Consider the following 129907-nt stretch of genomic DNA (forward strand, 5'->3'; position numbering starts at 1 on the left):
AAATTCCAGATCCTTAACTATTTTTAAGACTTCAGACAAATGGTTAACTAATCTTTTGATGCCTGGATGGCTCAGTCAGTTAAGCTGCCAGTCTTGATTTTGGCTCAGGTCATGATCTCAGGGTCCTGGGATGGAGCCCCGCATCAGGTTCTATGCTCAGCAGGGAGTCTACTTCAGGATTCTTTCTCCCTTTGTTCCTCACCCTGCTTGCTCTCTCTCTCTCTCACACACACACACACACACACACACACACACACACACATACACACACACACTATCTCTCTCTCTCTCTCTCATATAAATAAATCTTTAAAAAAAAAGGAGAGGTATTACTGCTTATCAAGATGTTAAATTTAATATGATGCATACATCTTTATCTCGGTCGCAGTAGTCTTCTCATGTGGTGAAGATGGAAATTTCAAGGCCTCTTGAGGTCTGAACTTCATCACCTGCACAGCACAGCACCACTTCTGCCACAGTCTATTGGTCAGACATCCTGGGGGAGAAGAGGTTCTGCTGGAACAAGCTAGTGCAGGTGCAAGTGAAAGCTTTGAAGACGTAGGCCAGTCCTCTGATGACAGAGAAATGCTAAAGCAGTACTGTACTGGTGATGGCATCTGAATGACCTTAAACCTGAAAGTCGTAGTAAGGACCCTTGCAAAGATGCCACATGCAAATTTTGCTGGTCACACTGGATTTTGCCCATGATAGATGCTATTGTCTTAGGTTTCCTGTATTGTTATCCTGTATGTCAGAAAGTAAAACCTCCTGAGACTGTGGAGTCAGAAAGCATATCTACTGAGAGTGCGAGCTAGAGACTTGTTTGGAGGCCTTGCGAGGCCCTCTTCTAGAATCCTGCCAGGTGTATGCTTCCCCCTTGGAGTCCAGATAGTTGGCCAGACATCCACCCCAGAACTGGGGCCAGTGTCCTTCATCTCCTAGAGCCTTCTCCCAAAGTACCTGCTCATTTTTCTGTGTCTCTGCCAGTGGCCCCTCTCTCCGCTGGCTTCCATTAGCCCCTTTGCGTTTCCAAACTTTGTTTTATGATTACAATCCACATGTCCTAGTGCCATTGTCCTTTAGTAATAATGCCTGCTTTCCAATATTTCGAATGCACATTAGACATTCTTAACAGGGCAACACACTCTGGTTTTGAAACTTTTCTTTTTCCATTTTTCTTTGAGGTAAATATACATATTTTAAAATATATACACATATACATGTATACTATAAATATTAATATACATATTTTAAGGCTATTGTTAAAAACTTCAAAAATCAGGACACCTGGGTGGTTCAGTTGGTTAAGCAACCAACTCTTGATTTCAGCTCAGGTCATGATCTCAGGGTTGTGGGATTGAGTTGCACATCAGGCTCTGTCCCTCTTCCTCTGCTCCTCCCCTTGCTGGCTCTCTCTCTCTCAAATGAATAAAAAAAATCTTTTAAAAAACTTCAAATATGTTCATTATTTGTACATATATTCATTTGCACCTAAATACACACATATATAAAGGTATATTTATAAATCTTATATTGACAATAGTTATGCAAATAATGTACAAAAAGAGTAAAGTTAGAATATGGGTGTTTTTTTTCTGTAAGAAGATTCAGTTATTCTGTGCCCGAATTAGTAGATGTTCCCTTTGTCACCAAAATATTTATTAATTCTTAGTGTTTTATCACATATTCTTAAGCCATTTTGAAGAGACTCCTCTCTACTTTTGTAAAAATCAGCTCCTAATACTATTGTTGTCTATTGGTATGTTTTTATAATGTTGCCTATAAATATTTCTTGTCTTTAGATATTGGAAAATTCTTGTTTGCTCTAATAACTACTCTTAATTTTTCTTTTTCTCAATTTTGGCCCCAGATTCAGAATAATACATAAACTCTCATTAGGTCTCCCAAAATGGCCATTAGGAAACAAAAAGAATTGCTCCTTTACCCTACACATGAAAGGACAATAAACGTAATTAGGTTTTTCCAGAATTCTTCAAGTTTTAAAAAATTAGTATGAGAAACTGTTGTTTACAAAAGTTAGGGAAAGATGACAATGCAAAATGAGATTCATTTTCTTAGGTCAATTATACATAAACAAAATGTGTTAATAAAAATATTTTTCTATGATTATATACTTTTCAAGTTAAAAAGAAGCCTATCAAAATATTTTGTTTCCAGGATCCTGGATTCAAAAATCACTTTTTTCTTTTTGTTCATGAAAAGTATGACTAAATACTAGGGGTACGGACTTATTTCAGTCTTTCATTAGATTCAGTAGCCAAAGTGCAACTGTCTTGTCGAAGAGCTGTAACAAACAGTAGTAAAACACAGGAAAGCTTCAGTTAATTGCTATAGGGTCTCTACTAAACCTAATTGTTCCCTAAGCCACTCAGACTCTCTCATTGACAAAAATCACTCAGCACTTCTCAGGTAGTTGCCTAACCTCCTATAAAATGCTCTTGTTTCCCTCACGCCGCACTATGTACAACTGCAACACTAAATCCAGTTACCCTCTTTCCTTTACCAAAAGAAGCAGAATCTAATCATTGCTTACTTCTGTTAGGAAACTATACATAATACACACCCCCGAAACTCTCCTGGATGTGTCTGATTTAATTTTGTTTGTTGATGGTTCCTGAATAAAAAGAATAATTAAAAACTGCCAATAGGGCTATGCTACCAAATACCCAAATTTACCCTTAAAATATAAGGCTCTCCCAGAATTAAATTAGTTCGGATGTCTAATTTCTCTTACCTAAATCTACCAGCTGACAAAAGGTAAGATTGTGTGTGCATATATACACACACACAGGTGTATATATAGAAAGTTTAAATGTTTCTGGGGCGCCTGGGTGGCACAGCGGTTAAGCGTCTGCCTTCGGCTCAGGGCGTGATCCCGGCGTTCTGGGATCGAGCCCCACATCAGGCTCCTCTGCTATGAGCCTGCTTCTTCCTCTCCCACTCCCCCTGCTTGTGTTCCCTCTCTCGCTGGCTGTCTCTATCTCTGTCGAATAAATAAATAAAATCTTTAAAAAAAAAAAAAAAAAAAGAAAGTTTAAATGTTTCAAGAATGATAAGCTTAAATAATATGTGCTCTTCATCATCATAAAATCCTAATCTTCAAGCATGAATATATATATGTGTATATGTATATATGTGTATATATATGTATATATATATATAAAGTATGATAATGCATATATTATCCCATGACCTTGGAATGCTTTGAAAACAGAGAATCCCTAACTGCTACAGTAACCTCTAAAAATGAACAAATTAAAAACTTTTGGATGCTTTGCTATTATCTAAGGAAAAGGTGATTTTAAAAAAGTGGATTATCAGAATGCCTCATGATATTAAACAAAAAAGCAGAGATAAATTAACAACGATATGGAACTAACATTAGTGGGGTAATTGTAAAGGTATTACTGAGAATGTTTTTAATGTGCATCTTATCAGCCAAAGACATAATCCAGCAAGACCGTAAACGTAGGAAATGGAAAGAAGCCAAAGCTTTGATGTCCCTTTGAACACAGCCAAATGGATTTTACACAAATTATTCTAGTAATAAGCTATGAATATGTTCAGGTTGTTTGTTTATTCTCAGGATTGGGCAGAGGTTTGTCCTCGTTGGGAAGCCATGGCTCCACATCCTTATTTTCCACAAACTTTAGGAAAACTAAATAGAATTAATGGAATCCTAAATTTGAAATGAATAAAGCTCTCAGAAAATTTTGAAATTGCATGGCCTTAATTTTGCATTGGCCTTGGTGGCAATAAGATTTACTCTTTCTGAAACCCATAGATTATCTCCCCATGAGTTAACAATTAACTTTCACCCCTTGCATTTGAAACATTCACTTCTAATCCTAGATTCTATCCATTACAGACTAACATGAATAAATACTATAAGTGATTTATGGTACCTCCAAAATTATCACTAGAAATTTCAAGGTGCATTTCCAAAATACCTATTTAAACACACACTTCTTAATTTAAAACCTGGAGATTTAGTCATCTGGAAAAGGTATCAGACCATAACTGTCCTTAGACATTGATGGAAAGGATCCTATCGGGCAGGTAGTGTTAACAATGGACATAGTGGCAAAACTCTAAAGTAATGATCTTTTATCCATAGTTTTCAGCTAAAAAGATGTACCACTGGGGCACCTGGGTTGCTCAGTTAGTTAAGCGTCTGCCTTCAGCTCAGGTCATGCATGATCCCGGGTCTTGGGGTGGACCCAACGTCAGGCTCCATGCCCGGAGGGAGCCTGCTTCTCCCTCTCCCTCTGCCCCTCCTCCCCACTTGTGCTCTCTCTCTATCTCAAATAAATAATTAAAATCTTAAAAAAAAAAGATGTACCACTTTCCTGATTGCTAGACATTTATTCTATCACGAGAATTCAAACCGAGAATTATTAGGAATTCTTTGGAAGCTGATGACTGCAGAAGTGGACAGCTTTTACCCAAGACAAAGAAACAAGACTAACTTTACAATTTTTTTTCTAGTTAATTTTCTAGGTTCAGCTTTAGCACTAATCTTTCCTTTTATTGTATTTTGGAACGAACATCACTAAACTAATACTAGTAGGGTAATGGCATGGGATTTAAATAAAAACAAAATGATCTACACATTTCCTTAACTGTTATAAGCAACAAATTACTAATGTCATATCTCATTACATTGAGTTCACAAATCACTACCCTCAAACACACAATTTATCCTAAAAAAAACTGTCTAGTCATTGGTATAGACTGAATGTTTGTGGTCACTCCCTTTTTCTTCCACCATGTGGGTATGCAATGTGAAGACTGAGGTCTATGAACCAGAAAGCAGCCCCCCAGACAATGAATCTGCTGGTATCTTAACCTTGGATTTCCTAGCCTCTAGAACTATGAGAAAGAAATTTCTGTTATTTATAATCCACACCCCCTCAAGTCTATGGTATTCTCTTACAGCAGCCTGGATGGACTAAGACAGTCATTGTTTGTGTATGAAATAAAATTAAGTATCATTTGAGGGAACTGTTGTTGACTCTCCTAGTCTACCCATCAACTCTTGAGTTTGTTGAACCCATCTATCCATTTATTAATTTAATATTTTCTAGGAGCCAATAATGTGCTAGACACTAGGATATGATGACACAGGTCTACTGCCCTTCAGTTTTGCAGGAAGAGGTAGGCAAGTAAATAAATAAGGGCTGTCAAGTAATACTGGGTGCTCCGATACAAGTATGAATAGAGAGTGTGGGAGATCAGAGAGTAGTAAGTTCTTCATAGTGTCTGTTTTTGCAGTGAGATCCCGGAAAATACCATAGAGATGGGTACATTTGCAGAATAGACAAAATTTCTCAAATTCATTTGCAAAATGGCCATAGCTGGAATAGGAAGCGAACCACACACTTTTATATCCCTCTGTAGTGCACATAATAAAAACGGATCCCTTTCAAAGCAGGTCAAGGTATTTGGTTATGTATATAAAAAAGTTGCCTTCCCACCCCCTCCTTTCTGTTATAGTAAAAGGAATAAAAAAATTATGGGCCCCAAGAGATATTTAAGGTATACAGGACACAGTATACTGAATTTCATTGTTTCCAGCATGGCAAAGACACCCTTCAGCCTCCTGAGTGCCAATAAAAAATCAAGTAATCAGAAAGTGTTCCGACAGTTTGGAGTTTGTTTTCTAACTTTTTCATTAGCATCTTTGAACAGAGCCATTTAAACGTACCTCTTTGGGGCTGGCAGGGAGAAGGGGCCAGGATGGGAAAAGTCATCACCTAAGAATGGAAATGGAAGATCCAACATTTACGATAGTTTGATGATTTGCTACATGCTTTCTTTCATCTTATTCTCATTCTAACTCCTTTTCTCCAGTACCAATTAATGCTGTGAGTAGGTATTTATCTTAGCCAAGGTCAAACAACAGCTAATATAGCTGCCCGGGATTGATCTACTCCGGACTAGATCTTTACCACTATGTGAATATACTAAAAACAAAAAAACAACCCTCAAACTCTCCCCGCCCCAGCCCTCATCCTTCTAAAGGGGCTTAATTAGATGACTAAAAACTAGAGATCATTTAATGGGTCCCACTTAGTTGGTAAGGTAATCCTAGTGTTCTGCAAAAATTCTGCCAACCTCCTCTTCTTCCAAAAGAAGGAGCAGAAAACCTTTGGCCGCAAGGTAAGTCGGCGATCACCCAGTGCGTGCTCAAGGGACGCAAGCATGCCGCTTCCTTGCAGGTGCGCGCGCACCTGTCGCTAGCCGCGTGCGTGCTGCGAGGGACGAGGTACGTGTCCGTGCGCGTGCGCCCGACAATATTCCCCGTACGTGCGCCGTACGTGGACGCGGTGTCCCCGCGCTCGGAGTTTCGGGCCGAGATTCGGCCCCGTGCCGAGTGGGAGTCTGGGAGGGGCGTGTTCCTGGGCAGTCGCGGCTCCCCCTGGCGGCGGCCGTGCAGCGCTGGAGGCGCGCAGTCAGGCGTTCTCCGCGGGCAGCCGGCGGCGGGGCCTTGCCTTATAGCGCGGGGTCCTCGGCGGCCTGGGTGTCTACTGCCCCAGCTGCTGTCGTAGGCGAGGACGGCTGCTAGTGCGGCTGCTGTTGGTTCGCGGCTGCGGCGGCGGAGGAGGAGGAAGAGGGCGAGGCGACAGGAGAAGAAGGAGGCAGGCGCGGCGGCGGCGGCTTCGCCCGGGGCCGGCGGCGGCGAGGGGGGGGGAAGATGGCGGACGTGCTCAGCGTCCTGCGACAGTACAACATCCAGAAGAAGGAGATTGTCGTGAAGGGAGACGAAGTGATCTTCGGCGAGTTCTCCTGGCCCAAGAATGTGAAGACCAACTATGTAGTTTGGGGGTAAGTCCGGCATGGCTGTGGCCTGGGGATGGCCGGGCAGAGTTGGGCGCCCCCAGGCGACCTCTTTCCTAGCCCCTCCCCCCGATTCCCTTTGGGGATGGAGAAAAAACGGGTCTCTGGGTAAAAGTTTTTCTCTAGAAAAGAAGTTAGACTTTTAGGTGAGGAGGGAATAGGAGGAGGTGCGTTTGGAGTGGTCCATTTTCTTTAAGTGTTTGGGACGCCAAAGGGAAAGGTACCAAGGGAGTTTCTGACTTTCTAGTTCATCTTGCCGGTGTGTGCCGAATGTTAGCAATGTATGTAGGTGCAGAAAAGGGCACACTGTCCGGTACTGGAGATGTCTTTTTGTGTTCCTTAGTTTTTTCTTTCTCTTCGAGGCTACCATGTGTTGTAACTATCCTGCTGCCCCTTGCAGCTCCTGGTCTCTTTTCCTTTAGTTATTCCCTCAAGAAGAGTGAAGGGTACCAACTAAGTGAAGTCAGAACGGGAAAAAGATTTGGTCACTCTGGAAGAGTCCTCAAAACCTGCGAAGGCAGGAGTTTCCTCAGGGAGAAAGTTACTGGTGAATTGGAGTGAGTTTTACGGATCTAAGTTAGGTAATGATAGTATTGTGTGATTTTAGGAAATGTGTTTTAAAGAGAAATGCTTTGGAACGTTGATCCATGCGGGGTTTTCTGAGTTTAAGTCATTAAGGAAAACATCTAGAAATAAAATCGTTTGGGGCCCTTTTAGTGATGTTTCTGTCATTGGTATTTTATTTGGATAATTAGAACCTTGGGCCAGAACTTCCATATTCATTTTGCTTGATTGAATGGGAGCATTAGGAAGAGTTGATGAAAAGCTAGGGAAAATTTAGTTTGTTGGTTTCTAGTTTTTTGGCTTTGAGGGCTTATGATTCGATTAGCTTTATGAAATGTTGATGCAGTGATATCATTCTGAGTTTCCTGTGTTTTGTCCTTTCAAAAGAATTTGCCCAGACTCAATTATATTTGATTGGAATTTTAACTGATTTATTTTTCTTTAAAAAATGGTTGAGTAGTAGTCATGGTGGAGGGTGGTTCAATCTAAGAAATAGAAACATTTCTTAGCACCTTGGTTCCTGAATCAAAGGAGGTTAACTTAATGAGAGTAGATGAATTAAAACAGATTATTTGGTAAGATTGCATTCTGGCCTTTAAGAGTAATCACTTCTAGCTTGAGGTATTAGAAAAGGTTTTATGGAAGTGTGTTTGGCATGTAGATGTACTACAAATTTTTCTTGAACAAATGAATAAGCTCTAAAGAATGGGTAAAGAACTTGAGGGTGACATGATGGGTTAGCTCTTAAAGGACGGGGAACTGTATGTTTAACGGCATGAGAGCTGGAAGGGAGATGTTTTGATAGTTCAATGAAGCTAGTAGTGTAAGAGGACTGCTTAGATTTCAAGCTTTAACAACAGTGAATCACATCAATAAATATGTTTTCATTTATTCATCTCTATGTATGTGTACATATGTCCAACTTCGTAACTCTAAACAATAGTTACCGTTATTGCATGCTGTACATTGTTGTTACTTTGCGTTTCTGTATCATTAAAAAAAAAAAATCCCTGGTTACCTATATATTATTACATTTTGCAGTACAATAATTGGTAGTGATGTATGTTTTGAAATATGTTAATTTAGAGGAAAAGTGGAAATGCAGGCTAGAGAAATGTAGGTTGGGGGTGATTACTTTGGTCTGTATTCAGATGAATTTAAATAATACATTGACATTTTTAGGTAAGAATGTAGTAGGAAGGGTGAGATTGGACACTTATATTGTTGAGCAAATAGTATTACATGCTTTCATGAAAGAGCCTGCACCTCTAAACTGCATTGTTTTATCACAGGTAGAATTCATTATGGTTTTACATCAGTGGTTTAATTTGAGGGATGTCATAAGAATTATACCTCTGAAATTCATTGTTGTGTTCACTGTAAGAATGTTGTTAAGGATGTTGTTTAGGAGTATCTTACTTAGGAGATATAGGATAAATTTCTTCTAAGTTTAGCACTGGCAATAGTTGTGCTTCTCCTAATCAGTTTATTTTCTCTTGTGGATCCTCTCCAATCTGTAACTGATTAGGTTTCTCTCTCTATTGACAAAGACCAGAACCAAATTGGGCCAAATTCTAAAAAGTGTGTATAGTACCTTGGAGTATGAATATAGTGTGCTTTCCTTCTTGCTTTTTGTCATTGTCTACCTTTGTGTTCTTTTGCTTTAATGACAGTTCCACTTATTAAATTTCATACTGTATGGGTATTTTTGTTAGTCATGTTAAACCCATTGTTGGGTAGCAAAGTGAGCATAGATAAATTTGTACATATAATGAAGTCCAAGGAGTTGAATTAAAATTGAGTAAAAATCTTATCTTAATTATTTCAGGACTGGAAAAGAAGGCCAACCTAGAGAGTACTACACATTGGATTCTATCTTGTTTCTACTTAATAATGTGCACCTTTCTCATCCTGTTTATGTCCGACGGGCAGCTGTAAGTAAACTTCATTTTAAAACTTTTTTGATTTTCTTTTTTTTTTTTTGATGTTAGGTATCATTTTGTCGACGCGCACTGAAATAAAGTTCTCAGACACCATTCTGAGCTGCTCAGACTAGTGTCTGAGAACTTTATTTCGGTGTGCAACAACATTTGGCGCCCAAACAGGGTCCTCTTCAGGACTCGATAGAGTCTTTGTCCACAGTGCTGGACGACATTTGGTACCCGGAGGTGGGACTTCTTCAGGACTGGATTGAGTCCTCATCCGCAGTGCTGGACGACATCATTTGGCATGGATCACTTCCCTCATGGGTTTCAAATCAAAAGAATAAAAGGTTTGTCTATATGACTGGAGGGTCAAAATTAGGCCACTGTGATTTATGCAGATTTTTAAATCTATGACTTTCATGTAAAACGTGGGCACCATTTATAAGAACCGTAGTTTTGAAGGCATTTGTAGGAATGTTTTAAGAAATTCATAAGCCTGTGGAAGGACCCTGCTATTCAGAACTCTAGTTTAATCTCAAAACTTTTTTGGGGGGATCAAAAAGAATCAAGATTAACAGACAACTTTAAAATTAAATTTTTAATCATTTTCATACTTTATTGGCAAACTCATTTGTTTTCAGTTTTGCCTGCGTTCAACATATCAGTATTTGAGCACTGCATTTCTGAATAGGAAATAAATATTCAGCATCTAATACATATAGAGAAAGTAATACATAGGGTGAAACTACTTGGAATTTGGGAAATAGTGGGATAAAAATAACAGCATTTCTATAAACTTACGCTACTTCATCTTAAATCTTTAAAAACTGAATTAGGCAGTAATCAGACTATTTTGTTGGCTATATCCATTCATTTTGTGGTAATAAAGATGATCCAGCTACCTGTTTAGATTTAGAAATTATATTATTGGGAAACGGTTGTAGCATGTAACTAATGGCTGTAATTGTTACCCTTCTTCACATAAAATTAAGTTGTCTGTTTTTCTTAAATACTTCACAGATTGGAAGGGCAGAATTCTATAATTCTAGGGTTCTACAAATTTTGTTTTTTCCTCTTTTGTGTTATTGCTCTTTCTTGTGAGTAGACCATTTCTGAAATAAGTTTTCCTGAGCCATAGTTCCTATTTTAGTGTGAGTAGACTTGTATCTTTCTCAATTGGATGTATTATGTCCATAATTTATTAGTAACCAAATGATAAAGTATGTTATCAGACTTAGAAACAGTAATTTAAAGAAAATTAATTCAAATCTTTTAACTACTTATGATATACTCTATGTAGACTAGTTTTTAAAAACAAGCACACAAAAACCTGTAGGCTCGTAAATGTTTATACTCCTAGCAGAAATTAAAATTTAGCCTGCCCTTCTTAAAAAAAAGGTAATTTTAAGTGATAATAATAATAAACATAGTTTATTTCTAACATCAAGGAGTGTGTGCAGAATGATGCAGTAGTCAGTGTAAGATAATTAGCCAAAGGATTCTTGTTACTTCATTTTTGCTTATATAAAGTGACAAAGGGATTTTAATTTATAGTCTTGAAGGCACCAGTCATTCCTATACTTAGTTGTTTGTTGATATTGTAAAAATGATATGGAAAATCGTGGTAATTACAGTATTCATTGAATTCATGGCCCGAAGATGACTTGGTGACTAAAGTATACAGTTTTATTTGTTTTGCATACCTCTTTACAAACTGCTAATGTAGGAGATTAAAGGAAAATTATCCATTTTACTAAAATAGATACATTTTCCAGGTTTAATAATCTTTTCCCGGTCCTTACAAAATTTGCATTACACTCAATGATAAAAAAATGTATAATGTGGAAAGTAAACAACCACCATTAATGTTTTCACACTGTATAATCTAGTAAGTTTTTTCCCATGCTTAAATAACACATATCTATTGTTAATTATGAAAACTTAGGTTAATGGCTAACTTGGTGTATTTTGGAATTCAAGTAGAATATTTTGAGGAAGTCTGTTTTATGTTTGAGGCAAGGCGGCACTGGGAAATGTGTAAAATGAGCAGGCGGTAGGACTAAAAAGATAATTGCCTAAAACATGCAAAGTATCATGAGTAACTAAAAAAATACTTAAGGTAAGCCAAGGGAACAGAAAGATTGGAATTGATATTTTAAAGAGGGATAGGTCATTGTTTCATTTCTAATGGTTATTTTTTATATACTTTACTTGAATTTCAAGAATGAAGTTATTAAAAGTTAATATTTTTAAAATTTTTCAAGACTCCTATTGGGTTTTTTAGCTTAGTTACCTAAAGATAAGATCCTAAATAAATGTTATCAAGATACGTTGGAATGAAATTCATAAGTTACACAATGTTTGCCTTTATTATGTTTCTTATAATTGTTGTTGTTTAGATAACTAATTTAAAATTTTGACTTCAGACTGAAAATATTCCTGTGGTTAGAAGACCTGACCGAAAAGATCTACTTGGATATCTCAATGGTGAAGCATGTGAGTAATTTTTAACGTGCTCTCACTTTTAAATAGCCATTGTTTCTGTCCTTCGCCTGTGAAATAAGAAGGATTGGGAAGAGAATTTGTATTCCCAGTAAAAAATTAACCTACCAGCACCATATGTGTGCATATGCTCTCCATTCTTTTCTGTTACGGTGAATGCACTATTTTCGCTCTTAAGGCCAGTCACCACTTCTTTGTCTACAGATTCCATTTCCTTTCACACTCCAAAGACTTTGCCTTTGTGAATTGTTGCTTCTCTCTTGCATCATCATCTTTCTCCTTTTCTCTGCATCATTCCCTTTAAAATGCATACTGTAAGGTCTCATTTAAAAATAATTTTTTTTTTAAAGATTTTATTTATTTGACAGAGAGAGAGTGAGAGAGGGAACACAAGCTGAGGGAGTGGGAGCAGGAGAAGCAGGCTTCCCGCTGAGCAGGAAGCCCTACACAGGACTCGATCCCAGGACCCTGGGATCATGACCTGAGCTGAAGGTAGATGCTTAACAACTGAGCCACCCAGGCACCCCTCATTTAAAAACAGTTTTTTGACCGCACATTCCTAATATCTATTGTTGAATTTGTCTTCTCCTTTTTATTGCAGAATTCTTTGTTAACAGTTGTGTGTTATCACTGCTTCCCTCTTGAAGCCACTCCAGTCTGGCTTTCCTACTCACCATCTCGCTAAAATCACTGTTGAAAGGTCAACACTGACTTAAGGGTTACCAATTCCTTTGGTCTCTTATCCATATCTTGCTTGACCTCTCAACAGCATTTGACAGTTGATTACTCCCTTTTGGAAAGCCTTTCTTCACTTGACATTTGGGGCACCAAACTCTTTGTATTCTCTTTCTATTCATTGTCCATCTCTCTCTCTCTCCCTTTTTTTTTGTTTTTGCTTATCTTCAGCACTGACCTATTCCTAAGCTCAAGTTATAAATCCAGTGTCCACATCTTTCCTTGGATATTTAATACGTATGTGAAATTTATCGTATCTGAAATAGATTGCTGATTCCCTCCTTCCCTTCTCCCCTCAAACAAAATTGAAATAGCAGATCTGGTCTCCCAGTGTTCCCATTTCAGTAAATGCTTTCCCATTCATGTAGTTGTTTAGGCCGAAAACCCTGGAAAAATCTTTGGTTACTTTGATCAATTTCATGAGCAAGTCCTTTTCTTTAATTTTAAAAGTATGACAGTTTCTTAATCATTCTACTCCCACCCTGTTCCATTCGTCCCCTTTAGACTTTTCTTTTCAGCCCTCTTAGAGGTCCCCACTCTATATTTTCTGGTATAGTCTTTGCCTGCCCATTAGAGTGACCTGTTTTTGAAAACTCATGTAAACTTGATTGTGTCACTTACCTGCTGAAGCCCATCCGGTGGCTTCCCGTCATGCTTAGAATAAAGCTCACAATCTTTATCCTAACCTGACCTACGTGATCTTGCTTCTGCCTAAATCTCTGTGGTCTCATCTTCAACCTTCCTTTGCTTGCAGCAGTCCAGTCTCGTTGATTCTTTTAACTCTCCCAACTTTTCAAGCCTTTGTACTTGCTGTTTTCTCTGTGTTCAGTTCTGTTTCTCTACATTGTCACATGTCTTACTTCTTACCACCTCATCCTCATCTGTGCTTAAATCTTCTGTCTGAAAGAACTTACCATTCTGAAATATAAAATAACAGTGTTTTCCCATATATGCCCATCTGTGTATAGTATCTTCCTGATTTATTTTTCATCAGATCCCTTACATTGGCTTGAAATTACATATTTGTTTACTTACATATTGCTGCCCCACTAGAGGGTAAACTCTAAGAGGGCGGACAGTTGTTAAATACCGAGCATTTAGAACAGTGTTAATAGTGGGTACTTATCTGTATAAATGAGCAATCATTAATTTGCTGTCTTAAGGAATATGAATAAATAGGTATAATAAATTGATACATAATATAAATTAATGATTATGAATAAATTGATATAATTTTATTTTATTTTATTATTATTATTTTTAAAGATTTTATTTATTTATTTGACAGAGATAGAGACAGCCAGCGAGAGAGGGAACACAAGCAGGGGGAGTGGGAGAGGAAGAAGCAGGCTCATAACGGAGGAGCCTGATGTGGGACTCGATCCCAGAACGCTGGGATCACGCCCTGAGCTGAAGGCAGACGCTTAACCACTGTGCCACCCAGGCGCCCCTAAATTGATACAATTTTATAGTAGTATGAATAAATCAATATAAGACTGATTGGTCCTAACCTTCCTTGGGGTGGAGTTTACTACCTTTAAGTCATTAATAGCTATCTTATCACATATTGTGCTCCACAGCTATAAGAGTAAGATTGATTGGCATAGTCTTTTGCATAATGGAAAGACCATCATCAAGAGTGTTATCTTTCTGTACTATCCTCACTGAACATTCAGCAAGCACTTATTGAGTGGTTATTCTTTTTTTTTTTTTTTAAGATTTATTTATTTATTTGAGAGAGAGCACACGCACAAGTGCACGTGAGCGGTGGGGAGGGGCAAAGGGAGAGGGAATCTCAAGCAAACTCCCCCCTGATTGGGGAACCCAACGTGGGACTTGAGCTTACAACCCTGCAGTCATGACCTGAGCTGATATTAAGAGTCAGACACTCAACTGACTGAGCCACTCAGGCGCCCCTTGAATGGTTATTCTTAAAGGCATTGTACTTGGTGCTATACAAAATGTAAATTCCTGTCCTGAACACGTTTACCATCAGGAAAGATAGACTGGTAAAAGAAGGATTAAAATCCTGGGGGAGGATTGAGGAGGGATTCTAATTCTGCTGTGAGGAGCATGGAGTTGAGGAGGATAGGCAAAGGCTTTTTTTTTTTTTTTCTTTAAACCATATGGTATACTTGTTAGAAATGGATTTTTTTTTTTTTTTTTTTTTTTTTTACTTCAGAAGATCTGGTATAGAGTCTAGGATTCTCTGTTTAAGTATCTCAAGTAAGCTTGATAAATAGGCTGGTTAGTGGGGGAGAGTACTTTAGGGCAAATAAATGCTTTTCTTTTCAGAATCCAGAAAAATGTAACCCTTTATTATAGTAGTTTCTATAGGACAGATAAATTTAGTCATCAGGTATATTCCTTTGCTATTTTTTAAAAAATTGTTGAATTAATGGTTTAATGAACAAGTTGAGGAAATCTTAAGACATTCCATGTTCTTAGACAAGAGGATGTAACAGCTTTAGGATGTCAGTTCATAACATAGATTATATATTTAACAGGATCCCAATAAAAATCTCTACAGTTTTTCTTGAGGGAAGGGTGGAACTAGACATGATTCTAAAATCCATTTGGTAAAAGTAAGTGTCATAAAAGTTTGGAGAAGAGCATTGAGAAAATACTATTCCAGAGTTTAGAACTTATAATAAGGACTTATTAATTTAAGAAAGTGTGAATAAACTGATAGAACAGTTTTTTATCTGTTAAATGTTAAATTATGTGAATTTGACACAATTGAAGGGAGAGGTCAGATCAGGGGGGAAAGATAGGATTATTCAAGTAACAGGTTGGTAAAAATTAAAAAGTTCTGTATCATTAAAAAAAGACCTGAGAAGTTGGGAAAAAATACTTCAACTCACATCACAGTGAAAGGACCAGTCATACTGATAATGTGAAGTGGTCCTAGAAATACATGCATAAAAGACCAACAACCCAATAGATTATAGTCATACAATTCAAAGAAAAGGTGATGAAATCATATGAAAAATAATTTCACTCATAAGATAATTATAAATTGAAACTATCCAGAGATAACATTTTTTTTACCTCATTGATAAAATATAGCAGTTTAATAATACACTTATGAGTCTCTGAGGAAACAGATATCCTAATATATTTTTAGTCGTAGTGTCAGTTGGTACAACTCCCACTGAAGACATTTGGCTGTATCTATTATTCCAAAATCAGCCTAGAAGTCCTACATCTGGACTACATCCTACATCATATTTGAAAATGCATGAACAATGTGTCATTGTAGTGGCAAAAACCTGTTAGAATTGAGCAGCCCGTGGTTGGATAGGGAACTAGTTAAATAAATTAGTCCATACAATAAGTACCATGTAGATTTAAAAAGAAAGTTAAGGAGTGCTCCACATACTGATATGTAAGAGCTCTATGGTTAGGTTAAAAAAAAAAAAAGGTGCAGGACAGTGTGTATAAGTATGCTACCATTTATGTTAAAGGGAAAAATAAAAGTAACTTTGTATTTCTTGTAACTACAGAAAGAAACTCTAGAAAGATACACAAGAGACTGTCAAATAGTTATGTAGAGTGGTGAGAACTAGGTGGATGAGGACTGGTACATCCTTTTGTTAGTTTCATTATTTTGAACCATTCAAAAATTAAATGATTTATTTTAAAAGTAATTTTTTTTTCTTACCAATTGTGAATAACTAAAAATTGCATTTTTAAGGTGAATGCTGACTTAAGGTGTTTTCCTTTATACATACATGTTTATGTATTTATTTAGATACATTTTATGTGCATGTGTGGTAATTAACATCAGAGTATGTGTTCTTTAAAGTGACCAGTTGAGTTCAGTCAGATTATCACAGTAATTTGTAAGCTAAATTATTAAAAATATTTTGTCCTTTTACAGACTTTTCAATACAGATTAGTCTTTTATAATGTTTTTATAAAACTGCTTTAAAGCTTATTTTTTTCCCTAGGGAAATCACTGTATATAAAGTAAGTAATAACAAATATTGAGCATTTCATTTGTAATAATGTCAAGTATATGTGTTCAAATATTGGTTTTCTTACATAAATCTTTTTAAATCTTCAGCAACATCGGCAAGCATAGACAGAAGTGCCCCTCTAGAAATAGGTCTTCAGCGATCTACCCAAGGTACGTTTTGTCACATTTATATTGAACCTTCAAAAACTTATACTAGAACTATGTACTTATTTACTTTTTTTTTCTTAAAGTGAAACGAGCTGCAGATGAAGTTTTAGCAGAAGCAAAGAAACCACGCATTGAGGTAATGGGACTTTATTTTAAATGTGAATCGTAGTATTACAAAATTAGGTTTGTATATGAATAAGAATTCTTTTTCATAGTAGTCCTAGAAGCTTTTTTTCTGGAAAAATTGTTGTAGTATAATGAATGTTTGATTAATAGTAGCTTGAGCTATAGTTTAAGATCTCTTACATATAGGCTATGTGTTAGAGAAATCACTTTATTTTCTTTTATATCCTTATTGATGAAAGTGTTGGGCTACATCAGAAGTTGGAAAATTTCTGTAAGGGATCATATAGTAAATATTTTAGGCTTTTTGGGACCATTTAGCGTCTGTCCAACTATTCCACCCTGGTATTGTAGTGCAAAAGCAGGAAGAAGCAGTACATAAGTGAACTGGCAAGGCTGTATCCCAATACATTTTATAAAACAGATGGTAAGCCTACCTTTGGGTTGTAGTTTGCCTGTCCCTAGAATAAGATGGCGTGAGAATTTGCTTCACTTTTAAGGACTGTGAACATGAAGTAGTTATTACAGTTATTTCTTAAAATACTTACATATATTAGGGGGCACCTGGGTGGCTCAGTCAGTTGAGCATCCTACTCTTGGTTTCAGCTTAGGTCATGATCTCAGGGTCGTGCACTCAGCTGGAGTCTGCTTGAGATTTTCTCCCTTTGCCCCTCCCCCTCCTTGTGTGTGCCCCTTCTCTCTAAAATAAATTAAAAAAAAAAATACTGGTGTATTAGGTTGCGTATTTTTTGTAGTGTTTTATAGCTTGCAAATAGAATACTAATATTGGTAAATAAGGATAGTTCACATGAAATAGAAGCTGTATAAGAAATGCAGTTACCTTTAGAAAGAAAAGTCGTTGAACAGCTAGGGTACTGCATAAGAAAGTTAAGCCTTAAAAATTATAATTACGTGATTATGAGGCTATTTATTTAAATTTTTTAACAAGCCCCAGATCAGTTACATATAAAATCCCCTGACGATGGAAGATTATGTAGTAGAGGTACACTTAAAATCTGAGAAATGACTGAACTGCTCCATGTATCAATTAATAATAAAGAAATAGCACTTCTAGTCATCACTAATGTTAACTTTACCAGAAACCATAAATCTTTTCCTTTCACACTTGTATAGAAATCAAATAGTTGCATCTTTTGCCTGCTATATAAATAGCATCCAGTTAAGAATAAAAAGGCAACTGTTAAAGGGACAAGGATGTTGGTAAGTATGTTCTATATGATCATTGACAGAATTTGATGCTGAAACAGTACAATTTTATTTTAATTAATTTTAAAACAATTAATTTTAATTAAGCATACTCTGAGACATGGACTTGATATTTTTTAGTTAATGATCATGATAATTGGCTCATTGTTTTTCCTCTGTTCTGGGTGACTTTTGTATACTTTATATATATTAACTCATGTAATCCTCAGCCACAACCTCCTGAAGTTGGCAGTACTACGCATGTCATCAATGAGCAAACAAACCCCTTGAGAGAGTAAGTTACTTGAGGTTCACAGAACCAGGATTAGAGCCCAGACTATCTGGCTTCTAGCCATTCTACTATACATACTGAGTACAAATTTTGCAGCAGTAAAACAAGTTTTCACCAGCTCTCTCTGTATGAAAGAAGGTTGTGACCCACTGTGAACAAAATGAGTGATTTAGACACACTATTTATTTGGAAAAACCTGAATTTACAGTTTAATTATTAAAATAAATTGAACATGTCAAAAATGCTAATTTGCTAGGTACAAGTAACTTGAAACATCAACAAGAAATAGCATAATTGGGGCGCCTGGGTGACTCAGTCGTTAAGTGTCTGCTTTTGGCTCAGGGCGTGATCCCAGATCCTCGGGATCGAGCCCCATGTCAGGCTCCTCTGCTGGGAAGCCTGCTTCTTCCTCTTCCACTCCCCCTGCTTGTGTTCCCTCTCTCGCTGGCTGTCTTTCTCTCTGCCAAATAAATAAATAAAATCTTAAAAAAAAAAAAAAAGAAATAGCATAATAAGGGGTGCCTGGGTGGCTCAGTTGTTAGTTGTCTGCCTTTGGCTCAGGTCATGATCCTGGGGTCCTGGGATCGAGCCCCATGTTAGGCTCCCTGCTCAGTGGGAAACCTGCTTCTCCCTCTGCCACTCTCCCGCTTGTGTTCCCTCTCTCTCTTTCTCTGTCAAACAAGTAAAAATCTTTATTAAAAAAAAGAAATAGCATAATAAAATTCTTTCCAGAGTATTTATGGAATTAAAATGATTTACATAAACAGCTATGTTACATAAACAATTTTCAGTTCAGCATATATATATTGGGAACCTGCAAGGCACTGTGCTAGGAGAGAAACCTGGAGGGCAGAGATTTTGATCTAATCTGATTAAAATCTAGGCTGCAGTTGTCTTTAAAATCAGTAGTTTCCTAAGGAACTTTAGTAATTTGTGTTATACCTTCATTACAAATGGCTAAATTTTGATGCATTTGCTAGAATTCTGTCTTTGCATTCATGTCAGCAAAATGTTTTGAATGATAGGTTAATGTTAGAGCATGAATTGGATGGAGCACAACATTGAATATACTGATGCTTTTTATCCAATATCCTGTTTTGTTAGCCATAGACAGTGACTTCGTTCCTTAGTTTTCTCATTTGTTGAATGTGGGCATTGAACTAGATCAAGTTTTGTTTTTAACTGAACACTTTTCAGACTAAATTTTATCTGAAATTCTAACATGTATGTTAGAGAAAAGCTGAGCTACCAAGGTTGAACTCAGAGAAGTGGCCCATGGAGCACTTTGTAGGAAATGCCTAATATTCTAAGGAACATGCTTTGAAAACCATTCAAGTTCAGTATCTGGTCATCAGAAATCCTAATGGATTTAGGACGTGGGCAACAAGTGCAAAAAACTAACTCCAGAATGAAATTTTTGACCATGGTGAAGGCTTTTCACAAAATTTAGTGATAAATTTTCCTGAAGAAAAGGAGAAGGAATTTATTTGTGGTATAATACCTTTATGAATAAAAGTAGATATGATTCATTATGGGAAGAATGTTTTATTGTAGAAAAAAAGTTGCTGAAGTTCTTTGGTAAGCTTTTAATCAGTTCTACTCTTATGTGACCCAACATGTATTTATTATTGTTGTCTTTATGTAACTTAGAAGTAATCTCAAAGACAAGCTGACTTAAGGCCGGCATGCTTGGAATGTTATAGGCAGGAACTTATGTAAGGAAAAGTTACATGTAGTTTTTTGTTGTTATTGTTCTACAAGTTAAATAAAAATGTAAAATATTCACTAACCTGATTATTTTCAGGATGAAGAGTGTGTGCGCCTTGATAAAGAGAGATTGGCTGCTCGTTTGGAGGGTCATAAAGAAGGGATTGTACAGACTGAACAGATTAGGTAAGATTTTCTTTAGTAGAAAATGTTAAGTGTATATGGAAAAGGAGATAGTAATATGTTATCTACATTGAGCTTTACTCCTTGCATTCATTATGTACCTCTGTACCCTAAGTTCAAAAGATGTGTGGGCATGTTTTATGGTAGGGGAGATTGAAAGTTAATTTTGCTTCCGGGAAAGCTGCCTTCTTGGTTCTATTACCATATTGATCTTTCCTTTTTAAAATTACTCCATAACCAGGCCACTCATTTATTTTGTGATCACTTGTTGATTTATAGCAGAGGTCAGCAAACTTTTTTTGTATAGTGACACATATTAAATACTTTCAGCTTTGAAGGTCACATGGTTTTTGATTTTTTGGTTTTGTCTTTTTGGTAACTATTTAATGCTTGTGGTAGGAAAAGCAGTCGATGATTGCTTCATTCATAGAAGAATTGGCATGGCTGGATTTGGCCTATGGTATTATTTTGTTGATCCCTGATTTTACTATAATTAAAATCACTTCATAGTTTTTCCTTGGCACAATATAATGCTTTGGAAGTTCTATACAACTTTAAAAATTCAATGTCTATTTTTAAAAACCTTATTCAAGGTGACTGACATAACAATAAGCTGCACATATTTAATATAAGTTGATAAGCTTTCACATATGTATACATCTGTAAAACCATCATCGTAATCAAGATAATGAATATAACATCACCCCTACAAATTTCTTGTCTATCTTTATGATTGCACTCTTCTACCTGTCCCCACTTCCTTTCCTCTCTAGGCAACCAGTGATCTGCTTTACTTATAAATTAGCTTTTTCTAGAGTTAAGTATAAATGGAGTTAAGTAATATGTACTTTTTTGGGGGTCTGGTCTCTTACTTAGCATAATTATTTTGAGATTCATCCATATTGTTGGATGTGTCAATAGTTCATTCTGTTTTATTGCTGAGTAGTTGATTCTGTTCCATTGTATGGACGTAATACAGTTTGTTTTCTAGGCACCTGTTTATGGGCATTTCACTTGTTGCTGGTTTTTGGCTATTGCAGCTTAAGCTATAATCATTTGTGTCTAAGTTTTTTTGGACATATGTTTTCATTTCCACTGAGTAAATACCTAGGAGAGGAGTGATTGAATTGTGTACTGTTACAGATCTGCCTTTTTAAGAAATCAACCTGTTCAGAGTGATTGTACCATTTCACATTTCTACTATCAGTATATAAGAGTTCTAGTTTCTTCACAGCCTTGCCAACACTTAGTGTGGTCAGGCTTTTTAATTTTAGCCATGCTGATCTTGCACTTACCTCCTTATTAATGATAGTATGAGCATCTTATTGTGTGCTTATTTGCCATATTACATCATGTTTGGTGAAGTTTGTTCAGATTTTTGTCCATTTTTTCTTACTGGATTGTTTTCCTATTATTGAGTTTTGAAAGTTTGTTGTATGTTCTGGATAGAAGTCCTTTTTGAGACATAGGCCTTGCGGATATTTCTCGCAGTGTGTGACTTGTTTTTACATTCTCCTAGCTACCTTTTGAAGAGCAGCTCGTTTTAATTTTTATGGCATGTCATTTATCAACACATTCTTTTGCGAATTGTGTTTTGGTGTTATATCTAAGAAGTCTTTGCCTGAGCAAAGCCAACAAAGATTGTCTCATATTATTTCATAGAAATTTTTTAGTTCTAGGTTTTACGTATAAGTCTGTGATCTATTTTCTGTTCATTTTTTGTGTGTGGGTTATATAGCATGGATCAAAATTCATTTATTTTGTTACAATCTAGATACTGAAGTTCAGTTTTGTGCATGTGGATAACCCAGTTATTTCAGCACTATTGGTTTCCAATGAATTGTCTTTGCACTTGTGTAAAAAAATCAGTTGTTCTTGTGTAGATCTGTTTCTGGACCCATTCTGTGTTGTTGACCTATTGGTCTTTTTGCCTGTACGAAACCATTTTGATGACTGTTTATAAGTTTTGAAATTAGATAGTGTTAGCTTTCCAACTTTGTTCTTCTGTTTCAAGGATGTTTTTGCTGTTTTTGGTTCTTTGCATTTCCACATGAGTGTTGAAATTAACATGTCATTTTCTACAAAAAAGCTTACTGGGATTTTGATTGGGATTGCATTGAATCAGTAGACCAGTTTGGGGAGAATTGACATCTTAAAAATAATGAGTCTTCTGACTTACAAGCAAGATGTATTTATTCCCCATCTATTAATGGAGAGATATTTAGATCTTCTGTAATTTCTTTTAACATTTCCTAATTTTCAAGTGTATAGGCCTTGTATACCTTTTTGTTGTATTTCATACTTTTTGATGCTATTGTAAGTGATCCTTTAAAAAACATTTCAATTCTTGATTTATTGCTCTTATAGAAATACAGTTGATTTTTGGGTATGGATCTTGAATCCTGCAATCATGTTAAACTCATTGATTAGTTCTTATAATGTTTTTGTAGCTATCGTTAGCTTTTCTACATAGATAATTATGTTTTCTACACATAAAATATGTCTTTTTTTCCTTTTTTTTTTTTTCTCCTTTTTTCTTTCTAAACTGGATGCCTTTTATTTCTTGCCTTATAGTCCTGGCTAGACTTGCTGATTCCTCACTAATCCAGTGTTGAAGAAGCAGAGATTAGACATTCTTGTTTTGTTCCTCATCACAGGGGAAAGCACTCTTTGACTGTTAAGCATGTTAGCTTAGATTTTTTTGTTAGATACCCTTCAACAGGTTGAGGAAATAGCTTTTTCCTTGTTTGCTGCGAGTTTATCAGAAAGGAATGTTGGCTATTGTGACATGTTTTTTTCTGATTCTACTGAAATGATCGTATAGTCTTTTGTTAATATGGTGAATTAAATTATTTTTTTGATGTTTGCATTTCATGGATAAACTCTACTTCTTTATTTTTTTAGTTATCTTGCTGCATAACAAATTAACCTGAAACATATTGGCTTAAATTACACATATTTATTATCTCATGGTTTCTGTGGGTCAGGAGTCTTGGGGTGATTTAGGTAGCTTCTCTGCTTTATGGCCTCTCACAGTGTTGCAGTTAAGCTGTTGGCCAGGACTGTGTTCTCATGTGTAGGCCTGTTAGGAGAAGGATCTTCTTCTAAGCTCACTCATGTGGCTGTTGGCAAAATTTAGTTCTTGACAGGTTGTTAGACTAATACTTCAGTTCCTCAGGTGTTATATAGAGGACTCTCTTGGTTCTTTGCTACCACATTTGGACTTTCTACAGAATATTTCACAGTATTACAGCTTCATCAGAGTGAGGAAAGAAGAGTGCAAGAGAGCTGTCAAGCAAGCTAGAGGTTATTTTTTTTTATAGCCAAATCTTCAGAGTGACATCCTGTCACCTGTATAGCATTCTATTTGTTAGAAGCAAGTGAGAAGCAAGGTTCAGCCCCCCCGCCCCCAAGGAAGGGGATTACACATGGGTGTGAATGCCAAGATGTGGGTATTTGTAATCATTTCAGTGGCTGCCTACCACAATCATGGTATATTATTCTTTTTATGTATTGTTGAATTAGATTTTTAAGAATTTATATAGAATTCTGTACTTATGTTTTCGAAGTCTGTAGTCGTCTTGTAATGTCTTTTTGTCTTGTTTCCTATCAAGATAATTCTGGTCTCAGAATGAGTTGGAAAGTATTTCCTTTTCTACAATTTTCTGGAAAAGTTTGTTTAGAATTGGTATTTTTTCCTCCTGCATTTGGGACAATTTATTGATGAAGCCATTTGTACTATAGTTTTATTTATTTTCATGTATTTCAGGTAAAGTTTTCAACTGCATACTCAACTTGTTTAATAGTTATAGGTCTCTTCTGGTTCTCTCTCTTTCTTCTTTGAGTGTTTCTTTGAAAGAATTTGTCCATTTCATCTACGTTGTCAAATTTATTTGCAGAATGTTGTTCATAATATCCTTTAAAATGTTATAATCTGTAGCAATGTCCCCTCTTTCATTCCTTGATATTAGCAGTTGGTGTTTTCCGTAAGTTTCCTTATTGCCTGGCCAAAGTTGACCAATTTTATTCTCAAAGACCCAAATTGGGATTTTCCTCTTTCATTTTTTTTTCTTTTTGATTCTTCAATTTCTGCTCTGATCTTTATGATTTACTACTTCTGCATACTCTGGATTTAATATGCTGTTGTTGTTTTTTTTTTATGTTTCTTAGAGGGAAATCAGTAACCTCAGCTTCCACTCTAAGTACTGCTTTAATGGCATCTCATATTGGTATGTTGTGTTTTCATTTTCATTCAGTTCAAAATTACTGTCTGATTTCCCTTTTGATCTCTTTTTTTACTCATGGATTGTTTGCAAGTGAGTTATTTAGTTTCCAAGTATTTGGGATTTTCTAGAGATCTTTGTTACTGATTTTTAGTCTATTCCAGAGTATGGTTATATTTTATGTGACTTTGAATCCTTTGGTAAGTACTGAAACTTGGTTTTTGGCCCCAAATAAGGTCTGTTCTGTAGGCACTTGAATGTGTATTCTGTTATTTTGGAGTGTCTTCCTATGGTCAGTACGGTCAGTGTGGTTGATAGTGTCAGTAGAGTCTTCTATATCCTTACTTGTTTTTTTGTCTTGTATTATTAATTATTGAGATAGAATTATTGAACTCTCTGGCTGTGGATTTGCCCATTTTTCTTTGCATTTTTATCAGATTTTGTTCTACTTTCAGGCTCTGTTATCAGGTGTAAATGTTTAGGGTTATGTTGTCTTGATGAATGAATCTTTTTGTCATTATGGAGTGACCTTTATTTCTGACAGTGTTCTTTGTTTAAAAAACTACTTTTTCTTGTATTCACCTAGACACTCCTCCAGCTTTCTTTGGCTTATGTTAGCATAGTATATCGTTTTATTCTTTTACTTTTTAAAAAAAATTATGGTAAAAAATAACATAAAATTTATCATTGTAGTATTTTACAGTATGTAGATCATAGTCCTAAGCACTTCCATATTGTGTAACCATGTGGAGAACTCTTCATCTGAAAACTGGAATCCTTTTACTTTTTACCTATGTGTCTCTATAGTTAAGTGCTTTGCTTATGTGTCTAGATCTTTTATACTTAATGTGATTATTGATATGGTTAGTTTTAGTCCATTTTGCTTATTACTTTTTATTTGTCTCTTTGTCCTGTTTTTGGCCTTCTTATTTTGAATAAATGAATATTGGTTGTAATTCTATTTTTTCTTATTGTTGTTGGCTTATTAGTTAAAACTGTTTCATTATTAGTGTTTGCTTTAGGGCTTTTAGTATGCATGGTTCATAGCATTACAGTCTACCTGCAAGTGTTATGCTCCCTACTTCATGTATAGTATGGGAACCTTAAAATGGTATACATGTGTTGTAAGCACCAGTATGCATTCTTCTTCTTTAAAGTGTTTTCTTTTTAAAGAGCTTTAAATAATAAGGAAAAAATCTTATGTATTTACAGATACCATTTCCATTGTTCTTCATTTCTTTGTTCAGATCTGTTTATCTGTTTTTATCCTTCTTCCTGAAAGATTTGACATTTTTTTTGTGTAAACCTGCTGGTGATTAATTCTTTCAACTTCTGTATTGCTGAAAAGCCTTTATTTTGTCTTTTTTTTTTTTAAAGATTTTATTTATTTATTTGACAGAGAGAGACAGCCAGCGAGAGAGGGAACACAAGCAGGGGGAGTGGGAGAGGAAGAAGCAGGCTCCCAGCGGAAGAGCCTGACATGGGGCTCGATCCCAGAACGCTGGGATCACACCCTGAGCCGAAGGCAGACGCTTAACGCCTGTGCCACCCAGGCGCCCCTGTCTTTTTTTTTTTTTTAAGGAATTTTTACTGGATATTAAATTTTAAGTTCCATCTTCTTTTTAGATTTTATTTTTTAGAGAGAGAGAGAAAGCTCTCACGAGCCGGGGGTGGGGCAGAGAGATCTGGAGAAGCAGACTCCTCGGTGAGCAAAGAGCCCAACTCAGGGCTCAATTCCAGGACCCTGGGTTCACGTTCTGAGCTGAAGGCAGATGTTTAACTGACTGAGTCACCCAGCTGCCTCGTAAGTTACATCTTTTTAAGTATAGGTCTTCCTTGACTTAAGATGAGTTACATCCTGATAAACCCATCCTAAGTTGAAAATACCATAAGCCAGAAATGCATTTAATATACCTCACCTACCAAACATCATAACTTAGTGTAGGCTACTTTAAATATGCTTAGAACACTCTCATTAGCCTACAGTTGGGCAATAATAAAGTGTTGAATATCTCATGTAATTTGTTGAATACTGTACCAAAAGTGTAGAATAGAATGGTTGTATGGGTACAGAATGATTTTAAATGTATCAGTTATTTTTCCTGGTGATTGTACAGCTGACTGAGAGCCGTGGCTAGCTGTCACTGCCAGGCGTCATGAGAGAGCATCGTGCCACATACCACTAGCCTGAGAAAAGATCATAATTTGAAATATGGTTTCTACGGAATGCATACCAGTTTCACACCATTGTGAAGTTGAAAAATTTTAGGTCAAACCATTTTAAGTCAGACCATCAGTACTTTAAAGATGTTATACCATTGCTGTCTCAATTACATTGTTGCTGACGAGAAGTCTGCTGTCATCCTTATTTTCTTAAATTTTTAAATATTTTTAATGAAATGTGTCCTTTTTTCCCTCTGGGTACTTTAAAAGTTTTCTCTATTAAAGGTCTTGAGCTGTTTAATTAGCGCATAACTTGGCCTTTTCTTCATCGTTCTTGTGTTTGAAGTCCATTGAGCTTTTGGAGGGAATTTTTGTGTTCATAATTTTTATTGAATTTAGAAAATTTTTGGCCTTGTTTCTTAAAATATTTGGGTTCTTTTTTTTCTAGTCACTTGATAGTTTCTGTAGTTGTGTCATTCACTAATATTTTCTTCTGTAATTATATTTGTAATGTATTTGTAGTCTCAAACATTATATTTATCTCTGCAAGTTGGTTAAATATATAGTCCATGTCTCATTTAATTTGTTGAATATGTGGAATAGAGTTATAATTATTTTAATGTCTGTGTTTGCTAATCCTGCATCGGTGTCAATTTATAATTGGTTTTGAGTTAGATTTTTCATTCTGGCTTGTATTTTCCTGCTTCTTGACATGCCTTGTGATGTTTGGATACTAGACATTTTGCATTTTACCATATTGAGTGCTAGGTATTTTTGTATTCTAAATTTTCTTTTGTTTTGGGATATAGTTAAATCACTTGGAAACAGTTTGTTCCTTTTATGTCTTGATTTAAGATTTGTTATTTGAGCAGTGTTCAGTTAGGATAATTATTCCCCACCATTGCCTACACAAAACCATTCTGAGTACTCTACCTAATGCCCTATGGATGTGAGGTTTTCAGTTTGGCTGTGGTAATAGGAACTGTTCTTCACCCTGTGTGAGCTCTGGGCATTGTTCCCTCTAATCCTGTTGGATGGTTTCTATATACCCAGCTTTTGTTTCCTCATACTCTTGTGCTCATCAGTATTCTCCCAGAATACTTGATGGGCATCTTCATTGCAGCTCTTTCTTCTCAGGTACTTAGGCCTATGAATTCCAGCCACCTTGGTTTTGCTGGACTCTCAGCACCAATTCTCAAATCAGGTAATCCACTCAGTTTTGCCTGGATTCTCCTCCCTATGCCATTTTGAAAATTTAAAAGGTGGCAAACTGCAGCATTCATAGGGCTCACTTTATCTGGTTTTCATTTGTCAGAGATCATGGTGTTTCATTGCTTGATACCAGGTATTTAGTAAGCTACTGTTTTATGTATTTTCACTGGTTTATTGGAAGCAGGAGGGTTAATCCAGTCCTTGCTACTTCATTTTAGCTAGAAGTAAAACTCCAGTGATTGAAAGTCCAATTCACATTTGATTATGATTTAGAAAAATATTTGAGTTTGATTTAAGTTACACTGGTTTGCTTTAGATCTTAAGGAAAAATTGCACAGCATTATATAAAATGAGTCAACTACTAGATGCATATTGAGGATCTGCAGTAAAGTACCTTCATACCTTATATAAATAAGCTAGTATACTATATAATGCTACCATATTTAAACCTGCAAGAATTCCTGTCCTTTTTCCAGATGTTGTTTAAACGTATTTCAAGATTGTCACCTTGTGGTTAGAGTAATAATTTTGTCAACTGTTAAGGTACCCAAACCCTTTTTATTTTTATTTGTTTAAAATATTTTATTTATTTATTTGAGAGAGATAGCATGAGCAGGGAGAGAGGGAGAAGCAGACTCCCTGCTGAGCAGGGAGCCCAGCGTGGGGCTCCATCCCAGGACCATCCCAGGACCCCAGGATAATGACCTGAGCCGAAGGCAGACAGCTTAACTGACTGAGCCACCCAGGCGTCCCTCCCCAAACCCTTTTTAACTCTTTTCCTCATTTTGTAAAAACGACACTAAACTTATCATCTTAACGAAATTTGTACTTTGTGTTAAGTCTTTTTAGTATAGTTCTCAGAATATAGCCCCTGTTTGCTATTTTGAATGTTATTTGAAAATCAGGTAAAGAAAAGAAAAAGAAAACTGCAAAATATGGTTTAATCTTTCAGATAGTAAAAGGAATGTATGTTGTGGCATATAAAAGCCTCTGTCACCTATAAAATGGGTGTGTTATATACATTTTGACATACAGGTTTGAAACTTTGAAATTTCAAGGAAAAGCTAAGCTTTGAATTCTTTACAGAATGAATTTTTCACACATAACCCCCCCCCAAGGGGGGGTGTGTTTTTGTGTGTTTGTATGTACAGTTTGTGTGGCTAGAGAGGCATTGGCAAATAAAAGTCTGAGAAAATGTTAAGGGAAACAGCTATATTAATGGGTTCTGCCTTTTGCAGGGGGTCGGGGAGATAAACCCAAGTGAAGATTTTTGTTGCATCGATCTTTCTAAGAAGTTACTGATTTGGTTATAGAGTAATATTTCTACATGGACTCTTGATCTTACATGATTATTAAATACCAAGTACATAAGTTTTAGATAAGAAGAAAATCTTAATTATTGCCACTTAAGGTTATTTTTACCAAGAACTTACAAATGTAACAAAATATATTTATGATGCACTCAAGAGATCTTTGCTACGAAAATTTTAAAAAAAGGAAATCGCTTTCAGGTCTTTGTCTGAAGCTATGTCAGTGGAAAAAATTGCTGCAATCAAAGCCAAAATTATGGCTAAGAAAAGATCTACTATCAAGACTGACTTAGATGATGACATAACTGCCCTTAAACAGAGAAGTTTTGTGGATGCTGAGGTAGATGTGACACGAGATATTGTCAGCAGAGAGAGAGTGTGGAGGACACGAACAACTATCTTACAGAGCACAGGAAAGGTAATTAAAGTATTTCAGTCATTCATTAGAGTGAGTATGTGTATCTAATCTGTGATTGGTTATAGAATTGGCTAAAATTTGTTATTAGGAGCAATTTTCAAGTTTTGTCTCTGAAAGATCAGTAATAATGTAGATTTCTAAGTGACTGTATTTGCCATTTAGTGGTTGTTGGTTACCAAAGTAGCTGGTGAAAATGTCTGAATCACAGTGCCCTTGATTTGCACCTCATTTGTAAATCCAACGAATAGCCCAGTTTTCTTGTTGATCAGTTTTTTGTTTTAACCTAATAAGGAGGGAATATTGATGGCTAACTGTTTGGTCATTAATGTCGTTATTAATTTTTTTCCCCACAAAGTAGAAACTTAGGAAAATCAGCAATCATTTATGTGTGTATTTTAGACATTATATCCTGTTGTGTGGATATAGCAATATTTATTTATCTTTATTAATGGCGTTGGGTGGTTTGTTTGTTTTTGTAGCTGTAGGATTGTGGAATTTTTCTCTCCCTTTTTCTCCTTTCCTCCCTCTCTATTCACAGTTACAAGTAATGCATTAAAAAACATCCTTGTACATGTACCTTTGTGCATTTATGTGTATACAACAAAAAGATTAATTCCTAGAAGCAAATTTCTGGTTAAAGGAGATGTGTACTTTAAATTTTGAGAGAAAAAATTTGAAAGATACTGGATGTTCGGTATCTTGATGCATCTCCAAAAGGGTTGCTTTGGTTCTCTTTCCTTTACATATTTTTATCTATTTTTCCCTCACCTGCTAATTTTCTCTTAAACGTCAATTCTCCACTGATGCACAGTTGTTAATATGATATGGTAAGAGAGTGTGTAGAAGTGTGTGAGGTTACAATGAATGTGAACTTTAACTTTGGTCAAGGCAGACTGGTTTTCTTTGCAGATTCTCGTCTTAAATTTACTGTGTCATATTAGTAGGAATTGGGTTACTCGAAAAGAGTATATGAAGGAAAGAATTTTTGTCCTTTTGTACTTTGTCATATTTTACAGAGTACTTGAGGTCAAGATTAGGAATCATTTCCCAGAGCTTAGAATTATAGAGAAATCTGAGAATATAAATAAACTTCAGTTTTTGTATTTACAGTAAAGTGATCTGTTGATACTCATTTTCACTGTGTAATATGGCTAATAGTTGAATATTGCAACCTGCTAATGTTCTGCCAGTATTCATTATAATAGCCAAAAAATTTGAATCTTATGGTAAAGGAATAAAACATACGTGCTCTGCTCCATCTTACTTTTAGACCAAACATTAAATTTTCAAAAAACTGAGATGAACAATTTTCTTTGAGCTCTAGGTGGCAGGGTTTTACCATCATTTCAAAAGTTAGTGCTCTAATTTAAGTTAGTGTTGTTGCCATCACAGTATAATTTAAGAATAAATTATGGTTTAAGAATTGCTTGGTAGTTAGGTTTACTTCCGTGAGCATTAACGTTTTTAAAAACCGGAAACAACTGTTTTGACCGATAGTCTTTCTGTATATGATTTTTCTTCTCTGAACACTAAAAAACCTTTTAGGTATTCAGTTCTAATAGATCCTATGATTTTTAGATAGATCTTCATTATTACCAGGGATTATGGCCTTCTTACATTCTAAATTTCTGGAATAAAAGATTCTTGAGAAAAATCAGTATGTTCCTTTATAGTTGTATTATTATTGCAAGCAACCCACATAAAGCAAGCTAATTTTATAATGCCATTAAGAACATACTTTTAAATAAGTTAGTTTTCCTTGTTGAAAAGTTGATTAAAAGAGATCATTAAAAGGAAGATAATAATCACCTGAAATTCTACCACACTAAAATAGCTGATAACATGGATTCTTCTAGATTTAGTGTCTCTCACACAATACTTTATTATTTTTAAAGTATGAGATTTGATTTTCATATATTTTCAGTGATTTTCATAGGATTAAGACTTTGTTTGCATTTGTTACTGTTTTGACTTTTGCACTGCTGGTGCAAAAGCAGTGGTTGATTAACTCCTGGCATCTTGGCATGAATCAAGTTTTTAAAAATACTTCCCAATTTAAAAATCTTTTAAAAGTGTACAATAACTCCTAACAAACAGTATTTTAAAGCTTTCCACATCTCATATAAATTGTAGCAATCTGAGATTAGAACTGGAGTTTATTATACCTAGAAGAAGATATAGTAATTGATTTCTTTGAGAATTAAGCCTCTTGTGACAGCAAATCTCATTTTTATTTCAATAACTTGTTTCTTAGCTACATATTTGAATAGATGCAGAATATGCATACATTTATAACCAATTAAACAGTTTAAGTAAAATAAAAATCAATGAATAACAATGTATTTACAATATTTTGTTTTGGAATCAGTTTTTAAGTAGTAATTCGATTTTTATTTGTGTGTATAGTAAAGAACACCTCAGTGATGTAGTAGGGAAGAATTGATAGGAAGAAAACAGTCTGAAATTGTTTATTAAATAAACTTACTGCCTTGAATACTTAATTTTAAGTGGACTAATTAATCCATTTATATTTTAGAATTTTTCCAAGAATATTTTTGCAATTCTTCAGTCTGTAAAAGCTAGAGAAGAAGGGCGTGCACCTGAACAGCGGCCAGCCCCAAATGCAGCACCTGTGGTAAGAATGTTTTACTGCTTATATATTAATTTTAATGAAGATGACTCTTGTTTTTCAGTATTGTAATTTTGAAAACATGTCATCTTCAAGTTTTTAAATCAGTAGCTTTTAAATCTTTTGCTGCTTCAATATTCTTGAAATATGTGAAAATCTTCCCCACAGTGAGATCTCACCTCACAAAAGTTGGGTTGGCTGTTATCAAAAAGACAGGAAGTAAGTGTTGGCAAAGATATGGGGCAAAAGGAACCCTTATGCACTCTTGATGGGAATGCAAATTGGCATAGCCACTAGTGAAAACAGCATTGAAGTTCCTTAAAAAATTAAAAATAGAGCTGTTGTATGAACCTGCAGTTCTACTTCTGGGTATTTATTTGAAGAAAATGAAAACACTAACTTGAAAAGATATGTGCACCTTCATGTTCATTGCAACATTATTTACAATAGCCAAGAAACAGAAACAAGTGTCCATTGATGGATGAATGGATAAAGAAATTGTGGTATATACACACAATGGAATGATGTTCAGCCATAACATATAATGTAATTTTGACTTTTGCAACAACATGGATGGACCTTGAGGGCATTATGCTAAGTGAGATAGGTTAGAGAAAGACAAATGCCTTGTGATCTCTTTTATATGTGGAATCTAAAAACAAAAAGCTTATAGATACAGGGGACTGATTGGTGGTTGCTAGAGGTGGGGGTAGGTGAGGAGTGTGAGAAATAGGTGAGGCTGGGGTGGTGGTTAAAAGATAAGCCAACAATAGTAACAACTTAAAAAATGCCAAGCAACCAAAACAGAAAAAAAAAAAAAGTTACTTAAGCAATAATTCTTAGAAACACGCATGGGTTAGAATCTGAAAGGGGTGAATTAGGAAAAGCCCTCTGAGAAGTTGTGTAAAGTAACAGACCTATTCATTCTTGCTTGGGAGAATCATTACCATTGTTAGAGATATAAATCCCTATTACAGCCCATTTGGGGGCTTTTTCTGAAATCTTTGGTATCTGTGACTTCCTGGTGAATGTGTTGTGTTTCTCCTGATCACAGATGATTTGGTTCTTCATTGTACCTTAGTTTTAGCCATTTGGAGAGTTGACTGCCTCACTCATTGAGTTGCCACTTAGGACCTCTCCAAAGTAAATTTCGTGTATGGCGTATAGCCTATATTTAAACTAAAATGTGTCCTCCAGTTTTGTTGAAAATCCTTTCAGCTAGTTTCATATGATTCAACAAAGGAAATAAAATTGTTTTTATGTTATATACATTTTTAAAAAATATATTAAAATTTGAAAGAGCACTAATACAGTCTTTGAAATATCTAGTAGTTTTGCTTGTTCATAAAATCATTGGTATTTAATTCTTAAGAGGTAATGGACTTTTATTGGTATTTAGGTTAATACTTCGAGTTGACTTTCCAGTAGGTACTTCAATGCCTACTATTGTCAGGCAGTGTGCTGACAAAAATACAAGAGATACCTGCCCTCCTCGAGCTTAAAGTCTTGTAAGACATAGAGATGAGTAAAAAAAAGTAGTGAAACAAATATTGTGATGGTAAAACACAGGGTGCTTATAATTATGAATTGGTTGATTTGAATAGCATTTGATAGGAAACTTATGTCAGATCTTAAAACAGTTGAACCATTATCCTTGTGATAGAGGTTTGTTTTTTTTTTTTGTATTTCTATAATCATTAAGATACATAAAAATTTTAATTTTGGCATTTAACTATAGTGTATACCTAGTGAGCATCTTGAATTAACCATCTTTTATCTCGATTAATACTTAGGGTAGCATCCTGTTGTAACAAAATGAAAAGTACTTTAGTCTTTCTGAATACCATGAATTTCCCAAGTAATTTAGGGAATATTCTTTAAATATGCTTTTTTAGATTATTATAGACTGAATTTTTTTTTAAGAAATTTTTTTAAAGATTTTATTTATTTGACAGAGCACGAGAAGAGGGAGAAGCAGGGAGCCCAATGTGGGGCTCAATCCCAGGACCCTGGGATCATGATCAGAGTTAAAGGCAGATGCTTAACTGACCGAGCCACCCAGGTGTCCCTAGACTGAATTTTAGATAAAGTATTTGTGAATTAAGCTTACATCATTAGATTGACAACTTATTCTAAGTATCTTCACAAATAACACCTTTATTAGCTTCAGTCTTATCTTACACATTTAAGTATTAATAACAGTTTGGAGAATAATTTTGTTAAAAGGCTCTAAAATGTCAGTTCAGTAAACTTTGAATTAAGTTTTTTTGTTAAAAGCAATTCATAATTGAGTTTTATTATTTCATGAAGAAATTTAATCAGAATGAAATTATTAAGCACACCTATTTTATTTCTGCAGTTTGTAAGAGTTTTGCATTTTGCCTTGATACAAGTTTATTTGGAGTCCATTGCCCTTGTCCCTGATAGCAATGATAATTTTCTACCAGTAAACAGTATCTTGAAAATAAGAATCAAATGACTCCCCACTTTTGTCTTATTGGCTATTTTAAGAAAAAAATCTTAGAAAATAATATACTTATCATGGCTTTTATTCTGAGTTTTAAGTAACAATTTAAAATATTAACATGTAACTCATAATTAATTTTTCTACAGGATCCCACATTGCGTACCAAACAGCCTATCCCAGCTGCCTACAACAGATACGACCAGGAAAGATTCAAAGGAAAAGAAGGCAAGTTACTTAATTATTATATTCCCTTTACTTTGGTGGTGCTAAATGTGAGAGGTAGTGTAGCCTGATGTTCACAAGCAGGTGTTGGCAAACATCTGCAGGCCAAATCTGGTCCAACACATATTATAAATAAACTTTTGCTAGAACACAGTGGCATTCATTTTTGTATTATCTGTGGTTCCTTGGTGTTGTGATAGCAGTGTTAAGTTGTGACAGAGATTGTCGGGCCTGCAGAACCTTAAAATACTATCTGGTCTTTTACAGAATACATTTACCAACCCTTGGGGCACCTGGGTAGCTCAGTCGGTTAAGTGTCTGACTCTTGATTTCAGCTCAGGGCATGATCTCAGGGTTGTGAGATTGAACCCTGCATTGGGCTCCACAATAGGTGTGGAGCCTGCTTGGGATTCTCTCTCTCCCTCTGCCTCTCATCCCCATCATGCTCGATTGCACAGTCTTTGTCTCTCTCTCAAAAAAAAAATTGCCAACCCCTGGTTAACTGCATGGATTATGGATCCAGATTGCCTGTATCACAGTTACTTTTTGTGTGAATTTTGATAAATTAACTGCATTCTGTTTTAATTTCCTCTTGGGTTTCATTGCAATACTGATAATAGTTTTAGTATCTATCTTTTAGTTTCATTGTGGGGATTAAACTAGTTAATGAAGTGTTTGAATAGTGACTGGTATATAATCTATCTATAAATATTTCCTATTATTAATATTCTGCCTCTCAGAAGTTCAGACTGGAGATTCTATATATAAAATCATGTTTCTGAAATTGTAAATGTATACATTGAGATCTTGGGAAGCATAGATTTTAGAAACTGTGAGGGCTTATTTTGGCATAGCCTACGTGGTATACTGGCTAATGCAGTAGTGAACCATTTCCATGTTATTGTGGTGGTTAGTGAAGTGGCACTAATGTCATTGTAATATCTCTTGGGATCTTCATTTATCTTGATTTGTGGGGAAAAAATGAGGTAGAAGCAACTGGAAGTTTAACTTTTACGATTTTTTTTCTGCTTAATCTGAAATCTCCATTTAAGTTTCATTAAAGGATATATTACTTCTATACAGTGAATTTTGTGTGGTGACTTCATTTACTGGTTAAAGGCATGTACTGTGACTACATGCTGTAGAAATACAGTGGTTCATTCTTTTATTTACTGAGGTGTTTTTCTTGTGGAACAAATTATGTAAAGTAGGGTTTGGCAAATTATAGCTCACGGACCAAATCCAGTCTTCTGTGGGCCAAATCAGGCCATGCCCATTTGTTTACGTATTTGTTTATCTTACTTTTGTACTGTACCTGCAAAATCAGTAGTTGTGATAGAGACATATAGCTTGCAATGTGTAAAATATTTGATGTATTTGTATTAATGTAATATGCCTTTATAGAAAGGCATATTGAAATTTTCTCCTGGATCCTTTATCACTATTCACAGCATTGCTTTTCTACAAATAATGTAACATATGCCTATGATTATAATTTTGAAACACAGCTTTTTATATTTTAAGGCTTTTAGTGCTACTGTAATTGAGTATTAGAGGTAAATAATTTAGAAGTTATAAAGTATTTTATTCAGTCTAATTTTTGATATTCCCAAAATATCCAGACTTTTGAACACAATTGTAGAAATAGTCTTAACCAACTTCTACACAAAGGCTTTGCTGGCGTGTATTGAATATATTTTTGGGACTAGTATCCCTTTTAAGGTTTTTATCTTCATATATATGTAATTTAATTTTCTATGTATAGTACGTTTGATGCTTTGCTATACTATTAAACTGTCAGATTATAACACAGATTATTACTTTAGGTTTGTTATTGATCATGAAATACATAAAATCTAATTGCAAACCCACTTTCTTTGTAGAAACGGAGGGCTTCAAAATCGACACTATGGGCACGTACCACGGTATGACACTGAAATCTGTAACGGTAAGTCACTTTGACTGCAGAGGTTCTTTTGTTTCAGGCGCTTTATGTGAGTAGCGATGTTGAAGAAAATCTTTGTTCTCCGTTATTTTCTATTTCAAACGTTTATCTTTAATGACTAATGGTGCTGATAGATCTGTACGGTGATTATTTGATTTATGGATATCCTTTTTTTGGTTTAGCTGAGTTGGGTGTGTTTAAATAAAAGCTGTTTTGATTAATTTACAAGTAGGATGGATGCTACCTGGTTAGTAGGTTGGTTAGAGTATTTAATGCCAGTGAAGATTTACAAGGTCTAATTTAGGAGAATTATTTTCCATAGTATCTTACGTTCTTTAAAATGTTATGCCTTATGCTCTTTAAAAAAACAGATTGTAATGGTTGGTGCAATATTTACAAAGTGCATACTTGCCAGAACCAGGCACTTAGATGTCCACAATTACAAGCCTTTGGCTCACTTTTGGCAGACTTTCCTTTATACTTTTTTAACATACTAAAAATGATTATTTCTGGATGTTCTGACCAGGCCCCTATTCAACACTTAATTTTTATTTAGTCAGTGATAGATAGAATTTGGTAATGTAGAGCAGGAATTCTGTTAACCTTATTTTGAGTATTTATATTACAGATTATTAATATACTTTAAAATACTATGTATATGTATTAGAGTACCTATATATTTTAAAGCTAATACCAAACTTACTTTGTCTTTGTTTACGAATCATCAGATCTTTGAGGACTCAATATGACATGGAATCATCATATATTTGCTGTGATTTCTCAGAATTAAAATATATCTTGTCATGCTTTTCCAGAGCATATAGCAAATAAATGTGGAGAATCTGATACTAAAAGTTGACCTTTTTTTTTTTTCCCCTGGACTTCAAATTGGAATTGAGTATTAGATATTTTGCTAATACACTTGTTTTTAACTTGTCATCAGATTTGTTTTGTATGATTGAAATTGAATGTGAACTCATTAATTCATTTAACAAGTACTTATTGAGCGCTTGTGGCAGACCCTGATCCAGTTGCTGGGACTATAGATATAAATAAGACAGACAGGGCTTCTGTAGAGAGAGTAGTCAGAGGGGCCTCTCTGAGCAGGTGACTGTTGAGCACAGACCTTGCAGAAAAGCATTCTATGAAAGACTGCTCAAGGGTAAAGACTGAGGCCCAGTGAGTAACAGCATGAGGCCAGTATCTCCGCAGCGTAGAGAATGAGGGAAAGGTGGTAAAAGATGAGATACACTTATCTTACTAGATTTGTCTAGTTCTTCCTGATTTCAAGATGTAGCTCATGGCCGTAAGATTAAATTTTTAAAAGATTCATTTATTGACATTTTCTTGAGAATAGAACTTGCTTATTGGCTATTCCCTAAGTGAGTTAATCGTGGAACTGCGGTTGTTATACTTAGGTAACCATCAGAGGGAGTTTTTTGTGGTTGTGGTCATTGTTGTTTTAACTTTTGTCTCATCTGAAATGCCATGAAATTGGTTTCATTACTGAGCTTCTGTTCAAATAGTAAAATCAGTGATAGTTTTTATAGTGATGCTTTTTACAGAACAGTTTTTCTAAAATCCAAGGACAGCTTCTTAATTAGAGTAATACGGCTCTGCTTCCTCATTAGACTTGGCTTCTAAATATACTTACAAGAGAGGAGAATTTAAACAAATTTATGTTGTTTGTTTTTACAGAGATAATCACATAAAGACATTGTGTGGGAATGCAACAGAAAGACTAAATATGGTCAAATTGTTGGTACTTTCCATATTTTAATGCCCCGTTTGAATATCTTTACCGTTTGTGACCTGATTCATTTTAGCAGTTGTTAGAGAATACATGCAGAAGTTTGAACTTGAAAGCTTTGAAGTTGCTATGATGATTGTTTCTTTTACGTGAATCTCAAGCTTACGCTTCCAGTGTAATGTTTTTTTCTTTGGAATTATTACCTATTTATGAGCTTTTGAGTTTCACCAACTTTGTCTTATTTTCCAATGAGGATTTCTCTTGTGATACCCAGCCAGACACGCAAAAGCAGTTAAATATATGTTAAAGGCTTTGTTCCACAGATGTGACTTCCTTTCTAGTTTACATATGAGCTCATTTTAGGTACCACTGTTTTTCAGGGTTTTGACATGTTCAGTTGATCTACATAGTTATTAAAATTATCAGTCTATATTAGGACGGGTCTATATATCTTTTAAATGCAAGACACCGGAGTCCTTTTAGATACAAAATTCAGTTAATCAAGTTGTGCAGATGGCTAGAAAATTTTTATGTAATTTATTTTTTTGTCTGAATTTGTTATAGAGAAAGCATGTGTTTTGAGAGTATTTCGTAAGAATCATAAGTTATTGAAATTTATAAAAAATTAAGGCTCTGGCAGGGTATTAGATAATATTTTTTAATGAAGATAATAATTTATACAAATTCATTTTATGAATAGAAGCCCAGGTATCTTTTAAAGTTACAAGTTTGTATACTTGAGTCTGGTTAACTTTTGACTTAGGCCAAGAAGTACAGTAGCTTAAGACACGGATGTTGGAGTTGCTCAGGGGCTTTTCCGAGTTGGTAGACTTACCCCAAAATATGTTAGTTGGGTTGTATATTGTTTAAGAAATACTAGATTAAACAGATTTTGTGGTACAGAATATATGAATATCTAAATTGGAATACAGTCGTATACGCTCTTTTTCCCAGGCTTGTTTGCCCCTAGTGTTTGCCCCTTTTCTCCCTCCTTTTGAGAACACTGGGAAGAACTAGAATTGTGTAGAACCAGTTTAAGTGAAACTATCTTAGTAGTTATGGGTTGGGACTAGAAACCATTTAGTATAGGGAACATCAGAATGTATTTGCATGGATTCCTTTTGTGAAAGGAGCCATCTTAGACTAAGTAAATGCAGTTGACAGTGCTTTTCGTTAAGGAGATGATCAAGACTTTTCTATGTTGGCAAAGAACTTATCTGTGGTTCCACTGGAAAAGGAATAAAAAGATATGATCACAGTTCACTCTTGTTATTTGTGACAATTTGATAATTGAATTGAGAACTACTTCATTCTAACCTCCCAATCTAGCGTATTAATGCTCAGGTAGGAAGGTCACATACTCTAGCCTCTATTCATTCTTTTCTTGGTTCTTACTGAGTATCACTGACTCTTAATTACCTTGCTGTCTTCATTTTAGAGGAAACATTTTACGCTCTGAAATTGTGCAGATCAAAAGCTTTCCTTTAAGATTGTTCTTTGAGTTGACTCTAATGGAATTGTAGTTTTTATAATAAGCCTTTTTTGGGGAACCATTTTCCTAGTAGTAGGTACAGTTGGGTGGATATTCAGTATCCACATTAGAGTTGTAATCGCCATCAGCTTTCACTATTTAGTAAAATCCAGAATCTCAATCTCTCAACATAAAGTTATATTCTTAAGAAGGAACACATTTATTAGTAACCTCCAGCTCCCCTGTTTTACAAAGTTTTCTTCATTCTCATTCGGTTATTAATTAACTTGTTCATCTTTGCTTGGAGTGTTAATGAAAGTGCTCTAGTAACAGCAGTGCTGTAGAGTGTTAATGGAAGTGCTCTAGTAACAGTAATGCTGTAGAATTGTGTCTAGAGTCTAGGCTAGCAGAGGATGGAGACAGTTGATTAAGACTTTCTTACTAAACACTCTTCTTTCCTTCCCTTATTTTCCTTCAGTAAATATTTTTTGAGTGCTTATTGTAATAGTTATTGTGTAGATTTTAAGGGTGCCTGTGGGAAAATTTCTTCCCAGAGTTAGATGCAGCCTGTTTATAAATACTAGTGCACTGACATCATATGCCTCTCTTAGCATACTTCTGGGATCATTCATTATGCCAATCTAAATGTGGTCCCACATATGTTTTATTAGGCATCCACTGTCATTCAAAATTTTATTTTACGCACTATGATTTAAAAATAAAAGTATGTCACAAAAACAGTCTGGATTTTCAGCTTCTTTTGAAAAGCTGTCTGGCATGACTGGGTACCGGGTCTATAGTCTAGTGTATTTAGAGTCACACTAATCCAAACAATGACTACCTTTAGATGGGATGTTTTCTTTAGGTTGCCCATAGGCCTCACTGCTCTGTTGTCTTCGATCTAGTCTTAACTTAAATGCAGTTGGCCCTTAAACAACACTGAGGTTAGGGGTACTGATACCCCCCAACCCCCTTGCAGGCAGTTGAAAATTTGCATATTGCACATAACTTTTGACTTGCCCAGACTTAACTACTAATAACCTCTTGTTGCCTGGAAGCCTTACAGATAACATACAGTCTATTAACACATATTTTTTATGTTAGATGTATTATATACTGCATCTTAAAATAAAGCTAGCTAGAGACAAGAAAACGTTTAGAAGTAAGGAAGAGAAATACATTTATGATACTGTACTATAAAAATATCCACATATAAGTGCATCTGTGCAGCTCAAACCCATATTGTTCAAGGGTCAGTGGTACTACCTTCTTAGACCCTACTGGCCTTTGAGTTTGAAAGTCTTGATCTAAATAAAGGCAGTGATATCTTGTTAAAGAAGGTAATCAGTTGAAAGCGCTACATGTTTAAGGGTTCAAAGTCAGTTCTGGCTGTGAGTCCCAACTCTTCCACTCAATATGCCACTAATGAAGGTGAGATTATTTAACCTTTCAATGAGTGGTCTTGTTTTTATTTTGTAATAAAGATAATAGAACTTACAGTGTTGTTGAGGACTAAAAGAAACACTATGTAAAATGCTTAGCACAGGGAAGACTCAAATAATGGTTACTTTTATTATGAATTTACAATTTTATGTATAATCTCACTTTGATTTAAGTGTAAATGTAGGCAACTATAGTTTCACAGATGTATTTAATATTACATGTTTAATGATGCCATGTTCATTCAAAGTTATGAAGACTAGTTTATTTAAATATTATGAAAACTCTTTTCCTTTTTAGTAATTGGGATATTTTTACTGTGGCTGTATATGTTTATCTTAGTGTTCTTTACCCTGTGAGAGAAAATGGCTGCAAAGAAGTTATCATATAGTGGGTGATAACTTAGCTAGGTTAGGCTTTTCTGACTACCTGTTGGGACTCATATATAAAAAGAAATAAGGGACATCTGGCTGCTTAGTTGGTGGAGCATGTGACTCTTGATCTCAGGGTCATGAGTTCAAGCTCCACATTTTTGGCATAGATCTTACTTAAAATTTTTTTTAATGAAATTTATTTAGATTTAAATTATTTGATCAAAAGAAGTATATGGGGGAATGGGTGACATCGGTGAAGGGGATTAAGAGGTACAAACTATCAGTTATAAAACAAGTCACATGGAATGAAAAGCGCAGCATAGGAATATATTTAGTATTGTATTACACTTATCATGGTGAGCATTTCATAATATGTATAATTATTGAATCACTATTTTTATATTGAAACTACTTTATGTGAACTATACTTCCAATAAAAATTAAAAAAAATTAAAGAGCATAATTATTGGGATTTTAATAAGTTGTTGTAATTATAAATAAGAATATTATTTTATAATTCAAATTATTTGCATTCTGTATTTACATTGGTATATTATCCTGCTTGAATATTATATTGCACTTAAAATAATCTTCAGAACTTGTTGGCTATCTTGATACTTCAGGGAACTGGGTGGTTCTGTTCTCCGTCCACCTGAGCAATATAAAAGTGTACCCCCAAACAAAACAAAATATTACTTGGTTTCTGTCAGTTACTTGTTCTATGTCTTAAGCTTTTGGAAGTTAATTTTATATGTTTACTACCTGTTATATGAAGTAATACCTAAGTAGTAACATGTTAATATTTTGTACAGTTTTATTTATAATGTTTGCATTTTTATAGACTTTTCTAAGAGTTCATCACTTAGACAATATTTTTTTCTCTGTACTCAAAACACCTCTCATATCCTTTTTATAGTAGTTTTTCCCAGTGATTTTTCCAGCTTTTTTTCTTTTTTTTTTTTTTAACGTGCTCATTATAGATCTGGACTGTGTCTGTATACAGGGAAGATAAGGTGCAAGAGAGAGTTTTCTGTTATGATTTGTTGGCCTCTTTGTTGCAGCAAATTAGGCATTAGTTTTGTCATCTCAAAAATGGTATTATAATAACTTCTCTGGCATTTGTTTAGAGGTTTACATATATCACCTTGTTTACATTGTTCTTTTCAGTGCTGTTCACTTGTAGCATTGAATTAATTATAGTTTTTGAGGAATATTTTTATATTTAAACATGGGTAACGTTTTGTAAACTTTTTATACTGAATAATACAGAAAATACCCTCCTCTCCTTTTTTAAGTTAGGTAGTATTTATACTGAACACTTATTTAGATGGGTGTGTATTAATCTCCTTCCACTGATACTCCTTGTGGTAAGAGATATTAAAATCTAATTTTACCTTTGTGTTTTGTCAACATAGTCAACATTTGATGCTAATCTAATTCAAGAAATAATCTAATTCAAGAAAAATGAATTATAAAAACAGGTGTCAGGAAATTTTAATGCATATAAAGTACATTATTTTTATAATACTGCTTTTTTGTTTCTTTTAGTTTATGTATTTTATTGTGCTTTATTGAAAATCCATTGCACAGTGGATGGTACTTTTGGTGTAAGCCTATACAATTAAACTCCATTAATTTAGCTTTACATTTCTTTAAAGAGTAATTATTGTTTTATCCAAAGTATCTTAGAGATTTTAATAAAATCTATAAGGTGTCTTTAAAATTAATCTACTCATGACCATGTAGTTAATATAGTCACAGAACTTCTGAGACTTATTTTTGAAAGAAACAAAGTTAACCTTGGCACATATGTCAGAAGTAGCCTAGAAACTGTTGTGTAATTTTTAATAACAATGTTAGTGTCACCTTTTCTTCAGTGCTTTAATATTGATCAGTGTAAGAACAGGAGAAAATAGAAACCAGTTTGGAAATATAGTATTTTCTTAACGGCATGATAAAAATTTATACTATAAATTTCATTTTGATTATATAAAATCTTTTAAGTGTAATTCCATGTATAATGCTATAGTTATTTATGACCCAGATATGCACAAAAGCAAACTTTAAAAAAAAAAAATCTCTCTTGAACCTGCTACAATACAGTGTTTTATTCCAGTTTCTATTTACCTTCATCAGTACTTCAGTCCATTGAACATACTTCATTGCTTTTAAATTCTAACTCCTTCTCAGGTATAATTTTAGACTAACTACCATTGTTGTTTAATACAGGCATGACTGTATTTTATATATTATATATTTCCCTTATTTTGAGGAAAAAAGTTCATATTTAATATTTCCCTTAATTTCATACCAAATGATTTGAATCAGTTTGTTCATATGAAGAAAGCTAGTATATTTAATAATAGTCTATAATTGGATGTTTAGGTATTTCCTTGATAGGTACTTTTCTGTTGGTGGTTGTTGGCTGAGTTTTAGTTTGCTGTACCAGTTTCTAGGTCTTCATAAATTGATTTAAATCTTCAATGAATTTCAATCTTTTGTATAAATCCTACATTCAAATTTTATTTTCTTTGTTGTCTTAATTATATTTGTCTTAATATTCATTGCATTTCTAGTTAGTTCATCCCTTTACCTTCCCTTTCCCCAATCCTGCCAAACCTCATTTGATCTTTAATTCTAAGTTTTGGTTTCTTTTCCAGGTCTTTTTCTTGATGGATGTTTCTTTTAGTGTTGTTCTTCTTGTCTTTCCTGCTTCTCATGTTCCTCTGTGAGTGACTGTTCCCACGTTCACTTTAAGTATCTGTTTTTAAACTCTTACTTACTTCTGGTCTGGACAAATCTTAGTATTTAGAAACTGAGCTCTTATTTGAAATTTCAGAATGGTGCTTTGCTGTGAATAAGTTGAAGACATTCATTTGAAATGCTAAGGAATTAAAGCTTTTTTAAGATTTTATTTTGACTTCATTGGAGGTAAAAGGCATACCATAGAACTCAGGTAATTAACTCACTATTGAAGTTGTCATATTTTATGTTGTCATTAAAAAACATTTGTTCTTTGCATTTAGATTTTTGCAGTAATATATAAGATCAAACAGTTATTTTGAAATCAAGTCAATTTAATATTTTACAAAATTTTAAGTCAGAAATAACTGATTTAATATCATCATCTACAAACAGTGAATTCTGGACACTATCCATCTAATGATTTACCATCCTAAATTTGATAGATGCTTCAAATCTTTTCAGTGTCTGTCATTTCTGTCTTATACATGTGTTGCTATAGACATTCTGGAATTGAATTCCTCATATATTTTAATATATCAAATTTGAGAACTAAAATTAAGCAGTTCTTTGACCATTTGGAAAAATTTGGACTTCTGTTATATAGAAAGCTTTTAGTTTTCTTTATTAAAAAAACAAAAAAAAAAATTCAGCTTCTGATATGATTGAAACATAATTTTATCTTAAAAGGTTATACAAAATATTTCAGTGTCCTTAGGAATTGTTAAGTTTTAATATAGAACTACATCATAATCAGCCATTCTGATAGTAAATTTGTGGGTACATCATAATTCCTGAAGAACTTTGGTATATATTGTCACATTTTTTCCCCCTACAAAAGTTACTTTAACAGGAAAAATAAACATTAAAAGCTTAATTATTTAAATAAATTTATGTTGGTAACATTTTTTCTTTATCTTGACTAAATGTAATAGATATAATATCTTCCAATAAATTGGTAGATACCAAATTTTGGGAGACCTGTAGTACACATTTGATTTATTTCTAAACATTTAGAGTCATTATTAGTATTTTTGAAAAGTTTGTATAATATATTTTTTAAGGCTTTATAAACATGAGCGTGCTGATGCAACATGCATCATTATGGAATAGTGGTGGGATTACATTTATATTTTATATTGGAACCCTCTTGTGGATTACTGAAGACCAGTCCATGGTCATATAAGCTGGTTCTAATTGCGTTAATTTTCGCCAACAGCTTTGTTATGTAACAGATAAAAAGCATAAGTAACTGCTGCTGATGAACAGTGACACAGAAGGTCGTATTCCCCTGGGAAGATTAGTTGCATGGATCCCAGGTTACCCAATAGGGTGGCATTTCCTTATTAATTTGCTATGGCCCGGAAAAAGGCTGAAAAACTGGGTAATAATACCATGGTAATGATACCATGAGAGATTTGTTATTTAAGCTTATGAGAGTAGCATTTGAATTGCTAAATGCTGATTTACTAATTTACACTGAGGAATGTAATTGTCAAGAATGCTGGATAGTCAGCTCTTGTATACGTGTTCTCTGTGTAAAGAAGCTCATGGGAGATCATGGTATAATGATAAGTTTGCACAGTGACATTAAATTATATCCTTCAGATGTTTAATGGTTTTAGAGTAAGGCTGCTTGATATTTGCATCTCTTCAATAAAGACAGACATGTTTGCAAGACCAGGGAACCTTTCTCCTTGGTTACTGCTTAGAGGGGCTTTGTCATCATTTGCCATTGTGACTTCTGTTCTTACTGGTGTGTCTGACTAATTCCAAGTAAATATGATGTATTTCTTTAGATGTATAGATTACTGATTTAAGTTTAGGACTAATATCTCATTCTCTTCCATTTGATTTCTTAAAAGGTGTTGATTAGGGACTAGGTCTTTTGAATTTAAAATTCATGATGTCGATATCCAAAGGTTCTGATCTGTCACTAGAGAGAGTAGGCAACGGTAGGTGGCCTAGCTAGAAGTCTGAGCTGTAGATCTAGGATTAGTCCTGTTTAGATGTGTTGATTTGGAAGGGGACACAAGGAGCAAGAATTTCCTACAGGATTTTGAAAATAACTTATTTCTATCTTCCATTTAGTCTCAGAGTGATAAATTAATGAGGTTACTTAAATCCCACTCTACTGATTAATTCAGTAATTTTAGTGCTACAAGACATTACAATTTAAGTGTTTTCTTGGCATTGTATAAAGGTATTTAAGATTTAGAATGCAGTCAGAATGAGTACAAAAACAAATATAATTAAAGTACAAATGGAGAAGTACTAATATGAGTACTGTTGTAGAAGACTGTATAAATAGATATATAATCATGCTGTCTTGGGATAAATCTTTTACCCATCTTAATGCTTCTTTGGCATATTTATTTGAAAGATGTGCATATATACATAATGTAATGCTAAGTACTAAGGATTTTTTTAATAAGGATAACTGGTCCTAAAGAAAATTTTCCTGATTTTAGTTCACAATTTACTTGGTTATACTTTTTATATAAAATTCAGCTAGACAATTTACTAGAACTGTTCAGTAATAGGAGAAGGAAGGTATTTTTCTCTTACACACATAAATGGTACCTCTCCATATAATCCACCCCCACATAAATGCATAAATAATTCTGATAAAACTGTGCTTGAAGTCCTCATTGGTACATTTAAACTATGCTAACATTTGTATTTGGTCTACAATGAAAAACTGCTATTTTTATTTAGGCTTTTATTTCTTTATGCTGTTCTGATTTTTGGTGCTTGCCTATAAAAAAATAAGCAATTCGTCTTTTACTACAGTAGGAGTTTCATATATAAGCTCTGTTTTGCTTTGTAATTTTAGGTTGAATTCATTGAACAATTATCAAGTCTGTAGGGAAAACTAATTTCCAAAACCACTCTGTTTGTTATCTAAGCTGAATTCTTAGAAACTTTACTGTGAAATTGTTTTTAATGAGAGTAGAGAAATGTAGGTTGGTTATGAACAAAAGTAATTAATGTAAAGGAATTTGTGTGGTTTAAGAGTGTTTTCATTATTGCCTTACTTTTTCTAGTTTGTAATGATTTAAAAGGCTTAAATGTAATGATTAAAATTGGGGGGTGGCAGACATTTTCTATAAAGGGCCAAATAGTATATTATTTAGACTTGTAGGCTAATAGGCAAAATGAGAGATTTTAGGTAGGTATTTACATAACAGGAGATAAACAAAATCTCCACAAATTTTCAATGACAAATATAATAATAATGAGTAAAATTTTATGTGATACTGATCTGCTAATGAGAAGAATGTTAATTTATTTTGGTGGCAGGATAACATTTTGTGGTTCAGAGTTAGTGTTCTGTATCACCAAAATTGATTGTAAATGTTCTGTAAATCTTTTATGTATTTCGTTTCTGAAAAAGTTATCTTTTCATACAGATAGATACTGGCGAATGCTTATATCAGTACATGAGCATGTGATATTACCTGAGCATATTTGTCACTTTGAAGGTGTTTCTAGAATTTTGTTAGATTATTTTCTTTACATTTGCCTTTTTAGCATGTCATTACATTTCAGATTTATTGTTGTCAATTGAAGGTTAGGTGGAAGTTCCAAACTTGGGTTAAAATTCAAATGTTGCGGTATGGACAAATGTGGGACACAAAGTGCTGTCTTTTGCATTCATTTGACCAGTATTTGTTGTGTGCCTGCCATATGCTGGGTAGTGGTATAGGCTGTGGGGATGCAGTGCAGTGATAAATAGAGGAGGGACAGACAGACAAAATATCAGTGATACATGCTTTTTAGAAAATTAAAATAGGATGAAATGATAAAACTGCATTTTTGCTGTGTGCGAGTCAGCAGTGCTAAATCATGAGAGGTCTCAGTCTCAAGTACGTAACTGCTGTGGTGCAAAGGCAGTCATAGATGGTATGTAATGAGTGAGCATGGTTACATTCCAGTAACTGTAAAACTTCCTTTATGGATACTGAAATTTGAATTTTGTGATTTTTACATGTCAAGAAATAGTATTATCATTTTAATTTTTTTTCTACACCTTAAAAATGTAAAAACCGGTTATGGCCCATGGGACATAGAAAAATAGGCAAGGGTCTGAATTTGGTCCACTAAGCTATAGCTGCTAACTTTAGGCTTTGCTTTTTTTTTTTTTTTTCCCCTTTTGCTTATAACAACTAATATTGTCTCGGCTCTGGAGGCCAGAAGTCTGAAATCAAGGTGTCAGCAGGGCCATACTCCCTCTGAACCCTTTGGGGGAATCCTTCCTTGCCTTAAGTTAAATTTTTATGAACCTGATGTTCATAAAATAAATTTTGTATACTGAATCAAGCAGTCAATACTTGAGTTGAATTTTATGGCCTGAGGAATTGATATTTAAATGAATTTTAGGAAGTATGTTATTTAAACACACACATACTTGGCATAGTCGTTAAGTAAGAACACTAACTTTTAACATTAAATGTATAAGAGTGGAGGCATTTGCATAATGGCTATTGCCTGTGTAATGTAGTTAGAACTATTATTTCTATTTGTCTTAGGAAATTGAGGAATATTAAATGAAAATTGTTAATGGTGGACTTGGGTTTTAGACTAACAGCAATGAGAAACTTATAAATTTCCTAGTACTGAAGAAATTAAAATTTTACCAATTTTTTACAATAAGGAATTTTTTATTGCTCAAAGCCAAGTAAAATGGATTTTTGGTATTTTTTTTTTTTAAAGAAAACTTCTCATAATAAAAGAATGTATCGAGTTTTGTTAACACATTCTCCTGATTGTGTGAGAATGTGATATTTGGGGAACAAAGTTATAAGGCTTTTTGATCTGTCAGCCAGACTGAGAAAACACTTCTGTGGAAATAGGAGCAGTTGATGAGTCTGTTGAGGAGTGAGGAGAGCAGGACAGAGTAATAAGCATGGACAAGAAGGAGAGGATTAGCAAGCCCACCTTCCTGCAGATTGCAGAGCCTCCTTAGTGTTCCTATCTTAAATACTCAAAAATGAAGAGATGTACATAGCCTATTCCAATTACAAAAATGGAAAGGGTTCCTTTTCAGTTCGTTATTATTTGACATCCTGGGAACGATCTTGTATAGTCCAGGTGCCTAACTACAGCATTCTCCTATCCCCATTCAGATTTTTTGCTTTCTGACAGTCATGAAGATTCCAGTGATCTGGCACTGCATTGTTTGTTATATAATGCATTAGTAAAGAAGCACAATTTACGGGGCGCCTGGGTGGCACAGTGGTTAAGCGTCTGCCTTCGGCTCAGGGCGTGATCCCGGTGTTATGGGATCGAGCCCCACATCGGGCTCTTCTGCTGGGAGCCTGCTTCTTCCTCTCCCACTCCCCCTGCTTGTGTTTCCTCTCTCGCTGGATGTCTCTATCTCTGTCAAATAAATAAATAAAATCTTTAAAAAAAAAAAAAAAGAAGAAGCACAATTTACCTAGCTACCCTCATCCTTCTCCTACCCTGTTCTTTCAAATGTCAGGTTCTCCTAAGTGTGAAGCCTAAATGTCATCAGTACTTGTTAGCTTAAGATTGTAACTTACTATTTTTCTTAAACCATCACTTTCTATTAAAAAACAAAAATAAAAAATTAAATAAATAAATAATAAATAATACATTTTTAAAAACTCCATCACTTTCTAATTCTAAGATGTGCTAGTTTGATCAGACTAATTTTCTAAGCCCGGGCAGTTGATAATAATGGCAGATTGTTTTTTTTTCTTTGAAATGAGTGCTGTTAGACAAAGGAGTGCATACTCATAAGATATGAATAGTGCCAAAGCTGTTTTTATTTATTTATTTATTTATTTATTTATTTATTAAAAAGATTTTATTTATTTATTCGACAGAGATGGAGACAGCCAGCGAGAGAGGGAACACAAGCAGGGGGAGTGGGAGAGGAAGAAGCAGGCTCACAGCAGAGGAGCCTGACGTGGGGCTCGATCCCATAACGCCGGGATCACGCCCTGAGTTAAAGGCAGACGCTTAACCGCTGTGCCACCCAGGCGCCCCATGCCAAAGCTGTTTTTAAAAATGCTGCTGTCTTCCCTGAATGTTGTGGGGGGAAATCGTAGTAAGCTCTCACCCTCATGAAGTCAGATGACCTAGGTAGTCAAGGATATCATCAGACTGGGGAAAGGGGCATCTTTCTTGATTTGTTCTTCAAACAGCAGTGCTTCTTTGTAAATTTGTTTTTCCCTTCTGGGAACTTCTTTTTGTAAAGCAATCAGTGAGCCCCCTCCCCCCCTTAATTGTGAGAAATTTCAAACATAAATATAATTAGAGAAAATAGCATATGATTTTTTCTATCTGCCCATCACACAGATTTCTCTACTTATTTTTATTTTTTTAAGATTTATTTTTATTTTTATTTATTTGACAGAGAGAGACAGTGAGAGAGGGAACACAAGCAAGGGGAGTGTGAGAGGGAGAAGCAGGCTTCCTGCTGAACAGGGAGCCTGATGCAGGGCTCGTTCCTAGGACTGTGGGATCATGACCTGAGCTGAAGGCAGACGCTTAACGGCTGAGCCACCCAGGTGCCCCTCTATAATTATTTTTAAACCACTCTTCATCTGTTCTACATCTCCCTTTTTTCCTGAAGTATTTTAAGTATTGTAAAGCAAAACCCAGACACTGTTCCTGCATACTTTACACTTTTAAAAAATACTGAATTCTTTAGCCACAGAGGCATTATTGCATATTGCCAAAGAAAATAATTTATCCTCTTACACCCAATTCATTTTCCTTTTTCTTTGATTTTTTTTTGAAAAATACTTTTTGTAGTTCATTCATTGGAAATAGGGCCCAAACAGGCACCAAAAGTTGCATTTAGTTGTTAGGAATAGTGTTTTGGGTTTTTTTTCTATACATTAGAGGTTATAGTCTTTTTTTTGTGCTATGGACCCATTTGGTGGACTAGTGAATCCTATGAACCTATATGAGTTCTCTCTCTCAATAATTTTTTTAAAAGATTTTGTTTATTTATTTATTTGATTGATTGATTTTGATTGATTTGAGACCCGAGTGAGCGGCAGTAGGGGGAGGAGCAGAGGAAGAGGGACATCATAGCAGTGAGCATGGGGCCCTACATGGGGCTTAATCTCACGACCCTGAGATCATGACCTGAGCCGAAATCAAAAGCCAGAAGCTTAACCGACTGAGCCACCCAGGCTCCCCTGAATAATATATTAATGTATAAAATAAAATACATAAGATAAAGAAGACCGATTGTATTGAAAGCAAATTATCAAGAGACTTTAAAAATACAAATTTATGACATGGTAATTTGTGCTTCTCTACTAATGCATTATATAACAAGATCTAGTGACTAATAAATGCCGGAATTTTAACGTGTATTGAGTGTACACAGTATTTCAAGATATCTGTAACAGTTGTAATGTGATATCAAAACACCTGATTTCTTTCAGTGACAACGCCATGCTGTGGTTTAAGGACTTGTTAATTTCTGTTAGAGGTTGGTGAAAGTAAAATTGTGATTTTATTTTTTCCCCATTCAGATTAAGGAACCACAACCCCCTGCTCTATAGTAAAGGTTTTAAGAAAGGTCCTGGCCGCAATTCCGTTTTACTGTTTATTTTCTGGTTTTCTGCAAACTTGTCAAATTCCTGGCCTTTGCAGTTCTATTTGTCTCATTCATTCTTCCTCTTGCTCTTAGTAAAACTGGCTTCTCATAATTCAGATCTTAGTTCAGAGGTCACTTTCTCAGGAAGACTTCCAGGTGTTTTCTGGTAATCTTGTTTTATTCGTTTATCTTGACGATTTTCTTTCAATATGAGGATCTAAAGGTAGGAACCACATCTTTCTTGCTTTCTAGTGTATCCCTGGTTCTGGGAACAGAGTACCTGGTACAGAGTTGTTGCTTGAAAAGTATTTATTAAACTAATGAATGTTTCCTAAGCTCATACTATACATTGTAGTTTTGGTTACTTTCCATTCTTTCATATGTCTGCAGAGTAGTAGTTAAAATTTATTATTGTTGATGCTTTAGTAATATGTTGACCCTTAGTTCCACTTTGCAGTCCTTTTATATATTTCTTAATGGCCCTTTACTATGTCTTCCTTGGTCAATCAGGATCTCATACAGTGTTTTTTCTCTCTATAAACATGACATCATTATCTCCTCAGTGCCCAGGCCAGGATTTTAGGCATTATCCTTGCCACCTGTTTCCCTCTCCTTTACCTCCAATATCTAGGCATCATGAAGTTCTGTTGACTTACTTCATAACATCTCTGGAATTCTTTATCTCCATATCACTACCATACTTCTGCTCCAAACTATTTTTATATCTTCCTAGGATTATGCAGTAGTCTCATAATTGTTCTTCTCCTGTCACTGATATGTCTTTTCAGTGTGTTCTTCACGTCGTAGCCACTGTGCATCAAAAACAGTCAAGATAGAGGCCATTAGACATGATCTAGCCTCAACTTTTTTTCTTTTATCCAAATATTGCTGTATTTTCAGTGGTTTTCTTTTACTCTTAGGATGAAAGACCATAATTCTTAACATGCGCTGTATGTGGTTTTACCTGTTCCCCCCCCTTTTTTAACCTTTCTAACATCAGCTCTTAATAATCTTTCTCTTTTTATCTTTGTTTTTTTTCCATCCGTAGGGCTGTTGTACCTGTTGTTCCTTCTTCCTTGAATTGTTCCCTCTTTGCCTGATTAATATCTAATATCTCTTAGACATCAGCTTTAACATTCCTCACAGAAGGCTCTCCGACCCTAGGCAACACAGAGTAGGTCAGATCCCCTGTTAAATACTTGTGAAGCATTGTGTATTTTTCCTGAATGACAGCACAGTTGTCCTTTCATTTTTATGAAGATTTGATAAATGTTCTTTTTTTTTTTCTGTCAAAGGAGTATTATCTCAACAACTTAATAAGATTGTTATTGTCCATTGTTGTATCTATAGCTTATGACTCAATGCCTAGGCTATCAAGTAAGTGAATGGACTTATGGATGTTTCTTCAACTCTAAAGAGGACTGGGCTGGAGAATTTTATTAGCCTAATGTTGGAGTTCTAGAATTTAACGTGGTCAAATTGGTTTGTTTGGGAAATCATGCCCAGCAATTTCATTTGTATTGAATTTATTATTGAGGAAAGTTAACTTTCTTGATCTTAGGCATCATAATCCCTGGTTAGAAATGCACTGATATGCAGTCCTTTAAAACATGTGGCTGTTGGTAAGCTTGATCATCAGCACTTTCACCATTGCTTCTCTGTTTATGATTAAGTTTTAATAGGCAGTTTGTAAATCCATTTCTATATAGTCCAAGATGATTGAGAGGGATTTAAAGTTTGTATAACTGATTTTAGTTATTATCTCTAGAATACTTGTACTTTCTTTTTGGATTGATTTGTATTGAAATCAGTGAATGAGGCTTATCACTATAGAGAAAAATTGATTTGACACCCTAAAAAGGTTTCCTTTCAAATAAGATAAAAATGCTGTAAGCCAAAAAGGTAGGGTGGTTTTATTGAGTCAGATTTCAACTCACTGTTTATAGTCTAGGATTCGTTGTTGTTGTGTATTGTTTTTAAAGTTAATCCTGAGGAAGAATGAGGTAATTTATAGAATAAAGTAGGAGGCACAGATGGGATCAGAAGATTGGGCAGAGAGATTATTAGCAATGAAGAGACCCATTTGTGGATCTTGTAGCTGGCCAAGGATTTTAGGGATTTTGGTCTTTATCCTAAGGACATTGGGAAGCCTTTGAAGCACTGGAATGATGTGAATAGCTTTTTGTTTTGAAAGTACCATTCTCGCTATAGAATGGGAAAAGGATTGCATGGATTTTAGGAAACCAATTGTGAAGGTATTGCAGGGTCAAGTGAGAGATACTCATGTGAACTACTAGAGGAGTAAGATGAAGAAAAGTGGATGGATTCCATTAGGAATCCAGGTTTTGGGGATAGATATGGTGATAACAAGAGAAGGAAGTGGCAAGGGTGACTTTTGGTATTCTCATGTGGCCACTGACTGGGGATAGCCATTAATCGAGACATGAAATGATAAAAAGGTATTAAAATTAGACATGAGAGGAGATAACTTGAGTTTAAACATACTGTTAAATGTAGGTGTACTTACAGACACTCAGATCATATAAATAGTGTAAATTTTATTGCTTATGAAGTTTGATTTAAAAATTCATTTTATTTTTGTAAAAATTATCTTAATTTTACCCAGCTATTAGATTTCTCTCTTCACAGTAGAGGAGTCATTTATTCTCTTCTCTCAAACCTACCAGGAAGAAGGTTGTAGTTGTGTTTTGTTTGTTTTTTGTTTTTGTTTGTTTTTTAGCTTGTCAGGAGACAGATTTTTGGTAAAGGAATACAACTTTAAATAGAATGTGAAATGGTATAGTCCTGTCCTCCCTGTTCATTAGTTTCTAAGGTCAGACGGCGTTTTACAGTGTATCAGGCTCAGGCAGTCAGTTTTTGTGGTTACTTTCCAGATGTGTTGGCTCTCCTTCATGGTGGTATGACTTTAGGAAACAAAGTCCCAAATCCTATTTCCCTGACCTCTCCTCAGTAATAAGGTATTTATAGCAACATAGTCTCAGTCGTATTGTTTAAAGGTTTATTTATTTTAGAGAGGGGAAGAGGGGCAGAGGGAGAGGAAGAAAATTCTCAAGCAGACTCCCTGCTGAGAGCAGAGCCCTATGCGGGGCTAAATCCCAGGACCCTGAGATTACGACCTGAGCTGAAATCAAGAGTCGGAAGCTTAACTGACTGAGCCACCCACCCTTCCCTCAGCTCGCTTTCTTTAACAGAGAAGTTGTTCTTGTACCCCTTTGCATTCCTGATTTGTTCAGGTGGCAGAACACATAGAGGGCATGGTCTTACAGAGCATAATGGAATCATCATAGGAGCTAAAAACAACTTTATTACTTCAAAATTTGCTGGTGGTAGGATTTCTGTCAGTTAGGATTCTTTGGTTACAAGCAAAAATTGAAGCAAAGAAAAAAGTATTGGGGAAAAAGAAGTATTGGAAAATTATGGGCAAGCTCATAAAATCAGAGAACCAAGTGGTAGAAGAAATGGGAACCATAGCAGCTCTGGGGATCTGGGTAACAAGAATTGATGGATAGGGGCGCCTGGGTGGCACAGCGGTTAAGCGTCTGCCTTAGGCTCAGGGCGTGATCCCGGCGTTATGGGATCGAGCCCCACATCAGGCTCCTCCGCTATGAGCCTGCTTCTTCCTCTCCCACTCCCCCTGCTTGTGTTCCCTCTCTCACTGGCTGTCGCTATCTCTGTCGAATAAATAAACAAAATCTTTAAAAAAAAAAAAAAAGAATTGATGGATAATTTCTTCAGGGTACTGAAGTTTAAGTGACTTAGCTACAATCATTTTCTCTGTGTGTGTGTGCATGCCTGAGTGTGTGTGTATGTTTGTTTCCCTCAGGATTCAAATTACTAGAAGAGAGGGTCTTTGATATCTTAGCTTGACCTGTGCAAGGCAGGCTACCTTGATTGCAAGTCTTCCTCGAACTTTCTAAATTGAGGGTGGAAGGTTTCCATAGGAAATCTGCTACTAGGAATTTTCTAGAATTTTTTAAAGATCATTCTTTTTTTATGAGTTTACCATCTTCAGTGGATGGAACTCCAGTTTTCTATAGGAGTAGAGTTTAAAAATAACTATACACAGTAGCAACTCAAATCTGGTATTCTCAGTTACAACCTTTTTCTTTTTAATGCTTAATTAGCAGCTCCTCTTTAGTCTGTGCTCTGCGCGTTTATGTCCATCCTAAGCCAGAGCTTTTGTAAGCTTGGTACTTATAAAGATGGTTCTCTCTTTTCCCCTTGTTGAGGCATAATGGTTATCCAGATCTGAGTCTATTGTTTTTTTTCTTCTTTAATGCTCAGAGTTCCCCATAATTCTCTCACTTATCATCTTATCCCCCCATTTCCTACCAAAGTCATGTATGTGTATGTGTGTGTGTGTCTGTGTGTAAAACCAACCTGTATTCATTATTTACTTTTACCCTTTTTATGGTGATATCCTTGAGATAAATAATCTTTGTTCTTTCTCAGAAAGTTTGCTTTTCCACACCTATTCTAGTGAAGATTGTATAAACACAGGCTTATAGGATAATCAGTAGAAAGGATTTTCTTAAACAGTTCAATTCATAGCATTTCCTCATATTAGCATAATTTCTTGTTTGCTCTAATATTTCAGTAAAAATTTCAGAGTGAGAATACTAATATTACTGTTTACTGTAAGCTGGTTGGATGCAATTATTTTTTCCTTAGACTGTATCCCACGGTGGGGGCCGGGTAGTCCCAGTACGTTGTAGTGTACCTTGGTTTATTTAACCAGGCCCATATGGATGGACATTTAGGTTGTTTCTGTCCTCTGCTATTTACAAGTCATGCCCCAATGATTAGCTTTATGCTTGCTTTATCTCATATTGTTATCACTGTATTTTGGGAAGAGATTCCTGGATGTAGAATTGATAAGTAAAGGGTAAATGCTTCTGTACTTTTGCAGGATGTTAACCAAATTCTCCCCCATTAGGAGTTGTACCATTTTTGTTTCCATAGTATGTATGAATGTGCCTGTTGTCCTACAGGTCTATCAAAAGAGTAAAATGTCAGACTTAACTTTTGTTACCTTGACAGGTGAGTAATGTTTTCTTAGTGGTTTTTTTATGCATTCCCAGTGATATGATGATGATTAAGGGTCATATCGTTTCTTTCTCTGTCAACTAATATTTTCCCCCATTTTTCTATCAGAATGTTGGTCTTTTCCACCTCCTTTTTCGATCTCTGTATCTTTCCAATATATTGAGGATATTAAACTCTTACAGGTTACAACTATCTTTTCTCAGATTGTCATTTGTTTTCTGATTTTGTTGATGTTGATTTTATTGCCATGGAAAAGTTTCTTTCAAAATCTTTTGTAATCACATTTATAAATCTCTTACTGCTTCTGGGTTTTGTCGTATTTAGGGAAGTTAACTCTTCTCCCAAATTATAAAGGAATTCACTTTTTCCCACTATAGAACTAGTTTGTTTCATTATTTACATTTAGATCTTTGATCTGGTTGGAAATTATTATAATATATGGTTGAAGAACAGATCTGATTCTTTTTTCTTATAACTGTCCAAGTACCCAAACATCATTTATTAAAATTAGACCATATCTTACCAGGTTATCGTCATAGTGTCTGTACCTAGCAGATTGTAGGCTCTCAAAATATTTGAATAATTGAAAAAAGTATCTCAGACATCTTCTGGTCCAGTCATTTTATTAAAGTTTTGATTATTGTCTATACTTCTAAAAAGTTCTTTAAAAATGTTTAAAATGTATTAGAGTAGCTTCAGTGAACATGTGCTAACAGTGTAAGATGTATAGTACAAACTTTGATATGATGTTCATTAGCTTGTTACTGGCCATTTTTCCTTAATTTTAAACCTGGAAAGATTAAAGAATACAGAAAAATAGGAAGAAGAAAAATACCCATTATTCCATTTTCCAGAAATCACGTTTATTTTTTAACATTTATTTTCTGTGTTTTTTTGGTGGGGGTGGGGGAAGATGTGTATTGTTGTAGATTATGAACCATACTACATTGTTTTGTTTTGGGGGTTTTTGTTCTATTTTGTTTTGTTTTGCTTTGCTTCATAAAGCATATGAGTGTTTTTCTATTATTAAATTGTCTTTGAATTCAAGTTTTGAATGACTGTAATATTCCATTATATAACTAGCACAGTTTGTTTAATATCTCTTTTGGAAATTTAAAAGTTTTTTCCATGATCGATTATGGCCTTATAATAGATTTTTAATTGTGGATTAATGGCTCAAAATGTCTTGGGTTTTTTGTCTTCTGGGTTTTGTTTTTTTTGGTTAAAATTTTTTAAGTTGCTTTTCAGAAAGTCTGTGCCAATTTACACTGCCTCTGGTGGGGAGCTTTCTCATTTTCATTACCTGCGTAGACTATTTTAAAAGATATCTTCCAGTTTAATAAAGATGGGACATAGTTTCTAAGTGTGTTTATATGACTACTGGTAAGGCCGAATATGTTTTACTTAATGGATGATTATTGATTGTGATTTAGTTATGGCTTATGGCCAGAAATCTTTTGGAATATTGATGTTTTCTTACTTGTAAGAATTCTTTATATATCAAAACTATTTTCTTACTTGTAAGAGTTCTTTTTATATCAGGACTCTTGTCCTACTGTCAGTTACTGTAAATATTTTCTCAATTTACAGTTTGCCTTTTGTCTTTTAATTTTATGGCTAAAGTTAATTTTATGTAGAGGTTAGTATTATTTATCTTTTTCTTCCTTGATTTCTTTCTCTGTTTAATTTGTTTTTTATTCTTCGATCAATAAAATTGTCCCCATAGTCTCCCATTAAAGTGCTTAACAATATCTGGCACATGGTAGGTTTGATAAATATTAGTACAGTATATATTGTACTTACTTTGCTCCACCTGGAATTTATTTTTGTAATAGTAGGACTTGACTTGAATCTTAAGCATTAAAGCCTAGACATCACCTAGTTTCTCTGTTTAATAATGGGAGAATATTAAATTCTAATGTGCTCATGATGTCAGGTTACTATAAATGTTAGGGTCTCTTTCAGGTCTAATTTTTTTTTCTTGATTGAACTACCTAATTATTATGCCAGTATAAACCAAAATTATTGTTGCTTTATAGTAAATTCTTTGTGAGCATTTTGAATATTTTCTTAGCTACTGATACCTTTTTTCCAAATTGTCTTTATAATCATATCATGATTTCCATCCACACACACTAAAAACTTTAAGAAATATTCATTAAGTTTGGATTGGGCTTATACTGACCCTGTATATTACAGCAGTTTTTTCCCCTAGAATATTTAGAAAATGTAGCTGGAAAAAACATGTTAACTGGGGGAAGAATGGCCATTTTTGAAAGTAGGTAATCTTGGTAACTAAAAAAAGCGGTCTGTTCTTACATTGTCAGAATTTTTATACCTCTCAGTAAAAGTTTAGTTTTCTCCATAGAAGTCCTTACTTGTTGTGATCATTCCTTATTTTTAAATTGTTGCTTTTGTGGATTAATTTTTTTACCATCTGTATTGTATAATGGCTTATGTATTATATATATTATATGTATTGTATATAATATATATTATGTGTAAAACTCTTGGATTACTATTTTAATCTTGCTTTTGACTGATTATCTGTGTTCCTTTTATTCTTTGAGTTGATCTGTTGAGTGAATATATGTATTTTTCTATTTTCTGTAGTTACATTTCAGTTTAAGAATCATTAAGATAGTTCTCAATGAAAAAAACAAAAAAACATTGGCCTCTTTTCAAATGAACTTTGTCAGGGTATCTTTTCATAAAAAACATGAAAGTGCAGTTGTATTAAAGTGAGGGCAGGACTCCAGAACACTGCTCTCCTGGTTTTACTACTTACTACTGAGATACCTGAGGAAATTAGTTTGAAAACTATTGTTAAACCATAAAACAATGTTTAGTTATGGGTTCATTGAACATTTTTATTTCTTTTCTTAATTTTGTCTGATAATAAGTAGATTTTGGCTATGGCTTATGGTAATGTTTTCTAGTTTTAATTTTCTGATAGTATTTGTTTTTTAACTCATAAGTGGAAACAGTTTTTTTAAATTCCTTTAAATTATTGTGTTTATAATGTGTTTTCATTAACTAGTTTCAAGCCTTCAATATGTTAGAAAATTCTCATTGCCATCAGAATCTCATGTTAATTCTTGTTATCTATATTCTAATACGTGTTTTTAATAGCATTTTAGTTATGACAGACACCTTAATCAGTTTTATTCTATTGTATAAATTTGTATTTTAAACATTTACTTAAAAACTCAAAAAGGCGTAAATTCAAGATTTTGCATATTAGTTTCCTGTTTAGTATTTTTTTATGATGCTCTTGACCTATTTTTTCAGAGTTTAGGATACTGACGATAGTGAGATATTTACATTTAGAATCTGTAAGATTCAGTCGGAAGTTGAAATAATTAGATTAATAAACAGTGAGGCAATTCCTATAGCTCCAGGTTTCCTTTAGCTCAGATATTTGCACTGGTAAAGGGAGAGAAAACAATTCCTATAGATACAGAAGTGTTTTTCTTCCTCTTCTCACATTATTGTACTTGAAAGTAATAAGATTTATAGTTATATCATGCTTAGAGGAGGGTGTGTTTGTGTGTGTTGATGAAGTGCAGGGCAGGTTTCTTCCTAAAACTCAACATGTCGCTTTTTAGTATTTGTGTGCATTACCTGTCTTCTGAGAGTAATGTTTAAGTGATAAACTGATATTCTATGAGGTATATTAGAAATGTATGCATAGTAGCAATAATCTCTTGTCTTCTTAAACCTATGTTAATTTAATAGATTTTGTAGTTAAGCAGTAAAAAATGGAAAAACAAACCCAAAACCTAAAATCAGCTAGGTAAAAGGATTTTACCACCTCATCCCAAAACAGTAGGTGACTAAACCTGTAGGGTGAGTAAATACAGTGTTACTTTTGTTTGTTAGAAATGATCCAGTTGTGCTTCGGATAGCCCTCTTTTTATAATTTCTAACTGCAACATGCCTGTTGTTTACAGATGTATCTTAGTGCCCAAAGAAGCAAGAGATAAGCAATAATGCTTTGAGTTTTCTAAGGTTTTGCCCACCAGATGTAAACAATTGAAATGGAGAAGAAAAAATAACAGAGTGATCAGATTTCCTCTCTTTTCCCTTATCTTTGTTTGCACCTAACATCAGGTGCCCCTCCAGTGTAAGAAAATGATTATGAAGCCTTCTTTGGCAAAAGATGAAGAATAATCAGAGAATAGTGGAATAGAGGACAGGCCATTTTTGCTTAGCTCTTCAGACCTTATAGCAGGTGTCATATGTGAAATATATAGCAGAATAACATAGTGGTTGAGAACATGGTCTTTAAAGATGGAACTCTGCTACTTTTTACTAGCTGTGTGATCTTAGCTGTTTAGCTTCTTGCATGAGTCTTCCTTTCCCATCTCTTAGTGTTATTTTTAAGGATTCTATGAGAGCATGTATATAAAGTGGTTCAAACATAGTACCAGCCATATAGTGTATGGTCTATCAATAAATAGTTCCTGCTGCCATTGTTGCTATTATTTTTATAGGGGTTTTTGGTTAATAGATGTCAGTAAGATTCCAGTTGAGATTATATGATTCTGCTGTATACTAAGAGGTGAGAAATTTAAATTATTTCCTTGAATTAGAATTTCATCACCTATAATCTTGATCAAAACAAACTAGCATAACTATTAAAAGTTTTGGTGTTTTTATCCCTTAAAATATTTATTAACACTTTGAGCAAAAAGATTACATAGTTGTTGTTCCTGAATCTTTTTCTTTGACCAAATGCAGTGCAAATATAATTTAAAATCATATTTTTATGTATAATAAAAAATCATATAGTACTGGGCATGAATAAGGCACAGTTAACAGTAGGTAAGTCAACATACTTGGTGAGATGTTGAGGTATCATAATATAAAAATTCATATTTTCTGAAGAATTAATCTTACATATTGAGAGTGAAGAGACAAAAATAAATTAATAGAATATTTATTTTAAAATAAAGATTTTCAGCAGTCGTAGGAAACTTTACTATTTGATCCAGTGTTCTTTGAGAATGCAGTGTTATCAGCTTACTATCAGTTCTTAAGATAGTATTCTCAGGGATGTTGAAATGATTTGACATTGATGTCTGAGCTGGGAGAAATTTAGTTATCTGTTAAGAATTCTGTTTTTCATAAGTCAACTGTTTAAACTTGAATTTTTCCAGAAGGAAAATACTATCGTTTAAAGATCCTACACTGTAATGATAATTTAGGCAAATAGTGTTTGGGTTCTGTCTGGGTATATACCTGTGCATGCATACATGCATACACATACACCCCCCCTTTTTTTTAACTTCTGAAGTATAAATGAATTACTCTACATTGAAGGGAGAATGACTTTTGTCTCTCATCAAACTTATCTAATTTGGTATTATCCTCCTATGTGTGACTTTTATGTAGTAACTTTGGCATTTAGTAATTTTAGTCTTTTTATAATCTTATAGAATAAATTAAGTGAAAAATGAACTTAACCAAGAGCTGGGGGTGTTATGCAGCTTGACTTTCAAAATTACTCTATGTAGAATAGAATACTTAGATTACTAAATTGAAAATGAGAGATAAATTCAGTATAAATAGAATTCAATATATTAAATAATGAGTACTTAAATAGTTTCTGTGATTCTGAACTTTAACAATTATAAAAATTCTGTTTTGGTACACTGTCTCTTCAGAATAGAATCAAAAATAAAAATGGTCATTAGAATTAGGATAAGTAATATCTTCATTAGATTTAAGTTTTACATACTTGTATGAAATAAAAACACTTTTAAACTTAGCAGGTTTCTATTCTTGATTTTAAAATTTGTAATGGAGCCAAACAAAATTACTGTGAAAATATTTGTACTGTAACACTCAGTAAAGATTTTTTTACCTTTTTTTTTTATTAAAAGCTTGGTAAAAGTGCATTGTATACATTTGTCATCCTAGAATCAAGTGTTCATCAAACATTTGTAGTTTTCCCCATCCCTCCCAAAAAAGGTTTGAAATTGGTGACGCAGAATAGTTGTCATCTACCAAATTAAAAACTGCAGGTTTGTAAACTTGGCACTCTGAGAAAGAAGTAGGTGCCATAAAATGATTAAGTATTGGCATGTGTATACCTGCTGTCAGGAAATAAACTTCCCATATGTTGCAGTTTGGCAGACATGCATCTTAAAAATGTATTGAATGAAACTCCTGCTGCACTCTTTATCCTGTATCTTTTTTCAACAGTACATTCTCTTTTTGCCTGTAATTACTTTTGCTTCCGTTAGAGGAACATGATAAATTTTTACAGATATCCTTGAAGTTAAGTGGTAGTAGTCCTTAAGAGTGCAGTAACTGATCTAATACAATAACTCAGTGAAATACTAGCTTGGCCCTTAACACCAACGAGGAAACAAACTGTCTATTTTGAAACATTTACTTTTTTTTTTTTCTTATAAAATTATAACTTGAGCCTGAGACACATTGATTTTTTCACATTTTATCACATCATGTCAAAATAATTTCCCCCGATATATGTACTAATAAAAGAAAATGAGTATCTCAGTTGTTTTTAAAAGGTAAATACTTGGATGAGAATTGCATTGATGAAACTTCTGAACTTTATAAATGTGTTTGTGGACTAATTCAACTAAATCTTACTGCATGGAATATAGTTTTAGAACCCTAGAATAGTCAGGTCAGAAAATTTGTCCTTTGCACAATTACAAAGTTTCCTTAAGATTGACAGTAATGTTTTATTTACATTTAATTATATGTTAAAATGAAAAACTGAATCGAAAATGAAGGGTCTTTTGACTGTCTCCATTTCTTAAATTAAAATTTATGTGGAAAATATATGTAAATACATCTTATTGGCCCCTAACATAAGCCTTGAACCATTGATGTATGCATGCTTATTATTGCATGTTAATGCACAGAATCCCCTTACACAGTTTTTTTTTTTTTTAAATAGATTCTTTTGGGATACCTTTTTGTTATATAGTGTTGTATTTTTAACAATTACCTTCAGAAATTAAAAAAATAAATTTTGAATTACTTTATGTGATGAATTTTAACTAAAACTTGTCCTATGGATGTAATCAGTTTTAACTATACATGCTTTTAGCAATATTTTACAGATTGCACATTTGAAAAAAAAATTGTCTTCTCTAGTGTAATTTACGGTGGCGATACCTGCCTGCCTTTTCTTTTGCTGCGTTGGCACAAGCGTTGTGCTTATTTTGTTGTAAATGGTTCCAGTATTTTATCAGTTCACTAGGCTGGAACTGATGAGAGGTAATTAGGTGGCTATATTTACAGCTTGAATAAGAAACTCGCCAGTGATTGAACACAAACTCATTGGGAGGGGGCACAGGATCAATTCTCAACTTGGCAAGACAGATCCCTACATATACATCTTCTAAGTGCAAACGACGGATACTTAAAGAAACTTTAAATATCTTCTCTGCCAGATCTCCAGAAAAAACATAACCAGTCCCAGAACAAAAGACAGGATAGCGTTCACTTGGGTAGAGGTCTGGTGGCATGTACCACTTGCTATCTTTGTTCCGATTGGGTGCATATCCTCTCATTAGGTAACCAGTAAAATAGTTATGTCTGGGAGGCAGGTCTGGCTTCAATAACTTATGTATTAAATATTCAGTGTTGACAAACATGTCACTGTCAGTTTTCATAACATACGGAATATGTGGACAGTATGTTGCAACCCAGTTCATGCCCATAAGTGTTTTAATTGTCAAATTGTAGTATGTATCTAAATATTCCTGTTGAATGATATCATGATATTGTCTGCTTTCTTCCAGTATTGCACGTTGAAGGTAGCCATTTAACTTAATACTTACGCCCAACAAAAAAATTCGTGTGATTTGGATACCAGGTGCTAGACTTTCATTGCCCCATGTTTGCCGAATAGCTCTTCTAGCTTCTATTTGTCCAGGTTCTGCAGCTATTAGCAGTATTAAAAAAGGACTTTTCTCCTGGCATTTTTCAGGTTCATTGATAATATATCTGAAGTGGTAAGAATTTGGATGTCCGATACCTTTTTCATTGTAAATACTTCCATTGGCACTAAGTGTATTCTCCAGCCCTGTAACTCCTTGTGGCGACAGGTCTGTGTTATTGGAGTTAGTTGCTGTTTGAGGCCTCAGAGTTTGAGGGACTGTTTCTTTCCAAATGTTCCGGAGAGAGCTGTGGTTTGTCTCACTTTTTGTAGAACGAAATCCTCGGAAAGTATATGTTACAGGGTTTTCTTTAAATCCAGCTCTGCCTGGCAGCCAGTCATGATGATTGAAAAACAAAAACATAGCAAAAAGAAACACTAGAGAAAGTACACCAATAAGATGGGTACGGAACAGAGACCTCTTGGCATTCCAGCTCATCTTTGCAAAGCAGCAGTGTCTTCTCCTCCACTGAAGCATGTTGTAAATATCCAGTAATGGGATATGAGATACTACTGGTGGCTGAAAATGTTTCCTTCTCCTGAATCAGTACTGTTCTTTGGTAATCATTTTTTAATTCGGCCACGTTGTCTCCCATGCAGTCATTCTATAAAGATGAAACATAAAAATTTACAAAATGCTAAACATTTATAGAACTGCCTGAAAAGAGACTTTGGATGTTAATAATAGGGCAAATAGGAATTTTTTAAGTTGTGAAAATATGATAACCCAGGAATCAAGTTTATAATTTGTTTACCCTTTGTAACGTAACATCACTGAGAACAGGATGAGCACTTGAGAGAAAGGGATGGGTTAATTTTCCAGTTATTTCGTTGTTTGAGTAGGCCTGGTCATTTGTACTTTTGACCTGAGTTAAAGATTTAAAAGTTGTGTGCATGTAGAAGAGAAGAATGTTGCTAGATTCCTGAGAGAGGCCATGTAAGAAGGCCTGAGAGCAGATGGAAAATTTATTGGCATTAATTAAAATTGATTTGACATACCATTGGTAGTATGGTGCACAGTCAGCGGCCTTTTTTGTAAAATGGTCATGTATCAGTTGTGGGACAGACGGTGCAAGGTTGATTATGGCAGAGTTCTGTTAGTCACAGTACACTGCTTGGCATGTTTCCATTGGCCCCTACTGTGTTGAGAAAGTCAATGAGAAGATGCACCTGTCAAAATTAATTTTCAGGGTCCAGTAACTTCAGTACATGATTTTAAGACAGTAATAAATGATGAACATTTTCAAATATTCTTTCTCATTTCAAATATTCTTTCTCATCCCATCTGATTTCATTCTATAGTGGAATAAAAAGTTCAAAGATGAGGTATTCAGGAGATCATTGTCCTTATTACTTAGACTTAAGATTGATTTTTAAAATATAGCAATTATCTTTATCTTTGGCCGTGGCAGAACACTATCACATAATCTCAGTTGCGTCTCCATGTTAGAATTAAACAAAGAACTACTTTGAACAGTCCTTTCAGATTTCTTACAAAATATAGGCACTAGGTACTATCATATCCAGCTGTTTAAAATTTTAAATTTTACAAAATGCTTTTTAAAAGATTCTCGAATTTTGCTGTGTTCTACATTTGTGTACAGAGAATTTGTTAAATTTTTAGGACTTCCGGTAGCATGGCACTTAGAACCCCAGATTTTTTAAAAGGTTATGAGATGTCAGTATGGGAGGTTCATGATGTTACATATTAAAAACTGGTGGTGTTATCTTTGAACAAGATTTTTCAGTACATAGCACAAATTTGTTGATGTTTTTCAGTTCTTAGTTTTTCTGGATCAAGATGCGAGGGTAAAGGTGGGTGAAGGGAGCTGTAACTTGATTTCTGTTAAAGAGAAAAAACTTGTTGAGAAGGGGACTGATAACTAATTTTAATTTTTTCAGTGTTTTTTTAATGAAAATTATTTCTTACACAAAAGAAAACTCGTCAATTAAATTTAATGTAGTAGCATTTATTTAAAATTCTATGCATATGTATCTTTGTGTTTGGCCTGTGATATTAATAGATTCATGCTTAATGCCAAAGTTGCTTAACCTTGAAATGAAACGTAATTATCTTGGGGAAATGGTATTTACATGGAAGTCTTCATATAATTGAAAAATTACTGGAAATTTCACGTATTTGGTAAGAAGTACTTTGAAAATATTGATTGAAAGGGTTAGACATGTATGAATGAAAGTACTATTCTAGCAGCAGCCACTAGGAGGAGCAAGTAGGTGGGAATTTGAACAAATTTCCGAAGTATAATAGTAAAGGCGCCAGCTTTTGATAATTTCTAGTATCTGAAATTATGTAGTGCTTTTAGAAGTTATGGTTCTCAAATGTAAAATATTGTTCAATCGTTGTGTGAGATACAAACTGATTTTTTTTAAGTTTGGGGTTTTAAAAACATAGAACCTAGTTTGCTATTTATTAGAGTTTATTTACATGACTTCTAATTTCACATTACTGTAATAAAGACCAAGACTGTTCACTGTACCAGCAAAACAGTTCTGCTGTGAACTAAACTGAAAATAAGCTTAGCGTTCTGATTTAGAAACTCAGTTTTTTTCCTTCCTGTACTTGTAAATAGTTGGCCATTCTGTTTAGACCAGGAAACTCTTTCTCAGCTTTTATTTTTACATGAAATATTTGATAAACAGTAACAATTCTTTTCCACTCCGTAAAGATGCCAGTAGATATAAGGGTTATGTGTATAAATTTAAAAGAAACAAAAGTTGCTTTTTAAATTTATTTGGTAATCTATTTTAAACATTCTAAAACTAAGTTAAATATGTTACCTTTTTGTTGATATATGCCTGGTATCTGGTTGAAGTCCCATCATTTACGTCTTTTACAAGTGTAAATTCAATGGTTTTTAAGAAGCAGTAAATATAAGGTCAGATTTTTGAATAAACAACTGAAGAGATGAATGAAGGTAAATATCACAGTAATAAATTGTGATATTTTTATGAAAGCAGTATACTTGAAATGATATCTCTAAAGTATTTCCCTGTTATAGAAATCAGCATATTATTATATATTGTAATCTAGCATAAATACATAGTTTATGGTCCTATATGATTTTGTAGCCGTAGGTGATGGAGATACATCTTAATTTAAATTCATGACATTTGTATGTTTGTAAATATTAAGCTTCCTAGGCTTTAAATTCATATATACTCAGTTGGTAATCTCCCATTGATAAATGAAGTGCATGTGTCTAGCTTTAAACATTTCTTTATTAAAAGTTTCTCAGGTATTCATAATAATTTTTCTGTTAAAAAATGTAAAATTAAAGTAACTGTACTTCTTTTTATTAAATGTTAAAATTATTCTCCAGTTACTGCCTGTTGTGTTTTAATTCTTAAAAAGTGGGAACATGACAAGAAAGTTAAAATATTGTGGCAATCTAAATAATTTTGCAGTTCTACATTTTCAGCATAGAAATACGTTTGATTTAGCTCTTTGTGATAATTTTTTCAAATTATTAATGTGTATTTAATCTTATGAATTGAAGTTATGGAGAGATTGTTATTAGAAATGTTCAGTTACTTCTCACATACTTGCTCTCTCTCTCTCTCACACGCAGTTTTTTATCATTTGGCTTTTAAAAGTGTTGTTATCTTTAGTGTGTTGGAACAGTCCTAGATTTTACTGGTGCTTGAATAAAAAAAAATTCTGTGCTTTTGAGATATCTAGCTTACAAAAATGTTTAATTGGTACTATTAACATTGAGAGAAAAGGCTCTAAGAGAGACTTGAGATTTTTCACAACTATATTTTTTTTATTTAATCCCATCTGATTTCATTCTATAGTGGAATAAAAATTTATGGTATGGCAGTGAGAGTTCACATTGAGATGTGATAATAATAGGGCCTGATAAACTTGTTTTATTTTAATTTTAGAATGGAATGCTTACATGTGCCTTTAAAATGTTTTGCCTTTTGTGATTATTAAATAATATTGAGTTGTGTTGTGAGATTGAGCAAAATATCAGGATCTGTGATAGATCTGTAAAAATTTTTGAATTTGAGTTCCTGAGCCATAAGTTGCTCTTCTGTGATTGTTGTTTAAATAGTTTATTAGATTTATTTCTGCCCAGTACACACATACCGTGATGGTAGTTTGTTAGTACATATTAATACAGCCTAGAAGCGCAGTAGCTACATTTATGTTTCATTTTTTTGTCCCTGTATTGCTGTTCATGAATATTTTTATATCAGATTATTTTCATTTTCTGTTTGGAATTTCACTTTAAAAATTATCACCAAGAACAATCTTAAATTTGATTATTTAGAATATGTCAGTTGCTCAAAACGAAAGCTCACTTTTTCAAGTGGGGGAATTTTTAGCAACTATTGATATTTCTTTGTTTAAAGTTGTATTCATGGACACTGTAATAACATGCAAATCTACTGTGGTGGTGTGCTGTGCATAAAACTCACACTGCCTTATGTGATCCTATGCAAATGCTTTCCTTTTAGTATTCTTATAGCTCCAAAATAATATTTGTTGATACTCTCTTAGTTTGTGTTTGTTATCTTTATTTGGGGAGATGGATCTTGGAGGGAAGATTTTGTTAGTAAAAGCTGTTATATATTAATAATTTGTTTTAAGAGGACTTTGAAAAAAGCTCTTAATATTAAGATCATCTTTGATACTATTTAATATAATTTCACTGCATTGTCTCTTTTGATAGCCGCTTTTAAGAGGTTAATTTACTAGATAAGAATTCATTTTGACCTAATTTGATAGAGGCTTGCTGTGTTTTCTTTAGAGGGCTACAGTTTTTTTCTTTTTAAGTTTAATTTCTCAGAGAATCCTGTAAGCACGTCTTGTTACTATTTGCCTCTTCTCTCTTTTATACATCCTTAATCCGTAATTACTTCAAGCTACATATTTACTTGAATAAAGCAATGACAGCTTTAACAATGACAGATTTTAAAATCATATATCTAGAAACCCTTTCATAGTTTCAAGGACGGTGAACTGGATGAACTTGTTTATCAGATATTAGTGCCTCCAGGGCTATGAAAAGGTAACAGACATTTAAATGAATATTACACACAAGATACCGACATACCTTCCTTGGTCAGGCCATTTATGTGGAGAGGATTATGCCCACTGAAAATACTTTTGGCACGCCATCACTTCAGCAAAAAAGATGCTATCGAACATGCGCACATCCCCCAATAGTCTGCCTCCTGCGATTGCTTTTCACAGTATCCAAAGTGTCCATCTGTCTGCTTGTCTTCGAGTTACCCTCCTTGTTCATATGGATCCTAGTTGTCTGAGATTTTTCCTTTCTTTCATTTTCTTTCTTGTTCTTTAAACAAAAGAGCTGTAGTTGTCCGCTCTATTCCGAGCACTGTTGACTCTTGCCGACAGTTGATGCATTGAAGCTTTTTACATCTGCTGTTTTCCTGGCCGGACAATGCAGTGCTGTATTCTCTTCTCAGTATCCATATTTCTAGTAATAACACTGAGCTGCAATGTAAAGCAGCCAGAGCTAGAATGTAGTGCTTCGATTGTATTGGAATAGAATAGGATTTAACTCTCTTTCGCTGTTGCCTGGCAGCTGCAGGAAGGATTTTGAGCAGTTTTACTGGGGTTTTAGTCTATAATATGAAATCCACGGTTCCTCAGCTGCTGCACAGGCAGGCAGCAGTTTAAATGTGGGCTTGACAGATGCTCTCTCTGACAGAGCAGAATTTAACGTCACTGCTTGGCTGAATCCCACGTGATTGTTTGCATTCATTTTGACTAAAAACCTAAGGTAGGGGGAAGCTTAAGAGATTTTGCTTCTGTGTGATAAATTATATATATTCAGTGTAAGTGTAGTGATGAATGCATAATATGAAAATGGGATGATTATGAAATGGTTATAATTTTATTTTTCCTTCTTTTCTTTTCTTTTCTTTTTTTTTTTTTTTTACTTTATGCTTAAGCACAGGCTTTCTAAATGTTTCAGTGTTAGATGTTGGTTTTTATGTTTCTTACATAATTTTATAGGACCCAAGCAATATAAGCTTTTATGTGTAACTTGGTGCAATTTAACCCTTTCAGTGCACTCCTTCCTTTGAAGTTTATTTTTTCAAAGAGCTCCAGTTTTACTAGTATCTATATAAGACTCAGACCATTTATTTTTTTATCTGTAACTTACATATTCCCACCCCCAGTTTTCTGGAGTTTATAAGTCAGCTGGAGTGGATTACTTAATGACACATGATGGGATACAGCCCACTTCTTTTTTGCTCTTATGTGGTTTCTAGTGTTCTTAAAGGCAGCAAAACTTTATTTTTAATTACCTTTTAATGTCAGCATTTTTTATTCTTCCTTTTCTTTAAAATTAACGTGTATGACAATTCAACAAAATGATAAAGTGGATATAGCACACTTGTAGAGGATCTTCTTGGTGAATAATAAGGTTTTACTAATCATATTTACTTGTCCTAATATTTCAGGATTGTTTACTAACTTGCCTCAAAGCACATTTTTCAGTAAGCACTAGATACTCTGAAATATTTCTGTGTATGGTTAGTCTCCTGGGCACTTGCTTTTTTTCTGGAGAGTACTGGGTCATTGTCTTTTTTTGTTTTGTTTTGCTTTGTTTTTTCTTTAATAGCCTGAATTACCAGTTTTTCCTGTGAGACTGCAAGGACATTAACTCCTAAAAATGTATGGTTTTAGAACTTAAACTGTGTATTTGTAGTCAACTATGCTTTGTCCCACCTGTCTTCTGCAATTAAATCTATTACTTCAAATACAGATTTACACTGTCTGTAGTACTCTAAAATTTTTTGTCCTCATGTTTTTTAGTGTAGCTGATAAAATATTTTTTGTACTTGGAGGAATCCTCTGATTTTTTTTTTTTTTTTTAAGGACTGTATGTGACTTTCCCAGAAATATTAGAAGGAATATTGAGAGTTTTATAAATGGGAAACCCAAGGTCTAGAGCTTTGGCTTTTCCTGGTTATATGTGAAGGAGAAAATTGAAAGCCAGTTTTTATTTAGTCCCTATGTCCACTCATACCACATGCTTATTACTTTTTTTTTATATTAAAGGTAGGTGGGAGAGTAATGCTAAAGTGCCTACTTAAAATAATGTATTTTACAAAAGTAGAGGTGGATTTTAGGAGATCACTATTTATCAGTAATTCCTTACATGGGATTTGACTATGCAGCCAGAAGCAGTGACTGTTATTTACCCAAAATCAGATTGCATGCTAAGCCTATCTAAGCTATTAGTTGAATGAATTTTTTTTCCCCTCATAATAGTAGTTTAATTATCATAATACCCATTTTAAAGATGAAGAACCAGGGGCGCCTGGGTGGCACAGCGGTTAAGCGTCTGCCTTCGGCTCAGGGCGTGATCCCGGTATTGTGGGATCGAGCCCCACCTCAGGTTCCTCCGCTATGAGCCTGCTTCTTCCTCTCCCACTCCCCCTACTTGTGTTCCCTTACTGGCTATCTGTATCTCTGTCAAATAAATAAATAAATAAATAAAAATCTTAAAAAAAAAAATAAAGATGAAGAACCAATGCTTAGCGTTGTAAATAATTATCCCAGATATAAGAGAAGCCAGCTGGGAATTAAAGCAAGATAGATTATCTAAGTCTATTTATGCTCTGTTCTTAACCATAATACTAGAGAACACTGCTGGAGAAATTGTGGGAATTCTTTTATAGGACTGGCACAGCATATCCAGAAATCATTCATAGAATTATAAATGGATGTTTATATTTTCATTTTATTCACTTGTCAAGCAAATACATATTGATCAACTACTGTGTGCCAATATTTGTAGGTAGGCACAGTTTATTAAACGTTAGGGAGACAAAGGTGGTTTAGACGCCTTCCCTACCCTTTCTCTAGAAAGGATAAAACTATTATTTTTGCTAGTTCCTTTGATTTCACTCTTTTGGTGTCCCGCTGGATTTATTATAGATCTTGATTATTAAGACAGCTCCGTCAGATAACCTGCTGGTTAATGGTTCCCCCAGGATTGGTTTGAGCCCCTGAATACCCACCATTGGTTTCTTAAATTTAAATTAAGCTGGCTAAGAACTTTACATAAAGTACGGAAAACAGAGCAGACTACCAGATACAAGTTCCTTTAGTGACTTTTTCTAGCAACCTGCATGTTTCCAGCCAAGAGAAACTGTAAAAATCTTATGACAGGCAAGCTTGTAGAAGTTCTTCCTTTAGTCTAGTTTCTTTTAACATCTGAATTCTATGGTTAAACTTTCTCAGTAAATGTGACAGATTTCTTTGCCACACTCAGGAAACTGGCAGCTGTTTTGTTAAGTTTTATAGTTATAAATGTCTTGTAATTTTTACTTGCATAGGTCTACTATTTAATCTTATAACACGTCTCTGATGGGAAAAATAGGCTATTACTCTATATTTGGCCAGAACTGTCCAGGTTGGTTTTAGGATTTTCTTGGGCATGTCTGCAGTAGCCCTCAAGGAGGCAGAATTTAAAGACACGATTTGCATAGCCCCCGAACTGTTAGTTTCTGTTGAGTACAGAAGTAATTACTACTTTATTCATTTGGCTAGTAGTTTCTGAGTCATTATAACATGATGAATCAGGTATAGATTTGCTCACTAATAATAAAGATAAGTCATTTCATGGAATTTACTACCTATGTAAATTCAACTAAATGTCCTTGGTAAAAAGAATGAGGGAGAAAAGGGTGTGGGGGATAACACTTCAACCATGGCAGGCAATTCACTGTGAATGAGCAAATATCCTTGAATAATTTGAGAAGGGGAGACATGAATCTGGTTTTCCCTACATTCGTCTTCATTCCTGTTGGTGCTTTAGTATGAGTAATTGGGCTCTAAATGTAAGCCATTTTTATTTTGGCCAGTGCTCACCTTTCCAGTGCTGGAGAAAAATCTTAGTTTTGGGGCAGGTGTCATTTCCACCATAGTACTCTGAAAAATGCCATTTGACTTAGTTATTTAGAGACCAACTTTAGTTTTAATTGCGGTCAATCAACAGTTTTGCATAGAGTAGTGTTTGCTTAGAATTTATATCTTTTGACTTAAAATCAGATGAAATCTTTTCCAATATATAAATACATGGACAAATGGCATATTTTTGGCTGTTTAATATTAGTAAGTAGTTTTCTCTTTTTGAAGAAAGATTACTGTGTTCATTAAGAGTTTACAGTTTTCCTTTGAAGTCAATAGATGATTTATGAACCAGTTTTACTTTTCCTTGAACTTACAAAGCAGAAATTAGCCTGATTTCAAATTAGCAATCTCAGAATGACCACAAGTGTCAGTGTTTGCCTGCCTTATTTTTCTTCTTCAGTTTTCACCAACTTGTGCAGCAGATACTCATACTGTTTAAGAATTTCTTTTGACTCGGAAGCAGTGCTAAGTTTAAGTGTCTCTTTCAGAACTAATTTTCAACACCCTTATCAGTTTTAATTCATACAAACTATTAATGATCCTAAGGGAAAATATAAGCATTAAAATCAGCAGTAGTTTGTATTAATGCTTGTATGTTCTTCAGTTTCTTAGTATTGTCGCTGTTTCAGTGTAGCATAAATCAACTAGAATCTCATTTGTTATTTGGCACACAGGGGATACTCTTGTTGCGAGCTTTGGGTTCTCAGTGGGGGAAAGGCTATTTTCTAGGAGGTGTTCTAGAAATTTATGAGGGTATTTTTAGTTGACAAAAATAATTGAAGGGCACTTAGTGAGTGAGGCCAGGGAAGGAGATCTATAGTGGGTGGGGCAATTTTTAATGAACCTAAAAATTAGAATACAGAATATATTTTGTAAAGTTTTCACATGCACTGAATTTTCCTAGGTATGTAACCACAGTATATATTGAAGAAGGTTGTACTCAGCTTTGTTCTGAACTTGACCAGTAGTTCACCATTTTGAAAAATCCTATTGCCTGTGGCAGTCCTGTTTGTAGTAGTTGGCTTACCAGTAGAGTATGCCAGTCTGTGGACATTTGTAATCATAACATTCACTGTGATTTTATGAATAGGTGCTAGCATTCAATTACTTCATTATATCTTCTGGTGTAATCATTTCTGAGATTAATATTGAAATACTTGTGTTTGTCATAAATTTCTTTTAAAATTTCATTGTTTGTATTTGTTAGGATACTGATTTCCATTAAAAAATTATATATACATAGGTTTCTTATATTACCTGTGCATTTCATTTCAGATTGTTAAAAGGGGTCAATATAAAATATTTCTTATACACAGGAGACATATTGAGTTTGATACGGGTGTGAAGCCCAGTAGGTCAGTGTCTTTTAATAAGTTCTCAGGCACCTTAGTCCCTACTCAAGACATTGATAGTATTTAAAAATTTAAACGCTGTTACTTCATTACAAAGTATAACAAACAATTTGTAAATTCTGGTAGATGTAATGTGTTGAAACTTAAAACTCTACTAAAACTTCACAAAGAAGGGTTATTACTCACATACAAATTATTAGCATCAGAAAATGCTTTTTATTTAATAGCTTTAGTAGATAAGGAGAGAAAGGAAAAGTCAGAAGTAAGTAAATAGAATGTTTTCCCCAAAGGGCTTTTTTGAGAACAGCTGGGAGCATAAATATACTTGATTCTAAATTCATGGGAACTTTCTTCAGAATGATTATTTATGATCTGATTGGAAATAGGAACTTAAGTATAAAGAAACTTTGCAGAGCAGAAAAGAGGCAGGCAAAGGTTAGAGGATTAGGAATGGGTAATGTTTGACTTTAGGGTTGATTTTCTTCCCCTTCCCCAACTTCTTAGAGGATGCCTAAGGGATTCTCTTACTTCAACTACATTGAACATTTTTTTATATGCAAGCTACAGAGGGATATGAGCTTTGTCATTAGGTTCCTTTTATTCAAGAAATTGGTAGACTTAGGATACACAGATCATTAAATAGGCAGCAAAATAACTGGAAGAAAATGTTATATACTTATTTTTTTCCCTTCGGTTTCAAATTGTTTTCTGTAATTCATTATGGTGTCACTCAGTTTCACTGTTTTGATACTTTTGATCTTCCCAATTGTAGTTGGTTTGCATTACATTTTTATCTTCTTAATTTTTCATGCTTTTTGAATATTTTTATTCCCTTTAAATAAATAACACGATGTCTTGAGGATAATACAATTGCTGAGTTTTAGTGAACCAGAATTTTAAAAATGAAAATTTTTACATTTTTGTTGTATTCTTCATTTTCTTTCTCCCTGATTACTTACTAACATTGAGTCTGTTTCTTTTCTATATGCTCGTAGTTGACTTTGAGTTTTTTCCATATTTTCTCTGTAACTTTTCACAGATTTTATATTTATTAATATCTCTGGCATTTATAATGTTCCAGAATATTTCAGTTGACTCTGTGTTTGTTGGGGGCTAGGGGGTCAAATAATTAAATATATACAGGTCTGTGTTTATTTTAGCTTCCTCAATTTATTATATTAAACAGTAAAACATTGAATGTTTTCTTTTAAAGCTTTCAATGTCGTTATTTTCCTTTCTGCCTCTATTGCCAGTACCTATAATTGTGTGATTCTCGAAACAGTCAAATTTAGCTAATTCCAAACATGTACCCTTTGGTAGAGGGAGATGGGCAGGAGAGTATCACGTTTTTATTCAATGGAACAGAAGAACAAATTTGTGTGGCTGTACCATCTTTGAAGAAACCCATATTGAATTATGCCTTTAAACTTAGTTAATTGGACTTTTGGGGTTGTACTGCAGTGGCATTGTTCCTAGTGACAAGGTATTACTTACATTATAATAATGGATTTTTAGGGCAGAGTTAGACCTTTCTAATCATCTAAAAATCTACTTGTCTCATTTTGGAGGCAAGTTAATCAAGACCCTGAGAGGTTGTGGTTTTCTCAGAGCTTCACTCTTTAATATGTCAGAGCCAAAGCTAGAACCTGGGGTTCAGGACTTCTAAAGCAAGTTTTTTGCACTGATTTACACTGCCTCTGGTTACATCAGTGTGTTTGTTTTTAGTCCATGGACCCATAACGTACACAATGATGCCTTACCCCTGGCCCTCTGCCACTATAAAAAAAAAAAAATCCTGCCAGTTTTAAATGAGAAAGATTGTGCTTTTATTAAGCCTCAATGACACATATAAAAGAATTGTTCGTTTGTGCCGGAAAGGTATGTGGCCATTATAGACTTTAGTATTAAAGGAGATCAATTTCTATGCTTTGGTTTGTTTCTAATGCAGTTTTATAATTAAGCATTTCATCTACGTTTATGTGGATGTAATTTTTTAATCTGTAGGTAAACAAACGAAAATTTTTTTTTATATTTTCCTGTTATGCAAGAATACCCCTTTAAAGATTTTGTATTCTGGGGCTCCTGGGTGGCGCAGTCGTTAAGCGTCTGCCTTCGGCTCAGGGCGTGATCCCGGCGTTCTGGGATTGAGCCCCACATCAGGCTCCTCCGCTAGGAGCCTGCTTCTTCCTCTCCCACTCCCCCTGCTTGTGTTTTCTCTCTCACTGGCTGTCTGTCTCTGTCAAATAAATAAATAAAATCTTTAAAAAAAAATAAAGATTTTGTATTCTGTCTTACTCTCTTTTCCTCTCTTTTGATCCAAATTTCACTTGCTGTATTTGTATTAGTCTGGATTCTCCCGAGAAACAACCCATAGGATGGATGGTTGGTTGGTTGGTTGGTTGAGGAGGAATTGGCACATGTGATTATAGAAACTGAAATGTCCCAGGATTTGCAGTAAACAAGCTGGAGACCCAGGAGCGTGTACAGCTCAAGTCTAAAGCGGGGTCCAAAGGCAAGAGAATACTGATGTCCCAGCTTGACAACAGCCAGGCAGAGAGTGAATTCTTTTTTTACTCTTTTTGTTCTGTTCATTTCTTCAGTGGATTCTATGAGGCCCATCCACATTGGGGAGGGCAATCTGCTTTACTCAGTCTGTTGATTCAGATGTTACTCTTACCCAGAAACATTCTCACAGACACATCCAGAATGATGTTTTAACCAAATTATCTGGGTGTCCCATTGCCCAGTTGACACATAAAATTAACCTTCGTAGTTACCTTCTAAAAACTTTCTAGAGAATGATGAATGGGAAACTGGGTATTTAGTTTTTTAATTAGTGAATATCTTCTAATGTTATTCATGAGCACTTGTATTCCAGTTTTGTCTGTGACTATAAAGAAAATGAATATTTATTCCCAGGTCAAAGTTTTAATTCTGTGAATGGATTTGGGTAGGAATAGATTTTTGTTTTATCTTCATTGAGATTAAAATACTTTAGTCTTTGCTCTTTCGATTTCAAGTAGCAGAAACTTGCTCAAGTCAGTGTAAGGAAGAAAAGGATGTACATTATAATGATATAGGAATATTCTGCAAAACCCAAGACTGAGAAATACAAATTGGCCTTTAAAAGAACACAGTGAGACATTGGAAGACTGTCAGGAATCAAGGAACCTTTTCTGTTTCTGTCTGGTGCCATATGATTACTTGTCACTTTTTCTGCATATGTACACCAGCTCTCTGGTCCTTTGTACATACAGTCCTCCTTAAAGCCAGCCCACTACAGATAACCGTAGCTCACGTTGCTCGGCATATCTCTCAGTATGGATTTCAAACTCCAAAGGAGAGAAGATACGATTGGGTCAGCTTGTTCATGCGTTTATCCCTTATGGGTATAGTCCAGCTCTGAAAAAGGGAAAATAGTGTGTTTTCTGAGTAGACATCCCTTTGTCTGCCATCATTTGTCATTAGACTATGTTTATTCTTTTGTGCTTTTTAAAAAAGATTTTTTATGTTTATATATATGATTTACCGTTTTAAGTGTCATTAAGTATATCCATAATGTTGTGCAGCCATCACCACTCTGTATCTCCAGAACTTTTTCATCATTCCAAACGGAGACTCTGTATACGTTAAAGTTTCCTGTTGCCCTCTCCCCAGCCCCTGGTAACGACTATTCTACTTTCTATTTCTATGAATTTGACTCTTCCAGGTACTTCATAGAAGTACAGTCATATAATATTTGTCTTTTTGTGTCTAGCCTACTTCATTTAGCGTAATGTTTTCAAGGTTCATCCATTTTATAGCACATATCAGAATTTCATTCCTTTTTTTAAGGCTGAATGATATTCCATTGTATGTATAAACTGTAATTTGTTTATCCATTTGTTTGTCAGTGGACATTTGGGTTGTTTTCAGCTTTTGGCTATTGTGAATAATGTTATGCACATCAGCATACAAGTAACTGGTCAAGTCCCTGCTTTTCAGTTCTTTTGGTTATATACAAAGAGTTGGAATTGCTGGATCATATGGTAATTCTGTGTTTAATTTTTTGAGGTACCACCATACTATTTTTCAGAGCAGCTACACATTTTACATTCCCACCAGCCATGCACAGAGAGAGATTCTAAGTTCTCCACATCCTTGTCAATACTTGTTAATTTCTGTTTTTTATGTGTTTGATAATAGCTATCCTAATGGGTATGAAGTGGTATCTCATTGTGGTTTTGATGTACATGTCCTGAATGATTAGTGATGTTTGAGCGTATTTTCATGTGCTATGGACCATCTGGAGAATGGTCAGTTTCTCTGGAGAAATGTCTGAGTTTTTTGCCCATTTTTGAATTGGATTGTTTGGTTTTTGCTCTTGAGTTGTAGGAGTTATTTTTTTTTCCCAAGATTATTTATTTATTTGAGAGAGAGAGAGAGCCCATGCGTGCGTGCTGTGTGCGTGAGCAGGGGGAGGGGGAGAGAGAAGGACAAGCAGACTCGGTGCTAAGCATGGGGTCTGTCGCGGGGCTCGATGTCATGAGTGGGAGATCCTGACCTGAGCTGAAACGAAGAGTTGGGCACTTAACTACCCAGGTGCCCTTTTTTTTTTTTTCTTTTCCTTGCCTAATTGCCCTGGCTGGAATTTCAGATGCTATGTTGAACCAAAGTAGTGAAAGTGGACATACTTTTCCTGATCTTAAGGGAAAAGGTTTCAGTCTTTCCCAATGAGTATGTTAGCTGTTGTGGGTTTTTTATATTTAGTTTTTATTATGTTGAAGAAGTTTCCTTTCAAAATTCCTAGTTTGTCAGGGTGTGTATGATGTTGTTTTTAAATCATGAAAGGATGTTAAGTTGTCAAATCCTTTTTCTGTGTCAGTTGAAATGAGCATGTATTTTCCCTTCATTCTGTTAATGTGGAACATCTATTGATGTTCGTATATTGAACCGTCCTTGCATTCCAGGAATAAATGCCACTTGGTCATGGTGTATAATCTTCTTAGTATGCTGCTGAACTTGGTTTGCCAGTTCTTTTCTTACAGAGAATGTTTCTTTATGGAAGGAAGTTGGTTTAATAATTATTAGTTCCTCTTTATTTTGGACACTAAGCTCAACATACATATACACATTTATAGAAAATACTTATATGCACATTGCAAACAATTAAACTAAATACATATGTAACATTATAATTTTAAACTTTCATTCATTGATCCTCCATTAAATTACAAAACTTGATGAATGCAGGGACCACCTTGCTCTTGTTTATACTGATGTATTCCCAGTTTCTTATTTGGCACCGAGTGCTTTGATGAATGTGTATAGAATGAATAAATTAATGTTGTTTAAGTCTCTCAGTAATTCTTCATGATATTTTTACCATTTTTATTAAACAGATTGAAACAGTTTAATAGTGGTGAATCAGTATTATTAAGGCGAATGGATTTGTTTTAATTAGTTAATGTATATTTTTTAAGGACCTACCATACATTAGGCACCATGTAACAGGCATTGGAGACATAATAGACAGTCCCTGACCCAAGTTATTAGCTTACAGTCTGGTTGAGAGAAGCAGACAAGTAAATAAAGAATTCTATAGCAAAATGAGAGATTTGCTAGAGGTATCAAATCTATATACTTTATAGGTATACTGTAGTATATTTTAGGAATGTGTTAGCTATTTTCTATGTTGGCAGACATTGTATGCATATGTCTCTGGGTTATGGCAAAGGTAAAAAAATAAATTGTGCTTATAATTTGTATTTTGCTCTTGAAATCTTTTATGTTCTCAGCCTCATTGTCACTTGTCTACAGAGTTGAGTTTTTTCTACATAGTTTTTCCAAAATACTTTTTTTTTAAAGACTCAATATACTTAAATTCAGATTTTTTCTTTTTTTAAAAAAGCATCCTGTTATTTGGGAATTCTAAATATTAAATCCACATTTCATGAGAGTGTAGAAAGAAAAAGTGTGTAAGGGTACAATTAGTATTTATTTCATTTTTAAAACATGTTACTTTTGCTGTCATAAATATAGTAGTCAAAAAGGTAGATTATAAACTCATAGAGTCTGCATATGTATTCTGTATGTTTTCTTCATTTTGAATTTTGAGTATTTTATGAAGTTTCATATAAACAGCATTTTTCCAAATTAAGTAAATATAATGTATTCTTTTTTATACTGACACTTGTTACAAATATTTTTTCTTACGATATTACATATCATAGTATTATTTCCTGCTTGTTTAAAACAGCAAATACCAATGTTGTCTCTCCCAGTACCAGAAGATTTTTAAATTTTTCTCATTTGTTAAAATAAGGCAAGTATGGATTATAAACAGCATAGTTTGTTTTGCCTTGTTATGTTTTACAGAAATGATTCTATCACTTCTGTCGTTCTTATCAGTTATTTCTTTTCTGGAATGCCTCAAGTCTCAGTGGAAATTGTAATTGTTCTGACTTTTCAAGAGAAAGCAGGTTTTCCTCTCCAGTTAGCATAACTTGTCAGCTGTTTTAGTTGTTTTTTTGTTTTGTTTTGTTTTTGCTGATACTTTATTTTCCCATATGGGTAGTATTTTTTCCCCCAGTCCAAATATCTTTAAAAATGTAGAACTGTCAGTCTCTTTTCCATATTACTGCCAAGTTATTATTCCTTTTTTCTTAACATATGCCAGATAAACTATTTTGTAGCCTTTGAAAAACTTCACCGATGTTTCTTCATCTTTAAAGAGTGGTGGGGTTGGATACTATGGCTTTTGAGGTTCTTTATGCAAGGACTTCTATAATTTTATTTTAAAATAGTACGGATTGGAGTGGAATGAATTTTTAGCTCTTAGTGTTGGCTAGGGAGTCCTAAAAGGGCTACAAACTGACATGATTAGCAAAAATCTCAGTTTTCTTTCAAGGAGTCCACAATCTCCAGTTTAATAGCTGTATAAGCTGTGTGTGTGTGTGTGTGTGTGTGTGTGTGTGTGTGTGTGTGAGAGAGAGAGAGTGTGAATGCGTGCTTGCACTTACACTTACTTGTGTTTGTTTGCTAACTCCAAAATTAGGCAAAGTTATACTACAATGACTTTGGCAACTCAAAATTTTCAGTACATCTGAGAAGACAAAATTAGGTTGTAACCGACAGTAACTGCTCAACTAATTGAGATAAAAATGTTGGAAGGGGGGATACCTGGGTGGCTCAGTCAATTGAGTGCCTTCGGCTCAGGTCATTATCCCAGGACTCATGATCCCAGAGTCCTGGGATCGAGTCCTAGCATTGGGCTCCTTGCTTAGTGGGGGCCTGCTTCTTCCTCTGCCTGCCGCTCCCCCTGCTTGTGCTCATGTGTGCTCGTGCTCTCTCTCTCTGACAAAGTCTTCAAAAAAAAAAAAAATGTGTGGGAGTGCATAGAGTCATGAGATGAGAGATTTTAAAGGTTCATATAATCAAGAAGAGGTAGGAGAAGGCTAGACGGTGCAGGCTATTATAACTAGATAGGTGTTATAAGGGATGTTGTATTCTACCTCTTTTTTTGTGCATACTAGTGTCATTCTGTCCTTTTGCAGATGGGCTTTCCCCATGAGTCAAGAGATAAATGATAATCTGTAATTTTTGGTTTATCACCTTGCAGCCTTGTAGCTAGAGGTGTAACTTGCTATTCCAATTTATAAAACATACAGGGGAGAACTCTTGATTGACGTAGCCTAAGACATATGCCTCTCCCAGTGACCAAGGTCTAAGGCTTATTCCCAAAAAGGGATAATTTGGAGTAGGAGGAGATCATGCTTACTCTGTAAACAGAAAATACCCACTTTTGGTCTTTAAAGAGGTCCCAGTTTTGAGTTTACTCAAAAGTAGATAAAAACACTTAAGGGTTATGATTTGTAATGGAAAATACTTTTTTTTCATATTACTTCTGTGTACTTGTACCTTTTGCTGACCCATGTTATAAGAGCCATAGTCTCTTCATATAGTATAGGTATATTTTAGTAGTCAGCTAAATCAGTTTTGGTTCTGATAGTTCTCAATATGCGCATAGTGCTGTTGTGTTCTTGTGATTTTGAACTTTGTCTACTCTTTTTGAAAGAAGGGGGCTTTGATTTGGATCCAGCCAGCCTTACAGTCAAATGTAGACAGAAAGCTGTTTGCATATGTGTGTGCTCATTGTTCTTCCAGTCTCATTTCTTTTATTTTTTCTGTTTCTGTGTGTACTTAAGCTACATTCCATGACTCAGTATTTACATACAAGGATTTCTAAGTAATATGGGCAACGTTTATTTTATTTTCATGTTTATTATATAATATCTAGTTGATTCTTTATGCAGGAACATGGGATGGAAAGCTAAAATGTCTTTGATTTAGTTATATATTTAAAAAAAATAACTGTGATATAGCCTACCATTCCAAATTATTTTATGCAGAATCTCAAGTTTTGAAGAGAATGTAATATGGTTAAAATTAACATTATTTAACAGTATTTCTTTAGAAATGTTCCTGTGATTCTAATACCAATTTTTATTATTATGGATTTATGTAACTTCCCTGATAGTTATCAAGTTTCATTCAGTTGAGTACAGCTAGAGTAGTAGCTCCATGAATTACTAGTTGTTTTGAAATTTACATTTGTAGCTTTTTTTCATGTGTAGCTTTCTATTAAGTGTGAATATGATTGAAACTGTTAACACTGAAGACAGCTTTTTGAGTATCTTAAGCATTTCAGAGGCATCTACTCCTGAATATATAATTGATGTATTTCAATACTTAGCATATTTTCTTCTATATATTACATGCTTAGTAATTAGTTGAGATTGTTATTTAGTTAAAATTTTCAACCACTCTTAAATGTAACAAATCTCCTCTTTATAAATGTGATTATTTCCCTGAATATTTTAAAGCCATCTCATTTGAAATGTTTGTGGGATTTTTTTAATGCACTCCAAAGTAACATCATTTACATCTTTCTAATGTGAGATTATGTATCATTTATTCATTTTGAGACTGTTAATGGAAGAAGGATTGACTTGATTTTAAAATGGGTGATAACATTTATACAAATATTAAAATTGTCAACAATTAAGTAAATCATTAAATATTTGAAAAATGTTACATGCTTACAATAAATACTGTATGGTAACAGTTTAAATTTATTTTCTACTAAAGATTCCTATTATTACCTCATAACCAATAGCATAAGAGATAAGGGAGGTGTTTTTTTGTTTTTGTTTTTTAATGCTTAGGATAGTAACTTGTCAGTGGAGACATTGAATGAGAGACAAGGAGATACAGAATTTCTTTGCAGTAATTAAATGAAAGTGTTTATTATGTAAAGGAACTTTTAACATCTTGTTTCAATTTTTATTCTTTTAAAGGAAGGTGCATCGGCCCGTAAGACTCAGGCTCCTGCAGCACAACCAGTACCAAGACCAGGTAAAACACAAAACTTTGGGTTTTTTGTTTTGTTTTGTTTTTTAATGGTCACAATGAAATTTTTTTGATATGTACAATGCTTAGAAGGAATTGAAATTTTACTTTAAAGTACTTATAAAGTAATATAGGAACATTTACTTGAACAAATAGGTAGAGTTGAAGGGTTAAAACTTTTTGGAAAATGTTTATAAGCTCTTAGAAAAATGTTTTAAAAAGCTATGTATATGTACAGATCCCCTCACCAATTCCTTGTTCGAGAGTACATATGGATGTAATTTTTCCTCCCGTGTTGGAAGCACAACACCGTAATTTTAATAGACTGTTAGGCAGCTTTGGTGCTTTGAATTTCAGATGCCTGTGTTCTTGAGCATTTAAGATTCTGTAATCGAGTTTTGTAAAATGTGTGGTAAGCATAGGCATTATTGAAGTTATTTTGAAAATATTTTTCTTCCCTCTTCCTAGTTCCTAAAAAGGTTGATCTTTATAAATGCATGTAGATACCAACAATGTATTCGTTTTAGGTGTTTTGGGTTTGATTTTGGTGTTTTTACATTTAGTGTAATTACAGTGTTAGGCTATACCATGTGTCTTTACCTCATTAGTGGTATTGAAAATGCTATGAAGAAAATGAAAAGGATTGGAAAGGAATAGGCAAGAATTTAATTGGGTGATCTTCCTCTTAAGTTTGGCAGTATTGATAGTATAGATTTGGATGTCTTTTTATTCATAGTATGTTTACAAGCTAACTCTAAAATTATGTAAATTATACATACTAAATATTTCTGGAAGCACTATAGAAGTACGGAATTAAGATTATATGTGGCTTATATTGGAATGTGTCCTGGATCCATACATTTGGTTTTTGACATGACTGGTATACTTTCCTTTTCTTTTCTTTTCTTTTCTTTTCTTTTCTTTTCTTTTCTTTTCTTTTCTTTTCTTTTCTTTTCTCTTCCTTTCCTTTCCTTTCCTTTCCTTTCCTTTCCTTTCCTTTCCTTTCCTTTCCTTTCCTTTTTAAATTACTGGCAGTGGATTTGTTTAGAATCTTTATCGTTCCTGTTTTTGAGGACGAGTGGAGAAGAAGAGAGTGCTTCATTGGCCGTGTGTTAAATTTGGAGCACATTGGATAAATTTATTTTAGATAACAGGACTGTGGGACTGTTTTTTAAGTAGAGAGGACCTTACCAAAAGCCACTGTAAGAGTATAAGGAAGAGCAATTAAATTTAATAAATATTAGTTCAACGCCTTCCATGTATGTACTCAGTGCCAGAAACTAGGAAACGCGAAGAAGGAGTTCTTTTTTAGGAAGGAAGAAAAGTGAAGGCAATAGGAATTGCCAGACTCAGTTGGGCCCAAAAAATACAACTTGTGAGGTAGAGGAATAGTGTAGAGGCAGTTGCATTATTGATACAGAATTGTTTTCATTTGGAAGGGAGGGATGGGAGCCTATATTTGGTCAGTCTAAAGAGGATCACATTAGAAATTTAGAAATGGTGTAAAAGGGGAGAAATCACCACTGGCGGTTTCTGACCCACTTTTATGTTGTATAATGTAAAATTGTCTGTCATCTCACGTTTTATCGAAGTCATTTGGCAGACAGGGAAAGGGGTAGGGGGAGGCAGTAATATCTAAATAAACCAGGTTGTTCAAATGTACTGTGTGATAAAATGAAGTTAAGGGAGCTGGATTGTACCAGCGAATTTTGTGACCTTGGGGAAGATCATATCTAAACTAAGGAGCTCTCCGTCTTTTCCGCTCTTAATATTCTATCATTCTTTTTCAATTGTTCTACCAAGATGCACTGGTGATTAAACTGATTGAAATTAATGTGAATTAATATCTCAACAAATATTCTCATGCCCATCCATGTGAGATGTCCTCTTCCACAAGTTTTTAGCACTCATTTATCAACAAAACCTGATTTTAGTGGATGTTAAGCAGTTTGTCATCTTTGTCTTGATTAGTGAATTTTTCTTTTGCTGTAGAAATGTTTATTGTATTTGCTTATGGGATGCTACCCAATTTCAAAGAGATACTGTGTAATATATGATATATTCACCTATGTTATCTTTTCAAAATTGAAAAATATATGAATGCTCAAAACCTATCCGGCAGTGTAATGTGTTACAGATGAAAGATTTTGCATTTATAACTGTTATTTGTAGGTAGAGTTTGAATCATTTGGAAATGGGGGACTGAACCACCATTTTGTTTACCTCTTCAGTGGGGCAACTCAAATACAGAGTTCCATCATTGATTAATTTTTTCCTCCTTATTATTCTTTCACCACATGTCTATTAAAGCTCTGATTGTGCTAGGCAAGTCCCTGGGTAAATTTGATATTTGAAATTGTCTACAGTTCCCAACTTCTGAAGGTTTATTTAGAGAGTGTAATGAACAAAAAGCTCATGTTTTTAGTGGATTAGAAAGGATAAATCTTGGATAAGCCATAGTCCTGTACCTTACTGTCATTTTCTTTCTAGATTAAATCTCTTGCACATATCCCTGCTTCCTGCCGTTTATATACAGTGCATACTTCGCTTCTCCAGCTTTAATTTTTTACTTTTATTTCATAGATTGCCTGAAATGGGTAGGTGGACTACATAGCTCTAGTTTATCTGCTTTACATATAAGATTGAGAGAGAGAATTAGCCCCTTGTATATTTTATTTATTTATTACTTACTTAATTTTTAAAATATTTTATTTGTTTTAGAGAGAGGAAGTGAGAGAGAGATCACGAGCAGGGGGAATGGTAGGAGGAGAAGCAGATTCCCTCCTGAGCAAGGAGCCGTATGCAGGACTCAATTCCAGGACCCTGGGATCATGACCTGAGTTGCAGGCAGGCACTTAACCGACTGAGCCACCCAGAAGCCCTGCCCCTTGTATATTTTAAAAGGATTGTGCTGGTTCTAGTATCTCATTCCATAGTTTTAATCTGTGCACTGATAATTTTCAAATTTGTGTCTCCAAATCAGACATCTCTACTTATCTCTGGTATCTTACATAAACTGTCTAACATTTGGATATGCCATAGGCATCTTAAAACTGATGTAAAACCTCTGTTCCCTGATGTTTTGTCCCACGTGTCTTCTTCATGAGTAAATGGCACCACTGTCAACTCTGTTCCTTGAGCAAAAAATTCAGGAGTTATTAATTATTCACTTTTCACATTTCCTTACTGCTCTCATATAATAGGTCAGTGACTTCTGTCAAATCTTTTTTTTTTTTTTTTTTGCAAATTTCTCTCTTTATCTCTACTACCACAACTTAAGTCTAAACCATTATCGTTTCTGTAGACCAGTGCTTCTTGAACTGTTAGTCCATGACGTATTTCTGGCTTCCAACAAGATACATATAGAGATTGAAAGTACAGTACTGTCACAACATCCAAGTGCATGTGACATGAAAATCAAATTATGTCATTTTCTGGCTTAAAAGTTATAGGGTTTTTCCAGTGGCACTTAAATACAAATCTAATGTTGCCTAGAAAGCCTATGTGAATTGATTCCTGCATATATTTTAACCTCATCTCCTGCCACTCTTTCTTTTGTCCCCGTAATCTGTACATTTGCAGTTCCTCAAGCACAGCAGTTTTTTCCTGTCTTTGGCATTTGCTTACATTCCTACATCTAACCTGGGCTGTTTGTCCACTTATTCCTTGCAAATTGGCTCCTTTTCATCCTTGAAATCTCAGCTTAAATACCACTTTTTTTGAGAGGCTTTCTCTAAGCTTTCTATCCAAAGGACACTTTTCTGTCAATGTACACACCTTTTGTTTCTTTTTTTTTTTTTTTTAAAGATTTTATTTATTTATTTGACAGAGATAGAGACAGCCAGCGACAGCGGGAACACAAGCAGGGGGAGTGGGAGAGGAAGAAGCAGGGTCCCAGCAGAGGAGCCTGATGTGGGGCTCGATCCCATAATGCCGGGATCACGCCCTGAGCCGAAGGCAGACGCTTAACCGCTGTGCCACCCAGGCGCCCCACACCTTTTGTTTCTTAATATTACATGTTCAGATTTGTTTGTATGCTTGCTTATTTATGGTCTTTGAGGTCAGGGACTATTTCTGTTTTATTTATAATAATAAGAGGGCCTTGTGTATAAGGCTCTGAATATTTAAGTGAAGACTAATTATATTAGAAATCAAACGTAGCAATCAATAATAATTATTTACTCTAAGCTTGTAAATTTTCAGTCATGGAATTTGCTGAAGGTACTGGTAGTGGTAGTGTTAGTGGTACTAGAAGCAGTAGCACTTAGGATCAGCTATAGCCACCGGGTTCACTAAATATTAAATATAGGTCAAGACCTGATCAAGGACTTAACCTGCATTGTTGTTTTTAAGATTCTCATTGCAGATTCAAGATGTAGAAACTATTATTACTGTTTTATAGTTGAGGACAATTGAGACTGAGTGGTCTGTCAGTTCTTGTTAGGGTAGTTTGCAAAATGGAGAGAGGAATTGAGATCATCTGAGTACAGATTCTTGCTCTTAATCACTTTGCCATATGGACTGGTGTTATTCTGCCCTTTCCTCCCCTCTCCCACTTTAAATCAAGCTTAGTATGGTATGTTTGTCATTGTGTCAGTACCTTGGTCCTTACTTAACCAGGGAACCTATTTATATTCTTTTGTAGTTATTTTTTACTAAGTCTCTAAACTTTAATATCTGTGCTTTTGTATTTTGTCTTTTTCTGAAACATGGGCTCTTCTCACCTTTGAATTTAGTGAATCCTTTCCTAAATTCCTGAGTCCATTGTGGGCTTCTTTAACCAAACCAGTGGTATTTCAGGCAAAGATTTCTTTTTTGTTGTTCCCTTTACTCATTTTCATAGCAAGTCTTGTCTGCTGTTTATCCATGTATCTATCCATCCTGTCATTACTTTATCCCTCCAACAAATACCAAATATTTACTGAGAATGTATTATATTCCAAATAATGCTATCTAGCTAATCAGGTGTTTCTGTAAGTCCTGTTTCTAAAAATGATTCAAGAAAGCTTTAGTATTTTTTTCTTAAGAAGAGAGAGATGAGAACACTATACTAAAGATGTATGTGTGTGAACTTGTATTTATATATATCTTTCTCTGCCTTATGTGACTGGGAAAATCATACTATTGGACTCAATAAAATTTTATCACAATAAGTAGCTATACAAAGGAGTACAAAGTATTAAGTTAAAATGTAACATTTTACCGGCTTAAAAAAGAACTCATTCCAAAAATTAGTATATCCCAACTGATGTTGAGTTAGAATTTTAAATCTCCTAAATTTTCATTTATTTTTGTGATTTAGGAAAATGGAAATTTTAATGCAGTACATGACACATAGAAAGCAGTCAATAAATTTTTATTATATATGTAAATTCTGAAGTTTGAATGTACAACATTTTTAATTCTAAAATATATTAATCTTGAACAAGGCTGATGTTGCTGTTATTTGCCAACAAATATTTCTGTGCACTATAAAGTCTGTTATATAGACAAATAATGAAAAGATGAATATTTGTGTTTTTATAATATACATTCACAATTTTTTTTTTTTAAAGATTTTATTTATTTATTTGACAGAGATAGAGACAGCCAGCGAGAGAGGGAACACAAGCAGGGGGAGTGGGAGAAGAAGAAGCAGGCTCATAGTGGAGGAGCCTGATGTGGGGCTCGATCCCATAACGCCGGGATCACGCCCTGAGCTGAAGGCAGACGCTTAACCGCTGTACCACCCAGGCGCCCCTACATTCACAATTTTTTTAAATTTAAAATTAGCCAACATATAGTACTTCATTAGTTTCAGCTGTAGAGTTCAGTAATTCATCAGTTACATATAACACCCAGTGCTCATCACATCAAGTGCCCTCATTGCCCATCGCCCAATTACCCCATTCCCTACCCACACCCTTTACTTTCACAATTATTAATAATATGGGCAACTGGGGGCTCCTGGGTGGCTTAGTCAGTTGAGCGTTTTAACTGTTGGTTTTAGCTCAGGTCATGATCTTGTGGTCATGGGATCGAGCCCCACATCAGGCTCTATGCTCAGCACCGAATCTGCTTCAGATTCTCTATCCCTCTGCCTCCTGCTCTTGCTCTCTCTCTCCCCCTCTCAAATAAATAAGTAAAACCTTTAAAAAAAAATAATATTGGCAATTCAAGATAATATAGACCTTCACATGACTCACTGCCTATAATGTTTTCTTCTAATGAACAAAAAACAAATATGAAAAGAGAAAAAAATGGTAAGAAATATTTTAGGTCTTAGTTCCCAATAATGCCTTTCTTTTCCCTCCCCAATAGTTAAGCACATTTCCTCCTTCCAGCCTTTCCCCCAGTGTTACATGTTTTTGCATTTACTACATTGGCTATCAGTTAAGAAACTATTTGCTTCCTTTGCTAGACTTTAATATCCATTAATGTAGATACTCAGAGTCTAGCAGTGTAGTATATCTGCTTTGTTACAATAGATTGTTGTATAATGGTAAGGCATTTTAATGTTTTTGTGAAAGAGAAATAAATTGTTTGAGAGAAGATTGATATTATTTGAGAAGATTGTAATATATTTAAAATTTTTATAACTAGTCATATGTAATTTAAAGTTTTAGGCCTTAGTTGCTTTGTAAATTGGAAGATAAGAATGTGATTTTGTAACACTCAATTTTTTTTCCCCTCTCTTAACAGTTTCTCAAGCAAGACCTCCCCCAAATCAGAAGAAAGGTGAGGTTGGGCATATGATTTTAAACTTATTTTAAGAAAGTAAAAGTAGGGGCACCTGGCTGGCTAAGTCAGAAGAGCATGTGACTCTTGATCTCGGCATCATGAATTGGAGCCCCATGTTGGGTGTAGAGATTACTTAAATAAAGATAAAACTTAAAAAAAAATTTTTTAAATAAAAAGTATAAGTGAATAAGCCAGATTACAAAACAAAGGCTGATATTATGCTTGTGCAGTTATAGCAGATGTTTGTGCATGGTATCCATTCCGATTAGTCAATACTCAGGTCATACTGATATTTTGAGTATCACTGTTGACTTAAAATATTTCTTTAGCCCAAAGGAGTTAAGATTACAAATTTATTAATTGCAAAATTAACTATTTCTTTTAATAATAATAACAACATATTTGCTACCTTTGTACTTTTGTCTTTACAGGATCTCGAACACCCATTATCATAATTCCTGCAGCTACCACCTCTTTAATAACCATGCTTAATGCAAAGGACCTTCTACAGGACCTGAAGTAAGTAATTTGTTAAACTGTTGTTTTCATTGGTATGGAGGTATCTTTGAGAATTAGTAGCTAAGAATTTGGTATTCCTTATTTGGAGAAAAAAATTTCAGCTTCTGTGCTGTAGGCTTTACAGATAGTCTGAAGTGTAATTTTCAAAGCAGAGTACAGACTACTTGAACAGTGCAGGGGTTTGAGGTGCCGATCCCCCATGCAATCAAAAACTTACATACAACTTTTGACTCCTGCAGAAACTTACTCCTAATAGCCTCATGTTGATGGACGCCTTACTGAGAACATAAGTAATATATAACGTAACAGTCAATTAACACATATTTTCTATCTTATATGTATTCTGTATCTGTACGGTAAAGTAAGCTAGAGAAGAAAATGTTAAAAAATCACAAGGAAGAGAAAATACATTTGTGTTACTGTATTGGATTTTTTTTTTAAAAGGAATTTATTTATTTGAGAGAGAGAGAGAACATGAGCCAAGTTGCCGGGGAGGGCAGAGAGAGAGAGGGAGAAGCAGACTCCTTCCTGATCAGGGAGCCCGATGCAGGGGTCAGTCTCAGGACCCTAGGATGATGACCTGAGCTGAGGCAGACACTAACCAGTTGAGCCACCAGGCGCCCGAGTACTGTGTTACATTTAACTGGGGGCGGTGGGGACGACCATTTATAAGTGGACCCATGCAATTTAAACCAATGTTGTTCAGGGGTCCACTGTATATTCTTGTCTCTCTGGATCCTTTAGGGAAAATTACAGATATTTTTGGCAAAAGTTGTAATGAAAGGGATACTATATTAACTTTTCCTATGAATCGTTTTGTTTTTACTTTTTCCTGAAGAGCTTTAGGAAGTTCTAAAACAAATTCAAGTTCTCTCCCTCTCCCCTTCTCCAAGTTCTAGTTGAAGAATGGGAAGAGTGATATGACCTTCTGTATAAGATGTTTACCCTGGGTGTAGAGGGTGGTGGAGGTTGGGAATATAGTTTTTTAACTTAGATATTAGTAAAATTTAGTTGAAGTTAAAATGAAACCTGTATCCTATATTAAAATTTCCAAATACTTAGCTTCCGGATTTTTTTATTATTGAGGTATAATTGACGTAACATTATTATTAGTTCCAGGTGTATAGTGTAAGGATTTAATATTTGTATATATTACAGATTGGTCACCACAGAAGTCCAGTTAACATTCATCACCATACATAGTTACAAAATTTTTTTCATGTGATGACAACTTTAAAAATCCATTCTCCTAACTACTTTCAGATACGCAATGCAGTATTATTAACTGTAGTCAGTGTGTTGTACTTTATATCCCTATGACATATTTATTTGGTAACTAGAAATGTATACCATTTTAATTTGTAACTGAAATTTTCTACCTGAAATTTTTAGTCTTTTTCTTCCTTCCTCATTTCCTGTTTAAAATGAATATAGTCACAGTTACACTCAAATTGAGCTAATAAACACATCATGATGTGAACAAAATTAATATCTCCCCTACACAACCAGCTTCAGACTTAAAATTTAAGTATTTTCCAGGAGTATTTATCTTTATGTTAGTTAATATGAGTGGGTGTGCCGATTATTTTTTTAAATCTTTATACTTCATGTATTGGCTGTCATTTACAGAAGAAAAATGGCAATGTTAAAATTGTTTTAGATAACTTTCAATGATATGTGCATTAGTAAGGCTCAAAATGAGCCATGGTTAAGTGATTTTCAGAATGCTGTAAAGTTTATGAACATTATTGCTAGCATGGCAAGTAATAAGTGGTTTTGCTAGTGATTTCCAGATGTCTAGTTTTGCTCATGACAGAAGGATATCCACCATGCTTTCCTCTCATTTTAAATTTCATATGCCAGATTCTCATGATTTATTTGTGCTATTGGTGTTCTGTAGTTTGCATCTGTGAAATGTGGGTGGACCTTGTTCTAGGTCATTACACTCTTATGTAGTATATATTAAATTAACTGTCTTCTTTCATTAAAAACTGAAAAGTGCGTGTGTGGACATGGCACTGTGTGCATGTATGTCTGCATGGGGGTGTACAAGTGCTTTCAGCCTCCTTGCTCAGGTAGGCTCTGCTTGTCTCCTTTTTAACAAGTTCCTGTTCTCTTTGCCTGTGTAGTACTAGACTTAATAAGTTAAATACAATCATTTTATTTTATTTTTTAAGAAGATTTTATTTATTTGTCAGAGAGAGAGCACAAGCAGGGGAAGCGGCAGGCAGAGGGAGAAGCAGGCTCCCCACTGAGCAAGGAGCCTGATGTGGGACTCGATCCTAGGACCCTTGGATCATGACCTGAGCCGAAGGCAGACGCTTAACCAACTGAGCCACCCAGGCATCCCAGAATACAATCATTTTAATAAAATTTTTTCAGAGGGAAAATTTGTTTTCCCTCTTCCCACATACAGGCCCATGAGTTAAGACAGGAGAATAATTTCTAAACATTTATTGTAGAATACACGTAGTTTAGTAGAATGCTATTTTGAAGAAACAGTGGTCACCCTATCCTGTAGTGTTTCTCAGTTAATTTCTTTTTTTCAGCCATGCCGATTATTAAAATGGGTAAATTGTTTATAGACTCATTTAAACACTGCTGGATATTTAGCATTTTGAAGATAGTTCATTCTGCTTTTCATCAGGTAGGTGAAAGAAAACGGAAGAACCAACATAATACTACATAGTTTTTTAGAGTATAAGAGTGGCGTCATGGTCATTAGTTGGAGAGAAGGGGCTTAAAGGTATTTTATTATAACCTTTTCCTACTATTTGGTACTCTGTTATGGTACTTCTTATTAAATAGGTGTTGTCAAGTTGTCCAGTTACCTTATGTAATTAGTGATTAAATCTTGCCATTTATTATGGATTTGGACTTTTGCTCACTAAGCTTTAATTATTTGAAGAAATTCTGGATTGAAGACATCCCTTACTTACAGAATGATTTTATAAATTTGCTTTTGTTGGGTGCTACAGGGATATGACAAGTCTAAAGTTGATTCTCATTTATTTTTATTTTTTATTATTATTTTTTAAAAGATTTTACATATCTACTTGAGAGAGAGAGCATGAATGGGGGTGGGGGAGAGGGAGAAACAGGCTCCCCATTGAGCAGGGAGCCCAAACTGGGGCTGGATCCCTAGGCACAGCTGGATCCCAGGACCCCAGGGTCGTGACCTGAGCTGAAGGCAGACATTTAACAGACCGAACCACCCAGGCACCCCTTAAAGTTGATTTTTATAAAAGTTAAATTCTCAATTCAAGGATTTCTGGTCCACCAGCATAGCATAAATTCCAATTCAGAATAGACCAGAGTGACATTGGGGTAGGCCATTGGCTGAGAGATTATTGAGGACTCCTTTTTCCTCCCCTACTGTAGAGCCAGATCAAGTTGTTACACACTTCCTTAAAACTTATTTGGAATTTTTCCCCCCTGGTTCATTCTTTTGTTGATTGTTTACCCCTTGTAAGGTTCCAGTTCTAGTTCCTTTGTGTCCTTCGTTTGTGTGGGTGGTAAAAACCCAATCTCAAGATAGTGTTCCTGTCTTCCATTTTCATCCACTGCAGCACTGGTGATTTCTGGCCCATAACTATTTTCTTGCCAGTTCAGCTATACATTTCAGGTGTTTGTTATATTTTATCTGACATTTCTTGGAAGGGTTTTTATAATTATTGGAACTGGAATTTTGTAAGATGTATTTAATCTGTCTTTACTGAGTTTGTTCATTCAACACTATAGAGCAATAAAAGTCAAAGTGCTATGTAGATAAATATATGTCAAGATCAGCCTTCTTGGAGCTCATATGATTGTGTTAGGAGTCATTTATTGCAACTGATGAGAAATAAAATATGTTCCAGCATTTAGTATAAAACCCAATTTTAATGCCTTATAGAGAGTACAGTGTTAAGTATAATTTTCTTTGACACTAACTTAAAAACAAATCACATCTTGAAGGTAAGTTCAAAATCAAATTAGACCCCAGCAATACTATACGAGCCATTAAAAACTTCACCTAGCTCCTCTCAAAAATGATGTGGTTTTAGTGAGAACGGACATAACTGAAGTGATTTTTTTTTTAATAATCTAAGGAAATACTTGAAATTTACTATTTTTTAGATTTTGAGACCTAAAAAGGATTGTCAGAATACACTCTTACCCTCAATGAAAATGCCAAGAGATAACCTTAAAGACTACTCTGGTTGCTAGTTGGAGAGCAGGAAATAAAACCAGGTCTCCCAAAGACCAGTTTAGTTATTTTAACCTTTGATAATGGAGATTCTTAACAAACATTCAGATTAAGAATTGGGTTTTAGGTGCGCCGGGTGGCTCATGCAATTAAGTGCCTGACTCTTGATTTCTGCTTGGGTTGTGAGGTGGAGCCTGGCATCGGGGTCTGTGCTGGATGGGAGTCCGCTTGAGGACCCTCCCCGACATGCATGCGGACCCCCCCCTTACATGCGTGCTTGCACTCTCTCTGTCTCTTGTCTTTTTCTCTAAAATAAATAAATTTTACAAAAAGAAATTGGGTTTTATTTTGGAATAAAATACTCTTCTGCAATATTCAGGGCCTTATATTCACTGTTAATTACAATAACAATATTTTGTAATTTGGTCTAACATTGAAAATTTTTGTTAAATATTTTTAGTGGTAACTAGGAAAATATTTTCAGTCAGTAACATAATTAGTATCCAAAAAAAGAATGTGAATGCTCTGCCTTCTTTCTCAGTAAAATAACAATGACAATTCTTGATGAAAGAAAACAAAAGCACCCTGACCTCCAAAAAGAAAATCATACTGCTTCTACAATAACTTACAACTAATTAAAAATGAGATACAAAATAAGTTGTAAAACTTGCTGATTTCAGGCTTTACCAAATGCAGAATTGAATTCAAGTACCTTATAACTTAAATAGCTTTGTAAAAAAATCTGTGTAATGTGGCACAAATATATCTATATAGTATTTTTCTTTAGTACTTTTGAATGAAATTTTCACTGAGCTTTTTTCCATTAACAGTAGGGAAAGAAGGAATTTTTATGTTTTATATTTCATTTGGCTTTTATCGTTTAATGTTTTTACAGTGTTATGAATTACTCAAGTAATTCCTCAAGTCATCTATATTTGAGTGAACAAGAAATACAATCATTTTGCCCCTCCTTGCAATTTGATAATGTTACTGAAACTGTGTCAGACCCATGCAAAAATGGATTTCATTAACTGCTTTAAATTTTTTTTTAGTTTTTGTTTAAGCATGTGTCTTCTTTCCACCTTCTAATGAGTATACAAGAGTAGTTCTTTCATTGTTTATATTCTGTGAAGTATGATACACATCTATATTTTTGTTCTTATTTTGTGATGGCTTCTATGTTTTACAATCTGGCACCCACTTGAAATTCACAATTCCAACTAAATTGTGAATTCTTTAGAGAAAAGGGCTTGTTACTGTATTGTCATTTGTACCTCCATTGTTGAAAGCAGTGTTTGCCCAATAATGGATATTAAAAAAATGTCTAGGAAACAAAAAAGGAGGTAGGAACACATTGATAACTTGGGGACTGGCAGACTTATGTACCTGAAATTCAAATTTTGTTTTTTGTGTGTGTGCAGGCTGTAAATTCATTTAGTGTATTTATGTCTAATTTCAAATTCCTTCTTTGATATATGATAGTTAGTATCTGTATCTGGGATTTGATTTTAGTTCCTAGGAAGTGTCATTGTACTTGGTATTGCGTTTTCTACACTTAACTGTATTTGGATCAGGTGATTTTTAAGGCACTTTGTAGTTCTTTGCTTTTTATGATTTGTAAATTTGGTATTTCCAACTCACAATTTTTAGTAATTAACAGGTATTTATATTTTTTATAAATATACCTTAATGGTTACAGAAAATTCACAGGAAGTTTTTGGAATGTTAAACAAGAAATTCTGCCTTTACTTTTTCATTCTCCAGAACCTTTATGGTGCTCATTTGAATGTATTACAAATCTAAATCTTAAATATTATCTATAATGGAAGATAGTAAACAGTGCAAAGAAATCACAAAGTAAATTTTAGTGTTTTTTTCCTTAGGCTCACAACAGAGAAACGAAACAATTAAATAGACCACATTCTTAGGATAGACTGAGCCTAATTTTTCTTCTAAGTATAAAACACTCCCTTCATTGTTTAACACCTCATTGCAGCTGACATCTCCCCTACAGTTTGAGTCAGCTGGAGGCTTCGCTATGTAATTAATGCATAATTGAAACCTCCTCCACACAATTACAGTACTAGCTGTACCCCATAGCTCATTTTGGCATAGATTTTATTTGGTTTCATGTAAAATTAAGGATTCCTCAGTTTTTTAGCCCTTCAATAAGTAAATGAAACAAAAAAAAACCTACCTTAACCTTTAACATCCCTAAATAACAAAATTAAGGTTATATTATGAAAGTACTAAAAAGTACGTTTTACGTATAATTATAAATATCTTGAGAGAAGTTTTAGTAGGACTGTAAGTTTATTTAAATAAAATGATTGGATGGCACTCGTGAAGCCATGATGATAGCTTCACAGGACAGAGTTACAAAGAGGAGAGATTACACATAAAGAGTATTTCAAAAATATCTAGAAGGTTCCCCTCACATTAGTCAAATACTATTGAGCATATTCATGTGAGAAAACTACTTGAGACCTGGGGAAGAAGCAGGCAGAACAATTACTGGAGTTTACTGAGGACCATGAATAGTATATGTTCCCAACAGCCACTGGTAATGCAAAAGGATCCAACCATTTTGGAAAACAAATATAGGAGTTTCTTGTTTGTTTGTTTGTTTTTTCCTCATTTACATTGAAGATACTACTGCGGTACATTCTAGCTTCCTGTGTCGGTTCATAGGTCACCTGTGAGTCTGATAATCAATCCTGTGAAGGAAATCTTTACCTGGTTATTTTAAAGACCATTTTAAATTTGTTTATTTGTTCTACCTAGATGTAGATTTCTTATATATTCCACTTTGGGGTTCATTAGAATTAAGGGTATGGATTTGTGGTTTTTTCAGTTCTGAGTCCTGGCCTTTGTCTCTATACCCCCCGCCCTTTTTTTTTTCTCTTCTCTTCCCAGGACTTTTTCAATTTTAGTGGTTCTGTTTAGTTCTTCTTCAAATCTTTTGTCTTTTTTAAAGTATTTTTTTCTCCTGCAAGCTTGTTTTATAAGCTTTGATCTTTGATAATTGCATTAGAAGTTCTTAGTTACCTTTTTCTTTTGACAGTTGTTTCTTTCATGATACCTCTCATTTCCTTGTGTGTTTAGTTTTTAAAGTACATTTAATGTTTTTCATTGTCTTCATTTACTGTTCATTTTCCTTGAAATTTTTTTCTGTGGAAATTCTTTGAGTTCCAAAATGAAGGTGGGCTGGGGTGGGCAGGGAAGGGGTAATCCAGGAAAGGTTTACATTTGTGTTTGCTAAGTACCTGGGAGCATTGCCAATATTACATCACTTTAAATTAAAATCTCAGTTTGAGGTTTTTTAAACATCCAGACATCGTTACGTTTTTTTTCCTCTACTTTTCAAATTCCAACTTCTTTTATTTAGGAAAAAGGAAAACTATATTTTTAACCTGGGAAATACTCATAAACTTTCTCTGTTTTTAAAATAACATAAAGTCTGTAACTTATTTAGCTATATCATTTATTTGGATTTTATTCTTTGACAGTACTAATAAAATTATTTCAGTAGAACTGTACTTGTTTAAATGTTTAAATGTTACTTGTTAAATGTACTTGTTTAAATGACTATAGTTATATCATCACCCACACTCCTTTACTCATGGAATGTAGAGTGGAATAAATAATTGCAAATATTGGATAAGTCAGTGTACATCATAATTTCTCCAAATCACATATATTCATCTGTCACATCAGTTGTGCAATTCTGGTTGAATTTGTTAGAACATTTTTAGTTATAAATGATAAATACCAACTCAGATGTAGCTTTATCAAAAAATTCTTTATTGACTCAATGCGACTGAACAGTCCTGGCTTCTGCCACAGCTAGACTGAGTGCTGAAATGATATAATCAGGAGTTGGTCTCTCCCATCTCTCAGGTTCTCCCCTTTCAAGGTCAAAGAGGACTATCAAAAACTCCAGGTTACTGATTACAGTAGAAAGATAGTTCCTGTTTCCCAGTAATTCCAGCAAAAATTCCAGGATTGAGTCTCATTGGCCTGGCTTGGATAATGTGTTTATTTCTCAATCATTGTGGTCAGTGTGCATATTAATTCTTGCCTCAAATTCAAGTGAGGGCCAATTTACAATTTTGAGATTTTATTTTCTTGCGCTTGCCAGGGTGTTAATAAGGGCTAGGGGTGGGGGAACAGGAAAAAGAGTGGGCGGTGGGTTTATTTCTAGTTTACCATTATACTGAATTTAATCCCTGAGAATCCAGCCTTTATGAAAGAAGGAACTTCTGTTAGATTCAATCCCTTGAGGAGAATTTGGGCTTTATTTTTTACTCCAGGATCCCAGTGAAAATATAGCAAAAAAAAGCTTAAGTTTAATTAGTTTGCTAGTACCTTCCATCGATAGAGAAGTCTACATTGTTATTCTAACTTTAAGTTTAGGAGAGCAGGATAGAAGATCTATTTTTATGTTACCACATGAGATCAAGGCTGAAAAACATTTTGAAAACCAGCTGCATTTTACTACAGTGAAGGCTACTATTCTAAAGACCTAGATCTATTCAGAAATTAAAATACTAGAGCATATAAAAATTATAGGATGATAATTAACCATGTTAATGACTCTGAACTTCAGTAAAACTTACATTAAATACGTGAACTTGCAAATGCTATGTAACTCACTTCTTAATGCATTAGAAGTTGAATTAGGTGTTTAATAGACTTGTAAAAGTTGGATATTATAGATCATTCATTTGTATGTATATTATAATTCATTAAGGATTATAAGTAATTTTGCATAAGTAATTTTATACTTTTACAACATTTAAAATTTCAAAAGCTAGAAAAGAGTGAGATGCAGTATTGTATTTAAGAGTGTTAAACGTTTTAATCCCATCTAGATATAGACTGAGATAAATTAAAGCATCTTTCTCTTGGCAGTGAGATCACTTTGTATCTGGAATGTAAGCTTCAAGAGGGCAGTGACTGTTTTGTACAGCTATGTATATTGTGTAACTTAGCACAATGTATTACTGTTCACTTAATACATTTTTCTTGTAATTTTATATTAAAACTGTTTCCAACAATGCATTTCTGTTAATTTTAAAGTGTTTAATTATTCGGTGTTAGTATAATATTTGGCATTTTCTAAGTGGGCTTGATTAATAAATAACCAAAATCCATATGGAGTAAAATGATTATCTGGAGGAGGTTTTAAATGATATGGAAATGTTAACTTTTCCATCAGATTCTGACATCGTATGAAAACAGTTCAGAAATGAAGTTCGGTTTATCATAATAACTGTCTACTGAAAACTTTCAGGAGTGCAAGACTAGTATTACTAATAATAAATTCAGCTTGTGATATTGAAATTTTTCAAAGGACTCTACCAAGTGCAAGCTCTCATGCATCCCCTCCACCCCATTTATCTGTCTTAAACTTTAGAAGCAGAATGAGTCTCAATGTAATGATTGCATTGCCCCCATTTAATTGGTGGTGCCAGACCACAGCTAATAAAATATGCTAATAGAGTGTGTATTTAGGCTATGCATATTTTTAAAAGAAGACCATTTTGAAATGCCTTCTGAACACCAACAATATAGAGCTGGCAACAGCTCTGCAGATTGCTAAATTATTTTTGAGAATATCTGTTGTTAGTATAGTAGAGAATTGAATCCCATGGTAGAGTTGGTAATTTACTGAATTACTAACAGTATTTATACTAAAACAATTGGCATACACTTATTTAATTACTCCTTTAAAATTTGCAAAGCAACCCTGAAATTAGATGGTATTTTTCTAATTTTGCTAAGTCATAATTCATGGAAGGGAGTGTTTCGTGAAGCTCTTAGGCTAGGTCATGTATCTAGGAAGAAGCCACATCATCTTCTTTTCAAGTGACCTTTTGATTTATAATAAAATTTCCTTCTGGCATTTGAAAAATCAAGGATTAGTATGGTCTTTTATGTAACTGTGGAAAATGCGAAGTGGTAGATGAATAAATATAAATTGTGTCTGTGTGTGAGAGACACAGATACAGACATACACACCAACTTATGGCCTATGTGTGCTGAGTCCTATCATGGAAAGGAAAGACTATACTCTCCACACATTGTGATCTGTACATGCAGAGCAGGTTCATTAAAAAAAAAAGAAAAAAAAAGTTTGGTTTAGAATTCTCAGTATATTTTCCCATTTGTATCACATTGAAACATTTGACTTTCTCATCTATTTTTTCAAAGATTTGTCCCATCAGATGAAAAGAAGAAACAAGGCTGCCAACGAGAAAATGAAACTTTAATACAAAGAAGAAAAGATCAGATGCAACCAGGGGGCACTGCAATTAGTGTCACAGTTCCTTATAGAGTAGTAGACCAGCCCCTTAAACTTATGCCTCAAGACTGGTAAGATATCTATACTTTTATGTAGTCATTAATTTCTTTTATATAATTAAAATATCAATTTTTGTCATGAGTTCTAAATAGAAACTATCCTTGAAAACCATGTTAGTGTCTAAGTTGGTCATTCATAATGTTCACATTTTAGTAATACCTAAATAAATTGTATTTTGGATAGCTAAACTTTATTTTACTTATAAGAAACACTAACTTCAGGGGCACCTGGGTGGCTCAATTGGTTAATAAGCATCTGACTTCGGCTCAGGTTATGATCTCAGGGTCCTGGGATTGGGTCCTTGTCAGGCTTCCCACTCAGTGAGGAGTCTGCTTGTCCATCTGCCCCTCCCCTGCTGCTCTTGTGCGCTTGCTGTCTCTAAAATAAAATCTTAAAAAAAAAGAAAAGAAACACTAACTTCTGGAAAACTTAGTAAAAATTCTTTCCACTGTTTATTTGTTCTGGGTAAGCCTTTAGAACAAAATTTCCAAATGTTGTTTTGGAGTTACAGTTTTAGATTTTTGATCTGGAGAATTCACATTTTTGGGTAAGAAATGATAAATAAAAGAATTGTTACTTTTATTGTAGGGGATAATTTAACAAGAATAACATGATCACTCTGGTTTAGCTCTTGGATTGCATTAAAATGTCCATTAATAAAATATTAAGCTATTTATAACAAAGTGCCTATAAACTCAGATACATGAATTATCTTAAATTATTTTGTTAATCTAAACTGGAATAAAAATACAGAGTCTGAGAGTGCATCCCTGTGACACAGAGAATGCAACACATTGATGAATTATCTGGTTTACCTTTGAAGTACTCATTAATCTTCATACATTAGGAAGTCAGGGCATTGAGAATATAAGTATGTTTAACATTTATTATATGAATTAAGATGAGAATTTCAGATACCAAGTTTAAAATTTGTAGGAAGAAGGAAAGTTACACATTATTATTGTTTGCAGTTATTTACAGAAAAAATACAAACAGTGTGTGTAGGTGCTATCACCGAGCTACAAAACATTGCTTGTATATATTAGCTAGGTCCCTAGTCATTGATGTCATAACGTAGGAATAATATTTTTCTTACCTTTCTTTCTTTCTCTGTTAATTTGCTTTTAAGAATTCACTGAGAGTAGTATTTATGTTATCCTGCTTACCTCTTAACCCTGTGAAACCCAGTAGGATTCTAGGTGATGTCTCTCTAGCAAATTTCCTTTAGTTTGGCAGATCCCTTGGGCTTTCAACTATTGTATGGCACAAGCTACATCATGAAATTTAAGAGGCCACTTAATAGTGTGCTTTATTACCAAAGATAGTTTTGGCACTATGGGGCAAATGTCCTATGCAAGGAGGAAATTTTTTATTTAAGATTTAATGTTAGCCTTAGAGATTTTGAATAGGTTAAGAATTTTAGGCTGTGGTTTTTCACAGTAACTTGAATTGTTGCTGTAGGTCTTTTACTTAAATAGAAGGTAACCCTGGTTTAATGCTTTGTTGGCTGTATAGAGTCTTCATCTAATGTAGTGGTTATCAGAGTATGATCTGCGAACCTCTGGGCATTCCTAAGACCATTTCAGGGAATTGTAAGATCAAAACTGTTGCCATTATAGTATTGAGATGGCTGTTGTCATGATTTATCAGTCCTCACATGAGAACAGTAGCATAACCAGTGCACAAGAGTAATCATTCCCTCTCTTTCTCCTTCTCACTCCTCTTCTTCCCTCCATTTCTCTTCTAATGGACTGTCCATACACTTCTAGTTCCTCATCTGTAAAATGTAGGTAATAATAGTACTTACCTCACTGGATTGTTTGGAAGATTCAGTATATTAACATATGTACTGTGTAAGGTGCTTAGAACAGCACTGGCACATAGTGAATGCTCATAGTACATCTTAATGTTAACTATTATTGTTTATATTATGGTTTTGTTCCCACTTTAGTGCTAGACTTAAACTGTTTATGGCCTTTGTACTTATTATAATTTCTCAATTGAATTAAATATTCTGTGAATTAATGAAATATGAGGGCCTAGAGAAAGATTTGTTCTTTAGGAAAACAAAGTTGAATGGTTGGAAAGATAAGTTGATTTAAAAAACACTAATTGGGTTCCTGGCTGGCTCAGTCAGTTAAGTTTATGACTCTTGATCTCGGCTCAGGTCTTGATCTGAGTTGTTGAGTTCAAATCCTGTGTTGGGCTCCACGCTGGGCGTCGGACCTACTTAACAAAATAAGAAAAGAAAATGCTAGTAGAATTTAGGGTGAGTGAAATGTAAACATTTGGAAAAATTTAAGTCTGATGGTTTTTATACTCAAGATTACTTTCCAGAGAATCAGAAGAACTCAAAATTTATAAAATGATTGGTGATTTACTATAATTTATAATGTTTTTAATTAGAGTAAAGCATTTAAGATGTTTTCAATTTTTAGTAGATTTCCTTTTAAAACCAACTTCTGGGGCACCTGGGTGGCACAGCGGTTAAGCGTCTGCCTTCGGCTCATGGCGTGATCCCGGCGTTATGGGATCGAGCCCCACGTCAGGCTCTTCCGCTATGAGCCTCCTTCTTCCTCTCCCACTCCCCCTGCTTGTGTTCCCTCTCTCGCTGGCTGTCTCTCTGTCGAATAAAAAAAAAAAAAAAAAAAAAAAACAACTTCTTCAGTTAATAGATCAACTCTTGTTCCCTATTGTATTGGAAAAGTGAGCCCTTATTCTAGTAGAAGGGCAGATTAAAAGGTTAAAAAGATTGCACATGAGGATTGCGTGTGCAATTATGTTTAAAAGACTTAGGTGCAAAAACAGATGCATGGGAAGTGTAGCAATCATTAGTGCGCTCTGATGATAACATTATAGCTCTAATGATAACATTATAATAGTTATGTAATTTGCCTCACACATTTGTTGACAGTAGATTATATGACATGAATAATTGAATCATTTCCTTAGGGATTTACAGTAATCAGAGTTCATGTTTGAGGTATTGTCTCTAACCCTGCCCCTTTTCTATTTATAGGGATCGAGTCGTAGCAGTTTTTGTGCAGGGTCCTGCATGGCAGTTCAAAGGTTGGCCATGGCTTTTGCCTGATGGATCACCAGTTGACATATTTGCTAAAAGTAAGATTTTCTTTATTTTTACTGCTTATCCAATATAGAAATGGTCTTGCTTTATGTAAGAGAAAGCCATCTATGGCTCTGCATATATGGTGTGTATATCAAAGGATTCCATTAACATATGCTAATTTTTAAGCACCTGTGAAATATTTTTAGAGTCTCTTTTGGAACATTAATTTTTTTGTGTGTATTTATGTCTAAAAGTGAATTAGCTCCATTCCCTACATTAGGTCACTTAAAAAGCATTACTATTGTTGCACATCCACAGATTTCTATTAAAATTGATGGCCAGTTTTTAATCAGTTGACTTTTTCTGAACAGTTATGTGTAGCTAGAACTTAAAGTACCATATGACTTTTACCAGCTATTTCCATTGTCTGGAATGATTGTAGCATGTTCGGCTTTTTGTTTTCATTCAAGTCTAAGTTCAAGTATTCTCTCCTTTAAAGATTCCTTCTCTGGCCGACCTGGAAATAGCCATTACTTCCTTCCAGTTACTCTTTAAGCTCTTTTATTTTCATGATAGTACTTACTGTTTGATATTATCTTATTTATATCTTTATTTTAAGTCTTCCCTGGCTCTAAGGCCAAGTTCCTTGGTGGGAGGAGCCTTTTCTGCCTTGTTTACCCTTGAGTTGTCATCACAGAAGAGTGCCTGGCATAGGGGAAGCATTCAGTAGATATCTGTTAAATGAATATTTCATGTGGCTTATATCTTTTGGTATATTGGTATAGATAGATACACTAAATGTAGATTAATTTAGTCTGGTTTTGCAGTAGAGATATTCCAATTGTTTAATTCAGGTACCCAATTAAGTTTGTAACCATAGTAAAAGTGTTCTTTAAAAAGCATTCGTATGAAACAAATATGTTTATTAGAAATGACAACTTCAGTTATTATTAATGTAGATTGTGCTACTGCAAAATCCAGCCTTTTTTTTTTTTTTTTTTTAAACAACCTCAGCTTTGCTAGTGGTTACCACCATTCTTCCAAGACGGAAACTGCCCATGCTTGGAAGTTTTAATCATTTATTCTCCTCTACTTTCATTCATTTTAGACAATGATTCTGCTATTACTAATATTATGATAGATTTTTATGTTATATCTGAAACTTGAATAATGCACAGGGTTGATAAATAGAAAGTTAAAGATAGAGAATGGGGAATTTTAATGAAAGTAAAATGTCCATGAACACAAATGTTTTACCTGCTTGCTTGCCTTTTTGAACAGTGTTGTAACAAAAAAAAAAAATGATTATAATGTCTTCAAGATGTAAATGCTGCCTAAATTTCATTCAGAATGTAATGATGTTGTAATTGTTCAGATTGTTAGTCTTCTGAAATTTAGATAAGAAGAGACTTTTTTATACAGTTACCAATTATGATTTTCTTCCATAAATTATTCTTTCTTTTCAATCTTTCTTCTTTAATGAATCCTTTCTGTCAGCATTTAAAATGAAAGTACTCTTGCCCCTTCCATCTTAAAACCCTTTCTCTTGACCTCAACTCTAGCTCCTTTTTCCTTTTACGAAACTTTTGAATTGTCTCTAACTCATTTTCTATTCAGTTCTCATTTTGCTCTTTGTCTCCCCTGCTCCTCACTAAACTATTCTCACCAAACTTACCAGTGACCCAAATATTAGATACTTTTGACCTCCTTATCAGAATTTGATTCTCTTCAAAAGCGTTCTTTTCCAAGGGCTTGTTACTCCTTCTCAGATTCCCTAGCTACTTTTCCTCTGGCTTTCAGCTACGTGTGTATGTCTTGTTTCTCTTCTTCTTTATTTTAGATAACTCTCTGAAGGAGATCTGATAGCTTTCAATTACCATCTATAACCCTTCCCTTATTCTAAGTCTCTAGCTTTATATTCTGGGTCTATATCTTTCACTAATTACGAGATAACTCCTCTGTGAGGTCCTGTTGGTACATCATACTCAACCTGTTCCAAATGGAATTGATTGTCTTGTACTCTCCTTCATTCCCAGACTGTTTCTTTTTCTCAGTTAGTTTTCTTTTGTAATTTGCCTAAGCCAGAAATTTAGGCATATATTATCTCTTAGCTCTTAGTTTGTCTCCTTGCTTTTTACTCTGCTTTTTCTAGATTTTCACCCTTTCCCCTATAACACACATAGAAAATAGTAACATCTATATAGCATGGGGAAAAACTGAAGGAAGGTATTTAGGAGCGTCTGTATGGGCCCTGGTAAAAACTTATATTTTCTTCATATTGCAAATAGAATACAAAATTTTAGAGAAGATATTAAGTATTGATTTGTATAAAATTTCTAGTTACCATTAAGAAAATTTTTTTCATGAGTAATCTATATTATGTTGCCTCTTTGTCATCTGACATGCCATCATTGTACCTACTAAATATTATGCAAGAGCATTGCCTTTTTTTTTTTTACTTCTTTGTTCCTGTAAAATAATGTCGACGAGATTCGTGCAGTTTGCAAAAAATGAACAATTCTGAATTGTATGAAGTATTTTGCTTTAGTATTCATTGTGCTACCAGATAGATGACTGGCTTTCTTATAAAAGAACTTCATTTGTTCTATTTTTTGCTGAGGATTAAAAACTAAAAGTCTTTCTCTGAATAAGAAAGATGTTCTATAGTAATGTCTCGGTGTAAGTTTGCTTGCTACCATTCCTTCATGCTAATAAAATATTTTGTATGATAGAGAAACCTTATGCTTTCTCATTTGTGATTTAAACTTTTTGGACTCTCATGTTTCACCTTAAATTTTAAAAGTTGTCTATTCTGGTGGAAAAATAAATACTATATGAACTAAATCTATTGAAATTAAGGAGTCGGACTGTCGGCTTTTAGAGCTTTAGATAAATCATTTTTTAAAAAATATAGCTAATACATTTTTAAGAATGAGGGGCACTGGGTGGTTTAGTTGGTTAAGAGTCTGCCTTTGGCTCAGGTCATTTTCCCCGAGTCCTGGAATTGAGCCCTGTGTCAAGCTCCTCACTCAGCGGGGAGTCTGCTTGAGATTTTTTCCCTCTGCCCCTCCACCCCTTTTCTCTAAATAAACAGATAGATAGATAACTAGATAGATAAATAGATAACCATTTTTTAAAACACATCATATTTAGAAAAGTGAAACATGTAGTAAGGAAAATAGGAAGTACTGAAATGTTGACTTCATTTAATTAAAAAATTAAAAAAAATTTTATACATATAAATATTTTGAAAATGGGTTTTCTGAAGCTATAATATATAGCCATTTTAATGATTCAGTTTAAATTTATTAAATTGACTTAAATTCAAAATGAATAATTATCTGATGAGGGGACCTTTAATTATATAAAAGCATAGTAATTCAGAAGTAATGTTTATATGTTTCTTTGTGGGCACAAATGATTCATTTTGAATTTCCATTAAGAAGTATACTTTGGGGGCACCTGGGTGGCTCAGTCAGGTAAGCATCTGCCTTCAGCTCAGGTCATGATCCCAGAGTCCTGGGATCAAGCCCCACATTGGCCTCTCTTCTTAGTGGGGAGTCGGCTTCCCCCTCTCCCTCTGCCTGCCGCTCTGCCTACTTGTGATTTCTCTGTCAGATAAATAAATAAAATCTTCTTTAACAAAAAAGAATTATACTTCAGTTCATTGTTAGCATCGAAAGCCAGTAGGCCAACAAGCAGTGTGGAACGATACATAAAGTAGCTATCAAAAAAATTAACAAAGTCAATCATTTTTCTCTTCAGAGCCCTCTAATACTAGATGAAGATGATAATAACAATTATATCTTGTATGTTAGAAAAAAAAGTAAATTGAAAGAAAAGCTAAACATCTTACATGTAAAACAAAAACTTCACTGATGGTAAACTGATTGCAAAATAAACTAGCCAGGATGATTCAACTGGATGATCAGGGAGAGAGAAAGATTGAAAGTAATACTTTATGGTCCATTTGTTAACCTTTTGCAATATACGCTACTTGGGAGGTTTTGCCCTAAAGTCTTTTATTTGCCCAACACCCTGAATTAACTGTTAAAAATGAAAACCAGATAATTGCACCTTCTTACTCTAAACTTTCTAGTGGCTTACTATCGTATTTGGAATAAATTCATATTTTTTATACCATAGCCAAATTCTACATATAGGACATTGCCTACAAAAGAAGTTCTACTTGTTTATAGAGTATGCCAAGCTTTCTTTCATTTCAGAATCTTTTTTACCAGTTGTCCCGTCTTCCTGAAATCCTCTTATGGATCTCTGCTGGACTCACTTTTTATATCATTTAATTATCTACTTCTAGGTAGCCTTCTCATGAGGCTTTCCAAATTTTTCTTTTTCCCTTTTCATCATTCCTTACCAAGTTCCTTTAGTTCTTACTCCCTAATTATTTCTTGAATCTTTTTCTTGCCAGGCATGTATCTTCTCCCAATTTGAGCAAATCTCTTCTCTAGATTACTAAATTGTATCAGTAAGTCACTGCTAACCATTTTGCAGTGATTCTCCCTATCTCTTAGATAAAAGTCCAAAATATGGCCTTCATGGCCAACATTGTTCTGAATCTATGATCTTACCTTTTACTCATTTTTTTTACATTACTTTGTATGATGCAGATCCATTAAATTTCTTTAGTTCCTAGAGGAAACCATTTTCTCTTTGAGGATGTTCTTGGCTAACTGGGTCACTTTTGTTCTGTGTTTGGCTAATTCTTACTCAACCTTTAGATCTTAGATTAGAGTTCATTACCTATGTAAGCCTTTTCTGAATTCCATGGTCTGGGTAAGATACTCTTTTATGTTTCTGTGATATACTACACCTTTATCATACTTTATTTGAATGGGTGTTTTTTCTTCTTCTTAGCCTTCACCAGACCATATGTGTTTTATCTTACCTTATTCCTCATTTCAGTCCCAGTGGCTGGCATGTATAAACCCTCAGTAGATATTTGTTGAATTGAATGTTTTTGAGGATGCCACGGTGCCTATTAGCATCTATTTCAAAAATCACTTTGGTTATAATGTAGCTTCATTTGGTGGAAGAAAGTTTGATTTTTTTAAGTTTTTTGTTTTGTTTAGTTTTTTGGTTAATGTCTGTATTGGATATTTTTATTCTTTTGTAAAATATTTTTATAATTTTGATTGCAGTTTGAATAAAAAATATTATTTCCCCCCATATAGTTAAAGCCTTCCATCTCAAATATGATGAAGTTCGTCTAGATCCAAACGTTCAGAAATGGGATGTAACAGTATTAGAACTCAGCTATCACAAACGTCATTTGGATAGACCAGTTTTCTTACGGTTCTGGGAAACATTGGATAGGTAATTCTGATCCTAAAATGCACTTACTTCTGCTTTATTGTAGTAATTTTCCTTTCTCCTCAGTTAGATTTTAAGTTCATTAAAGTTGTGAACATATCCCCCAGTTCCCCTTTTCCAACATTGTCTGATTTGATGCTGATCTCCAGTAGATAATTAACAAATATCTTTGTTATATTGATTTTAGAAACAGATGGAGAAAGGGTGTATACCTGGATAGAAAGAACAGTAAACTCCGAGTCAGAAGACCTAGATTTTAGTTCTGATTTTGTGATCTGGCTCTAATGAACTGTGACCTTTCCGAACCTTGTTTTCTATCTATCCAAGGGGCTTAAATTAAGTGATCCCTATAGTTTTTGTTTTGTTTTGTTTTGTTTTGTTTTGTTTTGTTTTGTTTTGTTTTGCATCAAAAGGTCACTGACTGGATTTGTTTTGGGTAGCTTGCGAAAGGAATTCAGGTTTTGAATTTTTTTACTTTTTTATTTATTTTTAATTTTAATTACTGTTATAAATAGGATTCTTAAAGCCCTTTTATAGTAACATCAGTTTTGTAATTGGAAAAATTTAAGAACAGCATATGATCACAGTACCACTGAATTTATTCTTGTTGAGGTGCTCTTTAAAAATCTGTCACTTTCTTGGTGTAAGTCTCTTGCTGAATATTAAGAGTTTTCCAAAGTCAGAGGTGACTGAGGTAACCCAGTGATTATAATTGATAATATATTAAAGAGAAACATTTATTATTCCAGCCAGAAGCTCTGAGATTATAGAATTTAACAAGAGGAATGTTTCTTCTGGCTTCAGAAATTCTTATTCTGTATTTCCAAAGTACAGTATCAGGTTTCCAGTTTTTTAGAAAACAAAACATCCTGTTCACTTTTGAATTTTAAGTTTAAAAAAATGTTAACTTGTTTTTACATGTAATATTCTAAAAATTCTACAATTCCAGTAATCATTATAACCTGTTATATTATTTTTCAGGTACATGGTAAAGCATAAATCCCACTTGAGATTCTGAATTTTACTTGGTTTCCCCTTTTTCTGGAGATCTGGATTAAGAAGCATGGATATACCTTGACCTAAAGACTGAGACTCAAGCTTTATGAATTTATCAAGAACTTACAAATGAAGAAGGTCACGGATCGATCTTTTATAAGACCTTATTTGATGCTTTATGCTTCAAAGGGATGATGCTTGTCATCCATATAAGCAAACTTTTTGGCTTACAACTATTTTTTTAATATTAGCCTTCTAGTCTGTAATGGAAATTGTATATTTTGATAGAAGTTTTTTCTCCGTTGGTTAAATTAGCATTACTTAAAATTTGTTTCTTTAGAAAATAAATACAGGTTATAAATGTGTGTATATTTAGAGGTTATAAGGCTCCCTAGGCCATCTTGCTTCTGATTTTTCATTGCTCTATAATTCCTTTTATTGAAAATACTATGTTATGAATGGTATTAAATTTTAGTCTCTGGAACTTCCAAAACTAGCAAAGGGATGTGACTATTTTGAATGAATCAGAATGTCAACTGTATGTATACTATACCTATACTTATTCTTTATTTAAAAAAGAATAATGAAAAATCAAGAACAGTTCTTCAGCTTTGGTTGAATTGTTCAGCCTTTTCAAGACTTCTTTACTTAAAATGAATACATTTAATGAATGTACATTCTTCTCACTGACTTTGGTGATTTTAAAACTTAGAATGATATATTTCTATCTGTGCTATCTTTCCACTTGAGAAATCTCAGAACACAGATTAAAAACCTGATAGGCTATAGTACTTTTTATTTTGGGAGCCAGAGTATGTTTGGGGGAAGGAAATGTATTAGTCCTACTGCAATGTAACTTTAACTTTCTTATCTTTTCTCATAAGTTCACCTTTGATTCTTACTTTATATGTATGGCATAGGATTTTGAGTCTTCTATTTCTAGGCATGTTGATCTTGGAGTTCTTATCTTCCATTATCCCTAAATATTGATAAACTCCCCCAGACACCAAAGAACACATTTGCTTAATTAAGTGTCTGAACAGAAACAAGATAAAAACACTGGTATTTTTATGTGCGTGTTCAATATCGTATAAAATATAAAACCTATATTTTAACTTAGTAAAATATTTTACTACTTCTGTACTTTAGAGTGTTGCATCCAAGGTACAAATGAATGAGCATTTTCCTTGAATCTTAATTTCACCTTTTATTACTTAAAAGCAACTTGGAACCTCTACTCCGTTAAAGAGTTTTTGCCATTAGAATCGTTGTTAATCATTCATCTTGTGTCATTTTTTCTCCCTTCCCCCTACCCCCCCCCAGTGATCTCTTTAGATCAACATTTTTTTTTTTTTTTTTTTTTGGTAAACATTTAGCTCCTTCTTATGTTATGCTGACATTACCTAGCCTCATTTTGAAATTTAATGCTATCATAAAAATGAGAAGCACTTATTATTTATTTTTAAAATAACCACAAAAGTCCATACCAATAGTGAATAGGAAAAGTATTTATTCATATGGAATTCACTAGGTTCTTAAGAAAAACAGTCAGCATTTTAAATTATTAGATTTTAGGACATTTATAAGGTTTGAACAGATTCTACCCCCTTTCTTCCTTTCTTTGCATCCTCTCTTCTTGAAAACAAAAGAGAACTCAAATTTGTTCACCTTAGAATTTCTCAGCATATAAACTGTTTTCAAAATAAATTATTGTATAAACTTTCTCCATGATGAAATCGTCAAGGACTAGAATCTGTGACATTTTAATGTAAGATTACTTGTTAAGACTACTACAAGTGGACAAGAACTACCTTTCTATGAAGATTTTTAGTATTTATACTTATGTCATATATGAAATTTACTTGATACAGAGTGTGGTTAAAATTGGGAACATCTACTTTAAACAGGGTTTATTTTTCTATCTTGAATTTGCCTTATGTATATTCAAAGGCTTCTGGAAATACTGTAAAGGAACATTAGGAAAAGTACAAATATGCTATACTGTGTATTTTAAAATCAGACCCTTAGTATGTGCTTATTTTCTTTTTCTTATTTCAGTAGTTCAGTCCCTTATTTAGGTCCAGGTAATTAATGTAATAGCCCTTAATTTCAAAAACAATTTTTTTCAGCCAATCATTATCTCATGACTCCCAGGTCCTATGGCAGCACCTGTCACTGTGCCTTGCACATAGTAGGCATTCAGTAAATAATTTATATGCATGAATTGATCTTTTCAGTGTGACTGATTTATTACAAAAAGTACTTTGACTAGGTCTTGGAGTTTGAAAATACAGAATTACAAGGAATGAAGAGGTATGCACAGATATTTTAATGGAAATGAGGTATACATTAATAAACTTGACTTACCTGTAAGTTACTGTTAATTGGAGACACCCTTGTCTTGTCCCACTGGTAAAAGAAAATTCCATTTCTTCATCATAAGACCCTCTTCTGAGTCAGGTAACATTAAGAAGCTTGTAGGTTTCAGTCAGTCACTCTCAACCCTGACTGCACATTAGAATCATTTGGGGGACCATTTAAATATACTATTGACTGATTGCTGATTCTGATTTAATTTGGGCTGAGACCTGATCATCAGTATTTTTCAAAAGTTTTCTAGGTAATTTCATGTTCAGAAAGGATTGAGAATCACTGATTTAATTTGTTATTGAAAACAATGCCAGTATTAAATGTTGTGTTTCCTCCTCCTTATATCCCTTCCTCCTCTTCTCTCCTCTTCTTTCTTCTTCCTTCTTCCTTCTTTCTTCTTCCTTTCTTTTCTTTTTTTTTTTCTTTCCTGCTTTTTTTTTTCTTTTGGTGACCACCCTTCACCCTAGACCATCCCCCTTATTGATGGTATTGGCCTATAGTTCCACATGACAAATTCAAGTCTTATTTATTTAATATAGGAGTATTTTGCTGTTTAATATTTAAACAATGTTTAATATATTTCATTATAAACTAGTATAATAGTTTATGATTTGTTTCCCATGTGTCCATATCTTTTACTAACTTTTTTTTTAACAGCAGCATGACAACAATCCATATAGAAATAGCTAGTTCATAATGAGGAAAATTTCATAATTAATTTTTAAGGTAGAAGAAAGTAAAGTATTAATTTCTTATCTGCCATGCAGAATTAGAGTTTGCTTATGAAAGGAAAGAGGCATACTTTTTAATTGGTCTGCCAGAAAAGTAAAAGTAAATTATTCATTTAAGTAAAATTCATTAACAACATTGAAGGAAATATTTTTCCTAAATAAAAATTTTTGTGACTCCTAACAAAGTTAAAGCGATACATTCTTTTTTGGAGGGTGGGGAAGGGGTCTTTAGTTGCCATATTTCTTACTATTTAACAGTTCCATTATATTGGTATTAACAATAGAAATGATGATAGGATATACATATGTGGCCAGAAATAGTTCCAGTTTGTCAGATAATGATTATCTGAGTCTTAGTTGTTGAACCAATTAGTTTATAAAACTTTTTGAGACCAACAGGGCGTTTTTTAAATATTATAAAAGCTAATCAAAATGAAAACATGAAAAATAAATTTAATTACATGAGCCTTAATATACTTGACTGAATTTTTATTCATTTGGATTTGATATTCAACTGATTACCCTAACCATAGTAAATTAACTTTTTAAAAGGACAAATGACTGAATTTGACTTAAATTAAGAATTGGATTAGAAATTTTGAGATGCCATCTCCTATATCTTCTGGCCTGTCCATTGCCACATTTGGGTGTTTTGTGGTGCCAGCATGGTTTCTATATTAATATGTTGGAATAATTAAGAAAAAATTGAAAATGTATAATAGGTGTATAAAGAATTATATTTAGTAAATGCATAATAGGCAATAATACTTTCAAGTCAGCGATCTGTTTGGGCTTATATGTATTATTTTAGGTAGTGTTTATTAGAGTATCTTGGGAGTTATAAATGTATGGCATTTAAATGCGTAAAGCTAATGAAATTTTATTGCCAAAATTCAAAAAGTGGGGTGATACTATATCAAATTTAAGTAAATGATGTATCTGAGAATTTTGTTTGCTACTGAATTCCCTTTCTATCCAGTTTAAGTTTACTAAAAGTTACTTAACTTCCAAGATTGATTATAGTGCTTTATATATAATGTAGTTCATTTACATGGTGTAGGCACTATAAATGATTGTTTAGCCACCAATTTTTATTATTTCTCAAGCAAAGTGGTTCTTGAATGGAACTTAAATTTGGGCCATGTGACCTGATTAAATGTTCTAGTCATTCTTACTCCATTTCAGTGGATTTTTAAATTTCAAGTTTAATTGTAAATAAAATATTTTGTAGTACTTCAACAGTTTTGGGGACATTCCCACCCCCCACTTCTACCCTGCTCTTCGTCCCTCCAACCAAAAAATCGCATTCAACCAAGAAAACAGAGACTGTATTAGGGAGTAGGATGATGACCGTCTTTCCATAAAAGATTTTATGAGATTTTTTAGGCATAGTATTTCTGTTTTGAAAACAAATGCAAGTTTTCACTTTGAAAACTAATGAAATAAGGACATTTACAGTCTTCTGTTAATGAGTTAAATAATGTAGAGAATCATAGTTCTTCCTAAAAGTAACAAGCCACATGCTCTACTGAACTTAGTTTGTCCAATTTACTGTGTCCTTATTGTTGTAATAGAATTAAGAATGTATCTGGTAAATTACATCATCTTTACAGTTTGAGGACCCTGATTTTAACATTTTACAGTTTGAAAACAAACTGTATTCCGCATATAATCAAATCATTAACAGCATCATCTTATGGGTTGTGCCAGTGATAATGTGTGACTTTTTTGCAACGAAATTTCTTCAATGAAAAGCTTAATGGGCCCTGTTCAAACTTAATTTCTATTCAGTTCATAAATGCCCACTAAATATGTATTTTATCCTGCTCTTCTGTTCATTTGATCATCTGCTCTTGGGCAGATGAGCATTCACATAACTAAAATAGATACAGCATGAGTTGTAAATGCTGTTGGATTTTTTTTTTAAGGCTCAAAGGTGCTAGTATATAACAGCACATTGCCAAATAAGCTTTTTCCCCTCTCATTTTCTAAAACACTTTCCATTTTTATTTAATTGTGTAATGATCAGGTGTTTATGGTGGCTTGGAAGACTTCCTCTTAATTTTCTTCAGTGACCATAAAAAACATAAAAAGTAGTTCTAGAGAAGGCTGTGCTGTTGAGTCTGTCATAATTATTTGTAGCTACTTTGTCACAGAATTATAGTTTATAATTCATTCAGAGAATGTTGATTTATATTACATGACTAATGTAAGTAGGACTCAGGCTATATAAGAAAGAAGAAATCAGAGATTCGGTTAATCACACTTGAATATTTTTTTTTTTGGACTGTACTTCATTTACCAAAAATTCCAAATGGAAACACATTGGGTTATACAACATTCACTGTGATAAAATATGGTAATTTATACTCAGAGAAGAACTGCATTCATGGAGTTTACCATGTTAAAAATGTAAATATGGTAATAGCATCAATTCCTCTTTTTAAAATTGTTAATATAAATATGTTTTTCTTTAAAACGGAATAGTTTGAAATTTTATCAGGTTGGTGTGTGTAATGGTTGGGGAAGATCAAATGAGCTTGCTCATGGCTTATTCAATTATTTTAGCTCAATTGGGCATCACTAATGTTTATGGCCATTTTGACTGTAAAACAGTTTTAAAGTATTTGTATTCTTAGTTATGTGTTTTTATTTCATAATACATCATTGAGTACAAAAAGGAAGTGTAAGAGTTACTGATGATGAAATAAACTGGGGGGCATTAATGTAGTTGATGTAGGAATTTGAGGAGAAAGAAGAAATTAAATGGGAACTCCAACTCAATGGGAAAAAATGGTAGTAGGATTTGGGCAGTGATGTATCTTTGTTTAGACATAAATTTAAGTGAAATTAGGCAAATCTGTGTTGTGATTTTTCTCCAGCAGTGTTTAGTGGCTTGATGGCAGGTGTAGAGAAAGCAAATTGATTTTCAACTTTTGATGGAAGTAGAAGCAGGCCAGGGAGGTGAAGGTATTCACAAGTGATGATTATAGTACCAGAACATGGAATCTAAGCTCTTCAAGGAATAAATGATATAAAGGAGGTGGTGGATTGTATGAAATTGGGGCTGACCCATGAACTGAAAACTTCAGTAATAAAATGAAGCTAAAAGTAAGTCTGAAAGAGAAGAGAGGATGGGATATTTGAAATCAAGATTTCAGAGGTGATATGATATTGATGAGGAAAAGTCAAGACCTTGGAAGTGACAGATAGGAGAAGAGTTCTTTGGAGTCAAAGATCTGAGACCACGGTTATTCATGTGAGGGTTAAAATAACAGAATGACAAGAATAGGGGTGGCCGGGAGGATAGCCACAGGCTGGTGACTCAGGTCGATGGCAATAAGAAAATTGTAACTGGATAGCATGAGCTTTAAAGGATCCATGCTCAAAATCATTGGCTTTGTGTCAAGAGATCAGTGATCAGTACATTTAGATATTTTAGGATCTTTTAAAAGGTATAGATCATTTCACTGCCCCCCTCTTTTTTTTTTTTTTAAATCATGTGCTTGTTCCATTAGCACAGATTATGAGGGCTTTTATTGTAACTAAGTGTAAATCCTCTCTGACAGCCTTTCTACCTTCTCTGAGTCTTGTTTTCCCCAATTTGCTCCCACATTAGGCTAGTTCTTGTATTCTTTGCCTCTTCTGTAGCACAGTGATAACTGGGAGTGGATAGAATTCTTTGTTGGAAGACCTGAACACCCCTCTGTTGTGAGGTTTCATAATGTGCCCAAACTGAGATCACTCCTAGTTTTATATACATCTCATTTCTGAGGGAGAACATCGTGAATGGTTCCCAAAGTGGCTACAGGGTGCTAGAAAAAAAGGAATACCTGGAAGTACTGGTGGTTGGAAAGGGTTTTTCACTGACATTTCTATGGGCATCTTCTTATTTCCTCAGTTTGTTTTGTTCTAGATTTTGGATGAGAATTCTTGGAATGTTGTCAGCTTTCTTTTCCAACAATGAGGTGGGTTAGATGTTATTTTGAGCCTAATCTAAATCTTACCTGAATCTAATTCTTTCTTTGGTTTCCTTGTTAATATGAAGTGGTGTGTGTCTTTTCTTGTTTGGTGGCTGATGGCTTACTGTTTTTCCTTTTTTGTCACTCCCCTAACAATTCTTTAGTTGTTAAGTGTGATGGAGCTATGATCATACTTACTTCATTGTCTTCACCCAGAAGTGACCTTACCTATTCTTGAGGAAACAAGCCATGGAATTCTCGGTACTATATCTCAGAAACATGTGCATATAATAAGCATCCTTTCTTTCCTCCTATTACAAATGTCCTGTCACCCATCAAGGACTTGTCTATCCATACGTGTTCTCCTACAACCTCCTCCACTGTCATGAGTTTTGCCCTATTACTGTTTCCTCTCTAGCTTGTGTCTTCATCCTGTTACCACCCTGTACTTATCCCTTCCACCCATATTAAAACCAGGTTGCACCTTTCATCTTAAACAGAGTTCTAGGGAGGTGGCTTGAATATGAGCACCTCACTCTCAAAGATTCATGGAGTTAGAGGAAAAGAGTGCAGTCCACACGTGTGGTACTAGGAAGACTAGCTTCAGAGTACCTGCGGGGCTACTGCATGGTGGGCTCTCAGTTCCTGTTTGTATGTGTCCTGGCAGCTTGCTGGGTAGCACATCCTCAGCCCACAGAAGCAGTGGTAACTGTCTTGCTTGTATTGCTCGGGTTTATTGCCACTCAGACTGTAGGAGTTTGACTTGTGCCAAATGGTGAATGAGTAGACAAGTGAAAATAGTTTAGAGAAGTCTAAAAATAAATAAATAATAGAGAACATTCAGAAGTGGGTGGTGATGAAAAAGAATTGCTGGTGGAGATGGATGACAACTTTAACTTTGAAAAACCACATGAGGAAAGTCACAGTGTAAAGTAAACTTTCTATACATTAAAAGCCCAACACATTAAAATGTAGTAAAAAAGGGAAATGGCCATTTTTGAGGACCAAATTAACGACCTGGAATTTGTGCAGTAGTAGTTCTCCCTAGAAAAGCAAAACCCAAAGACCTGGAGATTGTAGTAAAAATGAAAACACCTTAAAGAGAAGTTAAGGATATTTAATGTGAACAAGTGAAGAACCATAAGGAAGAAAAAAGGAAACAGACTTATGAAAACAATTCGTAAATACTAGAGGAAAATTTCACTGGTTTGAAAGGGTTCTTGCTCTGTAGGTTCCATGTAACATCAGGGGGAATAAAAGACACCTAGGCAGACATTTCATTCAAATATTGTCTACTTCATGGCAGTGGTAAGCACTGTTTTAGTTGCGGGGATTCAGGGTGAACAAAAGCATTTCATGCCCTCATTGAGTAGGAAGAGGGAGACAATAAGAAAACAACTAAATGTATCAGATGTGAATAAGTGATACAGAAAAAAATAGAGTGACTAACAGTGTTGGGATAAGGTAGAGGCAATACTTAACTATTTTATATGGGTGGTCAGAGAACGTTCAGGTGACATTTGAGCAGCAATTTGGAGGAAGTGAGGGAACCGACCTCATAAATATACAGAGAGAAAGTACTCTAGGGAGCGAACAGGAAGTTTAAAAATCCTAAGTATCATAGCTGCGACTCAAAGACTGGCAAGGAGGCCCCTTGGGTAGAGCTAAGGCAGCAAGAACAGTAAGACGTGAGCGCAGAGTGGCATCAGGGAACAAGATTATGTGGGGCTTTGTAGACTATTGTAAAGCCCTTGGCTTTTATTCATTGGTACATATGGGAAGCCATTGGAGAGTTTTTGGGCAGAGGAGTGACCTCATGTGACTAGTTTCAAGAGTCACAATGCTGTTGGAAAATAAGACTGTGAGGAGTAAAGGCAGAAGCTGGGAGACCAGCTTATTAGATATTTCAGTAATTAGGTAAAATCATGTGGTTATTGGTGGAGGATTGACAACTAGTCAGGTTCTGGAAATATTTTGAAAATAGATTGGGTGTGGTGTGATAATAGAGTCAACAATCGGGTTTTTTTTTTTTGTTTTTGGCTTTTGCCTAAATAACTGGAAAGATGGGGTTTCTGCTTACTATTGTAGGAAAGAATTGTATAAGGGTCAGATTTGGGTATGGTAGCAGCTTAGGGAGTCAGGAGTTTTGGGGAATGTTGAGTTTTAGATGCTCAATAGACATGCAGGAGGAGATACTCAAATTCTTTAATTTCAGGATAAAGAGAGGAATTTATAAAGGAAAAAACAATCAAACCTCCAAGATTTAGAGAATGACTGCAACTAAGTCTGTTTCCCAGGTGAGACCATTTATCTTGAAGCTATGCAAGGATCCAAAGAGTTTATCTCCCAAGTAACCTCAATTGAAGAAATTCGCACATTAGAACTTTCAAGAACTTCAAACAAATGACAAATTAAAGACCTGTGTTCTGTGGTAGAGTGACTGGAAATTTGTACTGTTCAGTGATAAATAAGTATTCTTCAAGAGGGAAAGACATACTACCTGGAAAATCTCACATCATTAACTTTAAGTACTAAGCTATCTCAGCAAAACCAGAAGTGAGGCCTGAGCAGGGAGTAAAGAGGGAAAGCACCCTAAATTTCTCATTCCTGGTGAGAAAAATGATTTTATAGAAGATGAACAACACTTGTTCTTGCAACTAATCAGAAGTTCTATATTTTTGACAACTTTTTTTTTTAAAGATAGTGTTTATTTATTTGACAGGAGAGTGAGCACAAGCAGGGGGAGTGGCAGAGGGAGAAGGAGAAGCAGGCTTCCCGCTAAGCAAGGACCCTGATGCTGGGCTTGATCCCAGGACCCTGGGACCATGACCCGAGCTGAAGGCAGACGCCCAACGGACTGAGCCACCTAGGTGCCCCAAAAAATAACTTTCTAAAACTCACTAAAGCACTTTGGAATATTTAGAAAAAACAAAATATTGTATTAAGATTTTGGAAATTTTTAAATAGGTCAGGAAATTATTTCCGAGTTGTTAAATTGTGAAGATATGGACATTTCGACAGGTATTATGTTTTCAGCTGCAAAAGCACAAAATAATTTTTTTTCAATAATCATTTTTAAAATATTCTTTCCATAGCACGATTTTTTTCTGGCAATAATTACTTTCTTGTTCATTCAAAGACTTCTGATCATCTGACTTCATAGTAATTTCTAACCTTGTTACTTGACAAAGAGCTAATTTAGGTTTAAGAGAAAGGTCAACTCTGTCATTTTCTTGTTCCCACTTGCTTTCATTATTACTGTTATCTTTAAGATGTTTTGTTTTTCTGAGATCTCTCTATGCCACTTTTCCATTTTGTAAAGTATAAAGTGTTGTCTGTCACACTATGCTGGATGAGGGAATGCAAATTTCACTGTCAGGTCTTTTTCTTCCCTCAGTTCACCTTGTACTGTATACAGATCAAGTGAAGGCATCTGTGTCAATTCATATATAAACTATCAATAAAGCTTAATTTAACTGCAAATATATATTTTAGTGTCTTCTTCCCACACCCGACTAAATCATCTTGCATGCTCCCTGGAGTGTGTATGCCCTACTTTGGAGACCAATAGCATTAAGTAAAAATGTTTTCATACAGTATTTATCAAATAATGGTGTGTGGACCAGGAGCATTAGCATTCCACAGAGGGGGTGACTGTGTGATTGTTCTAGTACAGATTCCTTGACCTTTATTTCAGGTTTACTGAATGGGTTTTTGTGGGATAAAGCCAAAGAATCCACATATTTAACAAGATTCTCAAGTGATTCACAGATGCACTATTTTGAGAGTCATTGACTTTGAAAACCTGAAGCCAGATTATATTTTCAACCTCATCAAATGCTTCCCTCCCAAAAATTTAGGTCCAGATATACTGCTTTGCAGTCTTTCAACATGCCATCCATTTTCATAGCTCCATGCCTTAATAAATGTTCCTTTTCCTGCCTAGAATATTTGTTCTTATCTCTCAAGAGAGTTTAAATTCACACTTGGTAAAATTCACATCTGTACTTACCAAATAACACATTTGTGTTTTTGTGATTTCTGCCCATTATGAGCAGCATAAGGTATTGCCAATGTTAGTCTTGTCGCATTTGAGAGAAAAATCAGACCATACTTAATGCTCTTAAAACCAATTGAACAGAGATGTGTTTGCATCAATGTCATCTATGTTGATTAAGAACGGACAACCATTTCCCACATGAAATCTAACTCACTTTAAAACCTTAAAGAAATCTACCTATATGAGGATTATCACAGAGATTGTCTCGGAAGAAATGAAACACAATAAAATGAAATCTACATGAAAGACTAAACAAAAGTATACCAATACCTATGGGGCGCCTGAGTGGCTCCGTCGTTAAGCGTCTGCCTTCGGCTCTGGGCGTGATCCCGGAGTCCTGGGATCGAGCCCCATATCAGGCTCCTCAGCCAGGAGCCTGGCTTCTTCCTCTCCCACTCCCCCTGCCTGTGTTCCCTCTCTCGCTGGCTGTCTCTCTGTCAAATAAATAAATAAAATCTTTTTAAAAAAAATTATACCATTATCTAATAAGGAGTAAGTATTTCCATTTTTCTTCTGTATGTTTATAGCGCCAGGGCACTGTACTTAATCATATTTCAAGATGGTAAGGTGGACCAGTTATCAAGTTACTGTCTCTTAGCTCCAAATCCACCCTTCTTTGCCCTATTTTGTAATGTCGAAACCGGACCCTGTACAGATTTCTCCTGCACAGGCTTGATGTTAGGCTGTCAGTGAAGGAACAACATAAGGCCATAACGGAGGAGTTTCCTTTTCTGTTTCTGGTGTGCTGTGTTTGACTTTGCTGCCCCCAGCAGCAGATTAGCATGCAGAAGGTCTGCGAACACCCATTCAACAGCCTTCATAGATCATCCGCAGCCTCCACCTTACTGAAAGTTGTTTGCTCAAGGGAACAGTTCCTCAAGACCAATTGTGACCCACCCACAACCTGCAGGGACTGCACCACCTGATGAGGTGCTCCAACTAGGCCAGCTCCACCTTCCCACAACTGATGGTCCATCTTCCTATGTGAGCCATGCCTTCTCCAATGAGTTCTGACTCGCTGGGGTAAGGGTGGGGAGTGGGGTGGCTCTTATAAGTTCTTACTTTGTTTTTTATTCTCCCACCACTATAGAAGGAGTAACTTCTTTCTAATTTCTATATCTACTAGAATCGTCTTCAACCACCTTTTATTAACCGTTCTGTATATTTCATTTTCTCTATCAAGATTACTGATGACCGCATCAGTCTCCTGTCTCCTGATTGGATTCTGACTGATGTATGGGGATATGCTGCTCATGAGAGCTTTCTTTGAGAGTAAGGAATAAACTACTTCCTAGAAGCTGTGTTGCATCAGGAAGCACCATGTGTTAGAATTACGGTTTACATAAATATTTGAAATTTCAGAAAAAGTAAATGAGAAAAAATCAACACTGTGGTGAATGTGTGGAAGCAAGCGAGAGAGAACGATTTGATAGAGTTTTGGTGGCTGATGGGTGATTGAAATCATGGTGGTGGTCGTGGGAATCATTAGATCAATAAATATAAGTTTATTCACATGCTACAAAAAAATACAAAAGGAGGTGATAACCGTGTCCAGATTCCTGGGAAACTTCCAGAGCTATTTTGCAGATAAATGGTCTAATATATAAACCTCTCTCTCTCTCTCTCTCTCTTTTACATATTTAGCATTCTTCTGCATTTTGCTTTGTTCACCTAGTAGTGTATCTTGGAAATCACTATATGTTTGTTCAGTTTTTTTTCTGTCTCACTCTTAATTTTTTTTAAATTGAAGTAAACATCATATAGTAAACATCATTTTCCTTTGGCTGCGTACTGTCCTACTATGGCTGTGCCAACACTGTGGAGGGATCTCTGGGTTGAGTACAGTTCTGTACCATTATAAACAGTGTTGCAGTAAACATCTATGTACATATATATTTGTACATGTATAAGAGTGTACCTTAGATAAATTACTAAAAGTGACATCACTGACTCAGAGATCATGTATTTTTTAAACTTTTTATTTTGAAACAATTACAGATTCATAGAAAGTTGCAAAATTACTAGAGAGGTCCTAGGTCTCCCTTACCCAGTTTCTCCCAATGACATCATCTTATGTAACTATAGTACAATATTAAAACCAGGACATTGATACAACCTATAATCTTATTTAGATTTCACCAGGTTTACATGTCCTCATTTGTGAATGTGTATGTATGGTTTTATGCAATTTTATCACAAGCAGATTTGTGTAACCACCACCAAAGACAAGATGCAAAACTGTTCCATCAGTGCAAAGATCCTTTGTGCTACAACCTTTATAGCCACACCCACAATGCCCCCTTCTCCATCTCCCCATTCCTGCTCCTGGTAAGCAATTAATCTTCTCTCCAGTTCTATAATTTTGTCATTTTGAGAACACAGTAGACCCTTCTTATCTGTGGTTTTACTTTCTTCAAGTTACAGTTACCCATGGTCAACAGCTGTTTGGAGGGAGATAATCCTCCTGACCATGTCGTCAAGAGGTCAATAGTATCCTAACGCTATGTCACAGTGCCTGTGTCATCACCTCACTTCATCTCATCACGTAGACTTTTTATCATCTCACATCATCACAAGAAAAGAAGGGTGAGTACATTACAGTAAGCTAGTTTGAGAGAGACTACATTCACATAACTTTATTACAGTATATTGTTATAATGGTTCTATTTTATTTTGATACTAACTAAATAATAGTTCTCTATTTTTAGTTGTTAATCTTTTACTGTGCCTAATTTATAAATTAAACTTGATCATAGGTATGTATGTATAGGAAAAAACAATATATATGGGGTTCGGTACTATCTCTGATTTCAGGCATCCACCAGGGGTCTTGGAACATATCCCCCTCAGATAAGGGGAAACCTCTGTCTTATATAAATGGAATCATGCAACATGTAACCTTTGAGATCGGCTTTTTTCATGCAGCGTAATTCCCGTGAGATCCATCCAGCAGTTGCGTGTGTTAATAGTTGTTGCTTTTTATTTCTGAGTAGTGGTCCATGATATGGATGTACCACCATTTGGTTAACCAATCACCTATTGAAGGGTGTTAGGCTGTTTCCATCATTTGGCTATTGTAAATAAATCTGTGAGCATTCATATACACATTTTTGTGTGTTTCTTTTCTGGGATAAATGTCTAAGAATATGGTTGATGGGTTGTATGGTAAGTATATTTTAGTTTTTTGAAGAAACTGTCAAACTGTTTTCCAGAATGATGGCACCATTGTACATTCTCACTAGCTGTATATGAGAGATCCAGTTTCTCCACATCCTTGCCTGCATTTTGTATTGTCATGATTTTTTAGGAGTTTAGCTGTTTTAATAGATGTGTAGTGATGTATCTTAATGGTTTTAATTAGAATGTTCCCAGTGGCTAATGATGTTGAATGTATCTTCAGGTACTAATTTGCTATCTGTATATTCTCTTTGGTGAAGTGTGTGTTCATATCTTGCCCATTTTTTAATTTGATTTTGTTTGTTTTTTTTGAACTGTTGAGTTCTTTTTTTTTTTTTTTTAAGATTTTATTTATTTATGTGACAGAGAGACAGCCAGCGAGAGAGGGAACACAGCAGGGGAGAGGGAGAGGAAGAAGCAGGCTCCCAGCCAAGGAGCCCGATGTGGGACTCGATCCCGGAACGCCAGGATCACGCCCTGAGCCGAAGGCAGGCGCTTAACGACTGTGCCACCCAGGCGCCCCTGAACTGTTGAGTTCTTTATACAGGCAGTTCTCACTTTTCACGGTTCTAATACACATGACTTTTTTTTTTTTCTTCTTTGGAGCAGTTCTTTTTTTCCCCCCACTAACCTTATTGATATATAATTGACATGTAACATTGGGTAAGTCTAAGGTGTACAATATGATGATTTGATACAGGGATGTATTGTAAAATGTTTACTACAATAAGATTAGTTAACATATCACATAATTACCTTTTTTGTTGTTGTTATGGTGAAGTTTCAGATCTACAGTCCAAGCAGCTTTCAAGTATGCAATACACTATCATTAACTAAAGTCACCCTACTATATATTAGATCCCCAGAACTTACTCCTCTGGAAGTTTGTATGCTTTGGCCAACATCTCATAATATCTCTCACTGCCTAGTCCCTGGCAACCACCATTCTACTCTCTGCTTCTATGAATTTGGCTTCTTTAGATTCCTTGTTTTGGTTTTTTTTTTTAAGATTTTATTTATTTATTGGACAGAGAGAGACAGCGAGAGAGGGAACACCAGCAGGGGGAGTGGGAGAGGAAGAAGCAGACTTCCGACGGAGCAGGGAGCCCGATGCGGGGCTTGATCCCAGGACCCTGAGATCATGACCTGAGCCGAAGGCAGACGCTTAACGACTGAGCCACCCAGGTACCCCAGATTCCTCATTTAAGTGAGATCAGACAGTATTTGTCTTTCTCTCACTTTTTTCACTTAGCATAATGCTCTCAAGGTCCAGCTATGTCACAAATGATAGGATTTCCTTTAATTTTATGGCTAAATAATATTCATATACCACATTTTTATTCGCTTATCCGTTGGTGGACATTTCAGTTGTTTCTATGTCTTGGCATTGTGAATAATAGTGCAGTGGACATAAGAGTACAGATATCTCTTAGGGTTAGTGATTTAGTATCCTTTGGATATGTACCCAGAAGTGGAATTCCTGGATCATGTGGTAGTTCTATTTTTAATTTTTTACGGAATCTCCATACTGTCTTCTATAGGAGCTGCACCAGTTTACCCTATTCCCACCAACAGTGGGCAAGGTTCCCTTTTCTCTGCATTTTTACCACACTTATTATCTCTTGTCTTTTCAATAATAGCCATCCTAACAGGTGTGGGGTGACATCTTATTGTGGTTTTGTTTTGCATTTTCCTGATAATGAGCAATCTTGAACACCTGTTCATGTATCTGTCTGCCATTGGTATATTTTCTTTGGAAAAATGTTTTTCAGGTCTTTTGCCCATTTTTAAATCATATTATTTTATTTTTTGCTACTGGGTTATATGAGTTCCTTATATATTTTGGATATTATCACCCCTTAACAGGTATTGGGCTTGGATATATTTTCTCCCATTTGGTAGTTTGCCTTTTCATTTTGTTGTATGTTTCGTTTGCTCTGCAGAAGTTTTTTGGTTTGATTTGGTCCCATTTGTTGATTTTTGCTTTTGTTGCTTGTGCTTTTGGTGTCATATCTAAACAATCATTTCTAAAATCAGTGTCAGAGAGCTTTTATCCTATGTTTTCATCTAGGAATTTTAAGGTTTCAGGTCTTACATTTAAGTTCTTAATCTACTTTGAGTTAATTTTTGTGCGTGGTCAAAGATAAGGGTCTATTTTCATTCTTTTGCATATGAATATCAGTTTTTCCAGCACCACTTATTGAAGAGACTGGTTTTTGCCCATTGAGTTTTCTTGTCTTCCTTATCAAATATTAGTTACTTTATATGCATGGGCTCATTTCTGGGCTCCTGATTCTGTTTCATTGGTCTATGTGTCTGTTTTTATGCCAGTACCACTGTTTCGATTACTATAACTTTGTAATATAGTTTGAAATCAGGAAGTGTGATGCCTCCGGCTTTGTTCTTTCTCAAGATTACTTTGGGTGTTTCAGGGTTTTTTTTTTTTTTTTTGCAGTTCTATACAAATTTCAGTGTTGTTTTTTTCTATTTCTGTGAAGTATGCCCCTGGAACTTTGATAGAGATTGCATTGACTCTATAGATGGCTTTGGGTAGTCTGGACATTTTAATAATATTAACTCTTCTGATCCATGAACATAAACTATCTTTCCATTTATTTGTGTCTTTAATTTTTTTCATCTATATTTTAAAGTTTTCAGTGTATAGATCTTTTACTTTTTTAGTTAAAATTATTTCTATATATTTTATTGTATTTGACGCCAAAGTGGTTTTCTTTACTTCTTTTTAGATAATTCATTGTTAGTGTATAGAAAAACAACTGATTTTTAAAAAAATTCCAGTTAACATACAGTGTAATATACAGGTGTACAAGATAGTGATTCAACACTTCCGTGCATCACCCAGTGCTCATCACAGCAAGTGCACTCCTTAATCCCCATCACTTATTTCAGCCATACCCCCACCCACCTCCCCTCTGGTAACCATCAGTTTGTTCTCTGTAGTTAAGAGTCTGTTTCTTGGTTTGCCTCTCTCTCTTTTTTCGTTTTCTCATTTGTTTTGTTTCTTAAGTTCCACATGTAACGGAAATCATGTGGTATTTGTCTTAAACTTATTTTGCTTAACATAATACTCTAGCTCCATCCATGTCATTGCAAATGGCAAGACTTTATTCTTTTTTATGACTAATATTCCATTGTGTGTGTGTGTGTGTGTGTATGTGTGTGTATATATATATATATATATATGACATCTTCTTTATCCATTCATCAGTCAATGGACACTTGGGCCGTTTCCATAATTTGGCTACTGTAGATAATGCTGTTATAAACACCAGGGTGCATGTAACCCTTTGAATTAGTATTTTTGTATTCTTCGGGTAAATACCTAGTCATGGGATTACTGGATTGTAGGGCAGTTCTATTTTTAACTGTTTGAGGCGCCTCCATACTGTTTTCCAGAGTGGCTGCACCAGTTTGCATTTATGCATCTGTATTCATTGGGGATATTGGCCTGAAGATTTATTTCCTTGTAGTATCCTTATCTGTTTTGGTATCTGGCTAATGCTGGCCTCATAAAATGAGTTTGAGAGTGTTCCCTCGTCTTAAATTTTTTTGGAAGAATT

General features: G+C 34.5%; 2 protein-coding genes and 1 long non-coding RNA gene across 5 annotated transcripts; 1 reads left to right on the forward strand and 2 right to left on the reverse strand.

The window, feature by feature from the left end:
- Positions 1-339: 339 nt before the first annotated feature.
- Positions 340-6412, reverse strand: LOC123800086 (uncharacterized). Of its 2 annotated transcripts, none has more exons than XR_006781816.2 (3): positions 6139-6412; positions 5729-5777; positions 340-496 (listed from the first exon to the last, which is right to left on the reverse strand). It is a non-coding gene; the product is annotated as an uncharacterized LOC123800086 (long non-coding RNA). The 2 variants fall into 2 exon arrangements; XR_015721999.1 differs by having other exon boundaries at positions 340-1419.
- A 104-nt stretch (positions 6413-6516) lies between these two features.
- CDC73 (cell division cycle 73) lies at positions 6517-117759 on the forward strand. Of its 2 annotated transcripts, XM_045809560.2 has the most exons (17): positions 6518-6849; positions 9254-9359; positions 11777-11846; positions 16657-16719; positions 16800-16852; positions 20142-20230; positions 29337-29553; positions 32090-32188; positions 34796-34874; positions 36755-36819; positions 84786-84843; positions 91519-91554; positions 91989-92076; positions 102482-102643; positions 105652-105752; positions 110892-111033; positions 112012-117759. In XM_045809560.2, the coding sequence occupies exons 1-17, from the start codon at positions 6719-6721 to the stop codon at positions 112046-112048; spliced, it is 1596 nt and encodes a 531-aa protein (XP_045665516.1). In that variant the 5' UTR covers positions 6518-6718; the 3' UTR covers positions 112049-117759. The 2 variants fall into 2 exon arrangements, with proteins under 2 accessions (XP_045665517.1, XP_045665516.1); XM_045809561.2 differs by lacking the exon at positions 110892-111033 and having other exon boundaries at positions 6517-6849.
- Positions 63669-70841, reverse strand: B3GALT2 (beta-1,3-galactosyltransferase 2). Its single transcript, XM_045809562.2, has 2 exons — positions 70254-70841; positions 63669-65774 (listed from the first exon to the last, which is right to left on the reverse strand). The coding sequence occupies exon 2, from the start codon at positions 65645-65647 to the stop codon at positions 64379-64381; it is 1269 nt and encodes a 422-aa protein (XP_045665518.1). The 5' UTR covers positions 65648-65774; positions 70254-70841; the 3' UTR covers positions 63669-64378.
- Positions 117760-129907: the final 12148 nt, after the last annotated feature.

This window comes from Ursus americanus, chromosome 2 (assembly GCF_024610735.1).
Source record: "Ursus americanus isolate L20-20 chromosome 2, mUrsAme1.1.p, whole genome shotgun sequence".
In the NCBI taxonomy this organism is placed as follows: Eukaryota; Metazoa; Chordata; class Mammalia; order Carnivora; family Ursidae; genus Ursus; species Ursus americanus.

Coding starts and splice junctions, on each gene's coding strand:
- CDC73 (XM_045809560.2), top strand. CDS start 6,719: ATGGCGGACGTGCTCAGCGTCCTGCGACAGTACAACATCCAGAAGAAG. Junction 9,360..11,776: donor TTTATGTCCGACGGGCAGCT/GTAAGTAAACTT, acceptor TTTTGACTTCAG/ACTGAAAATATTCCTGTGGT. Junction 36,820..84,785: donor TGACACTGAAATCTGTAACG/GTAAGTCACTTT, acceptor ATTCTTTTAAAG/GAAGGTGCATCGGCCCGTAA.
- B3GALT2 (XM_045809562.2), bottom strand. CDS start 65,647: ATGCTTCAGTGGAGGAGAAGACACTGCTGCTTTGCAAAGATGAGCTGG.